Below are 119,706 nucleotides of genomic sequence, written 5' to 3'. Positions count from 1 at the left end.
CGAGCGGAGGTGGTCAGGTGGAAATAGGAGTCGAGCGCAGGAAGGAGGCGAGTGCGGCAGCGAGCGTAGGAAGGAGGTGAGCGGCGCGCGGGAGAGGGGAGTGCCGAACGGCGACGGCTCGTTAAAGATGCCGTAGGAAGGAGTCTGTCTTTCTCTTTTTTTAGCAAAGATGCAGGACCGATTAATTCTTTTTTGCAAATTAATGCCGCGCGAGAAAAAAAATCCAGATTAGTCCGGCCCCCGCTAATAACCCTGCTTGTCCCCAGCCCAACTAGAAGAGTTAATTCTGTTTCAACAACGATAAGGGCATGTACAACCCAGACCATCGTCTCCAAAAGACCAAAATCTGATATAGACGGTTAAAAAGATGGGTGGTACAACCCATACACAAAAGACCGTCTCTAAGCAATTTAATACTTTGCATGTACCGGTGCGAGCGAAAGTGAGGACATGGATCCAAGCATCGTGGACTCTTTATACAACGCTGCTGGAGCAGAAGTCTCGGCCTTGGACCACGAGCCTTCCCCGTCACCTCATGAGACGATGAGGCCTCCGTCTCCACATATCGGCGGGGTTCTATTTGCAAATAATATATCATGGAGACGAACCGAAGAGACTCGTTGTACGTGCCCTAATCTTTTTTTTTGCTGCAGGAAAATTGGGTGTAAAATTTGGGTGGGGAGTAAAAATAAAAAGTAGGTTTCAAACTTTACGCATAAAAATAAAAATACTTAAAACTAAAAAATTTCTATAAATAAAAATTTAGTAGATATAAAAAAATTAGATTCTTGATTCGGTTTCAGAAAACTGTACATGGAGAAAACTTTTACAGTGTAAAAAATATTTATCTTCTTATTTTTTTAAAAAATATTGGCATAAAAAATAGCATGCAAAAAACTTCCAGATTTCTGCTTGAACATTATGAAAATCTTTTAAAAAGGAACTTATCTAGTCTTTGACAAAAAGTAAAACAAAATTATTTAATAAAAAGTTTTAGAAACATAAAATTAAGCAAATAAGAATCAAAGAAAAAATTAAGAATAAAACATTTTCAAGAAAAAATCAAAACAAAAAGATTGGAGGAAAAAAGGGAAAAATTAGGAAAGAGGGAAATTTGGTAGCAAAATTTTGGAAGAAAAAATTCTGAACAAAGTTCCAAAAACAAATTGTTTGAGCAAAACTTCACAATGAAAAAAAATGAGAACAAAATTTCATGGAAAAAATGGAGAGTTAATATCATAGCCATAACTAAAAAAAGAAAAAAAATTGGTAGCTGGCCGAGCTCGCCGGGGTCGTCGCCGTGCAGAGCTTGCCGAGAGCCGCCGTGGTGTGGAGCTTGCTGGAGGCCGCCGCTGCTCTCCTACTTTGATTCGGTCCGGCCGCGGGCAGCTCGCCAGGGGCGCTGCCGTCAGAGCTTGCCGAGGGCCGCCGCCGCTCTCTTGCGGGCTGCGGTGATTCGGTCCGGCGGAGCTCGTAGGGGCCGCAGGCAGCTCGCCGCACTAGCCGTCGTTCCCCTAGGAGGCGAAGCTGCGTATCGAAGCTCCCTCGCTCAACGGTCGGAGACGACGCCCTATCCCCACGTGCTGCACTACTCCGGCCCAGGGTTCGACTTACCGACGGTAAGGCGGTTCCCGGCTTTTGGCGGTATCGGTAAACCGATCGGTAAGCGCCGGTAACCGTTAAATACCGGACGAAATTGAAATCTAAATTCCCACATTAATCGGAGAAAAATAAAAAAATTAAAATTACCCATTGCCATTGCGAAAAAATTAGCCTAAAATAGTTCAGCCACCCATCGTCGGCCAGCAGCGCTAGCCCCGTCGAGCGGGATGAACGGCGACGCCACGGAGGTCCCCGCCGGTGACCCCGTGAAGCAACAAGCAAATAAAAAGGTCGTGTGATCTCGCTCGTGTGCAAACTGCAAAGCTCACAACCAGCAGCAGGCTCCTACCGATCCCTTTCTCCAGTTATTAGGTGTCTGCGCCATGTGAAATGTGTTGCAACTTCTGTTCTAACTCCAATGGGTAATGTGAATCGGGTGTGATTCGTATTTAGTATCTCCATTGCAACCATTTTTGCCTCAAAGATCATCGCAGCATCTCCACCAACAGTTTCTAAATCAGATCCTTCAAATGTTAAATGGAAAGTTGCCTCTAATTGTTAGATCTCCAAATTTGCTCTAACCTCAACGATAACCCATGATTCCAATTTATAATAGAGGCTTCTCAAGAGATCTTCTAGGAACAGGGGTGCAGAGGGGATCTGGAGAGTGACCCCAATGCCTCCCTTTCCTATAGCATCACTTTCTTCATGTTTCATGTCCAGGGCTATATATACATTCTTCAAAAACTCTGTGAAGGGATGTTACATGGGAAAAAAAAGACCAGAATGAGAGAGTGGGGGCATGAGGCGTGACTGCCTGACTGGAGCTCAAGCATGGGACTCTCGGTTGTGCATATAAAGGAGCTGGAGCGTGTGGAGCGATCCATTTCAGCTTATTCCATCCGATGCGTTTGCTATCTTCATTTATTCACTCGGACAACCAATTCTAGCTCATTAAGCATCGCATCCAGTGCATTAATTCTTTCATCAGTGTACTTGAACCTCATAATTATTTTGATACAATATTTAAAATGACAAGTAACGATTGCAATTTTTTTGCGTGTGGTGATTACAATTATTCACCCCATCTGATGAAGAAATAGATACGGTTTGGCCACCCGTCGCCGTCAGGTCGCCGATGTGAATGTGTACGCAAGATTGATGATGGTGTGCAAAGTTCACAACTAGCTAAGTTAGGGTCCAATGCGTTCTTAATTACTAAGCCTGCCAGTTCGTTTTGCAAGGGCGGCCGGCGAATTATCTTTTTTTTTCTTTTGGAACGAAAGGGCGGGCGAATTATCAGCTTTTGATGCAACTCAAGTACTGCACACACATATATAAAACAAGGGCCATTAGACCACAGAATTCCAGAACTCTAAAAATGCCACAATTTGAATTTGGTATTCTCACTGAAAAGCTAGATAATGCTTCCCCTGGTCGCTGAATTCGTGACGTTCCAGCAAGGCCTTTTGAATTACGGCCACTGTAATTCTCCAACTGGGAACGTCGAATATTCCTGACGACAGGATGAACAATTTCAATGACGGGTCAAGAGACCATGGGGCATAGAGATTGAGCGTGGTCTCGAGCATGTCAAGTGATCCCAGTGCCTCCTACTCCTATAGCACCATATCAGAGTTTGCTGCCCAGGGCTACTGAAAGCTTGAGGAAGAGGTGGTTCATGAGTCGTCATGACTGAGTTGACGACTATATATGGAGCTCAAACGTAGGACTCTCGGCTGGGCATATAAAGGGGCTGCAGCCTTCTGAACCAAACCACTTCAATTAAGCATAATTAATTAATAAAGCATCACATGCACCCAACACATATGTTAGTTGTTCTTCATTTAAGTTTACTAAGACAATCCATTAATTCCATTAAGCATCAAATCCAATGCACTTATTATTCTTCATTTTATTTGATCCTAATAGTACGTGTAATTAGAACTGTGGTTGAGAAACACTGTTTATCCATGGATAAACATTTTGGCAATAAAAACTATTTATATCCGTAATGCTTTGGGCCAAGAGAAAACTAAGTGCTCCGGCGTCTTATCTTACTATTACTAATTGGAGGCTCCTTTCGAGCCTCCACCATGAAGCCACCTAGAATTCTAAGTGGACACTTTGAAAAAATAGAGAAATTCTATAAATTCTCATAAATATCAGAAACATCCAACCATCAATCCAACAACTCTAATTATAATAACCATCAGATCTTTTATCTTTTCTAATAAATTACCCACCTCTTTTATCTTTTCTAATAAAGCACCGCCTCGTCTCCTCCGCCTCCCCCGCTCCTCGCCAGATCCGCTCCACCCCGACCTCCACCACACCTCTCCGGCGTAGATCCGCCGCTCTCCGACCTCCTGTCGCGCGGATCGCTGGTAACCCTAGCCCCCTCCATTCCCCGCCCGCCTGGCCACCGCCTCGTCTCCTCTGCCTCTCCGCCTCCCCCGCTCCTCGCCAGATCCGCTCCACCCCGACCTGCACCCCACCTCTCCGGCGTAGATCCGCCGCTCTCCGACCTCCTCCGCCTCTCCTCGGCAAGATCCGCCGCTCCAGTGGACCTCCTCCGACTCTGCTCTATGATTCCACTGTTGTTATGTCTGGTGTTTATTACTCCACATCTCCATTAATATTGCATCATGTTCTTGAGATAGCTAGCCATCTAAATAATTATGAAAATGATAGAGACTTAAGATCAGTTGTGGTTCCTATGAAAAATAAGTTCTTGCAATACTGGTATGACATACCCATTATCTACTCCTTTGCATTTATACTAGACCCTAGGGCTAAGCTGAAAGGTTTCACCAATGTTCTTAGACTTCTATCTCAGCTTAATGGTAATGATTACTCATGCTACTTGACTGAGGTAAGGGCTGAGTTGTCTGTTATTTTTGCTAAGTATGATGAGAAGTTTGGTGGTGTAAGGTTGCAAAGGGCTGCCCAACCAGGCCCTACAGGTAAGAGAAAAACTGCTTGGGGAAGATCTTTGGTGGTGAGTCTTCTTCTTCTGGTTCTAGTTTGTCTGGTACTACTCTTGGTTCTGTTACTAGTCTTGGTTCTGGTTCTACTTCCTCCTTGCATAGAAGAACCTCTGCTAGTGCTCTGTTGCAAGCTGCAACTTCTGGTGCTTCTCTATCATCTGGTTCTGAATTGTCTGCCTACCTGGACAGTGATACTGTTAACCAGTATGATGATGATTTCAATATCTTGAACTGGTGGCATGAGCATAAGCTATCATATCCTGTTCTTTCAATTCTAGCTAGAGATGTAATGACTATTCCTGTTTCAACAATATCATCAGAATCTGCATTTAGTATGACTGGCAGGATTATCGAGGAGCGACGACGGCGTCTGGGCCCTGAGGTCGTGGAGATGTTGGCTCTGATCAAGGACTGGGAGAAAGCCGATGCAAGACTTCAGCATCTCATAGAGGATAAAGAACTTGAAGAATCATTTGAAAACTTATATCTAGATGTTGAATCTGTATAACTATGTAGTGTGGACTGTGGACTGTGGACTTGAACTTGTGATGAACATTTGAACATTTAGAGCTGGCTGTACTCTTTTTCTTTGTAGGGTTTTGTCCTCACGAGGTGTGGGGTTTTACCTACAAAGGTTTTTGACGAGGCAGCACCCAAAACAGCTCAATTTAATAAATTTGTTATCATGAAATGTGCTTCTGTTTTGTGATCTATTTGTGAATTTGAATCTTAGATTTGAAATCTTGAAATCATTCTGAGTTGAGGGAGTGGCGGCCTGGTGCAGATGCCTAGCCGGGCTCGGGCTGGCACGGCTCACGAAGCCCGCCTGGCATATCGGGCCGGCCCGGCACGCCAAACAAGCCCCCGTGCTCGTGCACAGAGCTGGGCACGTGGGCCGGCCCGGCCCAGCACGATTAGTTATCCGGGCTAATCGTGCCAGGCCGGATCGTGCCGGGCCGGATCGGGCCCGTGCCGGGTCGGGCCGGGCTCGGCCCGTTGGACAACTATAGCAAGCGCTGCAGTACATCAGGCGTCCGTGACCCAAATCTGGCGACTCAAGAGGCCAACAGGAGTGCCATGCCAGCCCAGCACTACCAAAACTTCCTTCTACTATGTGCCGGGCAACTGTGGAAACAGCACTGTTGACACAGAATTGCGCCAACACACTCGAATGCGCAAGAACGCGCGAACGATCATCAAAACGATCAACACCCGCGAAACCCTGGGCGGACCGGTCTGACCGGTACCGCCGACCGGTCTGACCGGTGCAAGCAGGAACTCGCTGGAAACCTAGACCAGCGAGCTCGGGAGGGACCCCGTCGGAGCTCGTGATCGTAGGGTTGCTCTGAGGTCGGCAGGCCACTCAGAACGTCTTCAAACGCCGCCGGGACGAAGGAAGAAAGCAATCTAGGGTTGGAAAAGGCTAGAGTTTGAGAGATAAAAGTAATGCGATTTTTGTATTGATTCGATTGGGAATAACCTCAATCGGCCTTAGCCTTTATATTTATAGGCCGGGGAAGACGTACCCCTTCACGAGTAGGATTACATGAGGACTCTTTACAAAAAATCTAATTCTACTCGGACTGAACAGACCTGACCGGTCTGACCGGTCGGCCCGACCGGTCAGACCGGTCGACCTCATCAGATGCCAAATTTGGCTGTCAACATATGCCCCCTGTTTTTTGGTGAGTTTCACAAGCCAAAAAGCAAGAACTATCTTGATGTACATGTTTCACACATGGCATACAACTTAAAAAATAAAACTAAGGACGATATTCAATACCGGCCGTCTTCGTCTTCACGCACTTTGCCAAACGCTAGGATAGAATTTCTTCAAATATCTCCCATTGATAGCCCTAGGTAGGCGTTCACCTTGCATCGTCTCCATCATATACGAATTTACGGGGATAACTTTGACAATCTTGTATGGACCCTCCCAACTTGGCGACCATTTGCCAAACTTGTTGCTTTTCATCCCAAGAGGCAAAATTATCTTCCAAACCAGATCCTCAACCTGAAAAGATTTAAGTTTTACCTTTTTGTTGTAAGCTCTGGCCACCCGAAGCTTATCTTTCTCAATCTCCTTCAAAGCCTTCAAACGCTTGTCGGTCACCTCATCAATATTATCCATCATCAAATCATGGTAATCAACAGCGGAGAGGTCATTTTGCTTTGCCAACCTATATGCATCCAGATTTACCTCAACAGGTAAAACAGTCTCTTGACCATACACAAGCTCAAAAGGAGTAACCTTAGTAGAACCATGTCTAGATATACGATGAGCCCATAACGCTTCGGATAACACTTCATGCCACCTCCTAGGATTTTCTTCTATCTTCTTCTTGACAAGTTTGATCAAAATCTTATTACTAGACTCGGCCAGCCCATTGGCCTGAGCATAGTATGGAGAGGAATTGAGCAATTTAATCTTGTAAGATTCGGCAAAGGCACGTACCTCTTTTGATATAAATGAAGTACCTTGATCCATTGTCAAAGTTTGTGGAATGCCGAATCTATGAATAATATGCTCAGTAATAAACTCAATTACCTCTTTATGTGTCATATTCTTCAAAGGAAACGCTTCGGTCCATTTAGTGAAATAATCCGTAGCAACCAATACGAACCGATGCCCCTTTGAAGATGGAGGATTAATTTGCCCAATGAAATCCAACCCCCAACCTCGGAACAGCCATGGTTTAATAATAGGATGCATCAGCGCAGCAGGCACCAATTGCAAATCACCAAACCGCTGACATTCTTCACATCCTTTATAGTACTTGAAACAATCGGATAGCATGGTGGGCCAATAAAAACCGGCTCTTCTAAGTAACCACTTCATCTTAGGAGCCGATTGATGAGTACCACAAATACCTTCATGAACCTCACCCATAGCAATCCGGGCCTGATCTGAGTCTAAACATTTGAGGAGCAAATCTTCGGCAGTTCGACGATAAAGTTCATCGTCAATTAAAACATACTTGAAAGCCAAACGCCGAATATTTCTCTCTGCGCCACGACCAGGATCTCTCAAATACAACATAAGAGGAACCCTCCAATCCTGGGCTTCGGCCGAGACGATTGAATCATCTTTTTTAGCCGAATCAGAACTAGCAGCTGCATCATCGGTCAGACCGGTCTCTGGACCGGTCAGACCGGTTTGGGCGGTCAGACCGGTATCGCCGACCGGTCGGACCGGTGTGTCCAGAACCAGAAACTCGGCTTTCGTTTGCATCGGTTTGCGAATGTTGAAATATTTTTTCGTAACATTATAACCAGATGCTTGCTGAGCCAGAGCATTTGCCTTTTCATTTTCTTCCCTTGGTATTTGTTTAATAATAAATTCATCGAAGGAGGAAATAATATAAAGGCATTTATGAAGATATGCATTTAGAGAACCATTATAACACTGGCATACCTTAGATACTTGCTGCACCACCAGAAGAGAATCTCCAAAGGCTTCAACATGCTTCACGCCCATGGATTGCAAGAATTCCAAACCAAATAGAAGAGCCTCATATTCAAATTGGTTATTTGTGCATTCTTCTTCCAATCGGTTTGAAAATTCAAAAACAGCACCATTCGGAGAAATAAGAACAGCACCAATCCCTTGACCATCATCACAAACCGATCCATCAAAGTACAACTTCCACGGTGTGCAAGTAATATAGCCGACTTTTAAATCATGCTTGTCATTAATCCGATGCTCAACAATAAAATCCGCTACAATTTGGCCTCTCATAGATTTTAAAGGTTCACAAGCCAAATCATACTCAACTAAAGCATAAGCCCACTTACCGATTCTACCACTCAAAATCGGTTTCTGTAACATATGTTTGATCCCATCGGTTTGACACACTACTATGCAAGTACTAGATAATAGATAATGTCTCAATTTGGTACAAGCATAATAAAGAGACAAACATAACTTCTCAATAAATGTATACCTCGTCTCCGCATCAATAAGTCGTCGGCTTAAATATGTAATAATATATTCCTTCCCTTCGGTCTCTTGAGTCAAAACAGCACCAATAACCTTGTCTTCAGCAGCCACATAAAGTCTGAAAGGTACTCCTTTCTTAGGTGCTTTGAGTACAGGTGGTGAAGACAAATAAATCTTGATCTTCTCAAATGCTTCTTGCTGTTTTGCCCCCCAAGTAAATTCGGTTTCATCTTTTAACCGAAGAATAGGAGTAAAAGCATCAATCTTCCCGGACAAGTTAGATATAAATCTTCTCAAGAAATTCACCTTGCCCAAGAACTTCTGTAAATCTTTCTTGCATGTAGGGGCTTCAACCTTCTTCATGGCTTCAACTCTCTTAGGATCAATCTCTATTCCCTTCTCATGAATAATGAAGTCAAGAAACTTTCCAGCCGATACACCAAAAGCACATTTGAGTGGATTCATTTTCAAACCATACCGGCGCATCCTCTCAAGAGCAAGTCTCAAATCGGCTAAATGATGATCTAAACCGGCCGATTTAATGACAATATCATCAATGTACACTTCCAAGATGACACCAATCAAATCATGAAAGATTAAATTCATAGCTCTTTGATAAGTAGCACCCGCATTTTTCAAACCGAAAGTCATAACCACCCACTCAAACAAACCGACAAATCCTGGACATCTAAAGGCCGTTTTAGATATATCTTCTTCGGCCATAAATATTTGATTATAACCGGCATTACCATCAAGAAAACTAATGACACGATGTCCGGAAGCCTCATTAATCAACATATCGGCTATAGGCATAGGATATTCATCTTTGGGAGTAGCTTTATTAAGATCTCTAAAATCAATGCACACTCTAATTTTCCCCGAATCCTTTTTCTCAACAGGCACAATATTAGAGATCCAATCAGCATAACGACAAGACCGAATAAATCCAGCATTAAGTAAACGATTAATTTCTGCTTTAATTCGGTCATAAATAATGGGATTGAAATGCCTAACCGGTTGTTTATAAGGTCTAAAACCGGCTTTAATTGGCAAACGATGCTCAACAAGATCACGACTCAAACCAGGCATTTCATGAAACTCCCAAGCAAAACAATCAACATATTCCTTTAATAAATTAACCAAATCGGCTTTATATTCAGCCGATAAATTTTTGTTTACAAAGATCGGCCTAGGAATAGTTCTATCACCAATGTCTACCTTTTCTAAAGGATCGGCCGATGTAAACCCTTGTCCCAGCTTATCTAGATCTCCAGAATCTTCAATGGCTTCACATATATCGTTCGTACGCGCCCGATATTGATCTAACCTCTGCTGCAACCATTCTGCGTTGGACCGGTCTGACCGGTCGGGGTGTCCGGTCTGACTGGTAGGCCCTGTGCGCTGAACGAGACAGGACCGGTCTGACCGGTCGGCACTGGCGGTCTGACCGGTCTGCTCTGGAATTTCTATTGTACTCATCTGATTTACATTAAATGATTTAGCCGATTATTCATCGGCTTTAGCACAGCAGAAACAAAACCATCCTTAGTGCAACTGATCAAATCATAATCGGACAGATCCACGCCCGATAAACACTTGACGTTGTCGTGTGCACTAATGGAATCCGAATCGGCTAAAGCAACAAAGGATGAAGTGTCCCCATGGACAATCTCAACCTCATCGCCGATCCACTGAACAAGAAACTGATGCAAGGTAGAAGGAACACACTGATTTGCATGAATCCAATCCCTCCCAAGAATCAAATTGTAATTACCTTGCACTTCTGCGACGAAGAAAGGTGTAGCAAGCGTCTTACTTCCAATGGTGAGTTCCATGGAAGCAACTCCTTTGGCACTAAGGGGCTCGCTCCCTCCAACACCACTGACAGTCATGTTCGTCTTGATCAGGTCTTCGTCTTGGCCACCGAGCTTCTTGTACAGCGAGTAGGGCATAAGATTTACAATGGCCCCACCATCTATTAGCATGCGAGTCACCGGTTTCCCGTTGATGTGTCCCCTCATATAAAGAGCCTTCAAATGATTGTCCTCTTCGCTTGGCTTCTGGAACACAGCTTCACGGGGCCCGAACTGAAGATGAGCCAAATCCTCCTCTGGAACCACGAGGTAATCCGAAGATAAGTGCACCACATTGATCTCCATATTGGTGCGCTCTGGAGACACTTCGTAGTCTACCAATTCCTCGTCTTCAGCTGTCGGAGGAACTCTTGGGGCTTCATCAACAGAAGGAGCCAAAACGGGCTGCACCGATTCGGCTGTTGCCTCTGCACTGGGCTCGACCGGTCCAACCGGTTGGTGAGAGCGGTCTGACCGGTCCTCATGACCGGTCTGACCGGTCGGCTGTGGCGGTCCGACCGGTCTGTCTGGCTAGTCAGCTGCCTTAGCTTTCCACACCTTGCTTTGAGGGAACATAGGCCTGTATCTGTTGAATTCCTCATCCCTCATCTTCTCCTTCTCCTGTTCCTTCTTTTCTTTGTTGCGGAGGCGCTGCAATTTTCTTTTTTGAGTATGAGTTAATCCCGAAGGGCACCATCTAGGCTGATGGTACTTATCCGCTGTGTTTTTGCTACTACCAGCCCCATGATCATTGGCCATGACCGGCTTTTGCGAAGGAACGTCAACCGATGCATCTATATCCATCGATTTCTTGCCCGTATCTCTTATGGGCACTTCAATTTCACCGACTTGAATAACATCGGCTTTGGGCTTTTCTGAATCAACCATGGTCTTGTGCTCCCCCCTCTTTTCTTTGACGCGATACTCAAACCTTGGAACAGGAGCTTGACCCGGCTTCTGATGAGACTGGTCTGACCGGTCAGCGTGCACCGGTCTGACCGGTGCAACCTGCTGCCCTGGAACGAATTGGCGTGGTCCCAATCGGTCATGCACTGGCATCCTGGAGCTTTCCCCTTGATAATGTGGAGGATAAGGCATCGGGAAATACTGCATCCATATCCCCCCATGCTCCCATGCCGGATTTGTTGCATTTGAAGCCGGTGGCATCCATGGCATGGTAGCAAACATCTTCTGAGGAGGATGTAACGTGACAACATCACCTCTGCGCCTGCTGGATTCCCTTTTTGGAGACGCCGGACGATCTTGACGCGGCGGTGAATGCGGTCTCTTTTTTAACGGCCGATCATTTTGAACGGCCTTTGTATACTTGTTCAACAACTAGTTGAAGGTGGGCTTTTGATTAGCAGTTCTTCCCTGCACCTTCACTTCGTTGGTCTTCCAAGTACCCACTTCCGGACGTTTCGGCTTGAAGGTCCGGGGACGGTCACCAGGGCGGTCTGACCGGTTGGAAGAACCGGTCAGACCGGTCGGACCGGTCTGACCGGTCGGACCGGTCTGACCGGTCTCAGACACCGGTCTGACCGGTCGTGCCTGATCAGCAGACTGATTTTCTGATGGAGAACTCCCTTGCCCCCCCGAGTCTGGGATTTTTGACAATGATCTTCAGAGTACTCTTGCTATCATCAGTTTTCTCTTTGATAACTTCTCGGGCAAGGATTTTGTCACTTGTGTTCATCGGTCTTGGATCACCGATGACAACATGCTTTCCCTTAGCTCCTTCGGCTTGTTCCGGCCGAATGAGCACCTTTGGATTGTTCAATTCCAGCGTATGAACAGGGAAAGGAGCTTTGTCAATCTGCATCTCAGAAAGTACCAATCGTCCTTCATTAATGGCCGATTGTACCTGTCGACGAAAAACATTACAATCGTTAGTAGCATGAGATGTAGAGTTATGCCACTTACAATATGCATGTCGTTTAAGCTCGTCGGGAGATGGAATAGCATGCGATAATCGGATGTTACCATTCTTAAGCAATTCATCAAAAATCCGATCACACTTAGAAACATCAAAAGTAAACTTCGGCTCATCCTGCCGATTCTTTTGAATCGGCTTGAGAGACAGAACCGAACCGGGTTTGGCCTTTGATGGCCAAACAAACTCGGCGGCATATACTTCCTTACTATCATCGTCCGAACCATCCGAATCATGATCAAGAATGTGTGTGTTGGACCGATGAGGCTTGAAAGTATCTTTGAAATTTTTAAGTTTAAATTCTAAACCCATGACTTTGACTTGCAAGAAATTCACGGTATGATATTCAAAGCCCTCAAGTTTCTCTTTCAAATAAGAACGTAAACCATTAAATGCCAAATCCGCCAAACCTTTTTCGGAAATTGTCAAACTAAAACACCGATTTTTAATCTCTTTAAATCTTTTGAAATAATCCGAAGAAGATTCATCACGTCCTTGCCTAATCGATGTTAAATCCAACAATTTCGCTTCGGTTTCCCCACTAAAGAAGTGATCATGAAATTTACGCTCCAATTGAGCCCAATTGCGAATAGAGTTAGGAGCAAGTGAAGAAAACCAAGAGAAAGCTGTTCCAGTCAAAGATAAAGAAAATAAACGCACACATAAAGCATCATTAAAACCAGCTTCCCCTAACTGCAATACATATTGACTAACGTGTTCCCAAGTTGTACGAGAATCATCACCATTAAATTTAGTAAACTCAGGAATACGCCAACCAGCAGGAAAAGGAGTGAAATCAAACTCAACAGGGTAAGGTTTTTGATATAAACGTGTAGTACCCATATCCACCCCAAGCTTATTCTTAATCGCGTTTGCCAGATCCTCTTTGAACTTAAGAAGATCGGCTTGATAGTGCTGGCTGGTATAGAACTCAGAAAACCGATGTGCATTAGGATTTCCATGTGCCATCGTCTGTAACGAAGTTGGGATCGGTCCTTGATTAGGTCCAGATCCCTGCGATACTCCCGCTACAGCAGCAATGCGGGGCGGTGTATAAAGTGACAATTCATTAGTTCGGCTAGGAGCAGCCGAACTTGGAATTGTCTCGAGAGGCGTCGGCGACGGCACTGAGTAACCGGTCTGACCGGTCTGGTAACCGGTCTGACCGGTCGTACCGGTCTGACCGGTCTGTGGAACCGGTCCGACCGGTGCTGTGTGCACGGTCGATGGTGGCGGGGTTTGCCCTGAAAACGAGTTCGGCGGCATACTATAAAGTGGTTCAGATGTGAACTCAGGGGTAGCCGAACTCGGATCTGATGAGTTAGGATCTGACATAGGTTGTTTACCTTTAAGCGCATCAACATCAGTACTCAATTTAACTAACATGTCACCTGTGGCAGCTTGTGCAGCAATAATCTTCTGATCCATTAAAGATGACATCCTATCAAACATATGAGATGGAGAAAGGCTTACATTGGGGATCTCTTCAATCTTATCCTGGTTAAGCTTGAGAGACGGCAGCACGAACTCCTCCACCCTTTTGACGAGGCCACCACGATCCTTCTTGAAGCCCTTCAAGAATTGTGCCTTGACGTGCTCCTCCACAAGAAGGTAGGCCTTGCGTTCCTCCTCGGTAAGCTCCTCCATGGTAGCCGTGATGATGTTCTCCTTGTTGATTTCTGAAGAGCCCATCTTCTTCAGGGAGTAGATCAGATCGGTTTTAAAACCAGATTAATCTATCCCCAGCGGAGTCGCCAAAAAGTATGTTGACACAGAATTGCGCCAACACACTCGAATGCGCTAGAACGCGCGAACGATCATCAAAACGATCAACACCCGCGAAACCCTGGGCGGACCGGTCTGACCGGTACCGCCGACCGGTCTGACCGGTGCAAGCAGGAACTCGCTGGAAACCTAGACCAGCGAGCTCGGGAGGGACCCCGTCGGAGCTCGTGATCGTAGGGTTGCTCTGAGGTCGCCAGGCCACTCAGAACGTCTTCAAACGCCGCCGGGACGAAGGAAGAAAGCAATCTAGGGTTGGAAAAGGCTAGGGTTTGAGAGATAAAAGTAATGCGATTTTTGTATTGATTCGATTGGGAATAACCTCAATCGGCCTTAGCCTTTATATTTATAGGCCGGGGAAGACGTACCCCTTCACGAGTAGGATTACATGAGGACTTTTTACAAAAAATCTAATTCTACTCGGACTGAACAGACCTGACCGGTCGGCCCGACCGGTCAGACCGGTCGACCTCATCAGATGCCAAATTTGGCTGTCAACAAGCACGATTTGGTGTTTGAGGCAATTGAGTAATAGGTTGAAGCAGAACAAGGGCGAGTAGAGCGTGCATGAACTACTGCACTTTGAGCCATCCCAGTGCCTTCCACTCCTATAGCAAACACTACTACCATGTTTCTATCTGGAGCTGCAAAAATTAATTCTACGGAAAACATGTTAAAGGGAAGCAGATAAATAACTAACATGAGGGAAAGGTCGAAGTGATCGATGAGGAAGTGTCATGGCTCCGGAGCTCAAACTCGGGACTCGGTTGTGTATATATAGGAGCTAGAGCGTGGGCAACAAATCCATTTCAATTAAGGATCAGATCCCCAGCATTTAAAATTCTTCCTTTTATACATTGCACCATACCTGACAAAATGTGATCAGTCAATCTCGCTCTCAAACAATATTTAGTCGTATATATGCACCGATAAATCAGCAGCTAGAAGTCTAATAATCTGCTGAGGAAATATAGACAATTTAATTGCTTATGCTTTTCCAACATTATGTATATTCATTCTTTAGGAGTTTTTCTTTTTGCTGAAATTGCTACTCCGCTTTTCAAAAAAAATTTTTGCTACTCCAGGCCCTGTTTGGTTTGAGTAGCACGAGTAGTGCACACGATTCCCGAGAAAAGAATCTCACATGCATGGAGTACTAAACGAAGTTTATTTGCAAAACCTTTTCACGGATGAGTGTAAATTTTCACGACGAATCTAACGACAGTAATTAATCGATGATCGGCTACAGTGACGCTACAGTAACCATCCTCTAATCGTGCGGTCAAAGACCTCATTAGGTTCGTCTCGCGAAGTAGCGCAGGATTGTGAAGTTAGTTTTGTAAATTGCCTTTATTTATTATCCCTAATTATTGGTCAAAATTTTTATGTTACTTGTGCTACTTCAAACTAAAGACCCCCAAACATGACAAGTTCTACTGTCAGCGTCCCGACCCACCAGCTGAGTACTATTCCACGTACTATTCCACGGACTGGAATGCTTTGAGCTCTGTGTCGGTAAATTTTTGAGTTCTAGATGCTAGCGACGAAAAAAAACAAAAGCCGGACACTGACGGTGCCTCGGCTCTCACGGGAGGCACTCCACTTTATTCCCTCTCCAAACAAAGGCTGTGTTTAGATGAGGTGAATTGAGGGAGAAAAAATCGCATCAATCACTATAGCCTACTGTACCACTTTTTATTTATTTGTGGTAAATATTGTCCTACAATGACCTAATTAGGTTCAAAAGATTCGTCTCGCAACGTACATCAAAACTATGCAATTAGTTTTTTTATTTAACTACATTTAGTACTCCATGCATGAATTATTTGTTATATTTAATGTTTCGATGTGATAGGAAATGTGATGGATGTGATAGAAAATTTAGAAATTTGGTGGGAACTAAACACACCCAAAGTCTGGAGGCACATGCATGATTGGAAGAGACCTTGACCTGCTAGGCCACCAAGTCTAGTCGTCGGCCCCCACTCATCTGCAATCGCTGTGATGGCACACCACCACAGTAGCACTACGAAGCCTATGTACGCCCGGTGACCGCAATGATTCTTTCGACCGCACACGGCAGAATAGCTTTGTTTGGTTGTGCCGTAATTCTAGCGCTAGTTAGTGAACAGTAAACAACTTTGATCACTAATTATGGTGTTAAACAAAGTCAGTTTACAAAACCAACTTCAGAACCCCGCGCTAGCGACCCTGAATAATCTAATGAGGTCTTTTACCGCGCGATTAGAGGATGTTACTGTAGCATCATTGTAAAAAATCATCGATTAATTACCGTCATTAGATTCGTCGCGAAAAATTATACCCATCTTAAAAAAAATTTTACAAATAAATTTTATTTAGTGCTTCATGCATGCGAGATTTTTTTTCGAAATACGTGCGCGCTAGTTTTCTAGCGCAGCCAAACAAGACCAAGAATCTCGAAAATTGAGTAGCTCCTGCGTTTTCTGTACCGCTGCTTGAGGCTCGCTGTACCTAGACCGCACCACGCGGTCCATGCATCTTTGGATTTTATGATCTAACGGCGGACAATAAACAGAGTACAAAGAAAAAAGAAATTTCTTGTGATGCATAAAATTATACTATAGGGGAAAAAATGAAATTATAGATCCATAATAGAAGAAGCAAGATCATCTTGGATTTAAATCAATAAATGAGCTAAGGAAATAGATAAAGACTTGGAATGTGGTTTTATCGCTAATAGAGCTCAATAAGATGAGACCAAAAGTTACTTGAATTTGGCCTCAGCTAAAATTACGCAGTCATGAGAGAATAATAATAATAATAATAATAATAATAATAATAATAATAATAATAATAATAATAATAATAATAGAAAAAAAGGAAAAGACGAGGAAGATGACAATATGTAGTCAGAATTGAAGTTCATGGCAATAGATAACGACACATTCAGAGAAAACAGTTATAACCAAATAAATAAATGGAAGTATCTGCACAAATGATATTGAAATAAAAATAATTCAAATATACTACAATAAAGAAAACTAGCACCCCACGCTACAAAGAAAACCCTAAAACCCTGCCTAGACCCTAGAGCATCAAGTCTGAAAGATCCTTTTGTGCCGTGAGTAAGGTTAGGACGGACGACCACAAGTCCACAACCTTGGGTGTGTAACCTACAGACCTGTACTCATCAAGCATCGAAGATGCCATGCCACTTTGGACCGCAGCCACATGGGTGTTGGGCACACTTTCGCTTTTCCATACTCGCTCCGTCTGTAAATACTTATCATTTGCGTTTCCCAAGAAACATCTTCAATTAAATATATATTTAATAGTATTAATATTTAAAACATCTTCAATTAAATATATATTTAATAGTATTAATATTTATAGTATATGATTAGTATCATTGGAAAGATCTTTGAATCTAGTTTTTTAACAAATTTATTTGAAGATCTAAATGTTACACGTATTTTGTACAAATCGAGTCAAACTTGTGGCATGCACACCAAACGGCGACAACTAAATAGGGATGGAGGGAGTATTCCTGATAGCTATAGCCCCAGTGGTGTGGACGTACGGTGCCTGCTCATATATAGGCCCCGTTTGGTTTTGTAGCGCGCTAGTGAATAGTGACACTTTGACTGATTATTACGGTGTCAAACAAAGTCAGTTTACAAAACCAACTCCAGAATCCCCGCGCTAGTGACCCTGAAGAATCTAATGAGACTTTTGACCGCGCGTTTAGAGGGTGGTACTGTAGCATCACTGTAGCAAATCATCGATTAATTACCGTCATTAGATTCGTCGCGAAAAGTTACACCCATCCCTAAATTTTTTTTTAAATAGACTTTATTCATTCCTTCATGTGGGAAAGATTTTTTTCTAGCGCTAGGATTCTAGCGCGCATCCAAACAAGGGCCTAGCATCCTATGCGCTCTCGCTGTTCTGCATATAGACCGTGTGATCAGTGAGGGCACCGAAGCCTATTACTAGCTAGTAACAGGCAGCAACGTATGACGGACCTTATCCGCCGAGCAAACTATAATATGCAGAACCTGTGAGTATAAAAATAAACCATGCATGCATTCCACACGTTTTGATTCCTGGAATGATTTTACAAGACAAACTGCTTTTCGTTCCAGGCCAGCACCACCGCATCTCCTTTCGTTTCCACAGCTAGCGAGGAAACAAAAACAAAAGCCGGACACTGACGGTGCCTCGGCTCTCACGGCCTCACGGGAGCCACTCCACTTTATTCCCTCTCCAGAGTCCAAACAAAGGCTGGAGGCACATGCATGATTGGAAGAGACCTTGACCTGCGCGGCCACCAAGTCAAGTCGTCGGCCCCCACTCATCTGCAATCGCTGTGATGTACGCCCGGTGACCGCAATGATTCTTTCGACCGCACACGGCAGAAGAATCTCGAAAATTGACTAGCTCCTGCGTTTCCTGTACCGCTGCTTGATGCTCGCTGTACCTTGACCGCACCACACATGATTGAAAGCAGAGAACTAAGCTGGCCTTATATACGTGGCTTTGCCCTACAGAAAGAATTATATCCCTCCCTTGAGAGGGAGGCCAACCACACCCACACGCTACCACAGCAATCTTGAGAGAGAGCTCACCGGCGGCAGTCATGGAACTGGTGACGGGGGCGATGGGCAACCTCGCCCCCAAGTTGTACCAGCTGCTCAAAGGTGAATACGAGCTGCAGAATGGTGTGAGGAAGAAACTCATGTTCCTCCATCAGGAGCTGGAGAGCATGAAGCCTGCCCTTGAAAAGGTGGCACAATTGCCGTGGGATCAGCATCACAAGCAGGCCAAGGTCTGGGCGTGTCAGATGAGGGAGGTGTCCTACGACGTAGAAGATCTGCTCGACACCTTCCTTGTGCGTGTCCAGGGTTCTGAGCCCGCTGACCAGAGCAAGCTCAAACGCGCCCTGAAGAAGATGGGTGGCCTATTCGGCAAAGCCAAGGCTCGCCGTGAGATTTCTAGTGCCATCGAAGACATCAAGAAGCAACTCCAGGAGGTGGCTGAGCGGCGCGACAGGTGCAAAATCGACGAGATTGTTGTGGCCAAACCTGATGCCACTTCGACAGTTGATCCTCGTCTTAAGGCTATGTACAAAGAGGTGACTCAGTTCATTGGTATTGATAAGTCAAGAGGTGAGCTCCTATCAATGCTCTCGTCGCCCCAGGGGAATGAGTTGTCCCACGAGAAGATGAAGATAGTTTCAGTTGTCGGAGTTGGAGGATTGGGCAAGACTACTCTTGCCAAGGCAGTGTACGATGAGCTTAAATCACGATCACAATTCGATTGTGGGGCTTTTGTTCCAGTTGGTCGAAATCCTGATGTGAAGAAAGTCCTAAGAGACATTCTTATAGATCTTGACAAGAAAGAATTCAGGGAGACGAAATATAATATATTGGACGTAAGGCAGCTCATCGATGAAATTAAAGATTTCCTCCAAAGCAAGAGGTATGAATTATTAGCCATTTGTTGATACTTCGCGCTGCAAATTAAGAGTGTATTTTCCACTATAATTCTATTATTAGTGCAATACAAAATTATTTTGTTACACCAGTGGTTTTAAATAGCGGGCTATAGCCCCACTATAGCCCCGTTATAGTCTTCTTAAAGAGTCTCCGCTACGCTATTTGTATTTGTGCCGCTATGGCAGTTTGTGTCGCTATGGCAGCTATGGACGCTAATTTGAGCTATAGCTGCGCTAAATGGTGTAGCTTTAGCGCCACTATAGCCTTATACTTAGCTTGGTGCTACTGCTTTGGTCTTTTGGCAACTGAATATTTGATTGTACAAATTTTATTGTATTGTTAACTTAGGTAATGTTCCCGTAGCCCTAGTAATATATTTATGTTTATGAAATTCTCTAATTACTATGTTTTTGTGCATCTATTACTTGTATTCTTCATGGTTTAGTAGTAAACCGCTATTTGTCATAGCCGGCTATAGCCTCCACTATAGTCTCTTAGCCTCGGAAAAAAATACGCTGCTATTTGTCATAGCCCGCTATTTAAAACCATGTATGCTTACCATTTCAAGCATATATTTTTGGGTCTTAATTTTTAACCTTAAATAATTATTACGAATGATGTTAACTTATTATCGATCCGTCAAAATGTACAATGTAATTCTTTGTAATGATGATTTTTTTTAATCCTTTATCTATTATAACTCCTTGTTTTGTAGATGGCTTAGACATATTTAACTAACGGAGGCTTTTGACATGCAGATATTTTATTGTTATCGACGATGTATGGGAGACAAAAGATTGGGAGAATATAGAATTGGCTTTGGTTGAGAATGACAGAGGAAGTATAGTAATCAAAACTACACGTAAATCAGAAGTTGCCACCGGTGTTAATTACCAGCTACGACGACTCTCAGATGATGACTCCAAAAAGTTGTTATACACAAGGCTGTTTGATAGTGGAGGTGAACGTCCTGCAAATCTTCCTGCCGAGGCATTTAAAAAGATTATGAGAAAATGTGGTGGTGTACCATTAGCTATCATCACAATGGCTAGTATGCTTGTGGGTAAAAAAAGGGAAGACTGGCTTGCTGTGTGCAACTCTCCTGGTTTCTATCGCGGTAATGATGGCCAGCAAGCACAAGATACTGAGTGGATATTGTCTCTTAGCTACTATGATCTGCCTATGCATCTAAAGACTTGCTTATTGTATCTAAGTGTGTATCCCGAAGACTATTTCATTCGGAAAGATATATTGATATGGAGATGGATAGCTGAAGGTTTCGTGGAGATGAAAGCAGGAACCAGCTTGTTTCAGCGGGGGGAGGAATACTTCAATCAGCTCGGAAAGCATGATCCAGGCAGTCAGGGCAGAGGACGGAGTTGGGGACATATATGTGTGCCAAGTTCATGACATGGTGCTCGATCTCATCCGTGGCTTGTCATACGAAGAAAAGTTTGTGACTATCTCAAATGATGACGAAGTCACGTCACCTTCAGGAAACAAGGTGCGCAGATTAGCTCACCAGAACAGAGTGATGAAGCAATTAACCCAGCAGGAAGATGATACGGGCATGGCAAGAGTGAGGTCATTGGTTGCCAGTAGGTGTGATATTAATAGTTGGGTCTTGCATCCAAGCTTTAAACTCTTGCGTGTGCTAGCTTTAGAGGACTGCAACTGTGAAAAAGGCTGGCAGGGTCTTAAGCACCTTGGAGATCTACTTCATTTGAGGTACCTTGGGCTACATAAAGTATATGGTATTTATGAGCTCCCGGAAGAAATAGGAAAGCTCAAGTTTCTACAGACACTTGACTTAGGCAGTTCTGGCATACGGGTACTGCCATTTGGCGTTTGCCAGTTAACGCAGCTGGTCTGCCTACGTGGTGGCTCCCGTACGCGCGCGCCGGATGGGTTGCTGAAGAAGCTGACGTCATTGGAGGAGCTGCATATATGTATCGACAACCTGAATCACGAGTCCAAGCGGCAATTTGTGAAGGCCCTCGGCAACCTGAGCGAACTCAGAGTGCTTAGCATTAACCTGACCGAACTCATAGTGCTTCACATTAATGGTTCTTTGGAAGGGACGGTGCTGTCGGATCTAGCGCAGTCGCTAGGGAATCTCCACAAGCTCCAGCATCTATCACTAGATGTAGCCCCATGGGCGGAGTGGGACAGGGTGGTGCTTTCACAGCATCTCCAAAGTTTGATAGTAAAAAGTCTAGTGCTCCGTCGGCTGCCATCATGGATTAGCCCTGCACGTCTCCCCAGCCTATGCTACTTGGACTTAAAAGTGGATAATATAGATGAGGCCGGTCTGCGAGCCGTGGGCGGGTTGCCACAGCTCCGTCGGTTCGATCTTCATAGGCCTCGGCCGTATTTATCGTCGTCCGGTTCCACAGCAACTGTTGTTATTGCCGGCGATGGCTTCTTCCAGAAGTTGCGACGTTGCAGGTTCTGGGGCTGGATGGTGCAGTTTGTGGTCAACGAGGACTCGGCTTGTGTTTCATTTAGCCTCTGGAATGGAAAGCAGCAGGGTGCTCTGGCGGCCTTTGGTTCCAGCACAGAGGACGAGTCCTCCAACAGATCAGTCCCACCAACCGTGATGCCAAATCTCCAACACCTCGCGTTTCAGGTTCCCGTCAGGGCCCTATACAAGGATTGGAACGGTAGCTGCCGCAGCCTGGGGTTGCACTACCTCCCTTCGCTTCGCGGAGGCACAGTATATGTCGACTGTGTGGGCGCCTCTCCTGATGACGTGGAGAAAGCAGAGGCTGAGCTGAGGCACGCAGCACAACTCCATCCCAACAGCCTCAAGCTCGATCTCCATCGATGTAGTGAAGATGAAATGATGCGACACTCAACGGATCAAATCGGCGATCAGGTACATACCAGATGCTCTGCTCACTCGGGTTCGTATGTGAATTCAACAATTTTTTATTTTTTTATACTGATGATCGAATTCCTTCCCGCTTCCAGTCCAAGGATGGTGATGATTTGTGTGAGGAGGAAGAGGAAGAGGAAGGTGAGGTCTCATCTGCTGGCGATGAGGTCATTGCCACGGAGTTAGGAGCCGATCCCACCAGCGCTTGAATCGGTTGGACGCAAGTCATCCTTATTTCCTTCCCGTAGCATACATGTAAGCAGACTCATTTCGGACCCCTTCATTCTACTTCAACATTATTATTATTTGTTCATCTGTTTCATTTTCTTCGGTTTCTTCCGTTGCACTACCTTCTTCCACATTAATAGTCCGTCTGGGAATCAGTTACTAGCATGCGTGTTTTCAATGTTCCTCAGTTCGCTTGCAAACGGACTGTATTTTACTTCCTCCAGGTATACATATAATTAAGGAAAAGGTCCAATTTACTAATCCGATGAAGATTCTCTTACTTCTCTATTTTATTCTTTTTCTACCATCTTCTTGGATGTTATGGCATGAATATGTTACTATAATGTTTTTGCTTTGGTAGGTTAGATTGCATGCCGCATTATACCCTATTTATTGATCTTTAATAATTGCATTAATACACAAATTAAATCTCTTGGCAGCCAATCCTCGGCATATCAAATTTCGTTCAGTAGTATTGCACATGTCCGATCCGTTCTTGTGTCTGAGTTCCATTTCCGATGACTTTCGTCGCTCATTAACGTTGGTTTCAGCGTGTGGAAGATTTTAGGTTTCTTGACCACCTTCTCCTCTGCCCTCTCGCAGGTCCAGCTTGGCTTGCTCAATGGGAGGACTTAATTTCACCACATTGGAATTGTGGCACTACGTGTGACCTGGCGCAAATGGGGCCTTCATGTCTATCTTTGTGGGTCCATGTACTTTCATTGCTTCTTAGCTTAGAAAAAACAAAAAAAATAGAAAACCAGAAAAAAAATGCAAAACCTAAAAACTACAAAAATGCATTATTTCTATATTTCTTTTTTTGGGTTCATTGCTTCTTAGCTTAGAAAAAAACAAAAAAAAACAGAAAACCAGAAAAAAAATGCAAAACCTAAAAACTACAAAAAATGCATTATTTCTATATTTATTTTTTTTGGGTGGGTGGGTAGGGAACTCCGCCTATGCAACTTGAAGTAACACTTAATTTCGCATAGCTGGTCCCAAGCCCAGAAAAAAAGGAGGAGGGGCTACCCATTCACATTGCTGAGATGTTGTAACACTTTAACTGTTTGGTCATATGGTTTTGTTCCCATCGTTCTTATGGTTTTAAGCCCATCGGTCAGTTCCACGACAAAAATATTCTCAGATTTGAATAGTGCTGCATCCTAGGAACAAAGATCGTCATAGACTATAGGTCTTGATGGTGCTTTTATGAAAATACGAATCTGTTGTGTGAGAAATTTTTTTTCTTTTTGTTTTTAGTATATTACAGTAATGCTGAACTTTTGATTTTCCCATGGCTATCTTAGGATGCTCATACTTTTAGTGGTAGATAGAAAATTATTAAACCGTTTCAAGTGTCACAAGACCTCATCATCAAGCTAAGCTACCTCATTATTAACTCGTCAGCTTCAGTCATGGAGTATTCTTGCCACCTACCGTTGATTTGCTTTCAAGTTTTGGAGCTGTTACCTCACCACATAAATATTCAGTGGGTTTCTCTAGAGGCGCGCAGGGCACATCTAGGGTTTCTCCCGAGGCCGCCTTCTTCTCCGTGACGGTGCTAGGGTTTGAAATCAGTGGCGGTGGTGGAACCGGGACATGCCGCTGCCACCTCCAGGCGGGACGGATCCATAGACCTCTGGACCCCGGAGGCTGCCCTCGGCCCAGTCAACGCCGATGAGGAGATGGGATCCAGCCTCGACGCCCGCCGGTCCAGCCTTGGTGGCCATGGATCTGGCAAGGTGGGTTGTTCCCTCCTCTACTTCTCCAATCTCCAGCACACCCCGCTCTTCGTCCCCTATGAGCCCGGCCCCTCTCAATCCCCTCCTGCTCTAGGTATGCCCTCCCTTTCTCTTCCCTTTCTGCTGTGGGTAGGTCCCTAACTAGGTGTGTGATGCGTCTTGGGTTGTTTCGGTAATGTGTTCGATGATATGCCTCCGAGGTTATCCTTGCATTGGTTTGATAAATTGTTAGTTCCCCTTCACAGATCAGACAAACTCTAGGTAAAAGGCCTCTAGCTCCTCCTTGTTGTGTTGTATTTATGCAAATTGTTCCTCTTCTGAATAATCTAGTTCTTACACTTGATATGTGATGAAGAATTATTTATAAGCTCCAGAACATGCTATATGTGAAGGTGTATATACTTTAAACCTGTGCTTGTATAGGCTATAAAACAAGCATTTGACCTATATTGAAAGTATTCTCTATATGGCTCAAAAAGTTTGGATGTTCTGTTGAGAACATTTGTTTGTTGACCGAACATATTCTCTATATGGCTCAAAAAGTTTGGCATCTTTCTTGTTCTGAACATGTTTATGCAAGTATGATCTCTGCATATCCATCTGGTACTTATCTGAATTATATTGTGGATCCATGTCTTAGTTTTTATTTGGACATGAGCCTACTGTCAATAAAGAAAACTGATAGTAAGGACCCAATAATTTTCACTTCTTTTGGTGCCCCTCTACACTTCATCCTGATCTTAAATTCTGCTTAATCGTTGATGCAATTCATGCACAATTGAGCGAAAACTCATTGATTACCGTCTCTGTTGCTGAAGATATATCATAAAACATGAATATAGCTTTGTTCTAGGAAGCATTATGTTGCTTTTTCATTGATAATCGTCTTTCTCAATGCACGTTCATGGGATGCAGCTGTAAAAAGCTTTCCCAGGGAACACCAGATATAACCCGGTGATCTTTCTTGTTCCAAAGTTTATTTTGGTTGCTTGTTTATATATTTTCTTGCACCTGTATCAGCTTTATGTGGTATCAAGATTAATTACTATATTGCTGCTATGTTTCTCTTTATCATCTTATTGCAGCTTGGCTTCTGGCAATTGTTATGATGTATGATGGTGTATCTTTGTTAATCCTTTTTCCGGTATTGAATACACTTGGAGCATGAATTACCTTCTGAACCTTCTATCACTTGAGTTTCTTTATAACATTTCATTGCTGGTAGCATTTGGTGCAGAAAAACTGACAATTCTGTTTGGTCTACAGGTTATGGTTAAAAAGGGCCCATCTTCCCCTCCTTTGTTTGTTCCTGCGTCCCCTCCTCCCTTACTCTGGTGACTATGTACGACTTATTTGTTGCTGTCGATGCCAATTGTGTGAGATACATCTGAGAAAGATTTTTTTACTAAGCACTTGTGCCTGCCGATATAATCTGAGAACAATTTTTTTTAGTGAGCACTTGTCCATGCCGAGGATAATAGTTTTCATTCTGCCTAAGAACTTGTTCAATGCCAATGATGATTTTTCTTATTTCATTCTATAATTTTGCCGAGGCATTGGACATTTTCAATGATGTTTTTTGGATGCTACACTTGAGATGAGGCATTGGACATGTGCAGTGATGGCTAATTTTTTTCATACTAAACATGAGCCGAGGCATTGGACATGTGCAATGATGGTTAATATTTCTCATACTAAACTTGAGCTGAGAGGAAATTTTTCTCAGCTTGAATATGTAAGCTATGCTACTATTGTTTTTCCTTTTTATTTGACAAAATACAGTGGTTGATACAATATCAGCTCTACCGATGTCCTTGATATTCTTTCAGCTCATTGATGAACTGTGGAGATTCTTGCTTCGACAGTTGTGGTAAGTATCTGACCAAACATCTTGATTTATACATTTAGTATATGACCTCATTATATATGTATTGGATGCTCTATCACTTGCAATTGCAGTAGGCTCATGATGTACATGTCATTTGTTGTCAATGTTGGTGCTCCCTAACTACTTACTGTATTGATATATTTATGAGAGCTGATTATTTTTATGATATATCATATATGCCATGTAGAAAGCATTGACCTGAGTTTTGTTGATACTCTGTTTTACTGCTTCGGAGCCAGAACAAGAACAAGAATCCGAGCCAGAACCTAAACTATTATGTGCAGTCACACATACAGATGAGTAAAAATATTGAGACTGTCTGCATTCTACTGCTTGTCTGATAAAAAAGACAGTAACCTATTCATTCTAATGTATATGAGAATGCCTGTTTTTTTTACTGTTTTCAGCTTGGACTTACAGATTTAAAACTTATTTACTTTGATGCTTTTCTTGATTATATTATGTTGCTCTTCTGGGTATTGAACAGATGCTCTTGCTTGATTTATTTTACTGTTGGTTAACTCCCAGTTTGAGTAATATACTTGCTTTCTGCAGGTCACATGCTTCAATCTCGGTTCGTTAGGAAGTGAAGGGCCACATTTTGGTATGTTTGTGCATTTCATATTAGCTGGTAGTTACCTTGTGCTAATAAGTTTGGATATCTTAATACTTTGATCATAATAGGAAGAGGCTACATGCATGGTTAAATCTGAAATAGATGCATGATGGATGCAGTCTATGCTACTTTGGCAATTGATCCTCATGTTGAAGCTATGTAGAAAGAGGTGAAGCAGCTCATTGGTATTGATAATTCAAGGGGTGGGGTCATATCAATGGTCTCATCGCCCTAGTGGGACGAGGTGCCCCACGAGATGATGAAGATTGTATCAGTTGTTGGAGGGGGATTGTGCAAGACTACTCTTGCCAAGTAGTGTATGATGAGCTTAAACCTCAACTCGATTGTGGGGCCTCTGTTTTGGTTGGCCGAAATCCTGGTTTGAAGAAAGTTTTTATGGATATTCTTTTAGATCTTCACCAGGGGCGACAATAAACCTATTGACGCTCGTTAATGACACCTTTTTAGTGTTGTTTTGGTGTGGTTTTCATACTCATTCTTATACTAACCCTCCACTTGGCACTTGAAATAACCCCATTTTTGCATATGTATCTGGTTTTGGAACAATGTTCTTTTTTGAAGGAAAATGGACCTAAATGAACTACTTTTGCACAATGCTCAAAACCATGGACGGGAGCCCAAAACTCACTTAGGAAACAGGCCTCGAAAAGGGCCCAGGGCACCCCAAATCCAAGCCTAAAACCTAGCCTGGCCCGGTCCGAAGCCCATTAGCACCCACCCTTCACAAAGCAAAGGAAAGTTGTTGACTAATTATGAGAAACACACTACTACTAGTATAGTAGTATAGCTTAGCTAGCTTATCCACAGATGGAAAGACAGAAGCTAGCAAATGCCTCCGTGAAGGTCTGGGCCGGCCTCGCGCGGTGGAGCTTGCTGCACTAGCCGTCCTTGCACAGGCACACCACACCCATCCTCTCCATGTCCTCCGCCTGCACCTCCTCCTCCATGGCGCCCTGCTCCTCGACGACGGTGACCTTGCACCGGACGGCGAAGCAGTCGCCCTTCAGGAACCTGGAGCCGCCGCCTTCGAGGGCACCGGCGCCGATGAACCTGGGGAAGCCCCAGGACTTGCCCGGCTGGAAGGGGGAAACCTGCAAGCGCTTCCGGTGCCGGCACCAGAGCGGCAGCAGCGGCCATTGGTCGACCAGCTCGAACTTGACCTCGGCATGGACGGCGGCGCTCGTCCCGGGGTCGACGAGGGACAGGTACAGCGAGACGAAGCCGGCGTCCTCCTTGTGCGCCCCGTCCAGGTACCAGCGGATCTTCCAGGTCTGGCCGCCGGCCCTGAACTCACCGGACAGGAGGGGGCTGCCGTTGTCGCCGCGCGTGTGCTTGAGCCGCGAGTAGCCCTCCACCTTGAGCATGTGGTGCCCGGTGCCGACCGCTCTCGCGACGATGCTGGACACGGTCACCTCCTCTGGGAGCAACGTGCGGATCAGGTTGTCGTCCTCGGCACCGGCAGCTAGGGGCGCGTACAACGGGGACATCGCCGCCGAATAATCGTCGTCAGTGGGAACTAGCTAAACTAGAGGTGATAATGGGCAAGTGCGAGTAGTATTAGAGGTGATAATGGATCATGACTCTATACTTTTATCGCAATCTAACTTGATCTTCATATATACTCTATTTTTAGCTCAAAATTCTATAAAACAAAAGTTGGGCTCTTTTTAAGTTGTACCCTAGATTATATCTAGATTAAATTATTTGTCTCCTTACCACCTCTACTAGAAGTACTATACGACTACGACATGGCCTATCCCGACCACGTACGGAATTATAGCCTTATATATACCATGAAAAAACAAGCTTATACATACCAATATATAAATTATATCCTACAAGTATATATTAAATATTGTACGGAAACCGAAATGAACGCTTCGATATTTATCCCTCAAAAAACAGAAATAGGTAGGTGATGCGATGGGCATCGATCATGCGCGATAAAATCCTCGCGTCAATCTCGTGAACTATCGTTCCCATCGCCGGCCCTAGGAAACTAAGCTTGCGCGCGCCCGCGTCTCTTTGCGCTCGATCTGCCATGCCGGCGTCGGCGGCCATGCTGCCGCCGCCGTGCGACGAGGAGGTGCTCACGATGACCGTCGGCTCCTACTCGGAGGCCACGAAGCTGGCCAACGGCAGTTGCGTCAAGTCTGCCCCGGTCCACGTCGGCGGCCACTCCTGGCGCGTCGTCTTCTACCCCAACGCGGGAGGCTCGCCGGCACCACCGGGTTCATGTCCCTCTACCTCCTGATGGACGAAGATGAAGGAGACGGTGCCGCCGCTGCCGCCGCCGGGGAGGACGTCCACGTGATGTTCAGTTTGATGATGCGCGACGTGGGAGGCGGGGCGCGGTGTCTCACGTCCGGCAAGGTCGCCGCCGCCTTCGGCCGGAAGGGGGACGCGTGCGGCTACGAGCGCTTCGTCTCGCGCGAGTACTTCGTGGAGTTTTTCAAGAACGGCGATCGCTTCGCGATCCGATGCGAATGCGACTCGTTGCCGGAGATGACCATGAACTCACTGAAAGAAGGAGCCGTGCTCGCCGAGGATCTCCTCATCGCCGCCGGCCGGTACAACCTGAAGGATCTCAAGTCACTGACGGAGAACAAGCTGTGCAGCCATGTCGCCGTGAGCACTGTCCTGCTGATGCTGGCAATAGCGGAGCAGTACCAGTGCTGCAAGCTTAAGAAGATGTGCCTAGGGTTCATCGGTTCTAGAGCCAACGCGTGGGCGATCATGGCGACGAACGACATTGAGAATCTGGCAAGAAGTAGCCCCTCCGCCGTGAAGGATGTGATCGTTGAGATTTTGGACACAAGGATGGCGAGGAGCAAGCGTCTCATCAAAGCTTTCATTTTTGCTCTCTGTTTCCAGATGCTCCTTTTCGTGTTTGCTATTCTTAAAAAACATTAGAGATGCAGAGGTCATTCTTTTATTATAGAGAAACACTACGGCAAGCTTAGCACTGGCCTGTATTGACGAAGTTATTTTAGTTTCAGCATACGTTGTAATCGTGTGGTACTTGTCATTTTTCAATAAATGTTGTGAGCTTTGTGTTTCCCTAGGGAAAAAGTTTGGTTTAATTTACACCCTCAAATTATCATAAAAATCCAATTTTCAACCATCAACTATGAAATCAGATAACAGAGACCATGCAACTGTTGAAACTAGACGAATTTAGCCCCTTAGATGGTTTTCTATTTTGTGAGAATTAAAAGTATTCAAATTTAACTAAAAAATTCATAAGTAATTCATTTAAGTTAAAAAATCATGAAATAAGCTAAGTTTTCTAAAAATGATTGGCACACAATACTAGTAAGTTATTCAGATCTAATTCTTTTGTGTTCCATAATATTTGGATGTTTGTGGTTATGCCTATTTTTTGAATAACTAAGATTCAAATAGAGTAATAATAGATATGTTATATTTTTAGAAAATTTTAGTACTAATTTCATATTTTTCTAATTTAAAATGAATTAGTTTTGATTTTTTTAGATCTAACTAAACTTTTTTAATTTTTTAAAGAATATAAAATCACCTTCGAAACCATCCTAAGAGTCAATTTGTCCGGTTTCAATAGTTGATAGCTTCTGTTATCCGGTTTCGCAGTTGAAAAGTTTAAAATAAATTTTTACGATAGTTGGAGGGTATAAATCAGATTTTTTTTCTTTTCCTATATGTGCGCATTTGGAGCATCACATTCATCTTAACTATGTGTTTTCTGCGATTCTGAAGACGAGCAGCATCCATTGTGCACCTGTACTGGAGCAGCTGTGCCATGGACGATTGTGGTGTTCTTCCGGAGTTCCAACGACGATTCAAGATGCTTGGATCGTTGTGTTCTCTTACGCAGTAAATTACAAAAGTGATGTCTTACTTGCTGCATTATTGGGCAAAAATTGATAATTAGTATAATTAAAATTTATTTGAAACATTAGGGTGCGCGATATAATCAACAACCAATAAATCTGGTAGTTCGTTTGGAAGATCACGTGAAGGCGTGATTGATTTGCAGGTCTACAACTGACGACGTGATCGCCTGAGAGAGAACGGCCGCGCGCCTGTAGCGTTCTGCTGCCATGTCGGCGCCAGTATCAAAGCCGCCGCCGCAACCATCAGTCCAGCAGGCAGCGGCGCCGGCGGGAGCATCAAGCACGGCGCCTCCACCGGCCGTGAGGGCGCTGCGCTCCTCCATCTCCATGTCCGGCCTGCACGCGGATCTCGGCCGCCTCCTCGAGACCAAGCAGGGCGCGGACGTGGACTTCGAGGTGTGCGGCAAGGTGTTCGCCGCGCACAAGATCGTGCTCGCCGCCCGGTCGTCGGTCTTCATGGCGGATTTCTTCGCCCCGGCGAAGGAGAAGGCCACCGGCGGCAGCCACATCCGCATCTGCGACATGCACCCCGACGCGTTCGAGGCCCTACTGCATTACTTGTACACGGACTCGCTGCCGGCGTGAAAGGAATCGGGTGCTCGTAATCTATGAGGGAGAGGGGGTGAATTAGGCAAAATAAAAATCTTAACCTCAAGCTCCAACTATTTACACATAAATTAAACTAGGACATACTATCTAGATGTGCAACTAGTGTTCTTTTAGTGTGAAAACCTTTATCCCAAAAGAGATATGCAACCTATAACCAATTCTATCAAGATTCTACTCTAGAAAGTAAAGGCACATAAAAATTGCAATAAGTAAATGCGGAAGCTTAAAAGAGTGATGAGAGAAAGCAAACTCTTTGACACGAGAATTTATCCCATGGTTCGATTAGCCATAAAGGCACACCTACACCCATGTTGTTGAAGCACTCACAAAGAGTATTTCTTCTCGGCCACCAAATCTCTTCCGTGAACACAATCACGGTCATCTTGGCCCCGGGTTCCACTAAGGAGCTTCACCAAGAAGGGTGGGGGTCTCACGTCCCCCGCACAAAGATATCGTCGCCGTTCCACACCAACCCGGAGGGTCGATGACGATGCCGGCGAGTCACCAAGACTCCAAGGATGGCCGGCTCACCGAGTACATGTGGTGGTTCTCTCCTAAAACCAAGGCACAAGGCACATAACCTTGCTCTCTCACTCACTCAAGAGCTACTCTAGCACTAACACTCACAAAGCATGTGCTAAACCTAAGGATGTGATCAATTTGCTCTTTGGATAGCTGATATTCTTCAATGTATCTAGAATCTCTCTGAACTTCAGCAACTCCAAAATGGCCGGGGTGAGGCGTTTATATAGGCCACCAACTTGAACTAGCCGTTTAGAGCCGTTACTTCCTTTTTCTGCGTAGGCGTCGGATAATCCGACGTGTTCTGAGATCAAGGCGTCGGATCATCCGACCCCATTGCGATTTTCACAATAGCCGTTACCCATTGCAACTTTTGCTGATGTCATTTGTCCGACCTGTTTATCCGACGGCCTTCAAATCATGCGTCGGATCATCCGGTGCAATAGACTGATTTTGAATTCAACTGCAACGTCTCTGATCATTTATCCGACCATTACTCTAACGCTCCAAATTCTTCGCATCGGATCATCCGACCCTGAAGGCATTTTCCATCTCGAGAAAATAGGCTCTCTGCAGAATCACCCGAGCCTTTGTCCGACCTTCAGTTTTCCTAGCGTCGGATCATCCGGCTGCTTTGGTCGGATAGTCCGACCCTGGGGTGTCGGATTATCCGAACCCACTGTGTTTTTCCTGTTTTCTTTTTGCACTTGTCCAACTTGTCGCAGCAGTCATATGGACACTCCAAATATATCTCTGCTTTTTCACTGCGACTTGATATCTCTACGGTGAATTGGACGCCTCGTCTCGACGGTGAATTGGACATCACATCTCGACGGTGTATTGGATATTTCGTCTCGACGGTGCATTGGACGTCTTGTTTCGACGGTGCATTGGACGTCTCTGATATGACTTGGACATCATCCAAGGGACCTAAGAAATCCTGCAAATATGACCTCGCAAACTCGTTAGTCCCATTAATTGTGTTGTCACACGATCACCAAAATCACACGAAATAGCCTAGGGCCATGTTCGTTACACGGCGACGGTGACGAACGCGAGGGAAGAGGCCGCCGTGATAGCCCGGGATCTGATCGTGGCGGCTGACCGGTACAATCTCAAGGACCTGAAGCCAGTCACTGAGAACAAGCTGTGCAAGCACAGCTTCAGCGCAAGCACGGTGCTGCCGATGCTGGTGGTAGCCGAGAGCAGCACCAGTGCTGGAAGCTCAAGGACAAGTGCCTGGAGTTCATCGCTGCTGGGAGGAACACTTGAGCGATCATGGCGACGGATGACGTCGAGCATCTGGCAAGGCGTTGCCCCTCTGTTGTCAAGGAATTGCTCACTAAGATTCTGGACGCAAGGGAGGCGACGCCAAGCAACCCTCTGATGGTCAGCGTAGATGCCTCCTCCTACATTTATGCCTTGATTTTCATGGTGCCCTTGGGCTTATGTGTTCTGCTTCTTCATGTGTTATTCCGTTAAAATTGGAGATCTAGTTGTCGATCAAACTCGAATGGATCGGAGCTTGTGTGGCTGATCTTTACACATAATGCTCTTTTTTACACTCTTTTTCAAGAATCGGTTTAGTTCCATTTGAATAGATAATGAAAAGAAAAATCCAGTACGCATGCATTTTGGCAGTCTTATGTCATTGTTTTTTGTCTGGTTCGTTCTAGCTTGCCTGCATGTGTATGTATATTCAAAGTTTATGAATTCTGTTGTGATTCAGAAGAAAGGGAAAAAGAATTTCTGAACTATGTGAGAACATCACTGCCGTGCCATGTCAACCTTATGTTATGAAGGGTGAATTTTAGTAAGGAGCCTGCGGGCAGTAGTAAATTTGGCGTTAACTAGCTGTTCACCAGTCACAAAAAGGTTATGAGTTCAGCATCAACGTTTGAAGCGACACGATGCACGATAGTGAAGGTACAGGAGATAAAAAGGGGATGCAATAACAGCTTAGGAAGTAGGAACATGCATGTTGTGTGGTGTATGTATGTGACACTGTCTTTGCAAGTTTCTTCAGAATGTGCAAGCAAAATCCTATTCAGAGTACAAACCTACAGTGGCAAGTAAAATCCTACCTACACGTAGAACTCAAAATTTCAGCGAAGGAACAAGATGGTCAGCTTGGCTCGGCTCAGCTGCCAATCTTGTGCAGCATTGATCTCTCTTTCTGTAGCATATGCCTGGAAGAAGTACTAGTAAGCTTCTTGGTTTAAGATAGTGTGCCGTTCTGAAACTCAATCTTGGTCAATTGACATGCCGTTCTGAAACTCAATCTATCATCATTTATCAGCATCTAGATCAATACACTTACTTCATCTAAGGTGCCGACGCTTGATTACACCATCGCTTACAAGAACCATTACGCTTTCAACCTCAAGATCAGCTGCGCCCCCGTTTTCATCCTTGACCATAAAACGACCATTCTACAGCTAGTTGCAGAACTAGACACCATTCAGAGTCTGATTCTAGATATACAGGTGTACAATACCTGTGTTTGAAAGTTTCATCATATTGCACGAGTTGCAGCCTTCTGCAATTTCCAACAACAGACAAATTGTACACCGTGCTGCTGAAAAAATTATCTGGAACACAAGGAAATATGCCCTCTTACAATGATTTCGAGAAACACGCAAGCTCTCCATGTCACTACAGGACAGGAGCCAGAGACAAGCAAAATGCAACTCGTTGCGAAGATCAAGTTCACAGTACTACCTGTACTGAAGCTGAGCTGCGTTCCTTTGCCCTCTCTTGCAATGGTTTTGACAAACAGCAACGAGCATTCCATGCTACTACTTCGGCATGACCCACATAAATAAGCAAAAACTTACCTATTGGATCCTACTACATTATTAAGTCCATACAGTATTAAATGTAGCAATTAAACATGAGCTCCATACATCGCTACACATAACAATCACACAACCTTCATTCATTCAGTCTACAAAACTGATAAATGCTGCATTGTACTGCTTGAGCAATAACCACCAAAATCCATTTTGAGAGAAGTGACCACCTTCAGCCCCTGCCAAACAGTCAACTGAAGGTTCAGTTCAAGGAGGGCAGCAAGTACAATGTCCGGGACATTAAGCGGGAATAAAGATAGGAACTATTACCTTACTTGGTTTCCCCCTCATCATTTAGCATGAAGCCACTCCAAAGTAGCGAGGTCTCATCTTTTGTGTCGGCCGAAGTGACGATAGTCACGTTGAATCCTGACGTATTACATCTTCGTAATGGAAATGGAGTGGAAGCATCATGGCTGTTCCGCTTTTCTTTGAGATACGTGACTGATTACGCTTTGGTTTGGGTGCATCCAATTCCAAGCTCATCTCTAAGTTCCCCACTGCTTCACTGGATGGTGCTGCATAATGACGAAGGCCCTGTGGAAATTTGTAATTAGCTCAGTGAAAACATTGCCTTCTTATAGATGCATAAAAAATTAAAGAAAATGTTGAATTACATGTAGAGTGATAGAACCAAAACGAAACAGAAAAAGGAGATGGAGCAAGGACAAATCTTAACTTAATTTGTTTGTCTAATATGATAGTATTGAACCAAGGAAAAGTTGTCTATGTCATTGGGCTGTGACCAGCAGGGCGGGGGGGCATATATAGTTCCCAAAAGCGTGCAGTGGCAGTCATAGATTTATCATTAGGGATATTTCAAAATGTAAGATGACTGCATTTTAAATTGCCACACTTGTGAGACCACTTGTGCTCTTCATTCAACTAGCAACACACAAAACTGAATATGGTTCTGAGTTGTTGCCTTCTTGGAAATGTAGGCTGTCTGATTTGATCAAGATAGGTTTGTTTAAGCAGTAATAGCAATCTTCAAAAAAATGTGAGTGATAAAATTATTTTCGAAAGGCACATGAAAGGATTTAAGGCAAGAATAAATTCTCCTGGGCCCCACACTACAGCAAGGTAAACAGCGAACAGCCTCCTAGCTGAGTTGGTTAGGGGGCTAAGTAGCATCTCCTCAGGTCCTGGGTTCGACTCCCCGTGGGAGCGAATTTCGGGCTGGGGTTAAAAAAATCCCCTCGCCGGTCCTGTGTGCCAAAGCACTGGTAAAAGAAGCGGCCCAGGTCAGCCTGAGGACCGTGTATGGCCCAGGTAGGTAGTCTCACGGGTAACGCCTCCCAGTGTCAGGATGGGACCGGGGTTCGGGGGTTTTCTCGGCCTGTGTGAGAAGGTCTTCTTCTTAAATGTAATGCCGCGGGGGCAGCTTGCCCCCCGCAGGTCGAGTTTTTTTTTTACAGCAAGGTAAACCACCCATCAATCCAATTAGCTAACATAAACATCTCAGTGATAAACTATTTTTTTTTGTTACACAGTGAGAAAATTTAGAAATGAAACTTTCATTGACTTTGAGTTCAGAGGAAAAAAAATGTGATTGAGAATGTGGAACAAAACAAACAGAGCATATATTCAAGGATCATGTTTCTGTGAGCATTGAGCCTTAAGACTTGCAACGATGCAAACCACCCCATAAGTTTGTTCTGTACCCTAAGTTTTAACCAAGGCCATAAGGTGGTTCAGTTCCTTGCTTGCAATGGTTCTCACGCTCATCTAGAGTTAAAAAAATTGTGAGAGTACCAGTATTATTGGCAAAGTTCCAACATGCAGATGCAGTTGCCCATGTCAAATTTTTGAAGATATTCTACCATGGAGAAGCTGATCGATCTGTCATTTGTAAAATTCTATCACAGGTTTGAGGTCACTTTGCTAATGCTGAAGGAAATGCTAGCATGTAGACTTTATGATTTTACGTTTAGGCATGGAGACGGACAGTTTCACAGGCTGAAGTTGGTGCCGATGACCACGAAAATGAAAATCATAATCTTTTACACGAGACGGGAGGGTCAGTTCTTTGGGTGCTACTTGTCTTGATGATTTACACAAGTGAGACGGAGAAAATAGAAATCAGTCAATCAGTGCGTTCAATTTATGATCCCTCATAGCAGAGAGGCCTGCTCATTTCTCTGTTTGCTTGTGGTGGGAAAGCTGGATTGTGATCACCAGTTTTGAACGAAAAAAAGAAACATTTGACAGTGCAACTGCAGGAAGTGAAAATCAATCTACGGCAACGGCAACGACAACGACAACGACAACGACAACGAGAACCTGTCAAGTAGAACTCGCTCGTCTTGCCGCGCGAGTGAACTATGGGAACGCCGACGAGATCCTCGCCTCCCAGCTAGCCACTCACCGCGGTGCGGCAACGGGGCATCACGCGCACGGAACTAGGGTTAGCGCAGGAAGCTGAGCAAGGGGGGTCGGATGGGGAGCGGATAGACCTGAGTGGCGGGGGCGGTGCCTCGGCTTCCAGGACCGGCAAACGCGCCGCAGGGGTCGGGGACGCGGTGGCCGCGCGCCGACCGGGCCGCAGTGGATGCCACATCGCGCAGGAGTCGCGCCGCCATGCCGCCGCCGCCGCTCTTCTCCTTCCCCCTTCGGTTGTTCCAGCAGAGGAGGCTCCTTGAGCGGCCTCACTGAGCCATGTTTGGGCTATAGCGGGCCGCCATCTGTGTGCGAAGGCCCATTTAAAGTTCACTCAGAGAAAGGAAATCTGTGCACCCGCGGCGGCCCATTTTGTGTATCCTAATTTCTATATGTTAAAGCTGCACGCCTCCGCGGCACCTCATTGAGCCACGACAGTAAAAAAAATCTACATCGCTATTGGCCGGAGGACGCGGCGCGGTGGCTCCGGCGTGGCCGCTAGCTCGCGGCCGCCCACCAGCTCGCCGCCGCCCGCCAGCTCGCCGCCTCCGCATCATCTCGCCGTCCCCTGTACGCTCGCGGCCTACCCTCGTCGCGGCCTGCGGCCGCCCACCAGCTTGCCTCCTCCTCCACGCGTCTCTGCACCGTCTCGCCGTCTCCCTGTGGAGTCGTTCGGCTGCAGTGCGCTCAGGGAGGCCGAAGCTCCCCTGCTCGACGTTTCCCTCACCACGCCCTTCACCACCACATCCTCGTGCCTCGAGACAGTCTCCAATGTCGCCGTACACGTCAAGCTCCGCAGTGGCGCCGTCCGCTAGGTGGAGGCGCCCGAACTGCCGTCTGTCACGGCCAGGGACCAGCCGGCCACACGCGCCGCCGCAGGACCAGCTTGCGACGCGCTCGTGGGAGCACCAGCGGCGGCGCTCGGCGCGATGCTCCATAAATGTCGGTGTCCTTCCTCGACCGGTGTCCAGCACGCGATGGAACCAGCCCGCCAATGGCAGGTGCATCCCACGCCCGTCCTCCCGCGCGTGCTTCCGTTGGCTCCCATCCGCGCAACTGACCGGGTTGTCCTCTCTCCTCCTCTTGCAGCTGCGCGACTGTCGGGGGCGGGGCCGAAGCCCAGGGGTGGCGGCAGATGCGCGGGCAGGAGGAACCCGTGGGCGTGGCTGGCCGCGGACGGGAGCAATCGCTGGGGAGGCCTTCTTCCTGTTCTAAAGGCCCTTCTGGCTCATGTTCTGCCTCGGTGTCATCATCCCAAACAAGCTCTACAAGGTACTCCTCCTGGTTGACCTGAGGCTGGTGTCATCGTCCCCTTCAAGCTCGACAATGTACTCCTCCTTGTTAACCTGTGGCTGCATGCTTGGTCGGGTCCTCGATCTGATCTGTTGGAACTCGGATGTGGCTAAGAGATTGGATGTCGTGTTCTTGGAGTGGAGTGGGTGAGCAGATAAATTATTCAATTATCTAAGCCGTTCTTGGCTTCCTGTGCCATGAGCAGGGGTTCATGGAGCTGGAATACCTGACTCGCGTTAACAAATCTAGGATGCCGTGAAAATCTGAATTTTTCAAATGTGTTGATCCCAAATTCCCGATGTCGATGGGGTGACTGCTGTTTGAAGTATAGACTTCCATGATGACGGGAATTGCCCTTTAGGCGCTGAATTACAGAACTAATGTGCTTTTACTGCTTTATCACCAATTTCTGCCGCTAGTACCCATGTTTCTTCTTATGCGTAGCCTCAAACTAAGATTGGTTACATCTACTAATATTTGCTCTGGATGGTGTCTGCCTGGTACAATTGTCCCTGAATACCCATCTGACCTGCAAAATGTTTGATTACTTACAAGCTTAGAACAGTTCGTTGAGAATACAATCCACTAAACCAAACAGTTTTGTATCAATTAAAACACTACCCTAAGTCCTTTCTGTGCAAACAAAAAAATGATTCTTTCGTTTAGCTCATGTGGAAGTGCTCCATTTACATATATGATAGGTGAAGGATAAAACAGACATGATTACCATTTATTTCTGATATTCTCAATGGCTACTCAAGTGTTTGGTTGCTGTTTTTTTCTTCTCATACAAGATTTCCCATTGCATCTGTATTTAATTGTAAGTTTCCCATTTAAGGCTAGAGCAGGAGTAGAGATGGCACTGATTGACGCAATTCCTAACAGCATTCGCATCCCTGTGTGGAAATTATTTGGAGGGGCATCAGATACTGTGACTACAGACATAACGGTATTTGGTCATCCCATCATACTCTGTCTGTATCAACAAAATTTATAAATACTTTCACCAAAGTTGATATTCCATATTTTCCAACCTAGATTCCAATCGTGGCCCCAAATGAAGCTGCACAATTGGCCGCAAAATAATGAGTGCAAGGGTTTCAAACGCTGAAGCTCAAGTTTGGGAAAAACTTGAACTCGGATATACAAGTTTGGAAAAACGGTTTGTACTCCTGCAAACTCTGTGCTACTATATGAAATCGCCTTTTGATCTTTCCTCAATATTTCGAATTTATTAGCTATTCATTATCTGGGTATTCCAACTTTATCCCAGTATTTCTCAAAACTTATTTTGTTTTTATTCTATCACTGGTTTCAGAAATGGATGTGACCCCTGTGCTCTTTGAGCAAACAGTTCACAAAGATTATAGGGATGGTCTCCGTGATATTAGTATTGTTGCCATGGAGAAATACAATGTCACTAGCGCTGCTGATAAAAGTTATTAGAATTTACATGATGCTTAGAAAATAATACGTGGGAATCTCGCTCATGATATTAACATCAAGCTCGCCAAATTAGGGGTTATTGGAGCCCTTGAAATAATTTATGTTGCGTGAAAAGCCAATATTGCTTTGATGATTGGTGGTATGGTTGAGACTAGAATCGACATGGGCTTTGTTGTTCCAGGTGCGTTTGTTGTGGAAGTATGCAAACCTTTTTCTTACATTGTCATTAGGATGCTCCAGCCCACAAATTGAAAGAAATACCACTTTGTTTGACACTTATATATGTTTTCGGCTGCTATATTATTCTTGAGATTTACGGATGCATTTTTATTGGTCTGGTCACACCCTTTTTACTGTCCGAAGATCCAGTGTATGGCGGCTATGAAGGTAGTCTTACTCTTTTAAAGGCAGTAGGCTCTGGGTGCCTACAGTCATGGCTACTTTTATTAAAACAGAAAACTACAGTTGTAGGTCCAGTAATTGTTTCAGACTCACAAAGATTCAGTAATGCTTTGCTTTCTGCATGTTGTGTCATAGATCTATTTTTCCTGGGCTCAGCCAGCTGACCCAAACCCTTATGTATCGTAATTTTTCATTTGAGGAAACTATTTATGCCGTGGTTAGGCTATTCTTATCTCACCCACAACAGTATGGACCATTGTGGTTAGGCTATGTCTACCGAGCTTGAGAGGTTCTTTAGTTTCATAGCCCAAAACACTTTTCTACGGTAGCTATTAATGCTATATGCACTGTATTGTGCTGAAGTGGTTTATAAAGCTTGGAATGCTGCCAAAGAACTTCTAAAGAAAAATATGCTTCTTTCAATTCAATTCAAGGAAGGATGTGCTCCCAGTCTTCATTGCCAAAAAAGAGCAAATCATGTGACTTCCTAGAGCACTAATAAATAAACTTATTACACAGGTAAAGATAATTTTATTTCTATATGTTATATTTTAAAATTTAAATGTCTTGCAGGAAACCATGTGCAAGAAATGTTTTATGGAAGCAGTTAGAGACTCCAAAAACATCGGAATCCAATTTTTCAGTTAGCAATAAAATGTTCAGGTGTATCATCTTTGTGACTATATGCAGTTCTTCATTTGAATTTCCAGAAAAAAACAGAGATGTTAGCTTTAGCACCTGTACATACATGTTCCTATGTATTTAGGTGCCTATTACAATATCTTTGTACATTCAATATTCAAATACAAATATATGCTTTCTATGTTTATATACCTTGAAAAAAAGGAAAGTAAAGGCACGGCAAGGCGCGCGCAAAGTACTCGTTTTGTTTTCAACCGCCAATTGCACGCTAGAAAGAGGAGAAACGCATCCTCAAAACAAGTTCAAAAATCACCCAAAAATATTTGAAACATGCTCTCTATGCACAATTTTTTTTGTTCACGTTGGAACACCGTACCGGATGAACGCATCAGACAACAACAAATTATACACAAAAGCGATGTGACGATATCACGTGAGGAAAAAAAAGAATCAGGAATGCCTGTAAAAAGGAACCAAGAAATGGGGGGGGGGGGGGCAGCCGACACGCTAACGCTACACAACGACGACGTCCTCGTCGAGCGCCGCCGCCAGCTCCGGCGCGACCTCCGTCGCCGCCGCGGCCCTCTTGAACGAGAACGAGAAGGACCCCTCCCCTCCGCCTGCGCTCCCGTGCGACCGCGCCGAGTGCCGCCGGTCCAGGGTGTGCGCCCGGTGGTGGTGGTTCCCCTGGAACACGGACTGCCATGAGCTCCGCAGCCGCGCCGAGTTGGACCGGGAGGAGCCCTGCCGGACCACCCGCAGCGGGCTCTCCAGGGCGCGCAGCACGTGCCGCGCCGACGGCCGCCGCGAGGGCTTGGCGCTCAGGCAGGTCTTGGCGATGATCGCCACCGCCCACACCTCCTCCTGGTGGTCCTCGTCGACGACGAGCAGCGGGTCGATGATGCTCGTGATGCTCGCCTTGTCGCCGCCGTTGATCTTGCTCAGCGTGTTCGCCAGCCACTCCTCGGAGGCGGCGTCGTTCGACCCGCTGATGCCGAAGTTGCCGGTCACCAGCTCCAGCCAAAGTTGTTCTAGAATTAATCTGTGGACATTGCATTTTTCTAAATAAAGGAGTTTGTTCAGACGAACATGGATTACAAAAAAGTAGCAGCATTTGTGGAAGATTTACGCACCTGATGTGTGCTTGTCGAGAGACCTGCCACAAGAAAGCGTCAGATACCAACGTCAGTTACCAACTTCAGAGGAAAACAAAAATGGTTTCAGGCACACAAATGTTGGAGTTCGCTAAACAACATATAATAGCAGCAGAAGACAGTGAACTACCAACTATCAGCCACCACCAAAAAAACCAACACATGCCCGTAAAACAGAATCCTTTGGTTATCTGTAATCAGCAAACCATAGCTACAGAATCTGAAATTCAGCTCAATTTCACCAAATCCATATAGATGTGTCCTTTTTCGCGACCGTGCCTGAGCACGTTTTTCATTAAGAGGGAAGAATAAAAGTTACAACGACCTCTAGGTCGGTTACAGAGGATGGAACCAACCCTTCAAAACACACTCATTAACCGTTCGGAAAGGAAACCACTAGGCGTCCCAAGAACCTATTTGCAGCAACCGCTGCCACCTCTAAACTCTTGAACCCTCCCTGAATCCACATGACAATTTCATCACACACTGCGGCCTGAAACTCTCGTGCTGACTGTGCCCGTCGATCAAAAGTCCTGTTGTTTCGTTCTTTCCAGAGGAGCCAAGATACTAAGACCACAAGAGAGTCAAATCCCTTGCGAGCGTCCCTGGGGATACGTTTCCTTGCCGTAGTCCACCATTCCGCAAGAATAGCAGCTTGACTGTCAGGTGCTACCTGACCCCAGCCGAACCAACTCAAGACGCTAAACCAGATGTCACAAGAAAAGGAACAGAGAAGCAGTAAGTGATCAATGCACTCCGGCTCCTGATTGCAGAGGATGCAAGTATCATCGTCCTGGAGACCATGTCGCTTCCGGCGCGCCGCCGTCCAGCAGCGATCATGCAAAGCCAACCATAGGAGGAACTTGCATGCTCGGAAAAAAATGGAAAAAAAATGGCTCCCAGAATTCACTGGGAAAAAAATGCAAAGCCAACCATATAGATGTGTCCTTAACTGGAAAAAAATGGCATGCTCGGATGCTCCCAGAATTCACACTCTGTAAACATGTTGCTGCATCATTTAACTAAACTAGTGATGATAACATCAAGTATTGGCAGACATCACAACCGCAGTAGTACATACAACGGAGCCTACAAAGACAAATTAAGTAAACTAATATATATGTAAGAATAAAGTGATGGTTATTTTACCATGACTTCTATGAGTATATTTATTTTAGAATACTCTTTATTTTATTCAGTAACCAAATCAATACTGCTTACATCCTAATGCCAACAAATTAAGCCATTTAAAGAGTGCAGTTCTCGTATGCCTTATCTGAAAAGGGAAGAAATGTGGTTCAGGTAGTAATCTTACTTTGATGATCTCAATATCCGAGAGAAGACATTCTGGCTTCCCCCACTTTGCTGGACACATATGTCACTCATACTCCCGAGTCGCACTTCGTATTTATCATCGAGAAGGACACTGCTTGCTTGGATATCTCTACAATTGCAATGAAGAAACGAGTACTCAATAAATCAGTGTCAACAGTGACATAAAGGAAAATTCTGGCATTGAGCATCATGCATAAGTTTGGAGGTATTCTTGTATAAACTAAGAAAACTTGAACTCACCTACTGAGAGGATAGCCGAGTCAAAATGATAGATGTTGAAACAATTAATGAAACAAAAAGGGTAGGAGGAACAGAAGATGGCTACTTCTAGTAATGTCAAAGTACATTAAGTAAAGATTCATTGAATGATTGATGGCATCCGCATAACATGAAGGTAAATTGTCAAATGCAAATGTAATTCTGTGGTAGAGATTGAATGTGATGGCGTACTTGTTCAAGACTTCAGTAAAAGTAAACAGCATGAAGATCCAGAAGAATGCATAATGAGTTCAGATAGACATACATACTAGCAACATTTCTTTTCCAACAAAAAGAATTACAAGGAATGGCTAATCACACCAAAATGTTTTTTTATACTGTGTTGCTTCTAGTCAATATACAGAGATAGAGCATATTCAGTCTACTTAAGTGATACATAAACAAAAGACTGATGCATAGAGAAATTCATTTTGTTCAGCAGTAGTGCATCGATAACATTAAATGCATTGGTGTCATCATAAAAGCAACAAAGGGGACCCCCCTAACAATTATAAAATTAATCGATTATACATTTTTCATTGTTCCTAACTCTTGTGGTCTTTGATGTAACTGTCACCTTAATTTGCCAATAGGATGCCGAAAACTGAAAAGGAAGGCATCTTGATCTGGTCCTTCCATGGTGTTCTAGATTATGATCAAAGTGTTGGGACAAAACAAAACTAGGACATGGATGAATAATGTTTTGAATACTAGGCTGTACCAAGCAACAACAGCATATCATTGCAGTACCAAATGGAACAACTACAAATCTGGATCAAATAGAAAGGCATACCTGTGCACTAATGGCGGGCTACACTCATCATGAAGGAAGCACATAGCCTCAGCCACACCAGTTGCAATCTTCAGTCTAGTTATCCAATCCAGCGAGGGCAAACCATCTGCAGTGTCTACAGGATTCTTGTATAATGCATTGGTCAAGTCCTCCATTGAATATGGGCTCAGTTTCAAGAATTTGTCTTTGATTCCGACGCATGTACATATTTATATATAAGGAATGGATGGAGCAATCAACAAAATAGCTAATGCGAAGACTAAAAGCACTACAGAGTTCTCAACTACCATCGTAATGCATATATTTCCAAAGTTGGCTGGCACAAGCAAAGGGACCAATCAATTCTAAATTTAATTCATGGCTTTGATTTTTTCAGTTCCTGCTTTAGCAATCACAGTCACAGTCACAGCGGTGGTTGGTATTTCATTTACCGGCCATGGACAAGTATGAAACCTTTTCAAAACTGATGGTAAATGAGGCCTGCTCGATCTTCAGATGCAACTCACTCCTAAAAATTGGAACCCAAGGAAAATAATTAGAGTAACCAAAGCGCTCTGGTATGCGTGGGTTCAAGCTGTTTCGCAAAAATAAATTAAAAGCGATGTATCACTCTCAAGTCTGAACTACTCATAGGCAGAGTCAGCATAGCACTCTGAACTTCAGTAGCATCTGTGGTCAGAGCATCCAATGCTTTTTGTCCTCTACATCTGGCCATGGTCATGGAATGAGTAGAAGCTTATCCCGCAGCATTTTCCCCTTGCCTTGATCTGCACAAGATTGACGGAGCTACAGACTAGAGATGAACTGGAGGTCATGGCTCTGAACAACTCTACACCAGCAACATGCCAATTGCCAACAATCATCTGTCCTACGAATATAATCCTGCAAGGAAACCACCCTACCACCACCATTGACGACATGCGAGCTCTAGATATTGCTACTTGTATCACCAGAGTCGCCGAGGGGTTCGCCGGCGACCGGTCGAGCCGAGGGCGAGGCCGAGCGCGCGAGGAAGAAGAAAAGAAAAGGTCCAAGGATCCTCGCTTCCCACCCTACCCTACGCCGCAAATCGTAGCCGCATATATCCGATCCGACGGCTCCCAGACCATCCAGGGTGGACGGTATTTGATTTACCGTCCACCCCGGACTATATTACCGTCCGCCCCCGCCCCTCGCCGCCGGCCGCCGACTGACTGTAATGCCCCGTGGCCGCAACCGAAATTGCGACATGAGAAATCACAAAGGGAAGAGCAAATTCGGGGTGGGGACGGGTGGAGGACCCTGTCACCCGAAGAACACGGAGTTCTGTTTCAGATTTAGAATAAGTTGTTGTCTCTTACACGGCACGGGGTATTAACCCTCTCCTGCCGACCCTGACCCGTAGGTCCCACACACGCTAGACACACGCTCCCGCCTACTGAACATGGCTTCTCTGTGTACGCCTTCAGGCTCCCTCTGTCACCGGCACTTGGGGCATTACATCTCCCCCCGTTGAAGAACTGGCTTGACCCCAAGCCGGTGCAGCCGGGAAGCGCGCCTTGACGACATTGTAGTCTTCCCAAGTAGCAGAAGCTTCAGGTAGTTGAGTCCATTTGATCAACACTTGTGGAATTGCTGCATTGCCCTTCTTCACCAGTCGACGCTCCAACACCTGTTCAGGTTCTAATTCAACAGTATGTAAATCCACAGAAGAAGGAAGGGTAGAGTATACCGGTGTGAAATATGGACGAAATGGTTTAAGCTGTGACACATGGAAGGTAGGGTGGATGAGACTGTCAGGTGGAAGCGCTAGCTTGTACGCTGCCGCACCTACTCGCTCCAGAACCGCGAAGGGGCCGTAGTACTTCAGTGCCAACTTTGGGAATGGACGACTGGCAACTGATGTCTGAACATACGGTTGCAACTTCAGCAAAACTTGATCGCCCACCTGAAACTCCACATCTGTGCGTTTGCGATCTGCATTCTGTTTCATGCGAAGTTGTGCACGCGCCAGTTGGTCGCGCAGTAACCCACACTGCAACTGACGATCAATAACAAACTCTGCAATCGAGGCCGGAGGTTTGACAGTAGCATCCAACATAGCACCCATCATGGGATCATACCCATAAAGAGCTCGGAATGGAGAACAACCCAGAGATGAGTGGAACATCATATTGTACAAGAATTCGGCCTGTGATAACCATGCCTTCCACTGCCTGGGAGATTGACTGACAGCACACCGAAGGTACATCTCCAAACATTGATTGACCTGCTCCGTTTGGCCGTCCATTTGAGGATGATAAGCTGTACTATACTTAAGTTGAACACCTTCCATCTTGAATAACTCCGTCCAAACTGTACTAGTGAACACCTTGTCACGGTTCGAGATCATAGATTGCGGCATACCGTGTAACTTGATCACTTGATCATACAATACCTTGGCAACTGAAAGGGCAGTATAATGATGTTTAAGAGCCATAAAGTGAGCATACTTTGTGAATCGATCAACAACCACCAGAATTACACTGTAACCATCGACCTTATGCAAACCTTCCACAAAATCCAAGGAAATGTCCCTCCAGACTCCTTCAGGAATAGGAAGAGGTTGTAACAGACCAGCTGGATGAGTGTGAGTATGCTTGGCTTGTTGACAAACACCACATTGTTGCACAAAATTGACCACATCTCGCTTCAGCCCTTTCCAAGCAAACATATTGCTGACCCTATGGAAGGTGGCTTTCTGACCAGAATGTCCCCCCACAGGACTTGCATGCATAGCAGCTATGATCCTAGTCTGAACAGCTGAGTTGTGCCCTACCCATATCTTGCCATGTTGCCTAATGACCCCATTGTCCAAGGAAAATCCATGAATATCAGGACTGACCAAGATCAAACGAGCTAATAAATCTTGTGCTTCCTTGTCAGTAACATAAGAATTGGTGACTTCTTGTATCCATTGTGGCTGAACAGAAGACATGGCTTGTATGGCCATCATATGACCCACCCTGGAAAGTGCATCCGCAGCTGGATTTTCCCTGCCTTTGCGGTACACCACTCTGAATTGTAGCCCCATAAGACGTGTCATCGCCTTTCTTTGCAACTCAGAATGTAGATTTTGCTCTGTCAAATAAGCTAAACTTTGATGATCTGTTCTAATGATGAATTCTTGCCGCTGTAAGTATTGTCTCCACTTCTCTACTGCCATGATCAGGGCAAGGAACTCCTTTTCATAGATGGATTTAGTCTTGTGTGAGTCACCAAGAGCCTTACTCAAGAAAGCAATGGGTCTGTCTTTTTGCATAAGTACGGCACCAAATCCAATGTCTGATGCATCTGTCTCTACCACAAAACTCTCCTTGAAATCAGGCAAGGCTAAGACCGGGGCACTAACCATAGCCTGTTTCAGTTGTTCAAAAGCAACCTGGGCAGCTGGAGACCACTGAAACTGTTTGTGCTTCAACAACTGAGTTAATGGTTTAGCAATGCAACCATAATCCTTAACAAATCTTCTGTAATAACCGGTTAATCCCAAAAATGCTCGCACATCAGTTACATTTTTGGGAACAGGCCATTTCAGCATGGCTTCTATTTTATCACTAGCAGTAGCAACTCCTCTCCCTGAAATCACATGTCCAAGATATTCCACTTGTCCTTGAGCAAAAGAACATTTGCTTTTCTTTATGTAAAGCTGGTTGGTTCTCAAAGTCTCTAGCACCTACTCCAGGTGGGCCAAGTGGCTATCCAAATCTGGGCTGTATATCAATATATCATCTAGGAATACCATTACAAATTTTATGAGAAAAGGGGTCAGCACTTCATTCATGATGCACTGAAAGGTTGCTGGGGCATTGGTCAACCCAAATGGCATTACTTTGAACTGATAATGACCATGATGGGTTTTGAAAGCTGTCTTGTATTCATCTTCTTGTTTCATTCTAACTTGGTGATAACCAGACTTCATGTCTAATTTGGTGAAGTAGGAACTGCCAGCCAACTCCTCAATGATTTCTTCAATAAGAGGCATAGGAAATCTATTCTTTATGGTCAAGTCATTCAACCTTCTGTAATCTACACAAAACCTCCAACTCCCATCTTTCTTCTGAACCAATAGTACAGGAGATGCAAAAGGGCTGGTACTTGGGATTATCAACCCAGCAGTCAACATTTCTCTCAACTGTCTCTCAATCTCATCCTTATGCAAAGGAGAGTACCTGTATGGCCGAGCATTAACTGGAATAGCCATAGGAAGCAATGGTATAGTGTGATCATAAGCTCTCTCAGGAGGTAACTTCTTGGGATCCTGAAATATCTCCTGATATTTATCCAACAGCTGCTCCACCTGGTGACAAACATCTGAATGGATAGGCTGAGCCGCAGGAACTAGCATCACCAAAGCCCAAATATCATTACCCTTCCACCACTTATACAACTTATAAGCAGGCAATTGGGAAATCTCAGAATCTTGTATTTTAATACCTTGCAGCCTGACATCATGATCTCCTTGTGTGAATTGAATGAGTTTGTTCTCCCAATCACAAGTCATAGGACTGTTTTTCTGTAACCAATCAAAGCCCAGTATAGCATCAAAAGCATCTATGTCCAGCACTTTCATATCAGTATGTAAAGTGAAACCATCACACCACCAAGATAGCTGTGGAACCCAGTGGTCTGATATCAGCACATGCCCATTAGCCAATTTGACTGAAGTAGGAACTGTTGGAATAGGTGTAATCCCAACCTGCTGCAAGAATTGGGAGCTGACAAAACTGTGGGTACTCCTACTATCCACCAGAGTAAGCATAACCTTGTTTTTCACCAAAGCTCTGAGTTTCAGTGTCTGTCCTTGATCTGTCCCAGCTATAGCATTTAGGGATAACTGCCCAAATTCATTGGTGAGAGAATCTTCTAACTCCAACTGGGCAACCACTTCTTCAGATAGGGGCATATCTAAATCATTCACCACTAGTGCATTGACCTGAGCTTTGGGCCTTTGTGTGCAAGTAGCAGCATGAGCAGGATCATATTTCTTTCCACAGTAGTAACAGAGATTGTTGGATTTTCTATAATTCAGCAGTAGTCTTTCCTTAGACATAGATGGGGTAGGAACATTGGCCTTAGACTCATGTCTAGGTGACCAAGATTGTTGTCTGGTAGGAAAAGAAGATTTCTGAAGCCTAGTCTTGCCCTTTTCCAGAACTTGCTGTTGCACTTTAGCCAACAAAATTGCTCTATCAACTGTCTGAGGAAGTTGTGACTGGACCACAGCTCCAATGTCATACTTGAGGCCTTTAACAAACTGAGAGACAAAGAAAAGCTCTCCAAATCCTTCATTGTGCATACAAATCTCATACTATAAATTCTCAAAAGCAGCAGCATATTGCTCCACTGTAGAGGTTTGTGTCAGGTTCAATAACTCTTCCATGGCATCCCTGTAATTTGAAGCCCCAAACTTCTCTTCTACAGCATCAATGAAAGTTTGCCAATCAGCCAGGCCATGCTGTCTCTTGTACACTTGTAACCACTTAGCTGCATTATCATCAATGTGCAGAGATGCAAATGTGGCTTTCATAGCATCAGGTACATCATACAGAGAAAAATAATCTTGACACTTAGATTTCCAAATCCTTGGGTTAAGACCATCAAAATGTGGGAAGGCCAACTTGGGAACCGCTGGTTTGAACCGATGAGACCCGCCGGTACCTGAACGCAGAGGTCCCCGATCCTGGCGTGGGGAAGGGGTAACATGTGGAATACCTGAGGGATCACGGTGGAATGGGTTGTCTGCCGAAACCTCTAAAGCCGTGGGACTTGGTGGTTCCTGATGTGGTCTTCGCGTTGTGTCCAAAGTCATCCTCGCCACTGCTTGCCCGGTGTTCTCAATCTGCTTGGCCAGAATTTGCTGGTCCTTCATCATCTGCTCGACCACCTTGGTGGTCAGGTCTTGCTGCGCCTCCAGCTTGATCTGTGTACCGAGGATGTCCTCCATGCGAGCGAACAGGAGATCGAAGTTGTTGTCCACTTGATCCCAGCGCGCCAGATCCCGCTCTGCAGCTTGCTCCATCGCCGAGAGTACGAATTGGGTCTGAACAGATGGCTTAGGGGGCGCCGTGGTGATTACACAGGAAGCAGAGCGAACGGGACTCGAATTGATGAAACCCCAACGGGCTCGAGAACGACGCAAAGCCGATGGGATTCAGTAATCACACACGGAGACCACGAACCGCGTCGAAGTGGTCGATGCAGTGCCCGAAGTCAGATACAATCGAAGGATCTCTCGGCCCAGAGCGCCCGATCCCCACTAGCAACCTAAGCGGCGAAGAACGTATGTGGGTGACGGCGCTGGAATAGCTAACCGGCGCTTGGCAGTGGGCGCCGAGATCGGCAGAGAACTCGGCGGCGCAGATCGAAATCACCGGAATGGCAGATTCGATTGGGGACGGGAACGAACACCAACAGAAATCAAGCGGGAGCGCACCAAGGATACTGAATCTGATACCAATTGTAATGCCCCATGGCCGCAACCGAAATCGCGACGTGAGAAATCACAAAGGGAAGAGCAAATTCGGGGCGGGGACGGGCGGAGGACCTTGTCACCCGAAGAACACGGAGTTCTGTTTCAGATTCAGAATAAGCTGTTGTCTCTTACACGGCATGGGGTATTAACCCTCTCCTGCCGACCCTGACCCGTAGGTCCCACACACGCTAGACACACGCTCCCGCCTACTGAACACGGCTTCTCTGTGTACGCCTTCAGGCTCCCTCTATCACCGGCACTTGGGGCATTACACTGACATGGTCGGCGCAGCCACGTCCTTCCTTCTGCCCTCCACCTCGAGCTCCCCGATCCTTCGGCGAACGTGCTGTTGGATGAGCGCTCGTGGCGCGCGGTCGTCGGAGCTCGGGCGTCTCTCGCCACCGCCGACCGAAACCGAACCATGCCGCCCGGCGTGTGCCCAGCCACCATCACACCTAGGCGAGGGCTTGTGCCAGATCATCAGGGGCTGAGCCGAACGCCATCGCGCGTCTCCAGTCATGAGCCATGAGAGCTCATGTGCAAGTGAAGGCCTTCTGCGTATGAATCAATCTGCTTGAGCTCCGTGACGAGCAAGCGCTCTGTGATGCGCTGCAAATCGTTCTCTGAATCTCTGTCCAGATAGAACCTGCCTCTGGGAGCGGGTGGTGCCGACATGCCGGTATGTAGGGCAAAACTGAAAACGGGAGATCGATGCGTATGAATCTGATTGCTGAAAAATATTCAGATGATCGATGCTGTTTTAGCTTTTGGGTGGTTATTTTTTTTAGATAAAGAAGTAAAATGTTCTGACCTCTACACTCACGAATGTTTGGGTGCAAGTGATGCCGCTCTTGTTTCTTTTTTGTTTTGCCACCTGGCAACCTGTATTTCACAGTTTGCAGCTGCTAATAGACAGCTGCTAATAGTCTACACAAACAGTATTCATGGTTGATCATAGGCTACATTCCAAGCATTAGACAGCAAAATAGACAGCAATTGTCTGTGGGTTGAAGAAGCTACCTGCTAAGATGTCTGTGTTACTAATTCCAAAAACTTACAGACGACAGATGTCTGTAGGTTGGAGATGCCCTAACTTGCTTGCTGCCAGCCTTGGGAATGTTTTGCATTCCTGGCACCTCCGACTCCTACAAGCTTTGCTTACGTTACCATTATACCGTAACACAGATGGCCTCCCCTCCACTCTTGAATGATATTTCTGCTCCTCCATTGAATCTGGGCTCGGTTTCAAGAATTTGCCTTTGATTCAGACATGTACATATTTCTATATATAAGGAATGGAGCACTCAACAAAATAGCTAATGTGAAGACTTAAATGCAGTACAGAGTTCTCAACTACCATCCTAGTGCATATATTTCCAAAGTTGGCTGGCACAAGCAAAGGGAATCAATCAATTCTGAATTTAGTTCATGGCTTTGATTTTTCAGTTCTGGCTTTAGCAATCACAGCGGTGGTTGGTATTTCATTTACCTGCCATGGATAAGTATGAAACCTTTTCAAACAGATAGTAAATGTGGCCTGCTCGATCTTCAGATGCAACTCACTCCTACAAAATTGGAACCTATGGAAAAAAAATTGGAGTAAAATTAAAAAAGTGCCAACCTATGCTATGTGGGTTCAAGCTGTTTCGCTAAAATAAAAGCGATGTATCACTCTGAACTTAGAACTCATAGGCAGAGTCAGCATAGCACTCTAAACTTTATAGTATCTGTGGAGCATCCCATGCTTTTTGTCCTCAACATCTGTCCATGGTCATGGAATCAAAGCGTATCTATCTCGCAGCATTCTCCCCTTGCCATGATCTGCACAAGATTGGAACGGAGCTGCAGACTAGAGATGAACTGGAGGTCAGGCCTCTGAAGACCTCTCTGCACCAGCACCACGCCAACATCTGACCTACGAATCCTGCAAGGAAACCAGCCTACCACCACCACTGACGACATGCTGGAGAGTTGAGTTCGCCATCGAGCTGGGGACGGGGACGGGAACCCCAACTCCTGAAGGTGGCCGCGATCCTCCATTCACCGGACATGCCACAACACAAACGGAGACTGCTACTTGCATCACCGGAGTCGCCGAGGAGTACGCCGGCGACCGGTCGAGCCGAGGCAGAGCGCGCGAGGAAGAAGAAAAGGAAAGGGCCAAGGACCCTCGCTTCCCATCCTATCGTGCGCCGCAATCTTAGCCGCAGATGCTCGATCCAACGGCTCCCAGACTATCCAGGGTGGACGGTATTTTATTTACCGTCCACCCCCCTGGTCTGCGTGGGTCGGGCTGCCAGCCTGCCACTCGCCACCGCCCGCCGGCTGACATCGTCGGCGCAACCACGCGCGCCCTTGCTCCTTCCCTCCACCTCGATCTCCCCAATCCTTCGGCGAACGTGCTGCTGGATGAGCGCTCGTGGCGCGCGGTCGTCTGCTTGCTCGGCTTGGGAGCTCGGGCATCTCTCGCCACCGCCGACCGCACCATGCCGGCGTGGCGGCGTGTGCCTTCTGTCCTACCTCTACGGGGCTACGACCCCGCCCGGAAGCTGCCCAGCCACCATCACACCTCGGCGAGAACTTGTGCCGGATCATCAGGGGCTGAACCGAACGCCATCGCGCGTCTCCAGTCATGACTCGGCGGCAAGGCGCGTTCTCTGTACAGACGGCACCTCTGCTTCTGGGAGCAGGTGGTAATGTGATTAATCTATGCCGCCATGCCGGTATGTAGCAAGCTGTAGGGAAAAACTGAAAACGGGAGATCGATGCGTATGAATCTGATTGCTGAAAGATATTCAGATGATCGATGCTGTTTTAGCTTTTGGGTGGTTATTTTTTAGATAAAGAAGTAAAATGTTCTGACCTCTACACTCACGAATTTTTGGGTGTAAGTGATGCCGCTCTTGTTTCTTTTTTGTTTTGCCACCTGGCAACCTGTATTTCAAGGTTTGCAGCTGCTCTCTGTTCTTTCGTTTGTCCCCTTTCAGCATTTGCATTGTTTCCATTCCATTTCCAAACAGCATGTCAGCATGTGGGTATAACACATTTGCTTGTTTCCAGAAACCTGCCTTGTGTCATGACGGAAAGGGTTCAGACTTCAGAGAAGAAAGTGAGCTGAATCATGCAAAATAATCCAGGTTCAGCAAGATATGGTGAGCTAACCGTGGAAGAACCATGGACGCAACGTCATCAAACCATCTTGATCCCCACATCTCTGCTTACCGAACGATGCATCCTGCAATGTCTGGGAAGGCATTGTTCGATCACCATTGTTCAACAACCAAAATGCCAGGTGATGGCTGATGATCGATCACCATTGTTCAATCCTGAACTATAAATTGACGACCATCTCTCCCGTTTCTGCATCACAAGTTGACAACAAAATCATACCTAATAACCTAGCTAACCAAAGCTTACGCCTTTGCCATTGCAGTTATCACCAGCCCACCAATGGCTTCCACCTCGAGCCTCCCCGCAATGGCCCTTGTCGTGGCACTCATGCTAGTCCAAGGCAGCGGCACATGCCACGCGGCTCGCCGGCTTGCCGACGCCACGGTGCCCGCCGCAGCACCGGCAGCTGCCATCCCGGCCGTGCCGAAGCCGACGGTGCCGGCAGTTCCCACCGTGCCACAGATCCCTGCCATATCCGCGGTCACCGTGCCACCGATGCCAGCGGTGCCGACCGTGCCGGCGGTGACCGTGCCAACGGTGCCCGCAGTGGTAGCCATGCCGGGCGCCGCGCTTCCACCGGTTCCCACCGTCGTCATGCCTGCCGTGCCCAAGGTGACGTTGCCATTGATGCCGGCGGTCCCTGGCATCCCGAAGGTGACGCTGCCGCCGATGCCGTCCATGTTCATCCCCGGCGTGCCAACAATCCCCTTCCTCGCACCACCACCCAAGGCCTAAGCAAGCCATGTAAATCATGGACGTATGCAGATGCAGACATCGTGCTCTTCAGTTCGGCACACAGGCCAGCCAGATGGTTGTCTTCAGTTGTCAATCGGTGTTCCTTTTTTTGTGATGGTTTCATCCATATTCTTGTGTAAAGTTTGAATGTTAATTTTGTAATTTTGTATGTATGCACATATTTGTGTATATGGTATACGTATGATTTTACCTTTTTTAACCAATATGATTTTATTTTGACCTCTGAGAGAATATCTATAATTTTATCTTTGTTAACTCTTCATAGATTACAAGCATAGTAGTTTTACATTCTGGTCTACAGTAAAAAGATCTAAAATACCTGTAATTATTTTCCCCTTCAGAACATGTACATGGCAAGGAGGCATGATTTGCTCAGATTTTTGCAGAAATACTACATATATATCATCTATCTAATCTACCTCTATGCTGTTTTGGTATGCTGCTCCTGCTTTAGTTTCTTCTTCCTTGGATGTCTCTGCAGCATCTGAAAATGTCTCCCCAGCACCTTTTCCAGCTTCGAATCTCGCTCTCCTCTCAACGGCCTCCCGCACCCTCTGTGTAAATTCTTCATCAGATCCTGTCAGCATGTACCACAGCTTCATGTTGATCCTGTTGGCCACTAATGTTTGGTGCCGAGGCTCTATCCTGTCCTCCAGGGAGTAACTGAAGAACCTGAAAACCATCCAGAGGCGAGGTACAAGGGTGACGGTGACAACAAAGGCAAAGCATCAGTTAGGTATTGATATCTTTGTTTTAGATGCAAACAATGAACTCCAACTCACCGTGGAAATTCGATGAGGTCTTTCAGTGGTCGCACCATTACACGCCTCAAGTACTGGCATTTTGGCTTTAGGATGTCCACGTTGTATCTGAGAAGTGCTGGAAAGTCGGCAACCATCTGACCGAGCACAAAGTGGTAGATACCCAGTGACCGGAAGTACTTGACGCTAACTTCTAGCTTGTGTGCAATACTACAGCCCAAGAGCTGTGGATCCAGAGCAATAACCTTTCCAATGTCATCCTGTTTTACTCCACCTTTTGTCAACAGGAATATAACCTTTGGTTTGCACACGTGTAAGACAGATGGAATAGTAGAAGGAATATGTAAAAGTAAAAAAATCTGGAAACAAACGCACCATTTATACCTAACACATTTAACTGAAAATATGTTGCCAAAGTTTTTTTTTTAAAAAAAGGAACAGGAGGGACGAGCCCTACTGGAGGGAACTTCACAAGCACATTGCCGATTGCATCACTCCTTACACCAATATCTTGTAGAAATTGTACCTGAGACAGATGTTTGCATAGAGGTAGAGGAGTCAAACTACCAGACTTCAGAGCGTTAAGATCTATAAACCCCAGTAGCACACAGCAGAAATAATTAAACACTTAGTCCTATTGGAGATTTAAAGAGGAAGTCTCACAAATCAAAATATTTTCAAGGAGGAGCTTAGATGATCATAATAGTTTTCTGTGAATACGAGAAGTTGAAAAGCGCATAACAGCTAAAAGACGCGAATATATTTCAAAGCTAGTATGAAGTTACCTTTGGTGCTATCACTGTCTCCAAATCAAGACAGAATATTGTAGGTTAGACCAGCAGCATTCGCTTCATGCCATCCCATGAAACATTCAGGTGATACAGATACTTCACAAGAGGCTTCCACCTTTCTTCAATGCTACAGGCCATGAGTTGTGGCTTGAAAGCCAGTAGCCTCCCAAGTTCTTCGTTGCTCAAACCAAACTCTTTGAGATATTGAACCTGTGACCCAGAATGATATTTCGTTAGCAACTAGAAAAATAGAAGTCAAGGAACTGAATGTAATATCTAAACTAACTCAGAACTGAATGTAATATCTAAACTAACTCAGTAGTTATCAGAGACCTTCCAAAAGAAACAAGGAGGGTTAGTAAATGAGTTCCTTACTTCTTTATCAATTCACACTTCAAAGTAGATAAATTATTTCATATGGAACTCTCAAGACATAAGACCACATATTGCTCATCAGCACATTGATGCATAATATTAGTAGGGGAAAGACATACTGCGAGTCAGTTGTATTCACCCTTTTTTTCCTAGAGTACAAAAATAAATAGAGCTTCAACCATTCTGAAGATCAACTCTTCTTTTCGTAGCAATGAACAAAAAATGAACTGCATAAAACAAATGAGGCTAACAATCCTGCCAACGTACCGTGTGCAACAAAAATAGCACAGAACTTAAACTAAATGTAAAGAAAACACCTTACTGTTCATCTCTTCCAAGCTTAAAAATCCAAGAACTCTTGGATAGTCATAGACCATAGTGCCAAAATCCTTCTCATCCATTCCCATATCCGTATAAAACCTCACTCTTGTCTCCAACTCATCCATGGACAGATTCAGCAGCTGTGGACATCTACTGACCACATAACCAATCCAGTCTCTCCTCACACCACAGCTTTCCAGATAGTCAATAATCTCTTCCAATTCTTCAAAGCTTCTGTTCAAAAAGGATCCACCATTGGCAAGGACACGTCCCAAAAAATCTCCTTTTACATAAATTGACCTCAGCCACTTTATGATCATCCTTACTCTCCCCAAATCACCAGAACACGAACAAACTACTTTGGCAATTTGGGGATATGTCATAGCATTGTGCTTGAACCACCTAAAGTATGCAATGCAATCATCTCAATTATAATGGAGAATTGCACGTGTATAAACTATATAAATTGTAAATTTATGATTGGCAATGCATCTGGTAGTGGAATTATCACAGTTCTTGTGCAGACACAACAGAAATAAACCGAGGAAACAGATGAAGGAATGCAAAGCTGGGATCTTTACTTGACTAGCTCGACAAGACCGGATTCCTGGATGTACACCTTTGCCCGCGCGTTGAAGGACATATGCGCGAGGTCCGTCCGGTCCCGCCGCATTGCAGCGGCCTCGATGACGATGCGGTCCACGAACGGCCCCATCAGCGCCGTGAGGTTATTGATGTACGTCAGGCCGCCGACCTTCCCGCCGCTGAGCGCCGCCACGAGCACCTCGGCGGCCACCGCGCGGCGCACCTCCAGGGCGCGCCGCAGGACGGCATCCTCCACCTCGGCGAGACCACCGGCGGCGGCGGAGCTTGTTGGGGTGGAGACGTAGCCCGGGAATCGGTGCTCCCGGCGCGGCGCGAGGGAGGCCCCCTCGGCGGCGAGGAGGGCGGCGGAGGGGGCTGGTGCCGGGGGTGGGAGGACCGGGTGGGTCGCGGTGGTGGGGTTCTGGAGGCGCGAGGCGGCGACGAGGGAGGGGAGGCGAAGGCGATGGCGGCGGCGGGAGGAGGGGTCGGGGGTGCGGTGCGGGAGGTGGAGGCCGAGATGTGAGTGCGGGAGAGTGGCGGCCATTGGAGTGGAGTGGGGGAGCTCTATCCACTTTGCCTCTTTGGTTTGGGGCCTGGTTCCGCGGGAACGATTTTCTCAAAAATAAATTATTGTCTGCAAAAATTTTAACATTTCAAACAGACTATGTAAAAAAATTGGTGTTGACATATCTAGGAACACCCTGATTTTTAAGGAGTTCTGTCTTTATTCAGTACTTTTTTCTTCCTACCTTCTCCTATCCTTTTTCAACTTCGTCGAGGTTTCCCAATAATTATCCTACAACTTCTCTTATTCTTCTTTATATACTATAAAGATCGAAAATAATTAAAAACATTTCTCATCCAAATTGGGTCCGCCATACCCCTCATGCCGGACCTATCTGTCGAGGCCGAGGGAGGTGGAAGGAGGTGGAGACCCATGAAAATCACATGTTAGCGAGTTTCTGGAAAAAAAAGGTCGACTTTTTTTCCACCGCTCCCGAACATACCCGCCCGCGTACCCTTCCCGCGGTGAAGGCTACCGCCTCGTGGTACCACGCCTCCACCGAGCCGCTGTACCCTGCCGGGCGCCTCCGCCACGCCGGCGCGAAGGCATTTTTCACCGCGCAGAGCAAAGTAGAGCAGCGGTGGGATGGAGACCCCATCGTCGACGTGCGACGAGGGCTCCGAGCTCGACGCGCGCTCGCTGTCCGACTACGGCGATTTTGACGACCTGGACCGCCCATCCCGTGGTGGCAGGTATGCGCTTCCGGCGCGGGTGCCGAAGCCGCCGCCGCCGCTGCTCAGCACGACGCGGCGCGCCGACAGCGTCGTGCGCGAGGGAAAGGCCGGCGGCAGCGGTAGGTCCCCCGTCCCACACCGGAAGACCTCTCTGTCTCTAGCTTTCGACCGCCAGCATCCCGCCCCTCTCCTCCTCTGCGGCTTCTCGCCACCCTCTGCTTTCCCCCTCGCCCTTTCTCCAACCTCCCCTCCCCGTTCTGCTCCCCATCCATGGCCTCGGCGGATCGCTCTCCACCGGTGGCGGACGAGCGATGCCCGCGCCCGTCCCTCACCGACGCCATCAAGTCCCTCGTCGCCCAGATCCTCGGTTGCGTTCCCCTATCATCCCGTCCCTTACTCGCCGCGCTCCCTCCCGCTCCCCTGCCGAGCTCATCCTGTGGCACCACTAATTCGCCCCTCTCCACGAGCAACTCTGAACTCTTTGCCTCCAATTCGGCAACCATGACCTTCAATTCGGCGGTGTCGGCATCCTGATCTCCTCCTTATCCTCCAGGATTTCCTTCCATAGGTCAGTGATCCTCCAATTTTTTATATTGTTTCGTTTTACTTGCATTGGAATGCATCATACGGATCTAGAGTTGTTCGCTATCGCTGCCTTCTTGATTGCTAATAACTGCACTGAAACCTCACATCAGCACAATCCCTCCAATCCGCGAGCATCTCATCCTTGTTTGCTCCGGCAGGGTGGCCCTCTGTCCACTGCAGTCCCAACCGTCCTGCACCAGAGGTATTGTCTCCTATCGTCCACTTTTGCATACTGCTGCGTTTTGTTTCATTCTGAATGTTTAATCGTGCTGTTCAAAATTGATGCATTGTTACAGTAAGACAACAAAGAACCTTGGTTAAATGAAAGTAACGTAAATTATTGTATGAGAATAAAATTCATAGTTCCTTTCTATTCCAGTCAATCATATTTAAGGGATCAGTATCTGCAATGTTCAATGTACCAGATCCAAAATTCAGATTATGGATATCCAGAAGTTATCATTGTTATGTTTTTCCAGAATTTGTTTAGAAGCTATGCATTTGTATCAAATAAGCTATATGATTTATTTTACCAGTGAAAGTTTCTGAGATATTTTTGAAGCTATACGTTCAGATCTCATTATTTTATTGGAGTTAATCCCATCCTGAGTACAACTAAACCATGTTAAATAGTTCATTTTTTGGAAGAAACCTAATGGATGTCTGAAGTATCAGCAATTTTTAGTACTCCTAATCATCTAAAGATGAGCACTTCATCAGGTTAGGTGGTGCGGTAACTTCTCAGGTACGGTGCGTCTGTGGCCACCTTGAACTGTCAATGAAAGTGTACTTGTATTGTTAGATCAGTCCATGGTTTTACTCATTTGATGTTTCAGATACTTTAAAAAACACAAAGTTTCTTTTTCGTACAGAAGTTAGTTTGTCTACACAATGTACTCTTGAATTTTCTTTTGGCTGTTGCAGTTAATAGGTTTCGGCTCCTATTTTAGTATCCAATGTTCTCAGAGATTACCTTCAGAATTCGAGTAGTATGAAAATGTGAGGCACCCTATGGTGTTCAGTTTCAAGGACTAAGAAACTTGGCTTTTTCGCAGTACCCAATTATCTACCTTTTCTGACCTTCCATGCTTATGGTAACATATTTTTCTCCATGATAGATATGGATGGCTTAGTCATGCTATTATTTGATTGTTTACTGGTGAATTCTGTCCATTAGGTTCTTCATTAAAAGTGCAGCAGGATAATCTATTTCTTCGGGGCCAGTGGCAGCTATGGCTTGATTAAAAACATAGGTACTTAATGTTGCATATTAAGTTTACAATTTTGTATTTGTAACCAAATATTATCAGGCTTCATCGAAAGTTCTGTAAAAAGTAAAGGAATTGTGGAGCTCGATTGCTTGGGACACAATTCTAAATTAAACCAATCAGATCCTGCACAACTTTCTTTACAATATAAAAACATAGCACGTGCGTGTCGCACGTGCAATATTACTAGTATTCTATAAACTTTGTTAGAATAGTTTGATCTAGAACAAACTTACTTATATTTTAGGATGCAGGAAGTAATAAGTGAAATAAATCCACGTCATTCTCTCATATAAAATAAGGTATAGAGAAAAGTATGGCAGAGGTTTCAAAAAAAAAAGTATAGCGGAATAATGCTACATCAAGAGACCTCTCGATTTAGAGCCAAATCGAGGGCCCCTCCCATTACAACAACGTAAAGTATCAATCGAGGTAAACAAAAGTAACAAATCAGATGAAGTACCTCGGTGGGAGGTGGGTGGAACAATCGGGCGGGTTGTGGGCGAAGCGACCAGCGGTTGGTCGCCGCCGAGCGCGGGTGGCAATGGTTCGGGGTTGAGGAGTTTCCATGGCCGGTGGCTTTAGAGAGATGGTCGTGGGTAGCAGCCAACTAGGCGGAGGAGGTGGGCATGAGCGGCAAAGCCAGCAACGATGGCACTGCCGGCAGGGTGGTGGAGGAACAGTCGTGTGGGTAGTGTTAGCGGTGGCGGGGGCGAGCGGTGGAGGCGGACGGGGTTGGAGCGAAGGGGAGGGGAGGGGAGGGGAGGGAGAGGATTGGAGCGGCGGTCCTTGTTGGCATCGGAGGTGATGCCGGCGAGTGGGAGGTCTGTGGCAGGGGCAGAAGGAGGTGGAGAACGGCGAGGACGAGTGGTGGAGGCTGATGGGGTTGGAGGGGATGGGAGGGGTTGGAGCGGTGGTCCTCGCCAGCATCAGAGGTGACGCTTGCGAGGGGAGGTCTGCGGCGGGAGTGGATGGAGGGGGCGGAGGGGAGGGAGGAGAAGAAGATAGGGGCCTCTCCCTCGGTGCCTAAATCGAGAGCCCTCTCGGTGTAGTCGGGTCCTCCCTTGTTTTGCTCTTATGCGCATACAAATGTCAACAAAAATCAAAGTGTGTAGATCTTTTTTGAAACTTCAAATTCGTTCTTCTCTTAAACTTAGACCAGCTTTTACATATGTTTCAACTTTGTGTTACATGCAACAAAACAAGATCCATCATGGATAGTTTCTTATTTTTCTAAATATTGGAAAACTTTCTTGTGAAGCTAGAACATTTTTTATTTGATCGTGAAGCATTTGTTCTAAACATCAGTAATTTTTTTAGGATAGAACAGTTTTTACTTTGAACATGAGATATTTGTTCCACTGAATAAAAAAATGATTTAGAGAGAGTATCATCCAAACACAAGTGTGGTTTTACCATCAAGATCTTGTTGTAAAGAAAAAATAGTGCTTTGAACACTATAATCTATAAAACCTATATAGAAGCTCCCCACTAAGCATCATTAACTTTGATTTCTCTCAACTCACATTGTGCCACATCATCAACAAAACTGTGTACATTCGATCTTAAGCCCAAGTTTAATCATGACAGTTGATTCATCATTCTAGCTTATGTCTAACTACAACAAAAACAGGTTAACAACGACCTTTTTTAGGAGCTTTGAGGCAGGCACAAAAAATAACCGCCTCTGTACAGAGGTGGTTATTTCTTATTAACTGAGGCGGTTACGAAAACCACCTCAGAAAAACGATTAACAGAGGCGGTCAATTTTAACGTGACCGTCTCAATTAATCGTCATATTTTCAGAGACGGTCCATTTACAACAGCCCGCCTCAGTTAATGGACCGAGTCCATTAAAAACCCATACCCCAGCCAAACCCTAACCAAACTCTCTCTCTCTCTCTCTCTCCCTCCCTCCCCCTCTCTCTCCCGCAATGGCAAGTGCGGCGGCGGATCCGACCCACGCGGCCTTCGACGCGGCGGCCGGCGGGCGGAGCCGGCGCGGCCTCTTTCTCCCCTTCCTCCTTCTCTTTCTCTCTCGCTCCCTCCCTCTTTCTCTCTACCTCCCCGCGCCGCTCGAGGCCGGCCTCTCTCTACCTCCCTCTCTCACGCGCGAGCGACTGCTAAAGGACGGGGGCGGCGCGAGCGACATTTTAGTTGGTCAAATTTTATTAGCAAGCACCTAATTATTAGATGTAAGTTTATACCAACCCACTTAAGCATATAAACATAAAGGATCCAACATTATAAAGCCTTAGCACCACAAATTAAATTATTCTTCAAGTTCGATTATCATGTGAGGGTCCAGGCCACTCTTGATCGTGAGCACGGCTGATATATCAGTTTACACTCTGCAGAGGTTGTACACTTTCACCACAAGTCGCATAAAAGTTCAAAAGAACTTTGGACCCAACCACATTGTGCTGATCAGGCACAATACCACACTTCCGAGGTGTGATTGCATAGGGACGCGACAAGTCCTTTACAAAGATTCCCTAGTAAGAAGTAGTTCGCTAAGGATTTCGGAGCAGTAGCAGCATAAACCTCCCTAATGGGCATAGTGTCTTAGCAAAGCCCACTTCCCAAGAGGACCAGGTTATACCCTGTCAACCGCCGCCCCTCTTACCCTTTCAGTAAGACCGCTTCAAACTAGAGTCTCTAATTAATTAGCCAAGACCAGAGTCATGTGGTTCTTGTGGTTGTACTGTTTTCCTGGGGTGCTTCTCCATGTTCTAATTAAAGCCATATAATCTTGTAATTAAGCACAATATAACAGCATGAATAAAGCATGATTAACATTTCTCCAAAGATTATGATATCACAATCCCCAATGTTAAGAACCTAAGCATTTCTACCCAACAGATACATTAAACTCGGTGTTCAAGGTTTTGGGGTAAAATACTCGGTAAAGTCCTTAATATGTGTCCTATCAAATTTATGCAACTCAACAATAAAGTAAACTGAATTATAATGCTATTATTAGGACAAAATGGAATATACAGGGAGAGAAGTCCACTTGCCTTCCTTGACAAGCTGTTGTTGCTCTTCTTTGAACTGCTGCTCTTGATTTCCCTCGAACGACGTGTCATCTACACGATCGCACAAACAAAATATGCACAAAATAAGGAACAATACATAAAAAAGTGAAAACATAGAAGGATATGGTGATAAAGCTGTTGAACGCCTTGCGAGGATCGCGTGAGCGCAAGGATCGCTGAAATTAGAGTTAAAACAAGAAATATATGGCTAAAGCATGGTTCCAGGGGCTTTTTTGCGAAGAAACAAAACTTCCAGGGACTAGATCTAAAGAAGCTAGAGGATAGAACAAAATTAAACCTAAACTTCAGGGGTTAGCTTGCAAAATAGGGGTCCATGGATGGTGGGTTGGATTTTGTAGAAGTGTAGGGGTGAAAACAGAAAGAAAAGGACTTGTTTGTAATGACTTTTGAACTGGGATGGACTGTGGGTTGATTATCAAAAAACCCAGGGGCCTTTTGCAAAAGTACCAAGGGTTGACCAATATCCAAGGGTATTGACTTGGATTTGATTGAATCCGATCTGTCGGTTTGAGATCCGACGGTGTGGAGGACGGTTTGTCGGCTCGGCTCAAAGGCTCAGCCCCTGGCGACGTCTCAGGTGAGAGGCTCGGGGTGGGGCTGGGCAGCTCTTCTGCGCACGCGGCTCGAATGGGCGGTGCTAGTAGCTTGGCTCGGCTCGCTCGGGCGAACTCGTGGCGTACGTAGTGAGTGTCGCACGGCGGATGGCCGGAATCGGCCATCTGGACTCGGTTTGGGCCAGGGAAAGGCTGAAGAGGAAGAGGAGGGAACGGGGAAGCCGATTGAGGGGTCGGGGAGGCGTTGCGGTGGCCGAAGTGGAGCTCACGATGGTGAGGGACGGACGGTGTGCTCTGGCGAGGAATTGATGTGGCGCTGGTGCGGGAGAAAGAGGGGAAAAGGGACTTGGGGCATCCTCACCACGGCGCGCAGCTCCAGAGGCGGCTAAAAGTCGACGAGACATGGTGGTGCGGGAGATCGACAACGACGTCACTCCGGACGCGGCGTGCGGCGGTGCTACAGGTTAGAGAAAGGGGGTGCAAGGTTCGAGAGCAGGGAAAGGTGCGAGGCAAGAGCTCGGGTGTGCCATTTATAGGGCGAGGGAGGGAGAAGGAAGGCCGGGAAAGAGAGGGGGCGACAAAGCTCGATGACCAGTCTTGATGGCCATAATGGCGGCAACGGTTACGACCGAGGGAGGGGAGGAGGCGGGGGGATGGTGGTGGCACTGATGGAGGAATCAAAGCTGGCTCAAATGGAGATGGACGCGAGCGGGCACGGGCACAAGCACTCGGGCAAGCGGCAGTGCGCGCGGTAGTGGGGAGCTGGGTGGCCAAAGGAAGAAGAGGGGTCCGACATGTGGGTCCCACCTGGCAGTGAGAGAGAGCAAAAGGGAGGCGAGTTGGGCCAGGTGGCTTTGCGGGAGAAAAAGGGAGGGAGGGGAAAAAAGAGGGTTTGGGCTGGGCTGGAAAAGAAAGAGGGAGAGGGAGATGTTTGTTTCTTTAACAGAAGTAAAAAGATACATTTTTTTAACAAGGCAAAAAGGTCTTTTTGAAATTAAAACTTTTATTTTTTTTAAAAAAAATGATTTCGGGTGTTACAGCTGGATCTCAGTGGATCGTGGCAGCGAGGCCACTCTGCCACTTACAATGCCCCATCACGTATTTAAGTCGTCCGCATTGGATTCAGTCCGCCGCCCGTGAGGAAGGGAGCTTCGAGGTGGCCTGCCACGGCACATTAGTCGGACAGGCTGAGCCAATGGCACGGGCCCTTGGGGCGCGAACGCCCTAATGTGGGCCGGAGCGAGCGGCAGGCATAGGCACCTGTTGCTAGCTTGGATTCTGACTTAGAGGTGTTCAGTCATAATCCGACACACGGTAGCTTCGCGCCACTGGCTTTTCAACCAAGCATGATGACCAATTGTGTGAATCAACGGTTCCTCTCGTACTAGGTTGAATTACTATCGTGGCACAGTCATTAGTAGAATAAAACTAACCTGTCTCGTGACAGTCTAAACCCAGCTCACGTTCCCTATTGGTGGGTGAACAATCCAACACTTGGTGAATTCTGCTTCACAATGATAGGAAGAGCCGACATCGAAGGATCAAAAAGCAATGTTGCTATGAACGCTTGGCTGCCACAAGCCAGTTATCCATGTGGTAACTTTTCTAACACCTCTAGCTTCAAACTCCGAAGGTCTAAAAGATCGATGGGCCATGCTTTCTCGTTCGTATTGGTACTGGAAATCAGAGTCAAACGAGTACCTCCCCCCGTCCCCCGTCCCCGTGTATAGGGTGCCGGTCATCCAAAACTGACACCACGAGCATGCTTTGCCTGGCCCTCACTGGAGATAGCCTCCATAGGAAGGAAGGAGGGTCAGGCGGGCCAGGCGCAGTGCCCTGTAAGTGCATCTAGGCCCTAATGGGTTTTGATGAGTTGATTGACAATATGATTAAAGAACTATATTGTTGAAGATTGTCATGAGTAGGGATTTATTTGCAAATCAATCATTGTCATTAGCTCATGTGATGAAGAATCAAACAAAGGGAAAATATCGTTGAAAGTCATGCATAATGTGAAGGAAAATAGAAACAGGGGTTCCATGCAATAACAACAAATGTTTCCTATCTATGGCTTCACATAAATTGAGAAGTGATTGATAGATGGTATGATTGCAAAGCGAGACAATCGTATGAGCATATTTTGTATTTAAGTCATTAATATTGTTGGAAGCTTGAGATATTGAATATTACTTAAATGATCAAGCTCAAGCAATCAAATAGAAAGTTCAAATGGAATTCATTGTTGATGCGCAAAGCTTAGCTCAATGTGGCAAGGGTAAGTGATAAAGAAACCAATCGAGATGACTAGTGCGAGGGACTAAGCAAGCTTTGTTGAAGCGATGGCTTACCATGTGCGAATTGCTAGGGTGAAGTTGCTAGTATCCGTGGGGTTTTCGAAGTATCATATCTAAGCATCATTGGGAGAAGTAATGCAATGCATCTAACATTTTATGGAGTGACTCGAGGTTCCAAGGATATATTTTTTTCAAATGTGTGGGAATTCTAAGTCACTAGCTCAAGTATGGTTTTGCTCAAGACAAAATACAATGTTGAAGTCCCAAGATTAACAAAGTCAAAGTATGGCAAGACTGAAGTGATTCAAGGCTCAAGTGATTGAATTGTGATTTATATTTAATCTTGAGTATAAGTATGCTATACTATCAAGAGGGATGCAACATTGATTATTTGACTCGGTCAAAAGTGCTCATAGGTTACCCAAGTGAGGATCCTGAGAGAAAACCTCTAAGAAAGGGTAATTTAACTATTTGCCACTCTTACGGTTGCCACCTGCTCATTTGCCATCCTTCCAAACGAACCTAATTTTTTGCCACCATCCTCTACCCAAAGCTAATCTTTTGCCATTTTATCCGAAGTGGCGCACCAGATCAGCTGGCCAGAGTGGAGAGGGCACACGAAAAGACCCCTTTGCCCCCACCATATCCCAGCACACATTGCTCCCTCTCCTTCTATCACTATGACTGGTGGGACCCCATATTTTTCGACCTCCGTCCTCTCCTTCCTTTCACCTGCACCGTTCGGAGTCCGGACACCTCCCTCCAAGCAAGAAGCCAGCTGCTGCAGCTAGCGCCTCACCGCCTTCCCGCTCGCCGCACACCGCTCACTCCCAGCTGGGCGCGCTGCGCCGTTGCTCCCCTCGCGGCTTACCGCCCCGGTGCTCGCTCTGCACCGCGTCTCGCCCACGCCGCGGCTCCCCTCACCTCTCGCCACCCCGCCATTGGCTCTGCACCGCGTCTCGCCCGCTCGCCGCACGTCACATGCCGCTCGCTCGCGGCCGCACGCCGCTCGCTCGTGGTCGGGCGCCCCACGCCGTTGGTCGCCTCGCCGCTCGCCGCTCCGCTGCTCGCTCTGTGATGCGTCTCGCCCATGTTGCCCGCTCTGCTCCGCCGTGCTGCACCACAGCTCGCTGCGTACGGCCGGCTCCGAGCTCAGCCCGCGCCATGGTAGGGCGAGACGTCGATGCACAATGCAGGGTCTGGATCCGCGTGCTGTCGATATGGTCAACGGGGAGTGGGGGATCTTGCCCGCCCACGGCCGCGCCCCGTTGCCGCAGCCGAGCACAGCATGTACGCTCACACACCGCCCCGCTCGATGAGGTCCTGTATGCACGCCTGGATCTCGGCGGGCGCCGACGCCGTGGGCCTGTCCAGGTGTGGTGGCATGGTGGCTAGCACGCTAGGAGGTGCGCCGTGTCCCTCCAATGGACGGCCACAATACTCAGTCCAGGAGGTGCTCATGGCGGGCACGGGCCGTTGGGAAGAGGGAGGCGGAGGTGAGAAGAAAGAGAGAGCTGGAGGGACAGAAAGGCAAGGGCAGGGTGGTCTTTTCGCGTGCCCCCTCCACTCTGGCTAACTGATCTGGTGCGCCACCTCGGACAAAATGGCAAAAGATTAGCTTCGGGCAGAGGACGATGGCAAAAAATTAAGTTCGTTTGGAAGGATGGCAAACGAACAGGTGCCAACCGTAAGAGTGGGAAATAGTTAAATTACCCTCTAAGAAATAACTTAGTACCTCTTGGATGATCAAGTCTTGACTTGATGGACCAAAAGGAGCCTTTTACCATTGGTTTGGGATTCTCTGACCCTAACCGGTTTGGGGGACCGGTCTAACCGGTCGGGGTGTAACAGCTAGTCTCAAGGCCAGACCGGTCTGGGGAACCGGTCAGCACTGACAGCTCTAACGGCTAATTTTTGGATGGTAGGTATTTATACCCCTTGGCCCCCTCTTGCGTGGGCTGCTGGTTCTCTGGCTATTCTTGAGCTTCTTGAGACATTTTCTTGACCAGCTAGCTCTCCCCAACACTCTTTATGAGTTGTCCTAAATGGATTGCATATCTTTTTTTTTGGGTTGAGAGATTGAGTGTGTGTGAGCAAAGTGACCATTGTGAGAGCTCTATTTCGAGCAGCTGAGAGCAAACATAGCTTGAGCACTTTTGGTTCCATCAAAAAGTCAATTTGCATTTGTAACTCTTGGAGGTGAGCCTCCTAGACGGCTAGGCGTCGCCGGCTAGCTTCCGACGGTGTGGTGAGCAGTGGCAAGTCTGTGCGGGCATGATCTTGCCCCCTTGGTGGAAAGGATCAAGATAGTGGAAATGAGGAGTGGTTGAAAAAGACCCAACACAAGGGATCGAGTTGAAAGAGACTCACGCCTAACGAGTTCCTCAACGGAGAACAGAGACATATGATTCACTTTGGTGAATCAAACTTTGGAAAACAAATCAATGTGTCTCCACTTTTGTTTGCCTCATTACTTTGTATTCTAGCTTTACTTTGTGCTTTCGCTCGATCTACTTGGTTGTAGTGTTTTCGTGTATGCAGGGATTTTGAATACACTCAATATCACCTGCAGAGGAACTACTTCAAGTTGTATTTGTGCTAGAATTCAAGAAGGGGAGAAACTCTGATCTTTAGGCAGGTTCATCACAGGACCAGTCTAACCGGTCACTCCAACCGGTCTGACCGGTGGCCTGTTTTGTTTTGTTCACTAAGTGTTAGACCGGTCTGACCAGTCTAGCTGACCTGTCTGACCGGTATGTGTACTGAATCTAGTTTTAAGTGCTGTAATTTGAAAAAAATTAATAACACATATTCACCCCTCCTCTAGGCGACATCCAAAGATCCTTTTCATGCCCGGAGTCAACATCGCCTTGGGGCGGCACATGCACCCTGAGTGCCACAGTGACACGTGTTGTCAGCCACCCGGACGGCCCGGGACGTGGCTACACTAGGGATGCCACAATCCTAAAACGGCTGATGCGACCGGGTAGCCGCCCGCCCATGACGTCAAAAGCATCATCATGAGCTCTCAGCGCAGGAATTTACACGGCGGGATGCCCCTCACCCCCTCCCCCTCCCCCTCCCCCAATCACGGACGACGATGTACGACAACCCCGTCTACAAGCTTGCTCCTTTTCTATCTCTTCCTGCTTGTAACGTTCCACCTCTTCCACATATAAAAGGGATGGCATGACCGTGACCGGGACAGAGCTCTCTGCGCAACTGCATCCGTTGACAAGTTGTTGAGCTCACCTCAGTTCTTAGACACACACACCTTGTGCGTGATAACGCGAGTGGCCGACCTGGACGTAGAGCATTCCATTCGAACCAGCATAAATCCTTGTGTTTTCATGCGCACTATCCCAGCTAGACATGTAATGCAAATTTACAATTCGGCGGATCGAAACATCGACAGCTACGCTGGCAGTGCTTGCCGGGTCAAGCCTGTGCCGAGGCGGGGCTTCCCCGGCGGCCTGACGACCGAAAGCAGAGCCATTCTTGCATCGCCCCTAGTTGTCTCCGGCGATGGACAGCAACGGCGGCAGAGCCATCTTCACGTTGCCGGATGCTACCGATGTGCCAAAAACACACTAGTGTTCATGTTCTTACGTGGGTGCTTGCGCATCCACTGGTGATGCTGTTCATCACCTATGTGTGCATAAGAACTGATTTCTTACCTTCTTACCTCTTTAGCTCATGTAGAACTTCGTGCTGACAATGTGTTAGAAACCAGGGTTTTTCACACACTCATGAACATAGCACACATGAACAGGAAGAGAGAGTTCTTTCTGTATTATTCGTTCTCTTTTCTTATTGTTACATACACAAAGGGTAACCTCCTATTTCTAGGAAGAGGAGGATGTCACGCAATGTGAACTCCCTGATTTTGTTCTCCCTCTTTTATTTAATTAGCCACATTCAGAGTCACATGTTCACATTGATTCATAACAGTTCCATCAGCGAATCGATTACTAGCATGTTTTCAATTGTTGCCCAGATTAGCTTTCGCGATGCATTATATATACCGTATTTATTGCTCTTCCGGTGATCTCTTGGCAGCCAGTACAAATATATTTTGTTCAGTAGTATCAACATTACATACGTGCGTTTGTGTTATCCGTTCTTGTGGCTGATCGAGTTCGATTTCCCGGTGACCTTCGTGGCCTCGTCACTCATAACGTTGGTTGCAGCGTGTGCTATACCGAGTGTATTTTATTTTTCTTGACTACCTTCCCCTCGGCCTCTTGCACGATAGGAGGACTTAATTTCAGCATGATGGAATGGTGGCGATAGGTGTTACTTGGCGCAAACGAGCTTTTCCTTTCTGTCTTTGATTACTTCTTCGCATTGCAGAAAAAAGGGAAAAAGATAAAAGAAACCAAGAAAATGCAATAAAATCTACAAAATTTTTTATTATTTCTATATTTCTTTAGTTTTCGGGTGGGGCAGTAGAGAACTCCGCCCATGCAATTTTAAGGTAAAAAAAGGGAAGACTGGCTTGCTGTGTGCAACTCTCCTGGTTTCTATCGCGGTAATGATGGCCAGCAAGCACAAGATACTGAGTGGATATTGTCTCTTAGCTACTATGATCTGCCTATGCATCTAAAGACTTGCTTATTGTATCTAAGTGTGTATCCCGAAGACTATTCCATTGAGAAAGATAGTTTGATATGGAGATGGATAGCTGAAGGTTTCGTGGAGAAGAAAACAGGAACCAGCTTGTTTCAGCGGGGGGAGGAATACTTCAATCAGCTCGTAAATAGAAGCATGATCCAGGCAGTCAGGGATGAGGACCAAGGTGGGGTCATATCTGCGTGCCACGTTCATGACATGGTGCTCGATCTCATCCGTGGCTTGTCATACGAAGAAAACTTTGTGACTATCTCAAATGATGACAAAGTCACGTCACCTTCAGGAAACAAGGTGCGCAGATTAGCTCACCAGAACAGAGTGATGAAGCAATTAACCCAGCAGGAAGATGATACGGGCACGGCAAGAGTGAGGTCATTGGTTGCCTTTAGGTGTGATATTGGAAGTTGGGTCTTGCATCCAAGCTTTAAACTCTTGCGTGTGCTAGCTTTAGAGCGATGCAATACGCAAATGGTATTTAAAGACTGGCAGGTTCTTAAGCACCTTGGAGATCTACTTCATTTGAGGTACCTTGGGATACAAGTTACACGTGGTATTTATAAGCTCCCGGAAGAAATAGGAAAGCTCAAGTTTCTACAGATACTTGACTTGGACAGATCTGGCATACGGGTACTGCCATCTGGTGTTTGCCAGTTAACGCAGCTGGTCTGCCTACGTGGCTACCATACGCGCGCGCCGGATGGGTTGCTGAAGAAGCTGACGTCATTGGAGGAGCTGCATATATGTATCGACAAGCTGAATCACGAGTCCAAGCGGCAATTTGTGAAGGCCCTCGGCAACCTGAGCGAACTCATAGTGCTTCACATTAATGGTTCTTTGGAAGGGACGGTGCAGTCGGATCTAGCGCAGTCGCTAGGGAATCTCCACAAGCTCCAGCATCTATCACTATTTGGTGATGCTTTCACAGCATCTCCACAAGCCTCATGGGCGGAGTGGGACAGGGTGGTGCTTTCACAGCATCTCCAAAGTTTGATAGTAGAAAGTGTAGCGTTCCGTCGGCTGCCATCATGGGTTAACCCTGCACGTCTCCCCAGCCTATGCATCTTGGACTTGTTTGTGGATGATATAGACGAGGCCGGTCTGCGAGCCGTGGGCGGGTTGCCACAGCTCCGTCGGCTCGATCTGTCAACGCCTCGGTCTGCAACTGTTGTTATTGCCGACGATGGCTTCTTCCAGAAGTTGCGACGTTGCAGATTCTTGGGCTGGATGGTGCAGTTTGTGGTCAACGAGGACTCGGCTTGTGTTTCATTTAGCCTCTGGGATGGAACGCAGCAGGGTGCTCTGGCAGCCTTTGGTTCCAGCACAGAGGACGAGTCCTCCAGCAGATCAGTCCCACCAACCGTGATGCCAAATCTCCAACACCTCGAGTTTCAGGTTCCCGTCAGGGCCCTATACAAGGATGCGAACGGTAGCTGCCGCAGCCTGGGGTTGCACTGCCTCCCTTCGCTTCGCAGCGTCAAAGTATATGTCGCCTGTTTGGGTGCCTCTCCTGATGACGTGGAGAAAGCAGAGGCTGAGCTGAGGCACGCAGCACAACTCCATCCCAACAGCCTCGAACTCGATCTCCATCGATGGGATGAAGATCAAATGATGCGACACTCAACGGATCAAATCGGCGATCAGGTACATACCAGATGCTCTGCTCACTCGGGTTCGTATGTAAATTCAACAATTTTTATTTTTTTTATACTGATGATCGAATTCCTTCCCGCTTCCAGTCCAAGGATGGTGATGATTTGTGTGAGGTTGTTGCCACAGAGTTAGGAGCCGAGCCCACAAGCGCTTGAATCGGTTGGACGCAAGTCATCCTTATTTCCTTCCCGTAGCATACATGTAAGCACACTCATTTCGGCCCCCTGCATTCTACTTCTACATTATTATTACTTCATCTGTTTCATTTTCTTCGGTCTCTTCCGTTGCACTACCTTCTTCCACGTTAATAGTCCGTCTGGGAATCAGTTACTAGCATGCGTGTTTTCAATGTTCCTCAGTTCGCTGGCAAACAGACTGTATTTTACTTCCTCCAGGTATACATATAATTAAGGAAAAGGTCCAATTTACTAATCTGATGAAGATTCTCTTACTTCTCGGTCTGTTTTATTTTATTCTTTTTCTACCATCTTCTTGGATGTTATGCCATGAATATGTTACTATAATGTTTTTGCTTTGGTAGGTTAGATTGCATGCCGCATTATACCCTATTTATTGATCTTTAATAATTGCATTAATACACAAATTAAATCTCTTGGCAGCCAATCCTCGGCATATCAAATTTCGTTCAGTAGTATTGCACATGTCCGATCCGTTCTTGTGTCGAGTTCCATTTCCGATGACTTTCGTCGCTCATTAACGTTGGTTTCAGCGTGTGGAAGATTTTAGGTTTCTTGACCACCTTCTCTGCCCTCTCGCAGGTCCAGCTTGGCTTGCTCAATGGGAGGACTTAATTTGACCACGTTGGAATTGTGGCACTATGTGTGACCTGGCGCAAATGGGGCCTTCCTATCTATCTTTGTGGGTCCATGTACTTTCATTGCTTCTTAGCTTAGAAAAAACAAAAAAATAGAAAACAAGAAAAAAAGAACAAAAAATGCAAAACCTAAAAACTACAAAAATGCATTATTTCTATATTTCTTTTTTTGGGTTCATTGCTTAGATTAGAAAAAACAAAAAAAAACAGAAAACCAGAAAAAAAAATGCAAAACCTAAAAACTACAAAAAATGCATTATTTCTATATTTCTTTTTTTTGGGTGGGTGGGTAGGGAACTCCGCCTATGCAACTTGAAGTAACACTTAATTTCGCATAGCTGGTCCCAAGCCCAGAAAAAAAGGAGGAGGGGCTACCCATTCACATTGCTGAGATGTTGTAACACTTTAACTGTTTGGTCATTTCGTTTTGTTCCCATCGTTCTTATGGTTTTAAGCCCATCGGTCAGTTCCATGACAAAAATGTTCTCATATTTGAATAGTGCTGCATCGTAGGAACAAAGATCGTCATAGACTATAGGTCTTGATGGTACTTTTATGAAAATACGAATCTATTGTGTGAGAAATTTTTTTTCTTTTCGTTTTTAGTATATTACAGTAATGCTGAACTTTTGATTTCCCCATGGCTATCTTAGGATGCTCTTACATTTAGTGGTAGATAGAAAATTATTAAACCATTTCAAACGTCACAAGACCTCATCATCAAGCTAAGCTACCTCATTATTAACTCGCCAGCTTCAGTCGTGGAGTATTCTCGCTACCTACCGTTGATTTGCTTTCAAGTTTTGGAGCTGTTACCTCACCACATAAATATTCAGTGGGTTTCTCTAGAGGCTGCCTTCTTCTCCGTGACGGTGCTAAGGTTTGAAATCAGTGGCGGTGGTGGAACCGGGACATGCCGCTGCCACCTCCAGGCGGGACGGATCCATAGACCTCTGGACCCCGAAGGCTGCCCTCGGTGCGGTCAACGCCAACGAGGAGATGGGATCCAGCCTCGACGCCTACCGGTCCAGCCTCAGTGGCCATGGATCTGGCAAGGTGGGTTGTTCCCTCCTCTACTTCTCCAATCTCCAGCACACCCCGCTCTTCGCCCCCCATGATCCCGGCCCCTCTCAATCCCCTCCTGCTCCAGGTATGCCCTCCCTTTCTCTTCCCTTTCTGCTGTGGGTAGGTCCCTGACTAGGTGTGTGATGTGTCTTGGGTCGTTTCGGTAATGTGTTCGATGATATACCTCCGAGGTTATCCTTGCATTGGTTTGATAAATTGTTAATTCCCCTTCACTGATCAGACAAACTCTAGGTAAAAGGCCTCTAGCTCCTCCTTGATGTGTTGTATTTATGCAAATTGTTCCTGTTCTGAATAATCTAGTTCTTACACTTGATATGTGATGAAGAATTATTTATAAGCTCCAGAACGTGCAATATGCGAAGGTGTATATACTCTAAACCTGTGCTTGTATAGGCTATTGTTATCGCCGTAAATTTACATGATTAATTTATGGGCCGAAAGCAAGATGGACTTAAAGCAGAAGATTAAAGAAGGCTTGTAAATCGGCTCCTGTGTGAGCATTTGGTCCACATGGGCCATGTATCTTTAGATTTAGTTTAAGATTAGAGATAGAGTCCGATCGGGACAAGATTAGCTTAGATTGTTTCCCAAGTCTCCGGACTATAAATATGTACCCTATGTTATTCATGAAAAATAAGAACGTCATCACGTCTCGCAAACAATAATCTCGGCGCATCGCCACCCCTAATCCTAGGGTTTCATCCAAGTAAGCGCCATGTTGCCCTAATCGTTTCACGCGATCAGGGCAGCGTTGTTCTTGCTTTTACCTTGGTATTACTTGTATTGAAGCATTTTTTATGGCGAGTAATGCTAGTTATCCTGATGTTCGTAGCATGGCTTTTAGTGGATCTGTTGTGCTTCGTTGCTTATCATCTACGAATATCATGTTGTCTTTGTGCATTCACGTTTTAATCTTATACTAGTTCTTGTCGCATAGAATTAGTTGCACAGAGACAACACCCTGCTTCTTTTATATCTAGTAGATCTAATCTGTTATGGTTTGCTCTTATCTCTAAGAGTTGGCGTAATATCTGTTAGATTAGGCCTTGCAAATGGGTTGGATGATCCGGTGGTGTACTAGATGCTTTATCTTAGCCTTAATAGGGATTGTTCCGGGAATCGGCTCTTGCTAGTTCTTAGGCCTCTGTTTTGGGTTTTGGTTTAGTTATCTGTTACGATCGTTAGGCCCAGTCACGTGTAGGATGTTCCGATCTAGCAGTGAAGCTTTTACCATCGTGGATTGGATTGACTAGATTTAATTGAAGCAGCTTTACAATCATTTGCTTTATTCATCAATATCTGGATAGATGCAGATCCGATCTGACACCGGGACTCGATCGGCTCTTTAAAGCCGATGCAAGAGTCGTCCCGGGGAGCCGACCATGGCTCGGACTTATGTTTCCACGTATTTGTGTATGCAGGCTAATCGTCGCAAGCACGTCCACACCTTCCTGATCGGGTATAGGTTAGGTGGCATGCCCTGCGTCTTCTCGAGCCGCGGCGTGTGCTGGAATTGCGGGCCGTCGACGAGGGAGCAGTGCCTGCCAGCGCCCCGGCAACCTCCCGGCTCTTCGTGTTGCCTGTCGCTGCTCGCCGGTGGGTTTCGACCGACAACACATTCTGGCACGCCCGGTGGGACACTTCTCGACAACAACGTCCCATGCGACAATGTCTGGAGCTCAAGATCAAGAACCCGCTCCCAAGCCCATCACGTATGAAGAACTCCCTCCTGAACACAAGAAGAAGTACGATGAGATCAAAGCTCTGTTGGAAGCCGATCTCATCGGCTCCTTTGAGAGGACCCGCAACCATGGCATTAAGTGGAAGGGGTTCTCGCCTGAAGGCGCTCTCGATAACGTAGATTTGTCTGTACCATCAGAGGAGCGCACCAGGGCCCTGCGTCAGGAGATGAACTACATGGTGGCCCATACGCTTCATCGGCACCCTCAGAGCCTGATGAACGAGCTCGAGCGCGTGGCGCATCGCGTCATCCAGGAGATAATCAAGAACCAGTACTCTCCATTTGGACCAACCTTGGGGAGTCACACAGAGGAAGCTGCACTGCATTCTAGGCCGCAATTGCCGTTCTCATTTGCGGCCCCAAAACCACAAAATTCGCCGATCTACGTCGTCCACAAGATCGGCGGTGATCCTGGAGAAGGCCAATTCCTCACCGAGCCGCCCAAGGAGATCCCGCATGGCTACACGTGCACCTACATCCCTGACAGCGCCAATCCATCATGCTCGGTGCAGATGGTAAATCCAGGAGCTTCTGGAGCAGACGCGGAAAAACAAGCATGGTTGGCAAAGTACGCTACCGGGCCGAATGCTGAACCATCGGCCCAAGGAGTTCTTAGTGTGGAGCAGGTTAGTGCAATACTGAGAGACCAGTTCGGCATCCTGCCCAAGAGGAAAGCGATCGGCTATTCCAAGCCATATCCAAGTGATTACGACTTGATTCCGTTGCCACCCAAGTATCGGCTTCCTGAGTTCACCAAGTTCAACGGGTCAGAAGGAGCCAGCTCCATAGAGCATGTGAGCCGATACTTAACGCAGCTTGGGATGATCTCAGTATCGGATCCTCTGAGGGTCCGGTTCTTTGGCCAATCTCTTACAGGCCCAGCTTTTGGATGGTACATGTCATTGGCTCCGGATTCGATTCGAACTTGGAGGCAGCTGGAAGATCAGTTCTATACCCAGTACCACTCAGAGGTTGCTGAAGCTGGGATTGCCGACCTCGCCCAAGTCAGGCAGAAGCGAGGTGAGACTGTGTCGGAATACATACAGCACTTCAGAGAAGTCAAGAACCGATGCTACTCATCGCGCATCACAGAGAAGGAGGCAGTCGATTTGGCTGTTCTGGGACTCGCTAAGCCGATCAAGGATCTGGCTTTTCAGTTGGAGTTCACCTCTCTGGCACACATGGTGTAGAAGCTTACGGCATATGAGCTTTACCATCCTGAGTTGTACCTGGACAAGTTCAAGCCCCATGTAAACATGGCTCAGGCGAATGAATCTGATGACTCTGGCGAGGAGCAAGAAGTGGCCGTGGCAGAGTGGACTCGGGGGGCAAACCCCGTCCCGTGCAAATGGATCAGACAGCAGGGGCTTGTGAAGGGCTTCGACTTCGACATGACCAAAGCAGAGAAGATATTTGATCTGCTCCTCAAAGAAAAATAGCTAAGGCTCCCAGAGAATCACAAGCTACCGACGGCACAAGAGCTGCAGGGAAGGCCGTACTGCAAATGGCACCACTCGTTCACTCATACCACGGGTGAATGTAAGGAGCTGCGTCGTCAGATCCAATCGGCTATCAAGCAAGGCCGATTAATTCTGGCTCAACACACGATGAAGGTTGACACGAAGCCCTTCCCACAAGCCAATGTGGTAGAGTTGTCGGACTTCACTCCTACGGGCTAGAATTTTTCATTCCAGATCAACATGGCAGGGCCCGTACGCCGTCGTGACGAGCAAAGGAGAGAGGCCGTTTCTGGCAAACGGCCCCAGGATCAAAATGAGTCAGGGCAACAGCATATTACTGAAGAGCAAGTGCGTCACATCCGTAACCAGCTTCCTGCTTCCGATCGGCTCCTGGAAAAATATGAGTATCAGCACAAGCTCCGTCGCCGATATCAATCGGAAGAAAAGGAGTACGAGTGCCACACAGGGAGGACGCTGGGAAGACGCCAGGCTATACGTGACCACTGGCATTGCCCATTCTTCAGGTACTATTGGAATTCCGGCATGACCCGATTGCCCGCTATAGATTATTGTCTGGAGTGCAGGCCTCGGACACGCCAGTCAGGCGATGCTTCAGTGTTTCGACGCTTGGGGCCCAAAGTGCGTCACAATGAACATGTTGAGCGGTCGGCCAGGGGTGACTCCGAGCCAGAAGAAGAAGACAGGTACCATCGCCCGCAGTGGTGTCCTGACAGGCTTAATTGCTCGCAGAAGCACAGAGTGCAGCGCTTGCGCAATCTGGAAGAGGCAGAAGCAAAGTACCCTGACGTGCTGAGGAAAGCGCGTCCGGATCTTGCGGAACAAGTCAAGCACCCACGAAGGGTGGAAACGCGCCCTCCAAGAAAAGAGTGGCGCCCCAAGCAGGCAAAAGTCGATGAGAAGCCATCAGCTGATGTGAACATGGTGTTCGTGCTACCATCAGAATTCCGGGCACCCCAACCGGAGGATTTGCCTATTGCACAGTTGGATCTTGGCCCCCAGCCGATTATCTTCGAGAAGCCAAAGGAAAAAAGCTACAAACATTTGAAGGGCTGTATCTCAAGGGCTTCATCAATGGTAAACCCGTTAACAGGATGTTGGTTGACACCGGTGCTGCAGTCAACCTGATGCCGTATTCAGTGCTGCGCCGGTTGGGGCGTTCTTCTGCCGACCTAATCAAGACCAATGTGATGCTCAATGACTTCAACGGACAACCATCAGAGGCAATGGGGGTCCTTAATGTGGAGCTGACAGTGGGCCGCAAGACGATCCCGACTTCGTTCTTCATCGTCAACAGCAAGAGTACATACCCGGTATTGCTTGGGAGGGACTGGATTCACGCCAACTGTTGCATCCCTTCCACAATGAATCAGTATCTAGTCCAATGGGATGGCGATGAAGTGGAGGTGGTCCATGCAGATGACTCCAGCGAGGTCTCGCTCGCAGACATGAGCGCCTGGGATGCGGAAGGGCAAGAGCCGATCTCAGGAATCGCCCTGGAAGATTGTGATCAGATCGAAGCGACAAAAAACGGACTGAGGATGGTCTTATCCACTGGCCTCATAGAGTAGACGCATCCTGGCATGCTACGGGGTGTAGTAGAGATAGCGAGGCCGGTCCAAGCGACCGGCCCCAAAAAATAGAAAAATCTTGTTTGGGGTCGGAATTGTTACATCATGTACATGAAATGGCCTGCTCTGGCAGTTGGCCATTCCTTGACTATTTGGTTTTGAATGGTAATGGGAGTATAGGAGCGGCCAGCCCATGCGGTTGGCCAAATAATTTTTCTTGTCATCTCCCTGTGTTTGCCGCTGATCTTGTGGATAACGAAGACTCGCCTGTGTTCGCAGCTGGTTTTTCAGACGATGGCAAGCTGAGATACGGGTTCACGTCAGCTGATGATTTGGAAGAGGTTGACATCGGTCCTGGGGATAAGCCACGGCCAGCATTTATCAGCAAGAAGTTGGATCCGGTCTTGCGTGAGGAGATGATTGCACTGCTGAAAGAATACCGGGATTGTTTCGCGTGGGATTACACTGAGATGCCCAGTCTAGACAGAAGAATCGTCGAGCATCAGCTCCTGCTCAAGAAAGGGTTTCGGTCATTCTAGCAACGAGCACGTCAGATGAAGGCCGAAGTCCTAGAGGAAGTCAAGAAAGAGGTGGAGAAGATGTTGGATGTTGGGTTCATCAGGCCGTGCCGGTATGCAGAATGGATCTCCAGCGTGGTACTGATGCAAAAGAAGGATGGCCGATGGCGTGTCTGCGTCGATTTTAGAGATCTCAACAGAGCTACGCCAAAGGACGAATACCCGATGCCTGTTGTAGAAACATTGATCAACGCAGCTGCCGGCCACAAAATGATGAGTTTTATGGATGGTAATGCCGGCTACAACCAGATCTTCATGGCCCCAGAAGACGTGAACAAGACCGCGTTCAGAGTACCAGGCGCGGTCGGCTTGTTCGAGTACTTGGTAATGACCTTTGGCCTGAAAAATGCCGGTGCAACGTACCAACGTGCCATGAATTATATTTTTCATGATCTCATCGGCAAACTGGTAGAGATCTATATTGATGATGTTGTGGTCAAGTCCAAATCAGCCGGGGGGCATCTATAAGATCTGCGTCAAGTTTTGGAACGAACTCGAAGATTTGGGCTCAAGATGAACCCAAAGAAGTGTGCCTTTGGCGTGTCGGCCGGTCAATTTTTGGGATTCCTGGTGCATGAACGAGGAATCGAGATCGGCCTGAAGAGTCAAGAAGCTGTGAAGATGATGAAGCCACCTACTACGAAGAAAGAGTTGCAGAAGCTCATCGGTAAAATTAATTTTGTCAGACGATTTATTTCTAATCTGTCTGGGCGCATTGAACCATTTATGGGTTTAGTGAAGATCAAATCCGATGATGAGTTTCGCTGGGGGGTAGAATAGCAGCAAGCTTTTGATGAAATCAAAGAATATTTGTCAAAACCTCCAGTGTTGGTTCCTCCCCAGCAAGATAGGTCGTTCTACGTGTACTTATCCGTGGGTGACACGTCCATTGCTTCGGTGTTAGTCCAGAAGCACGACGGCCAGGAGAGGGTGATTTTCTACCTCAGCAGGCGCATGTTGGACGCCGAGACCAGGTATCCTGAAATCGAGAAGCTTTGCCTTTGCTTATTCTTTACATGTACAAAGCTTCGTCATATTTTGCTCTTGGCGGAAACAATTGTCATATGCAAATCGGATGTCATAAAGCATATGTTGTCGGCTCCTGTCCTAAGAGGCCGGCTTGGAAAATGGATGTTTGCATTGTCAGAGTTCGATATTCAATATCAGCCTGCAAAAGCGGTCAAAGGGTAGGCACTGGCGGATCTTGTTACAGATAGGATCAACACTGATATTGCTGCACTATTCATTCGTGTTTGGGCTATGTTCTTTGACGGATCGGCTTGTGATGATGGATGCGGTGTGGGAATTCTGTTGGTATCGCCTCGAGGGGCGACTTACTCCTTCTCCATCAGGATGACTGCCCCATGCACCAATAATTTGGTGGAATATGAAGCCGTTTGCAAAGGGATGGAATTTCTCCTCGAAGCTGGTGCAGAAGCGGTGGAAATTTTTGGAAATTCGAAGCTGGTGATTTCTCAGCTCACGGAAGAATATAGATGTGAGAGCGAGACTCTTTTTCCGATATGGATGCAGTGCCGTGAGCTGATGTCACAATTCAGGTACATCAATTTCCACTGGATACGCAGGACTCTAAACAATGAAGCCAATGATTTGGCACAGATGGCTTCTGGGTACAAGAAAACAGCCGATGGAGTCGATGTAGAAGTTCAGTTTCTAGAACCCGGAGACTGGAGAGCCGATATCTTCAATTACTTGAAGGATTCGGCTCGGGGGGCACCCAGAAGGATAAGACTCAAGGCCATGAAGTATGTTCTGATAGGGGATGACATGTTTTACAGGACCTTGGAAGGACTACTGCTTAAATGTCTGGGACCTTCAGAGTCAAATCGGCTCTTGCATAAGGTTCATGAAGGAGCTTGCGGTACTCACCAATCGGCTCATAAGATGAAGTGGCTGATTAGGCGATCGGTTATTACTGGCCCACTATGCTTGAAGATTGCATCAAATATTACAAAGGATATCAGGCATGTCAGAAGTTTGGCAAAATTCAGATAGTGCCAGCATCAGTAATGAATCCTATCATCAAACCGTGGCCATTCAGAGGTTGGGCCATGGACATGATTGGTCATATCAACCCGTCGTCTAGCAAGGGTCACCAATGGGTCTTAGCTGCTACAGATTATTTCACAAAGTGGGTGGAGGCAGTGCCCATGAGGTCAGTAGCGTCAAAAGATGTGATCAGCTTTGTCAAAGAGCACATCATTCACAGATTTGGGATCCCTGAGACCATCACGACCGATGGAGGATCAGTCTTTATATCAGAGGAATTCAAGAAGTTCGCTAATGACATGGGAATTAAGCTGATCAGATCATCTCCATATTATGCCCAAACTAATGGACAGGCTGAAGCATCCAACCAGAGCCTCATCAAGCTCATAAAGAGAAGATCAAGGAAAATAAGGCGAAAGTTGCTCGTGCATACAACAAGAAGGTCAAGCCAAAGAATTTCCAGGTTGGAGACTTGGTTTGGGAGGCAGTATTGCCATTGGGAACTAAAGATAAAAAGTTTGGTAAATGGTCTCCGACTTGGTATGGGCCGTACAAGATTGATCAAGTTTTGCCTGGGAATGCATACATGCTCGAGGAATTGGACGGCGTCAAGTTTCCTGTTGCTGTCAATGGTCAACACCTCAAGAAGTACTTCCCGAGCATATGGGAAAGCGAGTAACGAGAGCCGATGAGATCCATCTGGCTGTACTGGTGAAAGGCCAACACGTTGAGTTGGCCAGTAAAAAAAATGATGAAAGGCCAACACGTTGAGTTGGCCAGTAAAAAAATGATGAAAGGCCAACACGTTGAGTTGGCCAGTAAAAAAATGATGAGAGGCCAACACGTTGAGTTGGCCAGCAAAAAAAAATGAATAAGAGGCCAACACGTTGAGTTGGCTAGTAAAAATACATATGAGAAGCAAGATAGCCGATGTGCGACCATCGACTTAAGATGTTTTTAACAGTCACAAGTTCCAGGATTAACAGGCACTACTAATTGTTTCTTGAGCCTATCTAATTGGTTCAGGAATTCTTCTATGGCATGGATGGCTTCTGTGCGGACGGAGTCTGCTCGTGCTATGATCGCTTCGTCATCCTTGTCATCGCCTGTAACTATCTGCCGACTCAAGGTGCTGATCTCTGCAAACTCTGCTTGTACCTGCTCGGCAATTTCCTGGGTTTATTGTTCGGAGTTTGCAATGGAAGCTTCCTCAGCCTGGATGAGCTTTTTGGTGGTACGAACCTTTTCTTCGAGTTCTGCCAGTTCTTTCTTCAGGAGGTCAAGTCGGTTCATGTTGGCAGACACGTCAGCTTTAGCATCCAGAGTTGCTTTCTTTTGGTTGAGGGCTTTGCACTTTTGAGCTATGACAGTTTTCAGAGAAACTTGAGAACGACGTGCTTCTATTCTTTGTTGAGCTGCCTTCACCTCTGCCCGGAAGAAAGGGAGATGGCCAGCTGGCCAAAGTTTGACTTGAAGTGATTCTGGAAGCTGGGTTTCTATCTGCTCAAGAGTTTCTTTTATCTTGCTGGACTCATCAACCAGAGCAGTGATCGGAGCAGATAGTAGATCCTTGATGAGTTGAAGCTGATGTTCCAAGTTAGCCGATTGCTACAAAGATGGTGTTTTGGCTCCAGGGGCAGTCAGACCCATTGATGATGGGTCAAAGGAAAGCAAACATGAAATATCAAAGCCCTATGGACATATCTGAAGTTAGAGCAAGGTGCGTTTATGAAGCTATCGGCTGTTTCAGAATTGGTTTTGTAATGTTACCTGTTCTGAAGAAGAAGTGTTGGGCGGTTCAAGAGCGATCGTCCTGTTGGAGCTTGTGTTGACATCAAGAGCATCGACTGTATCAGCTTGTTCCTCATTTGCCTCCATCAGTGCATTAGGAGTTGCAGCCATCTCATATTGTTCTGGGCTTTCTGCATTGGGGATGTCTTCAGCTGCATCCTGGAACTAGAACTACAGTCAACCAGAGTACATGTGTGTACAATGAAGAAGAAGTTTTGGGATGATGAGTTACCTGGTTGGTGTTAGACTCTGATGGACTCGGGGAAGCTGGTACTGATTTCTTGATGACTCGCCTTGTGATCATCTTCCTTTTCTTGGTCAAGACTCGGGAGGCAACGCTTGCAGAAGCTTCTCTTCGTTTGGAAGCCGACTGGAGTAAGTCTGGCTGAGTAGTCATTATCACTTTCTTCATTGATGGTGATCCTTTGCAGAAGAGTACATCAGGAGCAGTTGGAAGAAAGTAGAATGGCTCCCCGTTGCTGGTCATAGGTTCTGGACCATCCTGTTGCTGCTAACAGAGTGATCAGGATTAGTCAAGTAAAGGAATGGATGATCTAGAAAGAGTAAAATACATAAATTCAGTACCTCTTCCTTGGGGATTTTGTATTCAGGATCAATTTGTTGTAGTCGAGAGCCTAGAGCTTTTCTGAAAACATGGGTTTTCCACATTCCCCACCATGTGTTAAAATCGATTGATGAAGGATCAAAGGATAGATCGGCTGGTATTGGGATGTGGAGGTCATCGAACATGCTGTAGCATCTTGAGCTGGTGAGACCATCTGGCAGATCGGCTCTGCTCTCCACCAAGTGGGGAATATGGGAGCGGGGAGGGACCTGTCCTAGGCCAAATTGCCGAACTGCTATGACTAGTTGGTAGGATTCATAACCTGGCTTGATGATTCTATTGGAGGTGCTCATGCCGACAGGAAGGAAGCCAGGTCGGATCATTAAAGAATACAGATGCCGAGTGCTATCGTCATCGGCAAAGTTATCTAATCTGAAGGCAGTTGGATTCTCAAAGGATTCAGATTCAGTGAATGGGAAATAGAGTGGATTGTCCAGTCCCTTGTAGAAGATTTTGAATCAGTTTGCTGCATCTGCTGAATTCAGTTTACTGCCAGGAAGACTAAATAAAGCTTGGTCATAGCTAGTACATCTAATTGGTTTGCCACTCTCATCAGGAAAAGAGTTCTTGGTCAGGTCTTGGAAGTTCGGAATCTAGTGCTGAAAGTACAGTTGTGCCCACAACTGAATAAACCACCAAGGACCTCCAGTTCTTAGTTTCTTTTGGTTAAGCAAGTTAGATGTTATCAAATGGAGATATCTGTAAGTTTCTCCAAGGAAAAGTTTGCCTATGCCGATGTGATTGCCATGGGCCAGGTGATAGGCCAAGGGAAGATAGTTCTTAGTTGGAGCTAAAGAAGGGCCACAGAAGATAAAGTGCTCTAGCCAAAGATTTAAGAAGGCTGTGTGTTCCTTCTCAGTCACTGGACCTTTTGTTTTCATGTGCTGACTCATGTAAGTGCCCCAGTTTGTGCAGCTTGCCTTGGAAGAAAGTTTAAAGGGGACTTCTGCCATTTTTGTGGGCAGCTGGATTAGGAGATTCAATGTCTAGGCCAGTGATCATGGTGACATCTAGCAGAGTGGGAGTCATGGGTCCATGACCAAAGAGGAAACAGTTCAGGGCATCGGACCAGAAATAGCCGATGGTTTTCAGAAGATTTTCATCTTTGTCAAGTGTAGACAATGATAAACTAAGTGCATCGGCTATGTTCAAATCCTGCCACAAGGGCATATGAGCTTTTGCTACTCTGCTATACCATGTAATCCAGCTCTCAGGAGGATTAGGCCAGGCTCTTAAGCAGTCGGCCTAAAGGTTCAAATCAGCGCTTTGGCTCACGAAAGGGATCCTATTTGCTTCACTAGAGATTAAATCTATGGGGTTTTCATGAGTTCGTGGGCCAAGACAAAAGGATTTTGGGTTTGAAGGATGCGGCAAAAGGATGTCTGACACCTGAAGTTCAGAAATTCAGAAGTATGCATACGGTGTCAGGTTTCAGGATTTAAAGTTTCAGAGGCTTGCTAAGCTGAAGAAAACTAAAAGGGTTAGGCCGAATATTACCTTCAGGCTGCAGATTGCCGCATCGTCAATTGCAGAGTTTGTCGTCTGAGCTTTAGAATCTGCCATGGTTCAGATCCATTGACTTGGGGTTTGGTTGCTGTGGGTTCTGATTCGAATTCCGGGTGCTTGGAGAGTTCTTGCTCGAATTTGTAGAACTGGGTTTTCGAATTATGCTCAGATTCAAGAGTTCAGTTCAAGGTGGAAATATTACTCTACTCTTGTGCGGGTTGCTTTTAGTTTAAATTCTGTCGGCTCTTGGATATTTATAGAAGCCTGATGCGTTGCCATCGGCTTTTTGGGAAAGTAATCGGACACACATAATTAAAAGAAATTGATTTCATTAAAGGAAAGTTCATTACAAGGAAAGCCGATTGTTACAAAGGAATTAATCCTTCAGCTTTGTGATCCTACGATACTACAGTATTGCCTACATCTACCAGTCGTAGGTATCTGAATGCCTACGGCGCTTCGGGCTTCGCGCCGGTGCGTCTCCGCCGTCGTCATCGTCGTCGTCGCTGCTGCTGTTGCCGTGGTCCTCGGCATTGCTGCTGCTTCGCCCGCCGCTGCTGCTGCTTCCTTCTTCGCTCCCCTCCGTGGGGGCTTTGAGGAATTGGTGGGGGTTATCTCCTGCCGCTGTATCGTCGCTGGAGGAAGAGTCGATCTCTTCGGAGGAGTCGGCTCCCTCCCAGGAGAAGGCGTCGTCTTCACTGCTCTTCAGTTCCTCTTGGAATAGAAACTGGAGGTCTTCTTCTCCTTCAGTTTCAGGCTCGTCCTCCTTGGAGACGACCCCGAAGTCGAACTCCTCTGCATCCCAGTGTAGAGGAGCCAGTGCCTCGTAGGCTGCTGTTGGGTCCCATTCGGGAGTCGGCTCTCGACTCTCCGGGATGGAATCAATGGAGGAGGCGGAAAGGGAAGAAGAAGAAGAGGGAGAGGAGGAAGAGGAGGAATCTCCAAAGGAGTTGGAGCCAGAGGAAGAAGAGATTGCCATGGCTGGTGAAGGATTGGGGTTTTCTGCGCTACTGGCTTTGGGAGGAAGAAGGAGTTTTGCCGTGAAGAAGAGCCGATTCAGGGTGAGATTAAATAGTGAAAAGATGGAAGACAGATCGGCAGCTTCACGTTCAGCGAGGAGCCAGTTGCAGAGACGTTGCATCTTCCTTGGTGGTTGCAGTGTGTTTAATGAGCATTAACGGGAAGATGAAGAGACGGATTGGTTTTGGAACTATCATTGCCAAAACCAGGGGGCATGTGTTATCGCCGTAAATTAACAGGATTAATTTATGGACCGAAAGCAAGATGGGCTTAAAGTAGAAGATTAAAGAAGACTTGTAAATCGGCTCCTGCGTGAGCATTTGGGCCACATGGGCCATGTATCTTTAGATTTAGTTTAAGATTAGAGATAGAGTCCGATCGGGACAAGCTTAGCTTAGATTGTTTCCCAAGTCTCCGAACTATAAATATGTACCCTATGTTATTCATGAAAAATAAGAACGTCATCACGTCTCGCAAACAACAATCTCGGCGCATCGCCACCCCTAATCCTAGGGTTTCATCCAAGTAAGCGCCATGTTGCCCTGATCGTTTCACGCGATCAGGGCAGCGTTGTTCTTGCTTTTACCTTGGTATTACTCGTATTGAAGCATTTTTTATGGCGAGTAATGCTAGTTATCCTGATGTTCGTAGCATGGCTTTTAGTGGATCTGTTGTGCTTCGTTGCTTATCATCTACGAATATCATGTTGTCTCTGTGCATTCACGTTTTAATCTTATACTAGTTCTTGTCGCATAGAATTAGTTGCACAGAGACAACACCCTGCTTCTTTTATATCTAGTAGATCTAATCTGTTATGGTTTGCTCTTATCTCTAAGAGTTGGCGTAATATCTGTTAGATTAGGCCTTGCAAACGGGTTGGATGATCCGGTGGTGTACTAGATGCTTTATCTTAGCCTTAATAGGGATTGTTCCGGGAATCGGCTCTTGCTAGTTCTTAGGCCTCTGTTTTGGGTTTTGGTTTAGTTATCTGTTACGATCGTTAGGCCCAGTCACGTGTAGGATGTTCCGATCTAGCAGTGAAGCTTTTACCATCGTGGATTGGATTGACTAGATTTAATTGAAGCAGCTTTACAATCATTTGCTTTATTCATCAATATCTGGATAGATGCAGATCCGATCTGACACCGGGACTCGATCGGCTCTTTAAAGCCAATGTAAGAGTCGTCCCGGGGAGCCGACCACGGCTCGGACTTATGTTTCCATGTGTTTGTGTATGCAGGCTAATCGTCGCAAGCACGTCCACACCTTCCTGATCGGGTATAGGTCAGGTGGCACGCCCTGCGTCTTCTCAAGCCGCGGCATGTGCTGGAATTGCGGGCCGTCGACGAGGGAGCAGTGCCTGCCAGCGCCCCGGCAACCTCCCGGCTCTTCGTGTTGCCTGTCGCTGCTCGCCGGTGGGTTTCGACCGACAACAGCTATAAAACAAGCATTTGACCTGTATTGAAATTATTCTCTATATGGCTCAAAAAGTTTGGATGTTCTGTTGAGAACATTTGTTTGTTGACCGAACATATTCTCTATATGGCTCAAAAAGTTTGGCATCTTTCTTGTTCTGAACATGTTTATGCAAGTATGATCTCTGCATATCCATCTGGTACTTATTTGAATTATATTGTGGATCCATGTCTTAGTTTTTATTTGGACATGAGCCTACTGTCAATAAAAAAAACTGATAGTAAGGACCCAATAATTTTCACTTCTTTTGGTGCCCCTCTGCACTTCATCCTGATCTTAAATTCTGCTTAATCGTAGATGCAATTCATGCACAATTGAGCGAAAACTCATTGATAACCGTCTCTGTTGCTGAAGATATATCATAAAACATGAATATAGATCTGTTCTAGGAAGCATTATGTTGCTCTTTCATTGATAATCGTCTTTCTCAATGCACGTTCATGGGATGCAGCAGTAAAAAGCTTTCCCAGGGAACACTAGATATAACCCGGTGATCTTTCTTGTTCCAAAGTTTATTTTGGTTACTTGTTTATATAATTTCTTTCACCTGTACCAGCTTTATGTGGTATCAAGATTAATTACTATATTGCTGCTATGTTTCTCTTTATCATCTTATTGCACCTTGGCTTCTGGCAATTGCTATGATGTATGATGGTGTATCTTTGTTAATCCTTTTTCCGGTATTGAATACACTTGGAGCATGAATTACCTTCTGAACCTTCTATCACTTGAGTTTCTTTATAACATTTCATTGCTGGTAGCATTTGGTGCAGAAAAACTTACAATTCTGTTTGGTCTACAGGTTGTGGTTAAAAAGGGCCCATCTTCCCCTCCTTTGTTTGTTCCTGCGTCCCCTCCTCCCTTACTCTGGTGACTATGTACGACTTATTTGTTGCTGTCGATGCCAATTGTGTGAGATACATCTGAGAAAGATTTTTTTACTAAGCACTTGTGCATGCCGATATACATCTGAGAACAAATTTTTTTACTGAGCACTTGTCCATGCCGATGATAATAGTTTTCATTCTGCCTAAGCACTTGTTCAATGCCAATGATGATTTTTCTTATTTCATTCTATAATTTTGCCGAGGCATTGGACATTTTCAATGATGTTTTTTGGATGCTACACTTGAGATGAGGCATTGGACATGTGCAGTGATGGCTAATTTTTTTCATACTAAACATGAGCCGAGGCATTGGACATGTGCAATGATGGTTAATATTTCTCATACTAAACTTGAGCTAAGAGAAAAAATTTCTCAGCTTGAATATGTAAGCTACTAATGTTTTTTCTTCTTATTTGACAAAATACAGTGGTTGATACAATATCAGCTCTACCGATGTCCTTGATATTCTTTCAGCTCATTGATGAACTGTGGAGATTTTTGCTTCGACAGCTGTGGTAAGTATCTGACCAAACATCTTGATTTATACATTTAGTATATGACCTCATTATATATGTATTGGATGCTCTATCACTTGCAATTGCAGTAAGCTGATGATGTACATGTCATTTGTGTCAATGTTGGTGCTCCCTAACTACTTACTGTATTGATAAATTTATGAGAGCAGATTATTTTTATGATATATCATATATGCCATGTAGAAAGCATTGACCTGAGTTTTGTTGATACTCTGTTTTACTGCTTCGGAGCCAGAACAAGAACAAGAATCCGAGCCAGAACCTGAACTATTATGTGCAGTCACACATACAGATGAGTAAAAATATTGAGATTGTCTGCATTCTACTGCTTGTCTGATAAAAAGACAGTAACCTATTCATTCTAATGTATATGAGAATGGCCTGTTTTTTTTTACTGTTTTCAGCTTGGACTTACAGATTTAAAACTTATTTACTTTGATGCTTTTCTTGATTATATTATGTTGCTCTTCTGGGTACTGAATAGATTCTCTTGCTTGATTTATTTTACTGTTGGTTAACTCCCAGTTTGAGTAATATACTTGCTTTCTGCAGGTCACATACTTCAATCTCGGTTCGTTAGGAAATGAAGGGCCACATTTTGGTATGTTTGTGCATTTCATATTAGCTGGTAGTTGCCTCGTGCTAATGAGTTTGGATATCTTAATACTTTGATCATAATAGGAAGAGGCTACATGCATGGTTAAATCTGAAATAGATGCATGATGGATGCAGTCTATGCTACTTTGGCAATTGATCCTCATCTTGAGGCTATGTAGAAAGAGGTGAAGCAGCTCATTGGTATTGATAATTCAAGGGGTGGGGTCATATCAATGGTCTCATCACCCTAGTGGGACGAGGTGCCCCACGAGATGATGAAGATTGTATCAGTTGTTGGAGGGGGATTGTGCAAGACTACTCTTGCCAAGTAGTGTATGATGAGCTTAAACCTCAACTCGATTGTGGGGCCTCTGTTTTGATTGGCCGAAATCCTGGTTTAAAGAAAGTTTTTATGGATATTCTTTCAGATCTTCACCAGGGGCGACAATAAACCTGTTGACGCTCTTTAATGACACCTTTTAGTGTTGTTTTGGTGTGGTTTTCATACTCATTCTTATACTAACCCGCCACTTGGCACATGAAATAACCCCATTTTTGCATATGTATCTGGTTTTGGAACAATGTTTTTTTTTGAAGGAAAATGGACCTAAATTAACTACTTTTGCACAATGCTCAAAACCATGGACGGGAGCCCAGAACTCACTTAGGAAACAGGCCTCGAAAAGGGCCCAGGGCACCCCAAATCCAAGCCTAAACACCTAGCCTGCCCCGGTCCGAAGCCCATTAGCACCCCCCTTCACAAAACAAGGAAAGTTGTTGACTAATTATGAGAAACACACTACTACTAGTATAGATTAGCTAGCTTATCCACAGATGGAAAGACAGAAGCTAGCAAACGCCTCCATGAAGGTCTGGGCCGGCCTCGCGTGGTGGAGCTTGCTGCACGAGCCGTCCTTGCACAGGAAGACCACACCCATCCTCTCCATGTCCTCCGCCTGCACCTCCTCCTCCTTGGCGCCCCGCTCCTCGACGACGGTGACCTTGCACCGAACGGCGAAGCAGTCACCCTTCAGGAACCTGGAGTCGCCACCTTCGAGGGTCCCCGGCGCCGATGAACCTAGGGAAGCCCCAGGACTTGCCCGGCTGGAAGGGGGAAACCTGCAAGCGCTTCCGGTGCCGGCACCAGAGCGGCAGCAGCGGCCATTGGTCGACCAGCTCGAACTCAACCTCGGCGTGGACGGCGGTGCTCCCGGGGTCGGCGAGGGACAGGTACACCGAGACGAAACCGGCGTCCTCCTTGTGCGCCCCGTCGAGGTAGCAGCGGATCTTCCAGGTGTGGCCGCCAGCCCTGAACTCGCCGGACAGGAGGGGGCTGCCGTTGTCGCCGTGCGTGCACTTCAGCCACGAGTAGCCCTCCACCTTGAGCATGTGGTGCCCGGTGTCGACTGACCTCGCGGCGATGCTGGACATGGTCACCTCCTCCGGGAGCAATATGCGGATTAGGTCATCGTCCTCGGCACCGGCAGCTAAGGGCGCGTACAACGGGGACATCGCCGCCGAATAATCGATCGAGAGAGAGAGAGTTCTCGAAGCGTGACGGCGACGTATGCGTACGTATTCTACGATCGATGCAACGAGACTTGGCGTTTGAAGATTTATTTATATTAATTAATGCACAGAAGATACCAGCTCGATTACTATCGCTTCTTTTTCTTAAGTGTTATCCTTGTTTGTTAAGGATGCACAATGCGCGAGTACAAGTAGTACTCGAGGTGATAATAGATTGACTTATCTAGTACTCTTATCGTAATCCAATTTGATATCTTTATAAACTGTATTATTTGCTTAAAATTCTGGCACACGACAAAAACATATTTCCACATGGTAAAGCCTTTGTCTTGTGCAACACACGACAAAGATCTTACATTATTAAATTTTTTAGTCTCTTTACCACCTCTACTATAATTACTATACGAATACGACATGGTCTATGCCTACCACGTAGGGAAGGAATTACAGTCTTATACCATGGAAAAAAACAAGCTTATATTATTATATATACCATATACAAATGATATATATATATATATATATATATATATATATATATATATATATATATATATATATATATATATATATATATATATATATTGCACGGAAACCGAAATGACACTAGCTTGGATCCTGCGTGATAAAATCCTCGCGTGAATCTCGTGAACTCCTATCGTTTCCATCGCCGGCCCTAGGAAGCTAAGCTTGCGCGCGCCCGCGTCTCTTTGCGCTCGATCTGCCATGCCGGCGTCGACGGCCATGCCGCCGCCGCCGTGCGACGAGGAGGTGCTCACGATGACCGTCGGCTCCTACTCGGAGGCCACGAAGCTGGCCAACGGCAGTTGCATCAAGTCTGCCCCGGTCCACGTCGGCGGCCACTCCTGGCGCGTCGTCCTCTACCCCAACGGGAGGCTCGTCGGCACCACCGGGTTCATGTCCCTCTACCTCCAGATGGACGAAGATGAAGGAGGCGGCGGGGCAGCCGCCGCCGCCGCAGCCGGGGACGACGTCCACGTGGTGTTCATTTTGATGATGCGCGACGTGGGAGGCCGGGCGCGGTATCTCACGTCCGGCAAGGTCGCCGCCGCCTTCGGCCGGAAGGGGGACGCGTGCGGCAACGAACGCTTCGTCTCGCGCGAGCACTTCGTGGAGTTTTTCAAGAGCGGCGATCGCTTCGCGATCCGACGCGAATGCGACCTCACCATTTTTCCGGCGGGCAGTCGGCCAGAGCTCGGAGCCAGCCGCCGAGGTGTCGTCGTCACGCTCTCTAGCCACTCGAGTCCATCCTGCGAGAAGGCACCGCCGCCAACAACGCCTGCCCCGGTGAATCCATCCGTCGGGAGGCCAGCACCACCGCCGTCATCTACCTCGCCGGCGCCATCTGATGGGCCGAGGGGACAGCAGCCGCCGGAACCGCCCGTCCTGAGGGCCAGGGCGCCGCCGCTGTCCGGGCTGCACGCGGATCTAGGCCGCCTCCTGGCGACGAAGGAAGGGGCAGACGTGGAGTTCGAGGTCGGCGGCAAGATTTTCGCCGCGCACAAGTCCGTGCTCGCCGCCCAGTCGGCAGTTTTCAAGGAGGAGTTCTTCGGCCCGACCAAGGAGAAGGACACCAGCTACGTGCGCATCAGCGACATGCACCCGGAGTCGTTCAAGGCCCTCCTGCATTTCATGTACACCGACTCGTTGCCGGAGATGACCATGAATTCACTGAAAGAGGGGGCCGTGCTCGCCGAGGATCTCCTCATCGCCGCCGGCCGGTACAACCTGAAGGATCTCAAGTCACTGACGGAGAACAAGCTGTGCAGCCATGTCGGCGTGAGCACGGTCCTGCTGATGCTGGCAATAGCGGAGCAGTACCAGTGCTGCAAGATGAAGAAGATGTGCCTAGGGTTCATCGGTTCTAGAGCCAACGCGTGGGCGATCATTGCGACGAACGACATTGAGAATCTGGCAAGAAGCAGCCCCTCTGCCGTGAAGGATGTGATCGTTGAGATTTTGGACACAAGGATGGCGAGGAGCAAGCGTCTCATCAAAGCTTTCATTTTTGCTTGCTGTTTCCAGATGCTTCTTTTGGTGTTTATTTGGTATTTTTAAAAAAAACATTAGAGATGCAGAGGTCACTCTTTTCTTAGTTTCAGCATACGTTGTAATCGTGTGGTACTTGTCATTTTTCAATAAATGTTGTGAGCTTTATGTTTCCCTATAGTAAAAAGTTTGGTTTAATTTACACCCTCAAACTATCACAAAAGTTCAATTTTCAACCATCAACTATGAAATCGGATAATAGAGACCATCCAACTGTTGAAGCCAGACAAATTTAGCCAATTAGGTGGTTTTCCATTTTGTGAGAACTAAAACTATTCAAATTTCAACTAAAAATTCATAAGTAATTCATTTTAAGTTAAAAAATCATGAAATAAGAATCAAAAGTTTTAAAAATGTAACTATATAGTGGCATTATACTTGTAAGTTATTCAGATCTAATTCTTTTATGTTCATAATATTTGGATGTTTGTGGTTATGCCTATTTTCTTTTGAATAACTAAGATTCAAATAGAGCAATAATAGATAGGTTATATTTTAGACAATTTTTAGTACTAATTTTCTATTTTTTCTAATGTAAAATAAATTAGTTTTGATTTTTTTAGATCTAACTAGAATTTTTTTATTTTTAAAATATAAAATCACATTCGAAACTACCGTAAGAGCCAATCCGTCCGGTTTCGAAGTTGGATGGTTTTTGTTGTCCGATTTTGCAATTGAAAGATTTAAAATGGACTTTTACGATAGTTGGAAGGTATAAATCGGACTTTTTCCTTTCCTCTATGCGCGTCTTTCTACCCATTTGGAGCATCACATTCAATTTAATTATGTGCTTTCTGCGATTTTGAAGACGAGCAGCATCCATTGTGCACCTGTACTGGAGCAGCTGTGCCATGGAGGATAGTGGTGTTCTTCTGGAGTTCCAATGACGATTCAAGATGCTTGGATCATTGTGCTCTTGTACGCAGTAATTTACAAAAGTGATTTCTTGCTGCATACTAACTGGGCAAAAATTGATAATTAGTACAATTAGGGTGTGCGATATAATCAACAACCAAAACCAATATTCCACAAAAAAAAAACAACCAAAACCAATAAATCTGGTAGTTCGTTTGGAAGATCACGCGAAGGCGTGATTTGCAGGTCTACAACTGACGACGTGATCGCCTGAGAGAGAACGGCCGCGCGCCTCTGGCGTTCTGCCATGTCGGCGCCAATACCAAAGCCGCCGCCGCGACCATCAGTCCAGCAGGCAGCGGCGCCGGCGGGAGCATCAAGCAGGGCGCCTGCACCGGCGCTGCGCTCCTCCATCTCCATGTCCGGCCTGCCCGCGGATCTCGGCCGCCTTCTCGAGACCAAGCAGGGCGCGGACGTGGACTTCGAGGTGTGCGGCAAGGTGTTCGCCGCGCACAAGCTCGTGCTCGCCGCCCGGTCGTCGGTCTTCATGGAGGATTTCTTCGGCCCAGCCAAGGAGAAGGCCACCGGCAGCAGCCACATCCGCATCTGCGACATGCACCCCGACGCGTTCGAGGCCCTGCTGCATTACCTGTACACCGACTCGCTGCCGGCGACGGTGACGAACGCGAGGGAAGAGGCCGCCGTGATAGCCCAGGATCTGATCGTGGCGGCTGACCGGTACAATCTCAAGGACCTGAAGCCGGTCACTGAGAACAAGCTGTGCAAGCACAGCTTCAGCGCAAGCACGGTGCTGCCGATGCTGGTAGTAGCCGAGCACCACCAGTGCTGGAAGCTCATGGACAAGTGCTTGGAGTTCATCGCTGCTGGGAGGAACACGAGAGCGATCATGGCGACGGATGACGTCGAGCATCTGGCGAGGCGTTGCCCCTCTGTTGTCAAGGAAGTTTCTCGCCAAGATTCTGGACGCAAGGGAGGCGACGCCAAGCAACCCTCTGATGGTCAGCGTAGATGTCTCCGTCTACATTTATGCCTTGATTTTCATGGTGCCCTTGGGCTTATGTGTTCTTCTTCATGTGTTGTTCCCTTAAAATTGATGATCTAGTTGTCGATCAAACTCGAATGGATCGGAGCTTGTGTGGCTGATCTTTACACATAATGCTCTTTTTTACACTCTTTTTCAAGAATCAGTTCAGTTCCATTTGAATAGATAATGAAAAGAAAAATCCAGTACGCATGCATTTTGGCAGTCTTATTTCTTTGTTTTATCTGGTTCGTTCTAGCTTGCCTGCATGTGTATGCATATTCAAAGTTTGTCTGTTGTGATTCAGAAAAAAGGGAAAAAGAATCTTTGAACTATGTGAGAACACCACTGCCGTGCCATGTCAACCCTTACTTATGTTATGAAGAGTGAATTTTAGTATGGGGCCCGCGGACAGTGAGTAGTAAATTTGGAGTTAACTAGCTGTTCACCAGTCACAAAAAGGTTATGAGTTCAGCATCTACGTTTGAAGCGACACGATGCACGATAGTGAAGGTACAGGAGATAAAAAAGGGGATGCAACAACAGCTTAGGAAGTAGGAACATGCATGTTGTGTGGTGTATGTATGTGATACTGTCTTTGCAAGTTTCTTCAGAATGTGCAAGCAAAATCCTATTCACAGAGTACAGACCTACAGTGGCAAGTAAAATCCTACCTACACAACTCAAAATTTCAGCCAAGGAAAGATGGTCAGCTTGGCTCGGCTCCGCTGCCAATCTTGTGCAGCATTGATCTCTCTTTCTGTAGCATATGCCTGGAAGAAGTACTAGTAAGCTTCTTGGTTTAAGATAGTGTGCCGTTCTGAAACTCAATCTTGGTCAATTGACATGCCGTTCTGAAACTCAATCTATCATCATTTATCAGCATCTAGATCAATACACTTACTTCATCTAAGGTGCCGACGCTTGATTACACCATCGCTTACAAGAACCATTACGCTTTCAACCTCAAGATCAGCTGCGCCCCCGTTTTCATCCTTGACCATAAAACGACCATTCTACAGCTAGTTGCAGAACTAGACACCATTCAGAGTCTGATTCTAGATATACAGGTGTACAATACCTGTGTTTGAAAGTTTCATCATATTGCACGAGTTGCAGCCTTCTGCAATTTCCAACAACAGACAAATTGTACACCGTGCTGCTGAAAAAATTATCTGGAACACAAGGAAATATGCCCTCTTACAATGATTTCGAGAAACACGCAAGCTCTCCATGTCACTACAGGACAGGAGCCAGAGACAAGCAAAATGCAACTCGTTGCGAAGATCAAGTTCACAGTACTACCTGTACTGAAGCTGAGCTGCGTTCCTTTGCCCTCTCTTGCAATGGTTTTGACAAACAGCAACGAGCATTCCATGCTACTACTTCGGCATGACCCACATAAATAAGCAAAAACTTACCTATTGGATCCTACTACATTATTAAGTCCATACAGTATTAAATGTAGCAATTAAACATGAGCTCCATACATCGCTACACATAACAATCACACAACCTTCATTCATTCAGTCTACAAAACTGATAAATGCTGCATTGTACTGCTTGAGCAATAACCACCAAAATCCATTTTGAGAGAAGTGACCACCTTCAGCCCCTGCCAAACAGTCAACTGAAGGTTCAGTTCAAGGAGGGCAGCAAGTACAATGTCCGGGACATTAAGCGGGAATAAAGATAGGAACTATTACCTTACTTGGTTTCCCCCTCATCATTTAGCATGAAGCCACTCCACAGTAGCGAGGTCTCATCTTTTGTGTCGGCCGAAGTGACGATAGTCGCGTTGAATCCTCGGATATGCTCAAAGATCTCAAAGTGATCTTCCAGTTCCGGGGAGAACTCACAGAACTCCGTCTCCATGAAGAACTTTATGGTGTTTTCCCGAATTTCGGCACGAGAATCTAACATGGACACCACTGTCAATTCTGACCAAGAAATTGTACATTGCATGCCCTCGGAGAACACTTTGCCTTGCAAAGGCACTGCCACTGTCTTTGCCAGCCCCAATGAATGGATTGGTTCGAGCAGACTTTTTTGCTTTAGCAAAAGGGTCACTTTATTTGTACCTCTTTGAATCTCTGGCCACTCAAAATCTCCATAGCCAATTTTCCAATTGGAACCCTCAAATCAGAACCTGCTTTTGGTGCTAATCTGATTTCATACAATCCAGGAACTTGCATGATATTGGCATGGTTCTGTTTCAGCAAAAGATCCTGACGTAGTACATCTTCATAATGGAAATGGAGTGGAAGCATCATGGCTGTTCCGCTTTTCTTTGAGATACGTGATCGATTACGCTTTGGTTTGGGTGCATCCAATTCCAAGCTCATCTCTAAGTTCCCCACTGCTTCACCGGATGGTGCTGCATAATGACGAAGGCCATGTGTGGAAATTTGTAATTAGCTAAGTGAAAACATTGCCTTCGTATAGATGCATAAAAAAATTAAAGAAAATGTTGAATTACATGTAGGGTGATGGAACCAAAAGGAAACAGAAAAAGGAGATGGAGCAAGGACAATTCTTAACTTAATTTGTTTGTCTAATATGATAGTATTGGACCAAGGAAAAGTTATCTATGTCATTGGGCTGTGACCATAGTCACAGGATTCAGGGTCGATACCTCGTCCCTCGACCCGGGAACGTCGTTCCGATTCGAGGGTCGGGGTCGAAGAGGGTCAGTGTCCCATTCAAGGTTGGATCGTGTCCCGGTTTGAAAGGGGTCGCAGCCCCATTGCTAGCAGATTTAATTGGGATAAGGAGGTTAAGGACAGTGGATTGGTGTGGTTTTTGTTAGACAATGAGCTGAGTACGTGTAACATGGTCTAAATGTACTCTTTTATATGTTTCTTATATGCTTGTGCAGATTAGTTTCTTCATTAGTAGCACATATATAGTTTTTGTCTTTATCGACCCGAAGATATCGACCTCGATGAATCAGAGTCGCGTCCCACATAATAATTTATCGTTCCATAGATGTATACCCCCCTTCGTACCACAATTTTATAAAATGACGACCCTCGACCCTGTTCCTTGACCCGGTCGACCCAGGAACTTTGTGACTATGGCTGTGACCAGTAGGGGGGCATATATATTTCCCAAAAGTGTGCAGTGGCAGTCATAGTTTTATCATTAGTGATATTTCAAAATGTAAGATGACTGCATTTTTAATTGGCACACTTGTGAGATCACTTGTGTAATTCATTCAAGCAGCTACACACAAAACTGAATATGGTTCTGAGTTGTTGCCTTGTTGGAAATGTAGGCTGTCTGATTTTATCAAGATAGGTTTGTTTAAGCAGTAACAGAAAATCATCAAAAAATGTGAGTGATAAAATTATTTTCGAAAGCCACAAGAAAGGATTTTGGGCAAGAATAAATTCTCCTGGGTCCCACACTACAGCAAGGTAAACTACCCATCAAGCCAATTAGCTAACATAAACATCAGTGATAAACTACTTTTTTGTTACACAGTGAGAAAATTTAGAAATAAAACTTCCATTGACTTCGAGTCGAGAGGAAAAAAGATGTGATTGAGAATGTGGAACAAAACAAACAGAGCATATATTCAGGGATCATGTTTCTGTGAGCATTGAGCCTTAAGAATTGCAACAATGCAAACAACCCCATAAGTTTGTTCTGTACCCTAAGTTCAACCAAGGTCATAAGGTGGTTCAGTTCCTTGCTTGCAATGGTTCTCACGCTCATCTAGAGTTAAGAAAAAAATGTGAGAGTATCAGTATTATTGGCGAAGTTCCAACATGCAGATGCAGTTGCCCATGTCAAATGCTTGAAGATATTCTACCATGGAGAAGCTGATCGATTGGTCATTGGTAAAATTCCATCACAGGTTTGAGGTCACTTTGCTAATGCTGAAGGAAATGCTAGCATGGAGACTTTATGGTTTAACGTTTAGGCATGGAGACGGATAGTTTCACAGGCTGAAGTTGGTGCCGATGACCACGAAAATGAAAATCATAATCTTTTACACGAGACGGGAGGGTCAGTTCTTTGGATGCTACTTGTCTTGATGATTTACACAAGTGAGATGGAGAAAATAGAAATCAGTCAATCAGTGCGTTCATTTTTTTTTTGAATAAAGGGCAGGAGCACTGCCAAATAATGTTAGAAGGGAAAGAAAGTCTAGTCTTACAGTTGGTTTATTACATGAATAAAAAACATAAACTCTGAACTCCATTAGTACTAACATTAGGAATTAAAGTTCACTGGCGTTCCACACGCCTAGGCGCAATGTTTTCAAATCGAGCGATTAATCACGATTAATCGACCTTATCGGTCCAGCGCACTCGATTAGGGTCCACGACTCGATCAGGAAGCCTAATCGACCGGTCGAGCGACTAATCGGCGACTAGAGGCGATTAATCGCCCGACTAGGGGTATTCTCGATCAGGTTTGTGTAACTGGGCTAGATTGTTTGTGGGCCGGTGAGAAATTGAGAGGCCCAAAGCCCACTAGGGTTAGAACTCAAGAGAGGCTCCCAGCGGCCAGCGCCACACATTCCGTCCCCGTCCCGACTCCGAGACTCCCGAGTCCCGACCGAGCCGCGCTCCCTCCATTGCCGCCACTAGGGTTAGGCCGCCGCTCCCTCCATTGCCGCCGCCGCCACCACGGCCTGCTGGCGCCGCGAGCGAGCTCACTCCTTCCCTCCACTGATCCACTCCCCGTCCCGACTCCGAGACTCCCCAGTCCCGACCGAGCCGCGCTCCCTCCATTGCCGCCACTAGGGTTAGGCCGCCGCTCCCTCCATTGCCGCCGCCGCCACGGCCTGCCGGCACCGCGAGCGAGCTCCCTTCTTCCCTCCGCTGATCCGCTCCCTCCGGCGAGCTGCCCTGACCCGCGACCTCCTTCTGTCTTGTGCAGAAGGGGAGCAGAGGCGCGCTATGGTGGAGGTTATAATGCCCGAAGCAGATGCACGCAGTGCTGGTGGGAGTGGTGACGCTGCCGACCGTCCTTCAGTGGTTGCCTCCACTGGTATTGTTGGTTCTTCTTTCTCAACTGCTCCAGATTCTACAGCATATGCTGAGAAGGCTATAGCAAAACTGCTGCCGCACCTTGCTGCCGAAGCCGTCGATCCAAAGAGGAAGGCAAAATCCAAAGACCCGGGATGGAAATTTGGGTGGTGGACTGATCCAACAAAGGACTTTGTGAAGTGCATATTTTGCCAGAAAACTATTCCTGCCGGAATCAAAAGGTTTAAGCAGCACCTTTCTGGTGGGAGTGCTGATTGCATCAAATGTGATTCCATTTGAATGATGATTTACTAGAGTAGAGATTAGAGATTTATCATAAGCCTGGCCTAGTTGGCTTTTGTTATGTATTGAACTATGTTTTTGGCTTTGTGTTGGACCTGGACCATTGTTGCTTTATCCTTCATTGCTTCTTTATTAGTTTGGTTTTGTACTTGTTGCTGCTGGCCTGCTACTGTGATGCATAATTCAATTTATTGACTGTCATATAGTGCTCTAACTTGTTAATTCTTTGTTATTCCAGCTTCAACAGGACAACAGCAACAAGTCAGCAAGAATATGGAATTATGGAGTTTGCAAAGAGGATCAGGAGCTATGGAGTATGGATTATGGAGGACAAGGAACCAATTTCAAGTAAGTCACCATTTGCTCTATATTCAGTACTAGACATAGAAAACTAGACACTTTCTTGGCCTGAAATATATATGAGAATATATACTAGTAGTTCAATACTTAACTCCTATACTATATGAGAATATATATATATATATATATATATATATATATATATATATATATATATGGATTCTAAATGTCCTGGACGACTAGGGGACGACTAGGGTCGATCAGACTCGACTAATCGACCCTAGTCGACGACTAATCACCATTAGTCGTCTGGTCCGCCCATTGTTCGATCAGACGATTAGGCGATTTAAAAACATTGCCTGGGCACGCATACCCATCTCCTCCCTCATGAACTGGAAGACAGTCGCCGGATCCGCCTCTTTTCCTTCAAAAATTCTTTGATTTCTTTCCTTCCATAGATTCCAAACCGTATACATATTGATTGCCGCCCATGTTCGCCGCTCTTCTTTTGTTGGTAATTGCACCTCCTAAGTCCACCATTCTTCCATGCGCATAGTCAGATGGCTTCTTGACATGGCTGCTTGTCCACGCTTGAACGTGCTCCTAGACCAGCTGTGCAAAAGGGCACTGCAAGCATAAGTGAGTTGCTGTCTCAGGCTGTTGGCGGCATAATTGGCACAAAGGGTCACACGGCCATTGCCGTTGTTGCATCCTGTCCGCTGTCAAAATCTTCTCTTGCACCAATAACCAAGTGAAGAATTTATGCTTTGGCTCAGCGTGTGCCCTCCATACACGTTGGGAGTTAAAACTGCAATAAGAACCCCTAAATTGCACTTCATATGCTGATTTCGCCGTGTATTGCCCATCCGCAGTGAATTTCCAAATGATTTCATCTTCCACGGTAGTCAACTGCACCTCCTGTACCATGTCCCAAAGCTTGATAAACTCTGCCATTTCCTCCACACTTTGCATTCGCCAAAGCCCCCTAGTCCAACTCTGGTCCTCCAGTTGAGCGTTTACTATCAGATTTTTACGCCACGCTAGCTTATATAAAGCCGGTGCAATGTCCCTTGGCGCTCTCCCTTGCAGCCAACTAGAATCCCAAAATTTTGCAGTAGCACTATTTCCTAGCTTGACCAAAGTGCAGGCTCTAAACAGCTATTTGTCAACTTCATTAATCGGCACTGCTCCCCCAACCCAAGGCCTGTCATGGTCCTTCCATTCATACCAGAGCCAGCGTAATCTTAGGGCTCTACTGAACATCTCCAAGTCTAGCACTCCCAAACCACCCAATTGCTTTGGTCTTTTCACTAGACTCCACTTTACCAGAGAGTGGCCTCCATTAGCATCTGCAGTACCCTTCCACAAGAAGCTTCTTCTAATTTTGTCGACCTGCCTAATTGCCCATTTTTGTGGCGCAAACACCGTTAGAAAATAGGTGGGTATGGATGACAGTACTGATCTGACCAAGGTCAGACGGCCAGCTCGATTCAGAAATTTCCCTTTCCATGTCGGAAGCCTCCCTGCAATCTTGTCTATCAGTGGCTGGATATCCACCCTACGCAGATGCCTCGTATGTAGAGGCAACCCAAGATACGTGCATGGGAAAGTCTTGATCGGGCACCTGAACTGCTCCAGAACTTCATTAAGGTCAATGTCTCCACAATGGATCGGGTATACTGCGCTCTTTGCTGTGTTCACAACCAAACTAGACGCTGTTCCGAACGCCGCCAGTATTTCCTGCACCTTTGTAACTTCTTCTCTTGTTGGCTTCAAAAACATTGCTGCATCATCAGCGTACAGGCTTAGCCTTAACCTTGCATTTCGCACGTTCATATTCTGCAAACCACCATCAGTTACTGCCTTTTGTATCAGAAGTTGCAGAGGTTCCATTGCAAATATAAACAACAATGGCGATAGAGGATCGCCCTGTCTCAATCATGTGTGATGTTTGAACCATTTCCCTCTTGAGCCGTTCAGGAACACCGAGGTTGAAGCAGTAGACAATAAGATTGAAATCCAGCTGCACCAACGTGCCCCAAACCCCATTGCAGATAGTAATTCTAGCAGGTAATCCCATCTGATGGTGTCAAATGCCTTTGCAATATCCAGCTTTAGGAATAACGCCGGAATCTTGGCTCTGGTCAGTTCTCTAATCATATTTTGTGTGTACAGGAAGTTATCATGTATGCTTCGCTTTTTGATGAATGCACTCTGTGCTCTAGACACGATTTGATTGAGGTATGGAGCCAGCCTATTAGCAAGTAACTTCGACACCAGCTTTGCGACACTATGTGTAAGGCTTATCGGTCTGTAATCAGCCAGAGAAAGTGCATCCATCTTCTTGGGGATGAGTATCATGTGTGCAGAATTGAGCTGCTTGAAGTGTCTGTCATGCTGGCTGTAGAAGTAGTTGATCACAGCCATTAGATCACAGCCATTAGTATCATGTGTGCGTTCAATTTATGATCCCTCATAGCAGAGAGGTCTCTGTTTTCTTGTGTTCATAGATCGATGGAAAGCTGGATTGTCCAGTTTTGAACGAAAAAAAAGAAACATTTGAACAGTACAACTGCAGGAAGTGAAAATCAATCTACGGCAACGACAATGACAACGAGAACCTGTCAAGTAGAACGCACAGTACATTTCGAAATGCTCTCTCGCTTGAGTCCATGAAGGGGGCGGCAACGGGGCGTCACGCGCACGGAGCTAGGGTTAGCGCAGGAAGCTGAGCAAGTGGGGTCAGATGGGGAGCGGACAGACCAGAGTGGCGCGGGCGGTGCCTCGGCTTCCAGGACCGGCAAAGGCGCCGGAGGGGTCGGGGACGCGGCGCCCGCGAGCCGACCGGGCCACAGTGGATGCCACGTCGCGCAGGAGCCCCGCGCGCGGCTCCCACTCGTGCTGCTCTCACCCGTCCTTGCCGCTGCTTCTGTGCTCTTCCTCTTCTTCCATAGACCCCTTATAAATTGATCTCTTCATGGGTTGATTTGCACTTCCAATTGCAATTGCTCACTCATACGAAGAGCACACATGGCAGACATGGGTGAGGAGGCGGGGGACTTGTGCAAGGTAAGCTAGAGATCTTCTGGGCAGCGGCATGGATGATTGGATGAACGGACGACTAAGTTGGAGACGGGCCTCCCGAACGCCGCCATGCTAGCTCTATCCCAGCAGCTGGTCGCCGTGCAGCTCGGCGGACTGCGCTCGCCACCGCATGGCTCACCGCTTACGGCCCAGAGAAGAGAGGAAAAGCAGAGAAAGGAGGAGGTGAAGGACTGCAACAGCTCACCGCTCACAAAGAAGAGGTAACGCCACCCAAGAGTACAGCGAAACCAAACACAACAATATCAAACCAGGCTCCATAGATGCAAGCAACCAAACATGAGCAAATATACTAGTGAAGCCAGGCTTAGACTGACCTGGCTCCAAATCCTAACCAGGCTAGAATAAGCCAATGAACCAAACAGACCATATGGTTTTACGTTTAGGCATGGAGACCGATAGTTTCACAGGCTGAAGTTGGTGCCGATGACCACGAAAATGAAAATCATCATCTTTTACACGAGACGGGAGGGTCAGTTCTTTGGATGCTACTTGTCTTGATGATTTACACAAGTGAGATGGAGAAAATAAGAATCAGTCAATCAGTGCGTTCAATTTATGATCCCTCATAGCAGAGAGGTCTGCTCATTTCTCGGTTTGCTTGTGGTGGGAAAGCTGGATTGTGATCACCAGTTTTGAACGGAAAAAAAATAAACATTTGACAGTGCAACTGCAGGAAGTGAAAATCAATCTACGGCAACGACAACGACAACGACAACGACAACGAGAACCTGTCAAGTAGAACGCAGGGTACATTTAGAAATGCTCTCTCGCTTGACTCCATGAAGTAAAAAAAATGAAAACCGATACCCCAAACTCGCTCGCCTTGCCGCGCGAGTGAACTATGGGAACGCCGACGAGATCCTCGCCTCCCAGCTAGCCACTCACCGCGGGGCGGCAACGGGGCGTCACGCGCACGGAGCTAGGGTTAGCGCAGGAAGCTGAGCAAGGGGGGTCGGATGGGGAGCGGACAGACCAGAGTGGCGGGGGCGGTGCCTCGGCTTCTAGGACCGGCAAACGCGCCGCAGGAGTCGGGGACGCGGTGGCCGCGCGCCGACCGGGCCGCAGTGGATGCCACATCGCGCAGGAGTCGCGCCGCCATGCCGCCGCCGCCGCTCTTCTTCTTCCCCCTTCGGTTGTTCCAGCAGAGGAGGCTCTTTGAGTGGCCTCACTGAGCCATGTTTGGGCTATAGCGGGTCGCCATCTGTGTGCGAAGGCCCATTTAAAGTTCACTCAGAGAAAGGAAATCGTGCATTGATTTGGGTTGGGCCAGGCCGGACAGGGCAGGCAGCCATCTGTGCACCCGCGGCAGCCCATTTTGCAAATCCTAATTTCGTTTTCAACCGCCAATTGCACGCACGCTAGAAAGAGGAGAAACACATCCTCAAAAAAGTTCAAAAATACTGTTAAAAAAACAAGTTCAACAATCACCCAAAAATATTTGAAACATGCTCTCTATGCACATTTTTTTGGTCACGTTGGAACACCGTACCGGAGGAACGCATCAGACAACAACAAATTATACACAAAACCGATGTGACGATATCACGTGAGAAAAAAAAAGAATCAGGAATGCCTGTAAAAAGGAACCAAGAAATGGGGGGCGCCCACCCGACACGCTAACGCTACACAACGACGGCGTCCTCGTCGAGCGCCGCCGCCAGCTCCGGCGCGACCTCCGTCGCCGCCGCGGCCCTCTTGAACGAGAACGAGAAGGACCCCTCCCCTCCGCCCCCGCTCCCGTGCGACGGCGCCGAGTGCCGCCGGTCCAGGCTGTGCACCCAGTGGTGGTGGTTGTTCCCCTGGAACACGGACTATTTATGACATTTCTTGTTTCAGCTTTATGGCATTTCTTGCTGTGCTGAAAAAAACAAGGTCCAAAAACTCAGATATTATTTCGTTTCAGAATCTTTATCAATCTTCATTCTAGTACAGGTGAAGGTGAAGGTGCCATCGATCATTACACAATTACAAGTCGGTTCTCGTAGGCAAACATGAACGAAGAACGAACTGTATGAACCTTCCGGTAGCATTTGCTTGCACTTGCACCCGTACGCGCGCGGTTTCAGGACCAGCCGGGCTGTCACATTTGGGTTTGTTACCTGATGCTGCAGGATTGGTCAGCTTTTTGATTAGTTATTTGAGTAGGTAATTTCGGCGAGGCATGCAACAATGTCACTACTATATATGCCACTATCTTTTTTATTTTACGATCTAATATAGATATATGCAACAGATGATCATCATATCACAGGCACATTTTTCCAAGAATGATGCGATCAGCACTTGAGCCGTGTGTGCATGGACCCATCGAGATGAAGCTATGGCGACCCAGAAGATGGATGGCAGCTTCAGCCCGTTGAACGATGCAAGGGATGGGTGGTTTCTCCAGGCATTTCGCTGCTACCCTTGGGAATGTTTTGCATTCCTGGCACCTCCCACTCGTACAAGCTTACTTGACGTTACCATAACACAAATCACCTCCCCTCCACTATTGAGATTTCAGCTCCTCCATTGAATCTGGGCTCAGTTTCATCGATCTTCAGATGCAACTCACTCCTAAAGATTGACGGAGCTACAGACTAGAGATGAACTGGAGGTCAGGGCTCTGAACAACTCTACAGTCTACACCAGCAACATGCCAATTGCCAACAATCATCTGTCCTACGAATATAATCCTGCAAGGAAACCACCCTACCACCACCATTGACGACATGCGAGCTCTAGATATTGCTACTTGTATCACCAGAGTCGCCGAGGGGTTCGCCGGCGACCGGTCGAGTCGAGGGCGAGGCCGAGCGCGCGAGGAAGAAGAAAAGAAAAGGTTGTGTAGCGGCATATTCGTAGCGGCATATTGATTTACCGTCCACCCCGGACTGTATTAACGTCCGCCCCCTGCCCCTCGCCGCCGGCCGCCGACTGACATGGTCGGCGCAGCCGCGTCCTTCCTTCTGCCCTCCACCTCGAGCTCCCCGATCCTTCGGCGAACGTGCTGTTGGATGAGCGCTCGTGGCGCGCGGTCGTCGGCTTGCTGGGCGTCGGAGCTCGGGCGTCTCTCGCCACCGCCACCGACCGCACCATGCCGGCCGGCGTGTGCCCAGCCACCATCACACCTAGTCGAGAGCTTGTGCCAGATCAACAGGGGCTGAGCCGAACGCCATCACGCGTCTCCAGTCATGAGCCATGAGAGCTCATGTGCAAGTGAAGGCCTTCTGCGTATGAATCAATCTGCTTGAGCTCCGTGACAAGCAAGCGCTCTGTGATGCGCTGAAAATCGTTCTCTGAATCTCTGTCCAGATAGAACCTGCCTCTGGGAGCGGGTGGTGCCGACATGCCGGTATGTAGGGCAAAACTGAAAACGGGAGATCGATGCGTATGAATCTGATTGCTGAAAAATATTCAGATGATCGATGCTGTTTTAGCTTTTGGGTGGTTATTTTTTTTAGATAAAGAAGTAAAATGTTCTGACCCCTACACTGACGAATGTTTGGGTGTAAGTGATTCCGCTCTTGTTTCTTTTTTGTTTTGCCACCTGGCAACCTGTATTTCACGGTTTGCAGCTGCTCTCTGTTCCTTTTCCTTTTTTTCCCCCTTACAGCATTTGCATTGTTTCCATTCCATTTCGAATCAGCATGTGAGATTGTGAGTATTAACATTTGCTTGTTTCCGGATGTCTGCCCACCGTGCCACAGATCCCTGCCGCAACCGCGGTCGCCGTGCCACCGATGCCGGCGGTGACCGTGCCAACGGTGCCCGCAGTGCCAGCCATGCCTGGCGCCGCGCTTCCACCGGTTCCTTCCGTCGTCATGCCTGCCGTGCCCAAGGTGACGTTGCCGCCGATGCCGGCAGTCCCTGGCATCCCGAAGGTGACGCTGCCGCCGATGCCGTCCATGTCCATCCCCGGCGTGCCAACAATCCCCTTCCTCGCGCCACCTCCCAAGGCCTAAGCAAGCCATGTAAATCATGGACGTATGCAGACATCGTGCTCTTCAGTTCGGCACAAAGGCCAGCCAGATGGTTGTCTTCAGTTGTCAATTGGTGTTCCTTTTTTGTGATGGTTTCATCCATATTCTTGTGTAGAGTTTGAATGTTAATTTTGTAATTCTGTATGTATGCACATATTTGTGTATATGGTATATGTATGATTCTACCTTTTTTAACCAATATGATTTTATTTTGACCTCTGAGAGAATGTCTATAATTTTATCTTTGTTAACTCTTCATGGATTACAACCATAGTAGTTTTACATTCTGGTCTACAGTAAAAAGATCTAAATAACATGTACACGACAAGGAGGCATTATTTGCTCGGATTTTTGCAGAAATACTACATATACATCATCTATCTAATCTACCTCTATGCTGTTTTGGTATGCTACTGCTGCTGTAGTTTCTTCTTCCTTGGATGTCTCTGCAGCATCTGAAAATGTCTCCACAGCACCTTTTCCAGCTTCGAATCTCGCTCTCCTCTCAACAGCCTCCCGCACCCTCTGTGCAAATTCTTCATCAGATCCGGTCAGCATGTACCGCAGCTTCATGTTGATCCTGTTGGCCACTAATGTTTGGTGCCGAGGCTCTATCCTGTCCTCCAGGGAGTAGCTGAAGAACCTGAAAACCATCCAACAGCGAGGTACAAGGGTGAAGGTCACAACAAAGGCAAAGCATCAGTTAGGTATTGATATCTTTGTTTTAGATGCAAAACAATGAACTCCAACTCACCGCGGAAATTCGATGAGGTCTTTCAGTGGCCGCACCATTACACGCCTCAAGTACTGGTATTTTGGCTTTAGGATGTCCACGTTGTATCTGAGAAGTGCTGGAAAGTCGGCAACCATCTGACCGAGCACAAAGTGGTAGATACCCAGTGACCGGAAGTACTTGACGCTAACTTCTAGCTTGTGTGCAATACTACAGCCCAGGAGTTGTGGATCCAGAGCAATAACCTTTCCAATGTCATCCTGTTTTACTCCACCTTTTGTCAACAGGAATATAACCTTTGGTTTGCACACGTGTAAGACAGATGGAATAGTAGAAGGAATATGTAAAAGTAAAAAATCTGGAAACAAACACACCATTTATATCTAACACATTTAACTGAAAATATGTTGCCAAAGTCTTTTTTTAAAAGGAACAGGAGGGACAAGCCCTACTGGATATAATCAATGTATGAAATATGACAAACAAAATTTATGTACAAAGGAAAAGAAAAGGAGAAAACGAAATTTTTGTACACAATTTTCTACTAAAAACCAAGTATTGTAAAAACAAGACAAATTGAAGCAATAGTTGCAGAAGCCAAAATGAATAATAACTTGCAGAAGCCAAAATGAATAATAACAAGATATGAGAACACACCACTGGGCGTATTTTCTTGTACAGGCTATAAGTTAATACAGGAGGGAACTTCACAAGCACATTGCCGATTGCATCACTCCTTACACCAATATCTTGTAGAAATTGTACCTGAAACAGATGTTTGCATAGAGGTAGAGGAGTCAAACTACCAGACTTCAGAGCATTAAGATCTATAAACCCCAGTAGCACACTGTGCAGAAATAATTAAACACTTAGTCCTATTGGAGATTTAAAGAGGAAGTCTCACAAATCAAACTATTTTCAAGGAGGAGCTTAGATAATCATAATAGTTTTCTTTGAATACCAGAAGTTGAAAAGCGCATAACAGCTAAAAGATGCAAATATATTTCAAAGCAAGTACGAAGTTACCTTTGGTGCTATCACTGTCTCCAAATCAAGACAGAATATTGTAGGTTGGACCAGCAGCATTCGCTTCATGCCATCCCGTGAAACATTCAAGTGATACAGATACTTCACAAGAGGCTTCCACCTTTCTTCAATACTACAGGCCATGAGTTGTGGCTTGAAAGCCAGTAGCCTCCCAAGTTCTTCGTTGCTCAAACCAAACTCTTTGAGATATTGAACCTGTGACCCAGAATGATATTTTGTTAGCAACTAGAAAAATAGAAGTCAAGGAACTGAATGTAATATCTAAACTAACTCAGTAGTTATCAGAGACCTTCCAAAAGTAACAAGGAGGGTTAATAAATGAGTTCCTTACTTCTTTATCAATTCACACTTCAAAGTAGATAAATTATTTCATATGGAACTCTCTAGACATAAGACCACATATTGCTCATCAGCACATTGATGCATCATATTAGTATGAAAGACATACTGCGACTCAGTTTTATTCACCCTTTTTTCCCTAGAGAACAAAAATAAATAGAGCTTCAACCATTCTGAAGATCAACTCTTCTTTTCGTAGCAATGAACAAAAAATGAACTGCATAAAAAAAAAGAGGCTAACAATCCTGCCAATTTAGCATGTGCAACAAAAATAGCACAGAACTTAAACTAAATGTAAAGCAAACACCTTACTGTTCATCTCTTCCAAGCTTAAAAATCCAAGAACTCTTGGATAGTCATAGACCATAGTGCCAAAATCCTTCTCATCCATTCCCATATCCGTATAAAACCTCACTCTTGTCTCCAGCTCATCCATGGACAGATTCAGCAGCTGTGGACAGGGTTCACGTATCCGACCGGTGACCGGTAACCGCCGGCCTCCGGTTCCGGTATACCGGTCCGGTTTGGCCGGTTACCGGTCGGAACCGGTGGAATTCAAATTTGAATTCAAACTTCCCCGTTCAACCGGTTCCGATCGGTATGCCGGTCGGTTAGACCGGTATACCGGCCGGTTTGGCCGGTATACCGGTCGGTTTGGATGGTAACCGGCCGGTTTGACTGGTACAGGTCAAATTCAAATTTTTTTCTTTTTTTTTTAAATTCAAATGCCCACAAAGTATACTAAATAAATGTTTGTACAACATATTTTAGTCTAAATGAACCCTCCAACTCTTTTTTATACTACTTTTACATTGTATTTGTATACTTTCGTATGCACGTTTTTTTTATTTAACTTATAAATTCCGCAAACCATACTAAATGAACGAATTTTTGAGAAAATTTGACACCATTAGATTCATCACACCTTGAAATATTTTTAGGAATTTTTTGAGAATTTTTCATTTTTTTGAATTCAAATTCAAAATTTGAATTTGGACCGGTTGGGAACCGGTCGGAACCGGAACCGGTCCGGACCGGTTTGACCGGTTACCGGTCAAACCGGACCGGTTCCCACCGGTAAGGTTAACCATGGCTGTGGACATCTACTGACCACATAACCAATCTAGTCTCTCCTCACACCACAGCTTTCCAGATAGACAATAATCTCTTCCAATTCTTCAAAGCTTCTGTTCAAAAAGGATCCACCATTGGCAAGGACACGTCCCAAAAAATCTCCTTTTACATAAATTGACCTCAGCCACTTTATGATCATCCTTACTTTCCCCAAATCACCAGAACACGCACAAACTACTTTGGCAATTTGGGGATATGTCATCGCATTGTGCTTGAACCACCTAAAGTATGCAATGTAATCATCTCAATTATAATGGAGAATTGCACGTGTATAAACTATAAAAATTGCAATTTATGATTGGCAATGCATCTGGTAGTGGAAAATAAACCGAGGAAAAGCTGGGATCTTTACTTGACTAGCTCGACAAGGCCGGATTCCTGGATGTACACCTTAGCCCGCGCGTTGAAGGACATATGCGCGAGGTCTGGCCGGTCCCGCCGCATTGCAGCGGCCTCGACGACGATGCGGTCCACGAACGGCCCCATCCGCGCCGTGAGGTTATTGATGTACGTCAGGCCGCCGACCTTCCCGCCGCTGAGAGCGGCCACGAGCACCTCAGCGGCCACCGCGCGGCGCACCTCCAGAGCGCGCCGCAGGACGGCATCCTCCGCCTCGGCGAGCCCACCGGCGGCGGCGGAGCCTGTTGGAGCGGGAGGTGGAGGCGGAGATGGGAGTGCGGGAGAGTGGCGGCCATTGGAGTGGAGTGGTGGAGCTCTATCCACTTTGCCTCTTTGGTTTGGGGCCTTGGGTCCGCGGCAACGATTTTCCCAAAAATGAATTATTGTCTGTAAAAAATTTAACATTTCAAACAGGCTATGTAAAAGAATTGGTGTTGGCATATCTAGGAACACCCAGATATTTTAAGGAGTTCTGTCTTTATCCAGTATTTTTTTTTCTTCCTACCTTCTCCTATCCTTTTTCAACTTCATCGAGGTTTCCCAACTATTATCCTACAACTTCTATTATATTTTCTATAAACTTAGTTAGAATAGTTTGACCTAGAACAAACTTACTTATATTTTAGGATGCACGAAGTAATAAGTGAAATAAATCCACTTCATTCTCTCATATAAAATAAGGTATAAAGAAAAGTATGGCAGAGGTTTCAAAAAAAAAAGTATAGCGGAATAATGCTACAGCAAGAGACCTCTGGATTTAGAGCCAAATCGAGAATCCCTCCCATTACAACAACGTAAAGTATCAACCGAGATACAAAAAGTAACAAATCAGAGGAAGTAGCTCGGTGGGGGGTGGGTGGAACAGTCGGCGTGGGTTGTGGGCGAAGCGGCCAGTGGTGGGTCACCGCCGAGCGCGGTGGCAGTGGTTCGGGGTTGAGGAGTTTCCATGGCCGGTGGCTTTAGAGAAATGGCCATGGGCAGCAGCCAGCCCGGCGGAGGAGGTGGGCATGAGCGGCAAGGCCAGCACCGCCGGCACCACCGGCAGGGTGGTGGAGGACCCCCGGTGGGTAGGGTTAGCGGCGGCGGGGGCGAGCGGTGGAGGGGGCGAGCGGTGGAGGGACGGGGTTGGAGTGAAAGGGAGGGGAGGGGAGGGAGAGAATTGGAGCGGCGGTCCTTGCGGGCATCGGAGGTGATGCCAGCGAGTGTGAGGTCTGTGGTGGGGAGGGAAGGAGGTGGACAGCGGCGAGGACGAGCGGTGGAGGCCGATGGGGTTGGAGGGGATGAGGAGGGGTTGGAGCGGTGGTCCTCGCCGACATCGGAGGTGACGCTGGCGAGGGGGAGGTCTGCGGCGGGGGTGGATGGAGGGGGCGGAGGGGCGGGAAGAGAAGATGATAGGGGGGCTCTCCCTCGGTGTCTAAATCGTGAGCCCTCTCGATGTAGTCGGGTCCTTCCTTGTTTTGCTGTTATGTGCATACAAATGTCAATAATAATCAAAGTGTGTAGATCATTTTTGAAACTTCAAATTCGTTCTTCTCTTAAACTTAGGCCTGCTTTTACATATGTTTCAACTTTGTGTTACATGCAACAAAATAAGATCCATCATGGATAGTTTCTTATTTTTCTAAATATTGGAAAACTTTCTTGTGAAGCTAGAACATTTTTTATTTGATCGTGAAGCATTTGTTCTAAACATCAGTAATTTTTTTTAGGATAGAACAGTTTTTACTTTGAACATGAGATATTTGTTCCACTGAATAAAAAAAGGATTTAGAGAGAGTATCATCCAAACACAAGTGTGGTTTTACCATCAAGATCTTGTTGTAAAGAAACAATAGTGCTTTGAACACTATAATCTATAAAACCTATATAGAAGCTCCCCACTAAGCATCATTAACTTTGATTTCTCTCAACTCACATTGCACCACATCATCAACAAACTGTGTCCATTCGATCTTAAGCCCAAGTTTAATCATGATAGTTGATTCATCATTCTAGTTTATGTCTCACTACTACAAAAACTGATTAACAACGACTTTTTTTTAGAAGCTCTAAGGCGGGCACAAAAAATAACCGCCTCTGTTAATGCGCAGCACTAACAGAGGCGCTCATTTCTTATTAACCTCAGAAAATCGATTAACAGAGGCGGTCAACTTTAACGTGACCGCCACTATTAATCGTCATATTTTCAGAGGCGGTCCATTTACAACAGCACGCCTCAGTTAATGGGCCGAGCCCATTAAAACCCATACCCCAGCCAAACCCTAACCAATCTCTCTCCCTCACTCTCTCTCTCTCCCCCCTCTCTTTCTCCCGCAATGGCCAGTGCGGTGGCGGATCCGGCCCGCGCAGCCTTCAGTGCGGCGGCCGGCGGGCGGAGCCAGCGCGGTCTCTTTCTCCCCTTCCTCCTTCTCTTTATCCCTCCCTCCCTCCCTCTTTCTCTCTACCTCCCCGCGCCGCTCAAGGCCGGCCTCTCTCTACCTCCCTCTCTCGCGCGCGAGTGGCTGCTCAAGGACGGGGGCGGCGCGAGCGGCATTTTAGTTGGTCAAATTTTATTAGCAAGCACTAATTACTAGATGTAAGTTTATACCAACCCACTTAAGCGTATAAACATAAAGGATCCAACATTATAAAGCCATAGCACCACAGATTAAATTATTCTTCAAGTTCGATTATCATGTGAGGGTCCAGGCCGCTCTTGATTGTGAGCACGGCTGATATATCAGTTTTACAGTCTGCAGAGGTTGTACACTTTCACCAAAAGTCGCTTAAAAGTTCAAAAAAACTTTGGACCCAACCACACTGTGCTGATCAGGCACAATACCATACTTTCGAGGTGTGATTGCATAGGGATGCGACAAGTCCTTTACAAAGATTCCCTAGTAAGAAGTAGTCCGCTATGGTTTCCGGAGCAGTAGCAGAGAATAAACCTACCTAATGGGCATAGTGTCTTAGCAAAGCCCACTTCCCAAGAGGACCAGGTTATACCCTGTCAACTGCCGCCCCTCTTGCCCTTTCAGTAAGACCGCTTCAAACTAGAGTCTCTAATTAATCAGCCAAGACCAGAGCCATGTGGTTCTTGTGATTCTACTATTTTCCTGGGTGGTTCTCCATGTTCCAATTAAAGTCATATAATCTTGTAATTAACCACAATATAACAGCATGAATAAAGCATGATTAACATTTCTCGAAATATTATGATATCACAATTCCCAATGTTAAGAACATAAGCATTTCTACCCAACAGATACATTAAATCCGGTGTTCAAGGTTTTGGGGTAAAAGACTCGGTAAAGTCCTTAATAGGTGTCCCATCAAATTTATGCAACTCAGCAATAAAGTAAAGTGAATTATCATGCTATTATTGTAACAAAATGGAATATACAGGGGGAGAAGTCCACTTGCCTTCCTTGACAAACTGTTGTTGCTCTTCTTCGAACTGCTGCTCTTGATTTCCCTCGAACGGCATGTCATCTACACGATCACACAAGCAAAACATGCACAAAATAAGGAACAATACATAAAACAGTAAAAACTGAGAAGGAATGGTGATAAAGCTGTTGTACGCCTTGCGAGGATTGCGTGAGCGCAAGGATCGCTGAAATCGGAGTTAAAAGGAGAAAGATATGGCTAAAGCAAGGTTCCAGGGGCTTTTTTTAGAAGAAACGGAACTTCCAGGGGCTAGATCTAAAGAAGCCAGGGGCTAGTATGAAATTAAACCTAAACATCAGGGATTAGCTTGCTAAATAGGGGTCCTTGGATGGTGGGTTGGATTTTGTAGAAGTGTAGGGGTGAAAACAGAAAGAAATGGACTTGTTTGTAATGACTTTTGAACTGGGATGGACTGCGGGTTGATTATCAAAAAACCCAAGGGCCTTTTTGCAAAAGTGTCAAGGGTTGACCGATATACAAGGGTATTGACTTGGATTTGATTGAATCAGAACGGTGCGTAGGACGGCTTGTCGGCTCGGCTCAAAGGCTCAGCCCTGGCGATGGCTCAGCTGAGAGGCTTGGGGTGGTGCTGGGCAGCTCTCCTGCACACGCGGCTCGGGCGGGCGGCGCTAGTGGCTTGGCTCGGCTCGCGTGGGCGAACTCGCGGCGTACTGAAAGTGCATCTACGCCCCTTATGTGTTTTGGTGGATTGATTGACACCACGATTAAAGGACTAACTATCTTGTTAAGTATATGAGCAGAAATTGATTATCATAATTGTAATCTGTGTGATGTAATATATCAATGTTCAAGATAAGGCTCATATGACAAGATGAATGCTATGACATATTCTAGTATGAGAATATTAACAAGCAACGGTTATCATATAAATTGAGATATGAATCAACGATGAAGAATTTATTCGTATATCCAAATAAAGCTTGTTGATATATGTGGTACTCAAAGTGACAAGTCAAGGTATTGTGAATGAGACAAAGGTGTATGCTTAGACATAGTCTCACATTTGGAGAAACTTGTCACAAGAAATACATGAGATAGTTGATGATCAAGCAAGCATGAAAGAAATGATGTTCATTATAATGGCAAAATCAATGTGAGTTCAAGAGGGCTCTTGAGAATAAATGGATGGGATCGAAAGGCGTGTTTCTAGAGGCTCTGTAAGCAAAGGCTTGGCATGAGCAAAGAAACCGATAATGATCTAGTCCAAGAATTCTAAGAGACATAGAGAATTTTATATTGACAAGTGTCATTCATTAGAGAAGAAAATTGCTTGTGAATCAAAATGGATTTCATTGTGAGTTAAATGTGATGCAAGCCTATGTGAAGCTATATATGATGCAAGGATGAAGAGTTGGAATTCGAGAATGGGTTTCTATGAACTAAGCTTGGAGAAGAACAATTGTGGTTGTGCCGAGGAACCGATGCTAGGGTGACGAAATGTTCTTTGGGTTCAACTTGAAGAATCTTGATCATGTGTGGTGTTCATGTTGGCAAGTATCAATCTTTCTAGAATCTTATTGTGAAGACGATGACTTGAACTAGAAGTGGATTTCATTCAAAGAATAAAGTTCAAGGTCACTAACTCAAGGAAGATGTGCTCAAAGTAAAGAAGCCAAGTTGGATGCAATCCTCAAATTGTGAATGATCAAGGCATGGCATAAGATGAAAATGAGAAGCTCAAGAAATTGAAATATAATTTATCTTTGATCTTGAGTTTAGGTATGCCGTACTATTAAGAGGGATGCATCACAATGGTCTTTGGTTTAGTCTCAGTGTTCAAATAACCCTAGTGAGTTGTAAGAGACACAAAAGCCTCACGTGCACAGTTTAGCTTTGCTGCCAGGGTAAATCTGGAAGTTCCGGATTTGGCACCTATAGCACTAACGGCTAGTTGATTTGAAAACCCGAAGGTTCCGGGTTATAGGATCCGGAAGTTCCGGGTTCTAACTGTCACATAACGGCTAGTTTTGTTGGGACTAGCTATTTATACCCCTTAGCCCCCTCCTTGGTGGGCTGCTGTTCCAGGCTTTATTATGTTCATTGCTGGTCGTCCCAAGAAGTTTGGTAGTCATAGTTGAGCTCTCCCCAACCTCTCTTTGTGAGATAGTGTGATTAGAGTATATCCTTAAGTTGGGTTGAGAGAGTGAATACTTGAGAGCACTAAAGAGCACAGCAAACCTTGAGCACTTGAGCTTAGCCGTGATTTGTGTGGTTCGCATTTGTTACTCTTGGAGGTGAAGCCTCCTAGATGGCTAGGTGTCGCCGGCTAGCTCCCAAAGATTGTGGTGAGCAGCGACAAGTTTGTTGCGGCACCGATCTTTTGCCACAAGGGCGTATGATCACATAGTGGAAGGAGGAGATAGCTTGACCTTGGGGTCGATATAAGCTTCCTCAACGGAGACTAGGATTTGAGCTTTCCATTAGACACTTGTGTCTTGGAGAGATTGTTGCTTTGTGCATGCTGGATCTGTGTGAACCTGCTTAAGGAACTTCACTGAGCAGACTCTACAATTGGGGTTTGAATTTATATTCATTTACTAGCACTACTTTTATTGTGTTCACTCTGTTCTGAGTGAACTCGGAAGTTTCGGATTGACAAACTCGGAAGTTCCGAGTTCACCTAATGTCTAGCCCAAATCCGGAAGTTCTAGATTTGAAACCCGGAAGTTCTGGGTTTGGCAGACAGTCAATTTAATCCGCTGCATTTGAGTGAAAATCTATAGGTGCGCCTATTCACCCGCCTCTAGGCGACATCAAGGTCCTCTCACGTACGCGGCGAGCGGCGCGGCGGCAGATGGCCGGAATCGGCAGTCTGGACTTGGTTGTCGGGGAGGTGCTGCGGTGGCCGGAGTGGAGCTCACGGTGGTGAGGGGCGGACGGTGTGCTCCGGCAAGGAATTGCTGTGGCGCTGGTGCGGGAGAAAGAGGGGAAAAGGGACTGGGGGCATCCTCACCACGGCGCGCAGCTCCAAAGGTGGCTAAAAGTCGATGGAACACGACGGAGCGGGAGATCGACAACGACGGCACTCCGGACGCGGCGTGAGGCGGTGCTATGGGGGTAGAGAAAGGGGACGCAAGGTCCAGGAGCAGGGAAAGGAGCAGGCAAGAGCCCGGGTGTGCCATTTATAGGGCAAGGGAGGGAGCAGGAAGGCCGGGAAAGAGAAGGGGCAATGGAGCTCGATGGCCGGTCTTGATGGCCATAATGGCGGCAACGGTTACAACTGAGGGAGGGGAGGAGGAGAGGGGATGGTGGCGGCACTGATGGCGGCATCAAGGCGGGCTCAGGTGGAGTTGGAGGCGAGCGGGTGCGGGCACTCGGGCGGGCGGCAGTGCGCGCGGCGGTGGGGAGCTGGGCAGCCGAAGGAAGAAGAGGGGTCCGACATGCGGGCCCCACCTGGTAGTGAGAGAGAGCAGGAGGGAGGCGAGTTGGGCCAGGGAGGCGAGTTGGGCCAGGTGGGCTGTGCGGGAGAAAAAGGGAGGGAGGGGAAAAGAGGGTTTGGGCTGGGCTGGAAAAGAAAGAGGGAGAGAGAGATGTTTGTTTTTTTAACACAAGCAAAAGATACATTTTTTTAACAAGACAAAAAGGTCTTTTTGAAATTAAAATATTTAAATTTTTTTTAAAAAAATTGATTTTGGGTGTTACAGTTGGATCTCAGTGGATCGTGGCAGCAAGGC

At 46.2% G+C, this 119,706-nt stretch overlaps 6 protein-coding genes, 2 long non-coding RNA genes and 3 pseudogenes across 10 annotated transcripts; 6 read left to right on the top strand and 5 right to left on the bottom strand.

Annotated features, from left to right (window-relative positions):
• The first annotated feature begins 18,453 nt into the window (after positions 1-18,453).
• On the top strand, positions 18,454-71,810 carry LOC120663066 (disease resistance protein PIK6-NP-like). 3 transcript variants are annotated; one of them, XM_039942100.1, is made up of 4 exons: positions 18,464-19,563; positions 20,339-22,458; positions 22,560-22,713; positions 23,290-23,458. In XM_039942100.1, exons 1-2 carry the CDS (start codon positions 18,722-18,724, stop codon positions 20,988-20,990), a joined length of 1,494 nt encoding a protein of 497 aa, XP_039798034.1. In that variant the 5' UTR covers positions 18,464-18,721; the 3' UTR covers positions 20,991-22,458; positions 22,560-22,713; positions 23,290-23,458. The 3 variants fall into 3 exon arrangements, with proteins under 3 accessions (XP_039798035.1, XP_039798034.1, XP_039798033.1); XM_039942099.1 differs by having other exon boundaries at positions 18,465-19,563; positions 22,554-22,713; XM_039942101.1 differs by lacking the exons at positions 22,560-22,713; positions 23,290-23,458 and adding an exon at positions 71,675-71,810 and having other exon boundaries at positions 18,454-19,563; positions 21,106-21,129.
• Positions 27,832-28,440, bottom strand: LOC120659144 (BTB and MATH domain-containing protein 43-like). Its single transcript, XM_039937193.1, has one exon. The coding sequence runs from the start codon at positions 28,438-28,440 to the stop codon at positions 27,832-27,834; it is 609 nt and encodes a 202-aa protein (XP_039793127.1).
• LOC120663072 lies at positions 34,524-37,423 on the bottom strand. Its single transcript, XR_005670297.1, has 3 exons — positions 37,265-37,423; positions 35,079-35,345; positions 34,524-34,987 (listed from the first exon to the last, which is right to left on the bottom strand). It is a non-coding gene; the product is annotated as an uncharacterized LOC120663072 (long non-coding RNA).
• Positions 37,712-39,764, top strand: LOC120663068. The gene is made up of 4 exons (XM_039942102.1): positions 37,712-38,188; positions 38,277-38,459; positions 39,366-39,429; positions 39,519-39,764. The coding sequence occupies exons 1-4, from the start codon at positions 37,959-37,961 to the stop codon at positions 39,564-39,566; spliced, it is 525 nt and encodes a 174-aa protein (XP_039798036.1). The 5' UTR covers positions 37,712-37,958; the 3' UTR covers positions 39,567-39,764.
• On the top strand, positions 54,379-55,146 carry LOC120663069 (protein PELPK1-like). Its single transcript, XM_039942103.1, has one exon. The coding sequence runs from the start codon at positions 54,454-54,456 to the stop codon at positions 54,907-54,909; it is 456 nt and encodes a 151-aa protein (XP_039798037.1). The 5' UTR covers positions 54,379-54,453; the 3' UTR covers positions 54,910-55,146.
• Positions 55,164-58,331, bottom strand: LOC120663071 (annotated as a pseudogene).
• Positions 71,811-73,140: 1,330 nt separating the features above from the next.
• On the top strand, positions 73,141-74,000 carry LOC120663074. The gene is made up of 2 exons (XR_005670299.1): positions 73,141-73,245; positions 73,824-74,000. It is a non-coding gene; the product is annotated as an uncharacterized LOC120663074 (long non-coding RNA).
• A 19,037-nt stretch (positions 74,001-93,037) lies between these two features.
• LOC120659143 (BTB/POZ and MATH domain-containing protein 2-like) lies at positions 93,038-94,390 on the top strand. Its single transcript, XM_039937192.1, has one exon. The coding sequence runs from the start codon at positions 93,038-93,040 to the stop codon at positions 94,388-94,390; it is 1,353 nt and encodes a 450-aa protein (XP_039793126.1).
• A 1,153-nt stretch (positions 94,391-95,543) lies between these two features.
• Positions 95,544-96,468, top strand: LOC120659140 (BTB/POZ and MATH domain-containing protein 2-like). The gene is made up of 2 exons (XM_039937191.1): positions 95,544-96,255; positions 96,440-96,468. Exons 1-2 carry the CDS (start codon positions 95,544-95,546, stop codon positions 96,466-96,468), a joined length of 741 nt encoding a protein of 246 aa, XP_039793125.1.
• Positions 96,469-97,429: 961 nt separating this feature from the next.
• On the bottom strand, positions 97,430-98,861 carry LOC120663067 (annotated as a pseudogene).
• A 10,387-nt stretch (positions 98,862-109,248) lies between these two features.
• Positions 109,249-116,048, bottom strand: LOC120659139 (annotated as a pseudogene).
• Between the last annotated feature and the right edge of the window lie 3,658 nt (positions 116,049-119,706).

This window comes from Panicum virgatum, chromosome 2N (assembly GCF_016808335.1).
Source record: "Panicum virgatum strain AP13 chromosome 2N, P.virgatum_v5, whole genome shotgun sequence".
Taxonomy (NCBI): Eukaryota; Viridiplantae; Streptophyta; class Magnoliopsida; order Poales; family Poaceae; genus Panicum; species Panicum virgatum.
This window is presented reverse-complemented; position numbering and strand designations above follow the sequence as displayed.

What these genes read in the sequence shown, in the direction of transcription:
- LOC120663066 (XM_039942099.1), top strand. Translation starts at nt 20,929, where the DNA reads ATGATCCAGGCAGTCAGGGCAGAGGACGGAGTTGGGGACATATATGTG. An exon ending in CGGATCAAATCGGCGATCAG is followed by an intron (nt 22,459 to 22,553) that starts GTACATACCAGA and finishes TCCCGCTTCCAG; the next exon opens with TCCAAGGATGGTGATGATTT.
- LOC120659144 (XM_039937193.1), bottom strand. Translation starts at nt 28,440, where the DNA reads ATGTCCCCGTTGTACGCGCCCCTAGCTGCCGGTGCCGAGGACGACAAC.
- LOC120663068 (XM_039942102.1), top strand. Translation starts at nt 37,959, where the DNA reads ATGTCGCCGTACACGTCAAGCTCCGCAGTGGCGCCGTCCGCTAGGTGG. An exon ending in TCCCAAACAAGCTCTACAAG is followed by an intron (nt 38,460 to 39,365) that starts GTACTCCTCCTG and finishes AATTCCTAACAG; the next exon opens with CATTCGCATCCCTGTGTGGA. An exon ending in CTGTGACTACAGACATAACG is followed by an intron (nt 39,430 to 39,518) that starts GTATTTGGTCAT and finishes TTTCCAACCTAG; the next exon opens with ATTCCAATCGTGGCCCCAAA.
- LOC120663069 (XM_039942103.1), top strand. Translation starts at nt 54,454, where the DNA reads ATGGCTTCCACCTCGAGCCTCCCCGCAATGGCCCTTGTCGTGGCACTC.
- LOC120659143 (XM_039937192.1), top strand. Translation starts at nt 93,038, where the DNA reads ATGCCGGCGTCGACGGCCATGCCGCCGCCGCCGTGCGACGAGGAGGTG.
- LOC120659140 (XM_039937191.1), top strand. Translation starts at nt 95,544, where the DNA reads ATGTCGGCGCCAATACCAAAGCCGCCGCCGCGACCATCAGTCCAGCAG. An exon ending in CGCCAAGCAACCCTCTGATG is followed by an intron (nt 96,256 to 96,439) that starts GTCAGCGTAGAT and finishes CTCTTTTTCAAG; the next exon opens with AATCAGTTCAGTTCCATTTG.